Source organism: Lepidochelys olivacea, assembly GCF_965140295.1.
Source record: "Lepidochelys olivacea isolate rLepOli2 genome assembly, chromosome: 6".
NCBI classification, from domain to species: domain Eukaryota; kingdom Metazoa; phylum Chordata; order Testudines; family Cheloniidae; genus Lepidochelys; species Lepidochelys olivacea.
Window position 1 is genome coordinate 55,631,361 of NC_140416.1, and position 142,831 is coordinate 55,774,191.

The 142,831-nt window shown below is 49.2% G+C and overlaps 2 protein-coding genes across 5 annotated transcripts in view; both read left to right on the forward strand.

The window, feature by feature from the left end:
- Positions 1–496: 496 nt before the first annotated feature.
- CREB3L1 (cAMP responsive element binding protein 3 like 1) lies at positions 497–68,278 on the forward strand. Of its 2 annotated transcripts, none has more exons than XM_084630108.1 (12): positions 497–1,013; positions 41,272–41,500; positions 46,078–46,238; positions 48,111–48,189; positions 51,285–51,442; positions 52,865–53,014; positions 53,753–53,811; positions 57,356–57,424; positions 60,498–60,597; positions 64,561–64,681; positions 65,164–65,428; positions 66,241–68,278. In XM_084630108.1, exons 1-12 carry the CDS (start codon positions 906–908, stop codon positions 66,275–66,277), a joined length of 1,536 nt encoding a protein of 511 aa, XP_084486234.1. In that variant the 5' UTR covers positions 497–905; the 3' UTR covers positions 66,278–68,278. The 2 variants fall into 2 exon arrangements, with proteins under 2 accessions (XP_084486234.1, XP_084486235.1); XM_084630109.1 differs by having other exon boundaries at positions 64,561–64,675.
- A 31,666-nt stretch (positions 68,279–99,944) lies between these two features.
- DGKZ (diacylglycerol kinase zeta) overlaps positions 99,945–142,831 on the forward strand; it is an 84,105-nt gene continuing 41,218 nt past the window's right edge. The window contains exons 1-2 of one of the 3 annotated variants that reach the window (XM_084630607.1): positions 99,945–100,294; positions 115,864–115,962. In XM_084630607.1, coding sequence (XP_084486733.1) covers positions 100,137–100,294; positions 115,864–115,962 — 257 coding nt within the window. In that variant the 5' untranslated portion in view covers positions 99,945–100,136. Of the gene's footprint in view, positions 100,295–115,863; positions 115,963–127,654; positions 127,746–142,831 lie in introns of those variants that run through there. The other 2 variants (XM_084630608.1, XM_084630609.1) reach the window with 2 other exon arrangements.

A 142,831-nucleotide genomic window follows, 5' to 3' on the forward strand; every position in this document is an offset into this window, starting at 1 on the left:
TGGTGCTGCGGTAGGAGATAGAAGACTATGGTTCTGATCACATGTGGTCATTAAGAATCCCATGTCAGTTCTTGTCAGAGTCATCAGGATGTCCAGGAGAAATTCTAGAATGTGCAGGGGACACACATTCACATAGGGCAGCTGCAAAATGCTGAGCGGCCAGCCCTGGCCTGTCTGCCACCCCTGCCTGTAATGGTCTTTCACAGCATTCTCCCTCTTACATCTCCCCACACTGTCTCTTCTGTCTGTGGTTGCCCCCGGAGCTGCATGGGGCCCGATGACTGTTCAGATCTGCCGTGAGTTCTGTTCCCTGCCCTTGGCCGTTCTCCATTCTCCTTCGCTCCGAGCTGTCAGTGCAAGAGCAAGGGAGGAGCAATGCATTGCAACAGAGCTTCCTTAAGAGGCTGTTCCGGGGGGGAGTTACGCCTCGCCCCCTCTTTAATATTCATGAGCGGGGGGGTGGGGGCGGGATGTTCAGAGCGGCCAGGCGGCTGAGCCTGGGGATCCTGTGCGGAGTGTGAAAGTGACAGCTCGGCAGAGGGGAGTCCCGGAGGAGTACACCGCCCCTCCTTCCTCCTGCACGCTGCCGCGGGGTTCGGCTCCTGCCCAGCCCCAACCTCTCCTCCCCGTCCTCAGCCGCCGCGGGGCCCCCAGCTGCCCCCGCCGCCCCGGGGAGCCCCGCTGCCCCGCGCCCTATGGATTGCAGCCGGCCCGTGGGAGGAGGAGCCATGCCCAGTGGGTGCCCGGGGCCCTGCCATCGGCTGCGCCGGGCAGCGCTGGAGTAACCCCCGAGCCTTGGATCGGCGGAGGGAGCGAGGGACGCCCCGGATCCGGCCCGCCGCGCTGGCGGGAAGGCGGCTCTGCCCCTCACCTAACCCTGCTCCGGCGGGGCGCTGCCCGGCACCATGGACAGTATCCTGGAGCCCTTCCCCTCCGAGCGCCTCTTCCCCGGGGGCGGCTCCGGCTTCCTGGACCTGGGCGACCTGAACGACGCGGATTTCCTCAGCAATGTGGTAAGGGAGCCGGGAGCGGGCGGGGGCTGCTAACTCCGGGCTGCCTGGGCTCGTCCCGGGGTGTCCCGGGCTCCCCCGCCGCCGCCAAACGGCTCCTACAGCTCGGGGAATTCCTGCCTGGCCGCCGGGCAGGGAAGCGTGAGCCTGGGCAGCGCAGCGCCCGTTTCCCTGACCCTGTCTCCAGCACTGAGCCCCCGCAAGGCCAATGCTGCCCCTGGCCCTGCAAACCTCAGCCGGCCTGAGACCCCTCTCACTGAGAGTCCCCTGCAGCTGTACTCCCCCCTTCCCCCCCCCCCCCCACAGCAGACACTCCTGGGACCTCCCCTAGGGGATCAGCCTCCCCTTTGGCAAGATCCATGCCAGTTTTTTAAACCATGTCTAATGGGGATTCCGCAGCGGGTCCTGGCACTTTGGTCCGTTGCTTAACTAACTCTTCCCACTCTAACGGTACTGGAGACACTAAAGTGAGGGGCAGCAGGCCCTTCTGTGGGAAACTGCTACTTTCATTTGCTAATAGCTTTTTGTAAAATAACATATTGGGGGTGAAACAGCTGTTGCTTGGCTTACATTGTAGTGATTTGGGGGCGGAGAGGGGTGAGAGTGAACTAGAGGAAAATCTATTCAGCTGATTCCCAGTGTGTAAAAACAGTGTATTCGCCTTTAAGAAAATTGTCCAGACTTTGTGCACTCATGTAACTCACATGTACAATTGGTCCAGTTTAAAACTTCAAACTAGGATGTTGTTCCAAATGAGGAATGTGAGTTTTGTGTTTGTGAGAAAATTTAGCTTTGAACTAGTATGAATATTGTTGTCCCTGTGTCAAGCCGTAGTTGACATCTGTGGCCTTTCAGGTCACCTTCCCAGTGGAGGATAAATCAGTGACACAGAATTTGGGTATATTCTAAGTATAACTTTGTTTTATTTACACATACGTCAGTCCTGGAACAGAGGAGGTCACAAAGAGCATGCAGCTAATCCCTTTTTTCAATAATCTCACCCCAACCTCCCTTCTGCCCCCCTTACCCCCCCATTTCAAGGGTGCACCTCTGTCTCTGATTGGAGTCAATCCTTGAGGCAAAGGGTATGTCTACATGGCAGTCAGGGGGTGACGGTAGCACACGTAGACATGTCTGAGCTAGCTTTGATCTAGTTAGCTCAGTCAATAGCAGTGAATCCTAGCAGCAAGGGCTATACAACCCCTCCCAGGACTCTGGTGACATATTCAAGTGGCTAACCTGTACTGCTGCAGCTTCACTGTACATTATTTGAGCTAATTAGATCAAATCTAGCACCTCTATGTTTACATGTGCAGAAGTCACACTTCTAATTGCAGTGTAGACATACCCTTAGGTAGAGAGCAAAATCTTCTACTGCTTGCACTGCTCCTCCTACCGAGAACATTTGTATGGCAAAACTAACACACACAGCAGGTCTTCTCAAGACTGAACATTTGCTCATACGCTAAGGCCTCGTCTACTTACATTTGAAAGTTTGACTGGTGTAACTATTTCAGGTCTGGGTATGATTTTTTTCCCAGAAGTAGTAATACTGGTAAAACCCCTAGTATGGATGTAGTTATACTAGTATAAAAGTCCCTTACAGCAAAATAGCTTATTCTTATATAAGAATAATCTATACCATTGTATGCACTCTCATGTCTCTATAACTGGATCTGCACTAGGGAAGTTGTGTAAATTAGACAAGGCTTAAGAAAAATAACTTGGAAGACTGTACATACCAGCACCACCTAGTGATACCTGCCATGACACTATATTTAAAAATGTGTACTGACCATATGCAGTATGTTACTTTCCTAACTGATTCAATTCCATGTCTGCTCTAACAGTAACTGCAAAACTGGTATGAGGGGTCTCCATATTCATTATTTCTCAGTGACTCTTGATTTATTGTGCTCAGTTGACAAGTAAAAGATTTTTTTTCTTTTGCACCACAAACTCCCCCCGGGGATCTGAGACTCTTTGTTCTTGTGCATGATCAACAATAAAGACGTTGTAATCTTAATTCAGATAACAAATCTGTTGATGATACCGGAGCCAGAATGTTCTTTATCTAATTCACCCTCCGTGTAGTGGCGCTGCAGGTATAACAGCCATAAAAAGGAGTAAAGATGAACTTTAGTAAATCCAGCAAATTTTACTTTGATAATGATGGGAAGGGGAATCTGTTGAGTAAGAAGGTCTTATTTTTACATACTCGCTTTTCAATGTATTGCACTTAACATCAAAGCACTATGGTTGCATGATAATTCTTAAAACCATCAATGATTTCACTTCAGAGAGAGATGAGGTTCAACATGGAGACCCTTCCATGTATTGTTCAGCAAATGTAGTTTTCTCTAAAGAGGTTGGACACTGTTAGGATATTGTGTTCACCAACAACCCCTTCCTGAAACAGTAACCTTCCTTAGTTAATCATCTTCTCACTTAAGCCGTAGTTTATACCCCTTTATTCTAAGGATGTTACAAGCTGAAATAATGGGATCATAGGTCTAGGTGCGTCTTGGAATTAAAAAAATAATGTGATTGAAAAGGGATGCTTGAAAGAGAACAGTGTTATTGGTTGGAGTATGACTGATATCTAGTTTAAAAAGCATAAACAGGGCTGGGTTTAATCAGTGTTTGGATGGGTGAACTCCAAGGGGGAAGGTGTCCATGGAAAATGCTCCTTTTGTTCACCAAGATGAGTATATTACTAATGACAGCAAAAACAGATTATCCTTCGGCTTGCTAGGTCACCTACTGCTTTTGAACACAGAGGAGTTTGTTCAATGTTTTCACTGGAAATGACTGTTTATTAATAAAGCTAATCCTTCATGTGATGTTTGCTCATTGAATTAACCTTTCTGAATTCTGCACTGTCCACACCAGGCTTTCGCATTTTTCATTATTCTTGTCAGAATGCACCTACTCACTCCCTGGTTTTATCAGAGCAATGGCTCAGAGAGCTCTCACTCTCTCTCTCAACCCTCCTCATTATCAAGCTTCTCAGCTCTATGATTCTGGACCTTCAGGCTCCAGCACTCTATTTCTCACTCTGTGCTTGTCAATGAGTCCTGAGGAGTTCAGACTCTGGGTTAGACTTCTCCCCCTTCAGGAAGTATGCACCCAGTAAGCATTTGTTTTTAAAAGTCTGCCTTGTGACAGTTAGAATACAGAGTCTGAGGGGAGCATGGAACAGCCAAGCTAAGACAGTCTGTATTGGCAGAAGCAACTGCCCCAGTATTCCCCGCTCCCCTCCTATTTCCTTTGGTCTCTCTCACTGTGTGGGACTAGACTGCAATCAGAGGTGTGATTGCAGAATATATAGACATACCAGAGCTAGTTTTAATCTAGCTAGCTTGGTTGCCAATAGTAGTGACACTGCAGCAGGATGGACTTCATCGTGGATTAGCTTCTGAATAAGTACCCAGGGACTTGGGTACGCTTGTACAGCCCACACTGCAGCCCATATTGCTGTTGGTACCCAAGCTTGTAAGACTAAAGATAGCATGGGTGTGTTTACACATGCTGCAATCACACACCTCAATTGCAGAGCAGACATACTCTGTATCTGCACCCGCATTCTAAAAATCCAGTCTGTTCACTCCTCAGTTTCCTTGTCTCCAGGACCTGCTCTAGGCACCAGCAAAGCAAGCACGTGCTTGGGGGGGCACAATTCCAGGGGCGGCATTCTGGCCATCCTTTTGTTTTTGTTTTTGTTTGGGCAGTTGTGCTCTTGGAGCTTGGGGTGGCAAATATTTTGCTTGGGGCAGCAAAAAACCTAGAGCTGGCCCTGCTTGTCTCCAGCCACACTGTATTCATGTTTCAGCTTCCTTGGTTGCCACTCATTAAAACTTGTGTTTGATAATTGAGGCTTCCATTGTCTATGCATATGCAGACAGACTTTGATAGTGCATCCACTCCAGCCTCCTGCTGGCTGTGCAGGGCTCTGCAGAGTCCTGCCTCAGTTTCCCTTTCACTCAGGCTCCTCAATAACTCCCCAAATCTTGTGTCCAAGAAAAACACCCCTTCTTGTGGGTCTTGTTATTAAAATACAACAAAGTCTCTTCTACCCGAGTCTCACACAGAGCACAGCCCCTCTCCCCTGGAGTATGTCTGTCTTCAAGTTTCCAAGCTGGGCACAGCATCTTTCCCAGGTTCTGTTTAGCCTCTCCCCTCAGCCCAGCCTGCTCTCCCTGCTCTTCTGAACATCCACTCTCAGGCCTTATTACCTGGAACCTACCCCTTCTCTTTATGACTGCAGGAAATCTCAGGCCTTTCAACCTGGAGTTATTCCACATGCTCATAGTGTCCAAGAGGCCTCCAGGCCCAAAACCCTTCCCCCAGTCAAGGGTTTCCTGCAGGAGCCTCCTACTTTCTGCTGTGGCCTTTACCATAGCTTCCTTTAGCATCACCCTTACCTCCCTGAGCTGAGAGAGGTCAGTGGATAACCTTCCTTCCCCTGTTGCTATCTTCCTCTTTATAAGATCCAGGCACCATCCTTTAAACCCACCTGGGTAGCTGGTAATCAGTTATAGGTTCACTGTACCCACTGTTCCCTCTTAAAGGGGCCAGTTAGCCTGTGGTAATGCATTACAATATGAATTCTTACTGTGTGACAGCCTGCACTATTTGATAAATAATATGATATAATGGAATGGGAAAAGTTACATGTATTTCTGGACTGTTTCTTGAGGGACACTGTGTAAACTGGTTCTATTTTTTACTATTTTTATGTTCATACTGCTATTTTCTATATCTTTAGTGTGGTGTCTTTTGTGTTTCTGCATATTTGTCTTGTAATCAGATAATGCGGGCCACCAAAAATGAACTAATTAGTAAATTGTATGTAGAAAACAGAGCTATACTAAGGATAGTGCCAAGAGAAACTGGAAAGGATCTTTCCTAACAAATGTAAATATAGTCTGTTCCTTGGGGGTGAAATTTACCCCTGTGCAAGGCCAGTGCAAGGCCTATGTACCAAAGCTATTTTGAGGTTTTAACTAGTGCATAGGCCTTGTTCTGCCTTTGGCACAGGGGTGAGTTTCATCTTGTATGAGCCCCATTCTTTCCTCCCTCATCCCCCACAGCTGGACCTAAAGGCTTAGCCAGGAAATCTCATCAGTTTCTGTTTCTCTTGTTGGATTCCAGAGCTGATTGGAAGGGATACCAGCCAGGGGAGTGCGCAGGAATTTAAATTTCACTGGGTTTTGGAGGCGCATGTTCTGTGCCTCGGCCCTGAGGCTGGAGGAGTTCTGTGCCTTGGGGTGCCCCTGCTTGCCCCACTTTCTGCACGCCCCTGATACCAGATGTTATGAGAGGTACACAGCTGTCTCTGGGGCTGTTACCAGTCATGCACACTTTTTAAAGTGTCATAGCTTCCTATTCCACAAGCTAGTAAATTTAGTTAATTTGTATCATTCTTAGAGTTACATATCTTTAGCTTCTTAGTCTGTTTTGGTGTGGTGAGAGCATTGGGCAGGTCAATAAAAATATATGATCTTTATCCTGCTTAGAATTGGGCTTGTCAAGAATAGTTCTGTGAGCCCACTGGAAATGTAGTAGATATGGATAGATCTTGGCTGAAGAAATGCATTTTAATAAAACCGTTCCCAGATTTTCCTTGTTTTCCTGATTTTCCTTTGGCTCAGTCACTTAGCTCCTCTTCTTGGACATTCCCTTGCAGCTGATCTTGAATCCAGAGACGTCTGAGAAGCATCAGTGGAATAGGGCAGTTAACCCGGCACCGGCAGCCCGCAATGGAACACAATAGTACAGTTCCTTATATGATCAGAAATAAAAAGGAAGAAAGTAAAAACACTTTCTCCACTGTTGTTATTTTCTAAGATATTTGTATGGCCCCAGTTACTGTAGTCTCTGAGTACCTCACAATCTTTAATGTATTTATCCTCACAATACCTCTGTGAGGTAGGGAAATGCTATTGTTCCCATTTTACAGATGGGTGAGTGGCACAGAGAAGCTAACTGACTTGCCCATGGTCATATAGGAAGCCTATGGCCTTATAGGGAATTGCACCCAGGTCTTGCAAGTTCTGGGCTTGTTACCCACACTCCCTAGGGTGCCCCACCTTTACCCTTCTGTGGGTTCAAGGGGTAACCAAGTTAATTTAGGCATCCCCGCCCTTTTCCAGTTCATAGGGCTCCAGGCGAAAGGCATCCACCAATACCCATTGCCTAGGGCTCAGAGCCACCCATACTCAGTTCCTAGGGCTCCGAGCATATTCTTCTGAGGGTTTGCAGGGCCTTTTACCAGTGAAAGTGCCTTACACAGTAATATTCTTAACCTCTATTTATTAACAGTTACCAAAACAGAATGCACACACTAAGCATACAGTGCTCACCACTGCCAATAAGGCAGACAAACTTTTCCTGGTGGCCAGTCAGCATCAGGTTGTCTGGAGCTCCTCCAGTTTCTGCCTGATATGGTTGGCAGGTATTGAGTCTGGCAGCACTGATCTTGGGTTGCGTCCTGGAGTTAGGTTCCAAAGAACTTCCTTTTGGACCCCAATTTATATAGTGAAACTTGAATCCTGCTTACCCAACCATTTTAAACTAACGTACTACAAAATAATTCTTTGACCAATCCTAACATATTGCAAAAGAATTCTTTAACCAATCATACTCCACCACCTTAATTGATTTAAATCTTGTGAAATTAGTTATGTAACAGACAAGAACCAGACAGAAATCATATAGATAAACAATAGAGAAGTAGGAACCATGAAGGCAAAACAATAAAGACGTATAGATTTCACAGTCACAACTGTTAATAAGTGATTCCTTGCCAGACAGAATGCTGTCAAAGAGTTTTCTTAAGATGTTTAAAGATCTGTTGCTTTATCTGGTGATGGTGAGTACTGTTAGGACAGGAGCTCCTTCTTAACAGCCCAATAGTTCATTGTTTTAATGTAGTTTAGATGGAATGCAAGGATGTGAATTTCTGCTTTGTAGCTCATGGCTGCCGCTGTCCTAATGTGGCTGCAGAAAAAGGCCTCGGATTTCACAGGCTAGCAGTCTAAACACCAGACTATCCTTCTCCTCTGTGGCATAAAGTGCCTCCTGAGCCTACAACAATGTCACTGTGTAGCTTTAAACTGAAAATCAGCGTTTATTTTTTGGCAGTGAAGAGTTATGACCTTTCTTTGGAAGGTCTTGTCATCTGTTGAGTGGTGGAGGGTTGCGTATACCTAACACATTTTGAAGGAAACTAAGAACTCTCTGTCAGGAACACTTGAGAAACATTATCCTGGAAACAGCATCCTCTCCTACTAGACAACTTCTGGCACGTGGGTTGGGATCAGCTGGCCAATCTCATCCCTGCCACCATCCTCATGTCCTGAGGAGATCCCTGTAATCATGGTGGCATGCCACCATTAATGGTTATGGTAGTGCCTGACTGCCACTGTTCAGAGGCAGACACCAAGAGAGGGCCTTGGGCCATGTCTGCAGAGAGCTGGACATCAGAAAAAGGAATAAGAGAGAGAGACAGAAATGGGCATCTGAGTGGGGAGAAACAGGAAGGGATTTTGTGAAAATGTTTGCAAAGTAAATATATTAAGCAACGAGCAGAGGATGGAAGCTTCCTGCTACATGTGTGCTGAGGTCACTGGTTACACAGGCTGATCCAGAAGAGCACGTCATCAGCAGAAATTGTGAATCAGAAACTGCAAGATAGTAGCTCTGCAGCTGTTGGGGAAGGTGTCTGAATTACTGTACCTAGAAATGCACTTTGGACAGATCTGTCAGAAAATTGCTGTCTCCTGAGACTTACCCAGCAGTCAGTGCTGCTGGCGGTTTTGGTGGAGGCAGGAGGACCTTGCTGCAATAGATCAGATGAGAGAATCAGAATATGGAAAACCTCACAGATTGTAAATCAACTCATTTTACCCCACCCCCAAGGGCCCTGCTAGGAACATGGCTTGATTCACTTAGATTCAATGGATGACTCATCTTCTGGGAAACATATGTGAGGGATTCTTGCCCCCTTCCTTTCTCCAGTAGATGAAAGCCTGGTTGCTAAATAGCAAGATAAGCTGCTGGTGCTGGTCTGTCTTCACTACACATACCACATGCCTGAAGGAAGGAAGGAAATAACATGCTTCAAATGCCTATTTTCCTTTTTGATTCTCAGCTTCAATGGTCATGGTGCTTGGGGTTTTCCCCCTCAGGCTCTGGCCTTGGTGCTGAATACACCTGAAGGCTGGTCTTTGATGCAGCCTCAAATTGCTGTTTTGTTTTTGGTCGGGGGAGAGGGGATCCTGGGGGAATATTATTGGGTGGGTAAGAAAATACCCAACCAGCATTTTTACAGAGAGTTGATAAGTCAGGATACTTTATTATACTTGGGGGAATTTCAGAGTTTAACGGTGCTCCTGGGTAGGAGACACTTTCAGGTTCTCAGGTGTGCTAGGACACCTTAATTATTATTATTTTATTTATTTGTATTACCATAGTACCTAGAAGCCCTGGGCATGGACCAGGCCCCCATTGTTCTAGGTGCTGTACAAACACAGAGCAAAAATACAGTCCCTGTTCCAGAGAATTTACAATCTAACTATAAGTCAAAAAACAACATGGATACAGACAGACCAATAGGGGAGTACTAGTAAACAGTACAGCCCAATATTGTCTCATGGAGGTCTCTGCACACCAACAGCTATTGTCAAATTTTATGTGGGCATCACAGCAAAGGAGAGTTTTGAGGAGAGATTTGAAGGTGGATAATACGGTAGAGTCTGTGATGTTTGCAGGGATTGCCGCTGAAGCATGTGGGCAGCATGGATGAAAGTGCTTGTTTGAAAAGTTAACAAGTGAGCAGTGGAGGCTGGCATTATGGGCCTATCAGAGGTGTGCATCAACACTTGATAGTGAATGAGAGAAGCTAGGTAGGGTGGGGATTGACTGTGAAGTGCCTTGACAGTGAATACAAGCAACTTATGTTTGAAGCGATGGAGAAGGGAGAGGTAGTGGAGAGAATCAGAGAGATAGATGACATACTCATGAATAGTGAGTGGGTTCTAAATACCCATAGGGTATTGTGGTGTTATACACAGACACCAGGTTGGTTACGATACCTATTTACCCATGGCATATCTCGGTGGTGGTACTCTGAAAGACTGGAACAGGATCCATTTGTAGTAGCAGATTGGTTTCAGAGAGTGGAAAAAGGAATAATGAATAGATTTCTCTCCAAAACAGCTCTTCAAGTGGAGTCCTGGGGAGAGTGACTTTATAATAATAGTCCAACTTTGGCTGTAAAGCTTGCCCTATGAATCATGTGTTGTCTCGGAGAAGGTTATAACTCTGGGCTCCACATGATCGCTTCATGTTTCCAAACCATCTCTTTGTATGTAGGGAATCCTTATAATACCAGTGGAGATGAGGGAATTTAATTTCATCTATGAAGTTTGTCCCAGGGTAACAGCATGACAGGTTTTCCCTCACAGCGAGGTGATGAGGATTGTGTTTTGGTATAAAGGTGATTGTAATTCTTCTCAAGATTTATTTATTTTGGTGCAACTTAGAAAATAGATTATCCCGATTATTAAAATCTGTGCATTCTGCCCACACTACTTGGATTGCAACAACTCAGGCCCACTAGCTGACTCTACTTCTGGAAAGTCCACTTCAGGAACCAAGATGGAACTAAAAAAATCCTAATTATACCCTTTGCTGTCATGATGATGTTGAAGAACAGATAGCTGATGGGAGGAAAGGTCATTTCCAACTGTGATCTCAGTTATAATAAGCTAAGAAGAGTCATATCTAGTCATTCCTTGGATAACAGACTTTCTAGGAAAACCCAGGCACTGCAAGAAGTGGTGATGGGGACTCACTAGTAGCCATTCTTCCTTGAGAGATAGCACTGGATTAGTTCCCAAGCACTGCAGTGGAGGTACCATCTTTTCAATCAGGGGTAAAATGGAGGTTCTGAATTACCTATTGCCATTAAAGATCCCATGGCACTTTTTGTAGGAGTCAGGGTTGTTAGTCCTGGTCTCCAGGCCAAATTCAGCCTTGGGTAATTATATTGTACCAACCTAAACTCCCACTGCAATTTCAATTAAATACAATATTTTTTTTGCTCACTGACCTAAATTTTTGGATAATGTTTGTACATGTTATTTACTATTACTATTAATAAAATAATAATAATATAATATGTAGTTTTTCTGTGTGCAGTTAAACAGCAGCTGCTTCCTACCCCAGAGGTAGCTGCATTGGTGGTGAAGTGACTCCTATATGTATATATATATATATATATATATATATATAGTGATAGACCCAGGCCAGTTGGGTACAGCAGAGTAGCCTTATTGGGATCCAGGAAGGTATAGCAGAGTAGCCGAAGGCAGATATACTGGCCACTGGATTAACAGTTTTCTGTTCCCTGACTGACCAGAGCAGGGGCTGCTCCAGGCTAATGAGAGCACCTGACTCCAATTAACCTGCAAAGAGTCAGGTGAGGCCATTAAGCTAATGTGACCACCTGACTCTAATTAAGGCCCCTCTGATAATATAAAAGGGCTCACTCCAGTCAGGCAGAGAGGAGCCAGGGGAGAGGAAGTGTGGCTGAAGGGCTGGTTAATGAAGACACTCTCAAGTCATTAGTAAGGGAGCTGTAAAGTAAGGGTGAAGCAGGGAGAAGCAGGCGAGCTGTGGGGAAGTGGCCCAGGGAAATGTAGCAACTCTGGCAATAAAAGGTTGGCTGCCAACAGCTGCTACCATTAGGGTCCCTGGGCTGGAACCCGGAGTAGAAGGTGGGCCTGGGTTCCCCCAACCCACCACTACAGAAACACCTCCTGGGAGGGGAAAACAGGCCCCTGTCAGGACAGGAGGCTAAACTGTTTTGGTATGAGGCCGTAGAAGCAACAGAGACTGTGGGAATTCTCTCACCAACCTCCATTGCTGGCTTATGATGAAAAGGGCGCAGTAGACTGTATCCCTGGCCCTAGAGAGAGAAGGGTTATGTGGAGGATTGCAGTGAGCCTCTGAAGCTAGCATAAACTGCCTGGAAGCGCGGGACCCATGTGGACAAGGTCAAGAGTGGGATACGTGATTGTTCACAGCTTGGCGGAACAAAGAGGTTTAAAAAAAAGTGCGCTAGGGTTTTTGTTGTTGGGTTTTTGTTTGCACCACAATGGAGGAGGTGGTGAAAGTGCTGGTGCAAGCCACAGCGACCCAGCAGAAGGCAACCTGGGTTCAGGCGATGGCGCAATGGGAGTGCATGAGGCTACAGTAGGAAACCAACCAATTATTAATGAGCCAGGTGACCCAAGATCGAGCCCTCCTGGTGAGGTAATGGACCAGCTGAAGATCCTCACCACCCAGGCCCGGGGGTCCGATGGGACCCGAACTCTGAGGGCCACCGGTTGTCTGCCAAAGATGACAGCAGAGGATGATGTAGAGGCATATCTCGTCTCATTTGAAAGGTCTGCTCAGTGTGAGGCATGGCACCAGGAGCAGTGGGCCAGCATTCTCACCCCTTTTTTGTGCGGAGAGGCCCAGAAGGCCTACTTTGATCTGCCCACCGAGGACGCTGCTGACTATTCCCGGCTGAGGGCAGAGATCCTAGCACGATCAGAGGTGACACCAGCAGTACGGGCCCAGAGGTTCCAGGAGTGGAAATACAGGGAGAATAAACCTCTGAGGTCCCAACTATTCGACATCCTACACCTCACTCGGAAGTGGCTACGTCCCAAGGCATGCAGCCCAGTGGAGATTTTGGAGACTTTGGTAATGGACCATTACATGCGGGGACTGCTGCCAGATCTCTGCAAATGGGTATTCCAGAATGATCTGTCCACCTATGATGAAATGATCACATTGGTGGAAAGACGGATGACAGCCAGGGAATTAACTCAATTCCCCAAGGAAGGCCCCTCACGAAGCAAACACTCGACCCTGACCCTGGAGTGTTGGGCAGCCAAATCCCCAGGGAGTCCTATGTGGAAGAAGAGGGGGGACCAAAAACCAGCAGGGAGCCCAGAAGGAAGGAAAAGGCCTGAGTCGGGGGGACCCTGGGACTAACCCCCCTAACCCACGTGATAGGGGAGTGACTAGAAGTTATTATAAGTGTTACGGGTGCGGGGAGTTGGGGCACATAGAGTTCCAGTTCCCCAAAGTTTTAGAGCCCATGCAGTGTAACCTGGGGGTCAGGGAAGACCCATGCAGCCTACTCAGTATTGTAGGGGTTGCAGTCACCCCACATAAATATACAAGGCAGGTAAAGCTGAATGGGATAGAAACCATGGCACTCGTAGACTCGGGGAGTGCTATAACTCTAATTTTGGGTAAATTAGTGAAGCTTAGCCAGTTAATGCAAGCTAAGCATACAGGGATAACCTGTGTCCATGGGACTGTTAGTTATTACCCCATCATACCAGTGAAAATTGAAATTCAGGGAAATGTCACCAGGCTGAAAGCAGGGGTAGTCCCAAACCTCCCATACCCTGTGCTCATAGGTAGAGATTTCCCCGGGTTTGGAAACTTGCTCCCACCGGAGCAATTGGAGGGAGAGGAACTCTGTGAACTTCAGGAGGCTTCCATGGCAGAATGTCACCTCCCATTTTTCGCAGAAATGTCCCAGGAGCTATTCCCTGTTCCGGGGAAAGGCAGGAAGACCAAGAGAGAAAGAAGAGCGGCCAAGGCCTTGGATACCTGAATCCTGATACAAGGACAGAGGGCTGCCTGTGTAGGCAGACGTACATGGGCAACCGAAGGGGAGGGCCCCAAAACGGAGGAGGGATCAGAGACCGCTTCCAAGCCCAACCTCACAGAGCCAGCTGAGAGTGCAGAGACAGATCCCTCAGAGTTTGGGCTGATAAGCCCCGGGAGAGAGACTTTTGGATGGGACCAGGTGGAAGACCCAAGGTACGAGAATGCCAGGAAGAAGGTGGCTGAGATAGATGGGGTACCTATAGAGGGAAAGGCCTGGGGGCCAGGGCCTTATTTTTTGATCAAGAGGAATCTCCTATACCGTGTCGTGCAAATGCAGGAGCAAGAGGTACACCAGCTCCTAGTACCCCAGAAACACCAGAAGGCAATATTAAGCCTTACTCACAGTCACCTTTTTGGAGGGCACCTGGGAGTGGAGAAAACCCAGGTGCGAATCTTACGCAGGTTCTTCTGGCCGGGGGTACATAAAGACATCCTGCGGTACTGTGCCTCTTGCCCCGAATGCCAGCTGCACAGCCCTCGTCCACATCTAAGAGCTCCTCTGATATCCCTGCCGATCATCAACGTTCCGTTCGAGCAGATCGCCATGGATCTTGTGGGGCCGCTAGAGAAAATGTCCCAAGGCCACCAGTATGTTCTTGTCATCCTAGACTATGCAACCAGGTACCCAGAAGCTGTCCCCTTACGAAACACAGCTTCCAAGAGCATTGCCAAAGAATTAGTGGCAATCTTTGCCCGGGTAGGGCTACCAAAAGAAATACTCACAGACCAGGGAACACTATTCATGTCCAAGTTGATGAAGGACCTGTGTTCCCTGCTCCATGTCCAGACCCTGCAGACCTCGGTTTACCATCCACAAACCAATGGTCTGGTGGAAAGATTTAACCAGACCCTCAAGGCCATGATAAGAAAGCTGGTAAGCAAGGATGGGAAAGATTAGGACAACCTACTACCGTACATCATGTTCGCCATCTGTGAGGTCCCCCAAGCTTCCACCGGATTCTCCCCCTTTGAGCTGTTGTATGGACACAACCCCCAAGGCATCCTGGACATAGACAAGGAAATTTGGGAGGAGGAACCCAGTGAGGGGAAGAATGTAATAGATCATGTGCTATGGATGAGGGACCGGATAGCCCGGGTCACTCCCACAGTGAGGGAGCACCTAGAGAAGGCCCAAGAGGCCCAGGGAACATGCTACAACCATCAAGCCAAGGTTCGTCAGTTTCAATCCAGTGACCAAGTAATGGTAGTGGTGCCCGTGGCAGACAGTAAGCTGTTGGCCCAGTGGCAAGGGCCCTACGAAATAGTTGAACCCATAGGGGAAGTAAATTACAAGGTGTGACAACCGGGATGTCGAAAACTAGAGCAGATATACCACGTCAACCTTCTGAAACCCTGGCATGTGCAAGAGGCATGCACAGTGGTTCGAGAAGAGCTGTACCCAGGGAACAAAATCCTGAACAGGTGAGGGTGTCTCCTGATGTAACGACAGCCCAGAAGAAAGAGGTAACTGAGATGATCGCCCAATATCAAGACGTATTCTTGACAAAGCTGGGTTGCACAACCGGGACATATCACCACATCATCACGAACCCTGGGGCCAGAGTAACTATGAGGCCCTACTGGATGCCAGCAGTCAAAAGGGAGGAAATAAAAGCGGAAGTCAGGAAAATGCTGGAGATGGGGATCATCGAAGAATCCCACAGTCAGTGGTCCAGCCCAATAGTGTTGGTGCCCAAACCTGATGGCACCATGAGGTTCTGCAATGACTTCCGGTGACTAAACGAGATACCCCAGTTTGATGCCTACCCTATACCCTGCATACATGAACTAGTGGACCGTCTGGGGAATGCCCGGTACTTTACAACCCTAGACTTGACAAAGGGGTACTGGCAGATTCCCCTAGCCGAAGATGCAAAGGAAAAGACGGCGTTTCCTACACCAGAGGGTCTCTTCCAATATACGGTCCTCCCTTTTGGACTACATGGGGCCCCAGCTACCATTCAGCACCTCATGGACAAGTTATTATGCTGCCATGCCAGTTATACTGTGGCCTACTTGGGTGACGTGGTGATTCATACCCCAGACTGGGAGACCCACTTGGAAAAAGTGGGGGCGGTCCTTGATACCGTCAGGCGAGCTGGCCTTACGGCGAACCCTGTTATGTGCGCCGTAGTGTTCACGGAGGCCAAATATCTTGGCTACCTGGTAGGAAAAGGTCTGGTAAAACCCCAACTGAATAAGTTAGAGGTCATCCAAAATTGGCCATGGCTGAGTCATAAGAAGCAGATCCAAGCATTCCTAGGAGTGGTGGGGTATTACCGGCATTTCATCCCCCGTTTTGCCACAAGGGTAAGTCCCCTAATGGACTTAGTGAAGGCCCGTGGTCCTGATCCAGTCAGAGAGTCCGATGCAGCAGAGAGGGCATTCGTGGACCTACGGACTGTCCTCTGCAGTAACCCCATATTGATAGCCCCAGATTTCACCAAGGAATTCATCCTACAGACAGATGCATCCAAGGTGGGGTTAGGGGCCGTCCTGTCACAGATGGTCAGGAAGGAAGAACACCCAATTCTCTACTTCAGTAGGAATCTCCTTCCGAGGGAACAAAAATACGCAGTGGTAGAGAGAGAGAGTGCCTTGTTGTAAAATGGGCCATGGAAACGTTGCGTTATTACCTGCTGGGGCACAGATTTATCCTTGTGACTGACCATGCCCCTCTTCAATGGATGCAACGGAACAAGGAGAAGAACACAAGGGTAACCAGGTAGTTCTTATCCCTCCAACCTTTCCAGTTCTGAATACAGCACAGAGTAGGGAGTCGCCATGGCAACACCGATGGCTTATCACGGATACACTGTCTGGCGTCCCAAGCTGCCCAACCCCTTGGTGTTGAGCAGGGGAGAGGGACATGTGATAGACAGCAGAGTAGCAGAAGGCAGATATACTGGCCACTAGATTAAGTTTTCTGTTCCCTGACTGACCAGAGCAGGGGCTGCTCCAGGCTAATGAGAGCACCTGACTCCAATTAACCTGCAAAGAGTCAGGTGAGGCCATTAAGTTAATGTGACCACCTGACTCTAATTAAGGCCCCTCTGATAATATAAAAGGGCTCACTCCAGTCAGGCAGAGAGGAGCCAGGGGAGAGGAAGTGTGGCTGAAGGGCTGGTTAATGAAGACACTCTCAAGTCATTGGTAAGGGAAGGGAGAAGCAGGAGAGCTGTGGGGAAGTGGCCCAGGGAAATGTAGCAACTCTGGCAATAAAAGGTTGGCTGCCAACAGCTGCTACCATTAGGGTCCCTGGGCTGGAACCCAGAGTAGAAGGTGGTCCTGGGTTCCCCCAACCCACCACTACAGAAACACCTCCTGGGAGGGGAAAACAGGCCCCTGTCAGGACAAGAGCTAAACTGTTTTGGTATGAGGCTGTAGGAGCAACAGAGACTGTGGGAATTCTCTCACCAACCTCCTTGCTGGCTTACGATGAAAAGAGAGCAGTAGACTGTATCCCTGGCCCTAGAGAGAGAAGGGCTATGTGGAAGGTTGCAGTGAGCCGCTGAAGCTAGCATAAACCACCTGGAAGCACGGGACCCATGTGGACAAGGTTAGAGCTCTGCCACAATATATATTGTTTATATGCACTTTGATATTCCTTGGGTGAATGGTATAGAAACTATATATGATTTGTTTTAAGCTTGTGTGATGGAAGAGAGCTAGTGACTCTCAGGATCTCCTTTTTTGTTCCTTCCTGTATGGGAAGCTCAGATAAGGACTGGTAAAAATAGGACTGAATGATTAGGTGCTTTCTTGGCTTAGTTTGTCTGCCATTGCACGGTTTGTATTTGTTCTCAGAGCAGGAAAAGCTAGAGCAGGGAGTGGGAACCTTAGTGCAATGCCAGAATAGGAGGTGACTGCAGGTAATGCACTGAAAGGCAGGCTGTGTGTTTCAATCCAGTTGCTTTCCATGTACCCACCATGCAATGTTTATGTCTATTTAGTTATCTCTGGCTGCTCTAGAAAACAAGTTTCTGTTTCTCTCCTGCTGCAAAGAGGAAGAGTTTGAAATACCCTTTCTGCCATTCATGATGCTCATGAACCCACCTGACTATCCTTTTTTCTTTATGGTCTCCCATATTTCCTTACCCTCTCTCCTTTTTTCTCCTTCCTCCTTTTTTCACCCTTTCTGTTGCTAAATCTCTCATTATCTGTCTGCCTTCATAATCCTCTGGACTTTTTCTGGCCTGGTCAGTGTCAAAGTGAAAAGGTGATTGAAGTAGGTCTTCTCTGCAGACCAGACAAGGTCACATGGAGGGTTTGAATGCTTTTGCTGTATCAAGTATCAAGGGGTAGTCGTGTTAACCTGAATCCACAAAAACAAGGAGTCTGGTGGAACCTTAAAGACTAACAGATTTATTTGGGCATAAGCTTTTGTGGGTAAAACGCCACCTCTTCAGATGTGCTATGATAGACACTGTCCAATAACAGTGTAGAACAGTCCTGTTCTAATTTCTCTCTCTCTGGGCTGTGATGAACCCTAAGTCTTCTAAGGTTGTATGAGTCACACTATCTCAAACACTTATGACACTTGTATTAGCTGAGCCTGACTTAAACTTGGTCTTTTTCCTAGAATAAATAGAAAGTAACCCCTTTAGTTAGATGACCAAGCTCCTGTTCAACTGCCGTGTTATCATTCACTTGGTGGCAGAGGCAGCACTATACATGCATTTCGTATCCGTTATGAGGTATATTACATAGGAGGGAGGTGGCTAGTACAGTCTTCTTTGGTGCTGACAGAGAAGTTATCAGGGTTCCTTCTGCAGTCTGAGTTTCCTTACTCTGATGCCCACTGGAATTCTAGCAGGGTGAGCTTCCTCCCTGCAGTGCTGACTAGCAGGATACATTTACTCACTTGGTACCCACTGGAATTCATTTCTAGCAGGATAAGCTTCCTCACTGCAATGTCACTGGAATTCTAGCAGGGTGAGCTTCCTACCTATGTCAACATGTCCCTACCAGCCAATTTGCAGAGAGTCCATGAGCCTCCTCTTGGCTTTCCACTCTTAGTAATACTTCCTCTCCTGGTAGAGCTTTCTCTGAAAGAAAGGTTGTATGGAGAGTTTGAGTGCACATACTATGACACATAAGAGAGGCTGTTTTGAGGCATGAGCAGAGCTGAATAAAGACGAGGTCAATGTTTGTGGGTGCATTTCATTGTTAGTTAAGTTTTGCATGTTAGAATGGCTTAATGTAGAATCTAGGTGGTAAATTAATGACAGCCAAAGGAGAGAGGGAGGGAGGACGGCAAGTGCTTTCGGCTGAGCTAGCTGCCCCAGAGAAAGAACTGAAAGACAGGCAGTTTAGTTGAAGGGAAATGAGCTATGACATTTTTAAAGAAGGTTGATGGAACACTTTTTTCAAAGCCCTTTTCAGTCTCTTTATCTCAAAGTTCTTGGCATAGTAATGAGAGAATCTCTGAACTCTGTCTGTTGTTCCCATGCAAATATGGGGACATGGGAGCTGGGGAGGTGCTGTGAAGCCACAATATTTACTTGCCAATTGAGCTGCACTGGTAAAGGTGAATAGGCCATTAGCCCAAGGAGTTAGGAGACCTGTTTTCTATTCCCAGCTCTGTTAGTTACTTGGTGTGTGATCTTGGGTAGGTTAATTGAGGAGGCTGATAATACTTATTCATATTTGTGCAGTGATTTGCAATCTATGGGTGAAATGGGCTACATAAATGTTGGGCATTATAGACACTGGTTGGTTTCTGCCAGGTGCATAAGACCTCAAATATTCTGCAGGCTACATTTCATGTTCCTGTCCAAGTAATACCTTGGTATTACTACTTGATTCTTGCAAACAGCACCAAGTTAGTGTCATCTGCATGTTTAATTCACAGGCTGTTACCACCAGCACCCTTTTGGGCTAACTCTACTCCCTGCACTATCCCAGGGACACCTCTCCCTGCCTCCATTTATCCCTGGCTTACATACCTATAGCCAATGTCAGACTACCTAATGGTGCTACCATGCAACTCAACTTGAGTTAAATTTACAGGTCAGACTTTAGGAGGTCCATCATTGTATCATATACTTTACTTCTACAGCACTCTGCATGAAGGACCTGATCCAAAGCCCATTGTAGTCAGTGAAGTTTTTGTATTGGCTTCAGTGAATCAGGCACTGGATGAATACAGCTGAACTGAAGGAGTCCTAAGGTCCTTATTTCATACTTTTGAACTCTATAGGTCTGATTCTGCTCTCAGTCCAGATTTACTCAGATAGCTTCAGGATTTACACAAATGTAACAATGCTGTATTGCTACTCTTGCTTTCTATATTCCAGACTGAAAATAAAGATTTGTTCCTTATGAACCCAACAGATGAACTGAAGTGGGATTCACAAGAGGACCTGGACACTGCAACACTGATCAACATGGCACCTAACTTCTAGGCACCTAGAAAACCACAGGAACAACACTGATTCACAGAGCCAAGTTAGGCACCTAGACTCAGTATACAATGAATGTGGGGATAGAGGCACCTTAGAACGAGACGCAGAAAAGCCAGCATCCTAATTGGGGGGCTGCCTAAGCTACCCAGTGGGAGATGTCAACAACATACTGCGTCCTAAGCTCTGCCCTTCTCACAGAGCTAAGCCCCTATCTCTGTTTAGTGATCCACAAATGGGAGCCAGTCAGGAAGCTTAGGCACCTAAGGCGTTTATTGCAGGAATGAGTTAGGCACCTGCCTTGCTCCCTACAAAACAGCCAGAGGAGACCTAACTTCTAGCTCAGTGGTTAGAACACTCACCTGGGATGTGGGAGATGCAAGTTCAATTTCCCCCTCTGCCAGAGGGTGAGAGAATTTGAACAGCAGCCTCCCACTTCTTAGGCGAGTGCTATAACCAGGGAGCTATTGACTAGACTGATGTGGGGTTCCCCAAGTCTCCCCTGTGAAAGTTGTTCCAGGGTGGGTAAATAATGAAAGAGGTAGGAGCTGGAGAACTGGGTCCTGGAGTCTCCCATCTGCCAGGTGGGTGCCTTAACACTGGACTAGAGTCATTTTCATCTTTCTCTGGCCCAGCGACTGTTCTGCTGTGGATAAAGACTTAAATAGTCATTGAGTCTCCTGCGAGGTGGGAGACCCCTGTTCAAATCTGTCGTCTCCTCTAGCCGGGACTGAACCTGGATTTCCCACATCCAAGGCAGGTGTTCTTACCACTGGGCTAAAAGTAATGCTGTGGGAGGGGCACCTCTTCCAACCAGACTTTTGAGTGGGACCTAATTCAGTAGGTGGCCTCTGAGCACACCTACTGAATCTGGCCCTGCACATGATATAGGTGGAGAAATGCCTGTCTTCCCCCAGTTTGTGAATTGCCCTGGGGCTTAGGCAAGAGAGAGGCATCCAAACACCTAGAGGGAGGCAGCAGTGTGCCTGCTCAGAGGTAGAGACATAGGTATTGAGGGAACTTGTACTCTGAAAATGTTAGGTACTGAGTGAGTTTAGGAGCCTACAGGATTTGGTAGGAGTCTTGTGGATTGCAGTGGAGCCCAAACTGGGACTCGGGTGCCTAAGTACCTTTGTGAATCTGGGCTTGGGTCCCATCCCTACTCCATCCCCAAGAGAACAAACAGACCCGGAGTCGGTGTCAAAACTTAAACCCTTCCTGGGCTTTGCAACTCAATAACACAACATAAACCTCTACCCAAGCTTGCTCCTTAGGTATGGTTGTCCCTAGGATTGCACCCTGGGCAAAGTTCCTTCTGTCCCCAAAAGACACTCCCACCTCCATTATATCCAGGAAGGATTTAACATGCTGCATCTGTCCTAGTAAGCCAGCAGAACTTCAGCCGCTTTATGCAGGAAACTAACACCTGCTAACTGGGGGGGACAATAGAAGACCATTGTTGCTCTTACAGTCCCCAAAGCTGCTTATTGCACATGGATGCATTGTCTTGTAGATGTTTGGAGATTTTTTGCCTTAAACAGTAAGTGTTCCTTTGTGTTTAAAGTTAGATTTTCTGGATGGTGTTAGCACGGATTGCTCCTTCGTCCATTTTGAAAGAATAGTATCATATTTGTTTTTCCCAGTCCTTTGGCACCTGTCCTGATCTCTGTGAATGATGGAAAATAATTGTCACAGGTTCAATATATTTATCAGTATTTATTAGCAAATTCCCTTATGATATCCCCCAGGCCTGTAAACATTTTAGTTTTTCCAAGTAGTCCCTTTACCTGCTTTTTATAAACCTGGTAGAATTTTTGCCCCCTTTCACTTATCCTGAGTGCCAGAAGGTGGTCTGAAGAACTTATGGGGTGTATCGGATTGCACCATTGATGCCCTTGTGCACAAAAAAGGGTCTGATTTAACAGTATTTTAACTGTTAATTTTAATATGACCCAGAGTAGTGCCCAAAGGCCCCAAACTGAGATTGAGGCTCCACAGTGCTAGGTACATAACACATAGTAAGAGACAGTCCCTTCTCCAGAGAACTTATGGCCTAAATAGACAGAGTGGGAGGGGAAGAGGTACTGAGAGGTGAAGGGACTTGCACAAGATCACGCAGCTGGCCAGTGACAGAGCTGCAGATAGAGCCCAAGTCTCCTGTAAGCTGTCAGCTGTATTAGGCTGCCTTTCAATGCATAATGTGATGATTATAGTTAAATATATGATCAATATTTTTATGCAATATCTCTTGAGGATACATTATTTTTCTGAGAGAAGAGGAAGGAGAAAAGGTGCAAGAGGAGGAGAATATGGGAAGAAAGAGGGGAAAATAGAACATAGAAGAAGGAGAGAAGAGGAGGAGACAGAGGTAGCTATTTATTCAGCACATTCTTCAGCCATCTGGACCTGTTGGCCTGGCCCCAGTTGGACAGGCTCTCCGGTTTATCCACAGCATGATGTAATCTCCACTGTCCAGCTTTGATTTTTTTCGCTGCTCTGGATAGCCTCTTAGCTGGCGCATGTCTGGGGTGGGCACTTTGATTTCCTGTTTCTATTTGTGGAGTTCTTCTGGCTGGTCCTCAGTAGTTGCTGGTGTGTTTTTGCATTTCTGCAAATTGAGAAACTGCACACCATTTTGCTGACAGCTTTGTCCCCTTGGGAGCCAGATCCTTGCACAAAGTGTGTGCTGGCTTGAACAACATCTTGGTGTGGAAGTAGGATGATCCCTCTGGATAATGTTTAGAACATTCTTGCTCAACCCTGGAGCAGGTCTCCCTTAAGCACCAACAAAGATAGTGACTGTTGAGAATCTTGCATTCCATTCAAGTTCTGCAGCTTGTGGACTTCCCCTGTTGGTATGAGGCACAATTTACTTGATCCAACAGTCCTCCCCCAGTGGAAATGAAGGAAGAGGCTATGTGTGATCTCAGTCACCAATTCTAGTATGCTGGGGCCCAATAATCATAAAGTCATCACTGCTCTGGAAATCAGCCAGACTTGCAAGGGATGGTGGAAAAGGGAGAAGCCTGGATTAATGCACTGTTTGATACTGCCCACTGTGCTAAGTGTTTATCCTACCCTGTCCAGGAGAAGCTATCTGTGGTGAACTGCTAGCATCAGGGCCATCAGCCCTCAAGCCCCCTCATTTGGTACCACTCTCTGTATACACTATCACAGAGTAATGTGGTGGTTTGATTTTCATTCATTTGCAGCAGTGTGGTCCAGTGGATAGGTCCTAGGTCTGGGTTTTCATCCTGACTTTGCCACTGACTATGTGTAACCTGGGGCAAATCATTTCTCTTCTCTGTGCTGCAGTTTCCTACTCTGCAAAATAGAGAAAATGATGCCCTCCCACACCCACCTCTTCAAAGTGCTTTGGGATCTTTAAGTGACAAGGCCCATCTGGATGCACAGTGTTTGTTTCTGTTTTGAGTAAATTCAAGGAGAGGCAAATTGTATAGAGTTTATCCCTGTATCCTGTTTCAGATCTGAAGAAATGGAGCAACACCCAGAGGCATGGGCATAGATGAGCTTGTGGATGCTTTGGGCTTGAAGAAAAGATTTCCCTCACGGAGTAATATAGCTGCAACCAGTGCCCAGCCCTGCCATGCTTATACTACAGTCCTGCTCAAGGACATGTTGACCTCAGCTCTGATTCAAGAGATGTAGACAGCATTGGGGTGAACCAGTAAGCAACAGTTTGATGACAGCACATGATGACTTCTTACCCATGACTCCTTCTCCTGGCCATGTCCTTTATTCTTGCTTTCTCCAGGGATTCAGGGCTGGGGTTGTTGAGTACATGACCTGTTCAGCCTCTGAGTGACACTTTGTCTAGTTAGGATGCCACATTGACTGACTGTGTCTAGAGGGAGCAGTGCCTTGCTCTCATTGCTGGATAATGTGCTGAAGGGTGGTCCTGTGCATGAGGGTAAGGCATGTTCTGCCTGGAGGCAGGAACTGATCCTTGCTGAGCGAGAGAGGAGCTGAGGAAAGATGACCGCCTCTGAAAATCAAGCACCTCTTCTGGGAGTGGGCCAAGGATTTTGAGTCACTGCTTTAGCTGATGGCAACAGAGACCATTTCATGCCTGGGCTCTTTTATGTCTGGGACAGAGAGAGAGAAAACCACCCCTTGCCATTCGGAGGGCCATCAGAAACAGAAATAATAATAATTAATGGAGAGATTCACAAACTCACTGCCTGCTCCATAAATAAAACCTGAGGAAAACTCAAACTCTGCAAAAAAAAAAAAAAACTAGAGAGAATTGAGGAAAGAGTTGGTGAGAATGAAAGCCAAAGCCTGCATGTCAGCTGCAGTGTGGGGAGCTCCTTCCAGCTGGCCCCAGTTCAAAGGAACAGTTTTTATTGTCCAAGAGCATTTCCAAAACTCCATTCAAACCCTACAGAAAATTAACCCAAGATGCAGGGTGAGATTTATCACCCAATTAATGAGGGTAGGACACCAGAATTAGACAGAGGCATGGAGGGAGAGGAAGATGTGTGTACCCTCTTTGAGAGGCAGAGGAGGAAAAATAAGGAACAAAGCAGGGGACAATCAGTCCCCAGAGATTTAATTTAAGAGTGATCACATCAGAAGAATTCTTACAGAATAGTGAATGGGTGCCATGAACCTCCAGTTGAGATCCTGGAGTCACAAACTAATATACTGGAGCACAAACTTGACAAGTTGTGGAATTTAATAAATGAAAAGAGTTTCATACTTAGGAAAAGCCATCTGCTCTTTGGGGGCCAGAAGGGGAATATTTTGTTGGTCGTGCCTTTTTCCTGCAGATTAGTTATGGATTTGTCTGTCTCCTTTGGCACAAAACAATCCCAGACACACTGGGCCTGTCACTGCTTCCAGTTCTGTATGGCTATATAACTATTTAACTATGTACTATCTGAAAGAATGTTGGAAAGCCAAACCACTGGGGACTTTGCTTTAATTTTCCAGGGCTCAAATAATCGTTACCTCTGCATTTTCCACATCACTGTTGACCATTTCACACCAAACTTTCTTGTTTTCCCAGAGGAGTTGCTTGGTTCCATCTGTGATCTATTTATCTTAAAATCCAAATACCAATAATATATTTATTTTTAAACCAATGGTAAAATTTACCTAAATGGCTAGATCCTACTGTCATTGAAATAAATGTCAAAACTCCCATTGACTTTAATGGAAGGAATATTGTATCCATAGTTAGCAAAGTAATCCACTAGGAGCTGCAGTTTCCACGATATGCATCTGAGGAAGTGAGCTGTAGCTCACGAAAGCTCATGCTCTAATAAATTGGTTAGTCTCTAAGGTGCCACAAGTCCTCCTTTTCTTTTTGCGAATACAGACTAACACGGCTGTTACTCTGAAACCACTAGGAGCAGTATCCCCCAGGCTGTTGCACTGGTTAAGAGGGGACTTGATTATGATCTACAGGTACCTACCTGAGGAGAAGATCTCTGATAGAAGAGGTCTCTTTAATACCACAGACAAAGGCATAATGAGATTCACTGGCTGAAAACTGAGGATAGCCAACTTCGGACTGGAAGTACTGCACAATTTTTAAGTGAGGGTGATTCACCATTGGAACCGTTTACCCAGGGACTTGGTGAATTTTCCATAACTGGAAGTCGTTTAAAATAAAGGTTAGATAGTTTTCCAAACTATATGCAGTAGCTCGACTACAAGTAATGGGCTGAATGAAATTCTATGGTGTGTGTTATGCAGGAGGTCAGACTAGATCAGTGGTCCCCAAACTTTTTACCTCACGCCCCCCTTTACCTCTGTACATGCCCCGCCCCCCCAAGCCAAATTTGGGAGCTGGGGCTAGGAGCAGGGACACGGTCAGGGCCAGGCTGGCACTGAAGCCAAGGGCTGGGGTCGCAGCGGGAGGCAGGTTGGGGGCCAGGAGTGGAGCACGAACTGGGGCTGGAGGCTGGGGGTGGGGGTGGGGCTGCAGCAGAGACAGGGTTTGGGCCTGGAAGTGGAGCCATGGCCAGGCCAGCTGCCAGGGTCACTAGGGTTGCCAACCCTCCTGGGTTGGCCGGAGGTCTACCAGAATCAGCATCAATCTCCTGGTGACTATTGAAAGCAATCTGGGAGATTTTAATTAGGCCACTAAAAGTCCAGTCAGCAGGGCTAAAGTGGGCTCCCTGCCCAGCTCCGCGTGGCTCCCAGGAAGTGGCGTCATGTCCCTCCGGCTCCTAGGCACATGGGTGGCCATGGGGTCTCCACACACTTCCCTGGCCCTGAGCGCTGACTCCGCAGCTCCCATTGGCCGGGAACCATGGCAAACAGGGGCAGCACGCAGAGCCATCTGGCCGCCCCTGAGCCTAGGAGCTGGAGGGACATGTTGGTTGCTTCCAGGAGCCACCCAAGGTAAGCGCTGCCCGGCCGGAGCCTGCACCCCTCACCCTATCCCAGCCCTGAGACCCCTCTCATACCCAAACTCCCTCCCAGAGTCTGCACCCTCTCCTGCACCCCTGCCACAGCCCTGAGCCCCCTCCTGCACTCTGAACCCCTCGGCCCCAGCCTGGAGCCTCCTCCTGCACCCCAAATCCCCAAGCCCCATCCCAAAGCTTGCACCCCCAACAGGAATCCTCACCTCCTCCCACAACCCAACCCCCTGCCCCAGCCTGGAGCCTCCTCCCAACCCCTCAGCCCCACCTCCTGCCCCAGCCCATGCGAGCGAGTGAGGGTGGGTGAGAGTGAGCGATGGAAGAAGGGGGAATGGAGTGAGCAGGGGGCGGGGCCTCAGCAGGGGCTTGGCAGGGGCAGGGCCTTGGGGAAGGGGCAGGGCAAGGGTGTTTGGGTTCATGCAATTAGAAAGTTGGCAACCCTAGGGGCTGCAGCTGGGTGTTGAGCCATGGCAAGGCTGGGAGCCAGGGGCGGTTCCGCGGCTGGGCCAGGAACCCTGGGGCTGAGGCCGGGGGGCAGGGCTGGGAGTCGAGCTGCAGGCAGGAGCTGGGGCCAGAGCAGAGCTGGGGGCAGAGCAAGGCTGGGTGGGTGCGCTCTCCCCGCCCCCCCCATGGAGGCTGGCCCAGGCCCTGCCACATCCCTCCCCCCCCGATATTCCTCCATGTCCCCCTAGGTTTGGGGACCAGTGGACTAGATTATTATAATAGTCCTTTCTGGCCTTAGTTTCATAGATTTGTATCCTATTGTAATTTGCAAACATACCTTGGATAACACACCCTGAAATCTGCAGGTTTCTGCAGACTCTGCAATTGGAATACATGTGCCTGACTTGAAACTTTCAGGGGTGGCTCTCCGGGGATTTGCCATTGTCAAAGGAAAATATTTGTGATATTTATTCCCAGGAAAGTGAATGGGTCTCTGCTTTCAGGTGAATGAACTCCTTTTGTTTCTTTTTGCTAGTTAGGGATCTAAGGAGACCTTGCTGGGAAGGAATTTAGGACACAGCTGCTGTGCCCTGTCAGGGAGAAGTCCACCTTCTTGGGGATGATAATAGCAAGAGATATAATGCCTGGGGTGAGGGGAGAAAGTGGTGGGAAGGCGTTGACCCATGCTGCCTTGGCACCTCAACCTTGAACTTTTATTAGGCAGCCAATGCAACAGGACTCTCTCCAGCTGAGTAGAGGGACCAGTGCCCCTGATCTGAGGGGAACAATGCCTTTTTCATGGAACTATGGATTTCACCCATCCTCCTGCTCTCACCAGTTTGCACCACAGCATTGCTTGTGGTTGAGAATGGAATTAGCCTTGGGGTTTCCCCCCGCTTGCCCCAGCAGTGAACAGCAACCTGACCTAGAGGGACCATCACCTTGCTGAGGCTAAGAAGGAAAGTCACTTTGTCCTGCTTTTTCCAGACTCTCACTTCTCCAGCTCTGATGCTGAGGTGAAAATGATACCCTGAAAGTACGAGTTAAAGTTAAATTTCCTATCTGTTTTTCAGGGCACAGACTTTCCATTGGGTTACTGGCAGCAGGTCAGAAGTCTCCATTCCAAGCCGAGTCACTTTGAAAACCGCCTGTGCCCAGAAGTATGAACATTGCAGAGCTAGAGACACAGTCACCTCCCCCTCCAGCCTCAGAGTTCCCCCCCTTGCCGTGATGCCTGTGCATATCACAGCTTTAAAGCCATAAACAATTTAGCAGCTGGTGAGACCCTGTTCAATCTGTTAGCTACATAAATTTGCTGGGGGCAGCTCCCTCTCAGTCTGCCTGCCCATTGAAGAGTTTTCCAGCAGCATGGCTTGACTTCTCTCACGATTTTGGGTGAAAGCCTCTCGCCTGCGAATCACAAGTTCTCTCCTTTCTGGTCCAGACTTTCTTGGTCTGGGGTTGCCCTTCATGAAGGATCAGGGTTCAAAGCCATCAGTAGCATGTGGTGTTAACGCCTGAGCTTTCTGAACTGAATAGTGTACTGCTATTTGCCACCTCAAAAGCCTGCTTCCTCCATTGCTGTTCTGGGACCTACCCTGTGGAAGGATAGGGATTGTTTCTGATTTCACTCGTTGGCTATTGAGAGAAATGGTTTGAATGAGATAAATGAATCTAATGATACAGGAAAAACAAATTTTCCTCCCCAAACAGTCTCCCTCTATCTCCTAGGCCTGTGTTCATACTGTATTGTGTCCCTCCTTCCCCACACTGTGTGGAACAGGCTCATAGGAACATGGGAATTGCTGTACCAGATAAGATCATTGGTCCACCTACTCCAGAAGCCTAGCTCCAATATCAGCCAGTACCTAATGCTTCAGAGGAAGATGTAAAAAGTGACAATTATGGAATAAGCTGTTCTTAAGGGAAGTTTCTTCCTAACCCCATCAGCTAGTGGTTGGTTTATGCACAGAAGAGGGAAGCTGTATATCTTTATCTTATTTTTAATACTACCTAATTGTGGATGTTCTCATTATCCATACAAATGTCTAATCCTCTGAACCTTATTAAGATCTTGGCCCCATTGATATATTGCGGCAGTGAGTTCCACATGCTATTTTTCACTGAGTAAAAGAAATAATTCCTTTTATTTGTTTAAAATGTGTTGTCTTTCCGTTTCCTTCAAAGTCTCCACCTACCTGAATTATAATAAGTGAATAGGAGCTCCTGATTTACCTTTATTAGAACATACGTTATTTTGTACACCTCTAACATATCATCTCTTGTGTCTTCCCTAAGCAGTCCCAATTTTTTCAATCTCTCCTCATATGAAACTCTCTCCAGGCCTCTAATCACTTATGTCTACACTGTCATTTACTGTCTCTGGACTCTTCTTATTCTGCCCTATCCTTTTGGCAACAGGGTGGTAAGAACTCAACACAATATTTCAGATGACACCCTACAATTGATTCAGAACCTGGCAATTATTATTCTCCGTATTCTTGCCCATCCTTTACCTCAGGTATCCTAACATTTTGATTGTTGCTATTCATCAGGCAGAAGTTTTCCTTAAGTTCTCTGGGCAGACCTGCAGGGTTTGTCTGTAGGTTTGCAGTTTGTGGGCTGGCTGCTTTTGCAGGCTGCATAGTGACATTTTATGCAGATGTGCATCACAACTGAACTCTGATTGCTTTTTGGCTGCTGTGTCTTTGAGAGCCCTTGGGAGGGAGCTTTTGGGGATATTTTTTTTCAGGGAAAGTGTCTTGGAGGAAATGAAGATATAGTAGAGTTGGATTTGAAAGACAGGCACTTCCTATGAGCTGATGAATTGTTAATAAGGATAATCCCAATTCTTACATTCCTCTAGTTTTTCATTGCAAACCATCCCAAAGCACTTGATTAACTACACAGCCTCACCATCACAGAGCCACCTTGGGGTGGGATGCATGAGCCAACCAACACACTTTGTACAAGAGAGAGGGGAAGAGAAATTTTGGCAAAAGACATCAAGCTAAACCCCATATCTAACCAAAAGAGCTCTGGACTCTCCCATGGCCACAAACAGAACCGTGCTTTTTAAGATCTCATCACACACAGTGGCATAGAATTCACATTATCTGCCCCTAAAGACTGATGGCTCAGTTGACCCCCTTCTGCATTTACACTTGGGATTCTAGTGAGTCTGTTACAAACCTTTTGTTGAGACTGTTAAGCTACCCCTAGGGCATCTGCATTAACCCTAGTGAGGGGGCTGATGAGTGGTGTTGAGTATTACAAATGTGTTTTCTCTCAAAGCTGTTGCTGGCATTAAGTCTCTGCCAGGGCCCGGACTAGTAAGGGGATAGAGAATAATGAAGTATCTGTGGGGGTTTCTGTAGTCTCATTATGGGGTGCTGCACAGAGAAACACAAGTCATTCTGCAAAAGCTCTGCTCACAAGAGCTGATTGAGATAGGAATATACTATTGGCATTAATAGCCAAAAATAAAGAATGCTAGAATTTTTAATTAGCAGATGTCTTGAGTTCTCAAAGCTCAAGTCTTCACAGCTAAACCCTATAAAGGCAAGACTCCTGTATAACCAAAGTGGGGTTACACTCCTAACTTTAGGGGAGGGAACACTCCCATTTGTCCAAATGCTTCTCTTTGGAATAACAGGGTTGTGCTCCCTCAAGTGTGTGGGTCAAGTTCTGCTCTGACTTTATACCCCATTAGGCTACTATGAGTTGTAATCCAGGGCAGAATTCTGGCTGTTGTTGTGTATGTACTATATATGGAGCGAAGGTAGCAGGAAAGAGCAGGGATTCCTTCTTCTGTCCTTCAGGATGCTGATGACTGGAATGGAGACTTCCCTGTCTCTGTTCAGGACTCTGCAGACTCAGCTAGTTCCTTGCAGCCAGCAAACTAGACTTTCCAGCTATATTCACTGTACAAAGAGCATATGGGCCTCGTCTGCATTAGAGAAATTTGGCATAGGTTCGGTGCAAGTGTTCCCCATGGTGCACAGGTGATCATACTACTGTGATACTAATCCTTCAGGTTGGGGGGGCTCTGCCCCACACCCACAGCATCACACACCTACCAGGATGCTTTTAGCCTCTTGGATACTCGCAGTTTCTGGGGTTCTGCTCCTTGCAGCAAAATCAACATGGCCAGTTGTCAAACACATTTACTCAAAGCAAGCTAAGCCCAAATGTGAGGGAGATGTTGGTGGACCTAGATCTCCCTAAAAAAAGAAAGGGAGTACTTGTGGCACCTTAGAGACCAACCAATTTATTTGAGCATAAGCTTTCGTGAGTTACTCACGAAAGCTTATGCTCAAATAAATTGGTTAGTCTCTAAGGTGCCACAAGTACTCCTTTTCTTTTTGCGAATACAGACTAACACGGCTGCTACTCTGAAACCTAGATTTCTCTGGGACTGTAATAGCAGGCACTTTTAGTGCCTCTGTTGGGGATACTGGGAGATCCAATCAGAGTGTGATTTATACATTTTCCTTATTCCTTTTGCTTTTGGGACAAAAACATAAAGTTAAAAAACAAACCCAACCACTCCGAAGTACCTGGTTGTCTCTCAAAATTCCTCCCCAATGAAGGACGTGAAAAGTTTAAGGTTAGCATTGCATGACTGATTCTGGACACATGGTTTTGATGTGGTATGTAGTGTGTGTGTGTACAATATTGTGCATTCCATCAGCTGATTTTTCCACTGCGGGTTGTGAGGGAGGCGGTGAATAGTAAACTTCTGTGTCTGCTGCAGATGGAGATGCAAACTGTGGAATGAGTGAGTACCAAAGTGCTAAGTCGACAGAGCTCCCAGACTGGAATTGTCACTTTTAGACACTCATTAAAAACAGCCAGAGAGAACTAGGCAAAAAGTCAGAAACATGAAGGGATGAGGTACTGAGACCAACACAAATCACACTGAGAATCAGAGTCTGATTCCTAGTTAGGTCTGATACATGGGGACTGGGTGCATCAGTAACCTGGAAGAATCTCATGTGAAGCATAATTTGAGATGGTTTGGGGATTCTGGTACCGGGTCTGTGAGCTCCAGTGTTTGAGCAGCAAGCTGGGTCAGAACACAGAAAGCTTTGACACCAGAACTAAAAGGTGGTACTGGAATCCAGATAACAAACTGGTATTTCATGGGTGGCCTGGGGCTGAGAGCAGGGGCTGCAGACAGGCAAGCACTGGGACCTTGTACAGATTGTATGTGTGTGACAAGTTCAAAACACTTGCAGGTGTGCTCTGGACTTGAATCCTTAAAAAACAAAACCACAAGAAAAAAAACACCATAAAGCAAGAGTGTGTGGCAGCACTGAAGTCTGGTATAGGTCCAGCAGGGAAAGAATCTGAACTTGATTTCTATGCCTTCCGTCCACCCCAATCTCATGCCTGGATTAACTATTTCATGTTTGTACAGGACAAATGAGGAAAGGCTTGTACTGTATGATTATTATTTGTATGAATGTCCTCTGAATGCAGCCCCAGGGAAAGAGAACTAGAATTGAGTTCTGTGACCATCTGAGTGTAGCTTTGGAAGAAGGCTGCACTGATGTGGGTTTGTGTGAAGTGACATTTCTAACATTCTCTTGCATTGGGTCAAATTAGTCAGTGGGAGTTGGGAATTGAGTAACCCAGGGAGTGTTCTCTATGGAGTGGGGCAGTCACCCTCCTGTCTTCCGTATTTCCTTTATGATAGCAACACATGCTCCCAGATGCCCTGGGCTTCAGACTGCCACACATGATCCAGGTTGATTTGTAATTGGTTTTAGGGAAGCAGTTGGAGACCAGGGATTGTTCTGTTTAGATCAACCATGTCTAGATCTCAGTGTCTGCCAGGAAACTCAGAGCTAGCCATGCCGGTTTGAAGAGTTGGGCTGCTGCGTTAGTTTTAGCAGTTTGCAGCTGGTTAGTGGATCTGTTGTATGAATCGGTGTGGCTCCATTCCCACTCCACCCCTACACAAACACAATGACTCAAAGGCACAGACTCATGGGCCTTGGGGAGGCCAAGGGCTCTTTGTATGAAAATGAGGCAATAGCTTGTCTGACCATGAAAATACTGTGCACCAACTACATCTCCCCAACAGGCTCTGAATTCAGGCTGCGGGCAGCAGCAGTTCTCTGTAGCAATACCCCCATGCTGTGCGTGGGGACCTGCTGGGCTCGCCTGTTTTATCACACTATGATTCACAGCACAGACGGCTGGAACATGGAACTCTGAAGCAAAAGGGAGGAGAATTTCCTGCCCTTGGACACTGGCCCCACTTGCTTGCTGAAGGCTGGATTTCTTCATTTCCCCCCTTAATCCCACCCTGTGAAGGGTTGTGCCCCATTCTGGTCCTAGGTGGCTTGGGGGAAGTGGCACCCTATTTATAAGAGGTGGTGATGACTCAGTGAGGTGCTCAACTGCTACACTGGTGAACGTGATACAGAAACCCCGAGAGGTGCTTGTGCCCCATTCTGCTTTCCCCAGCTCACGCTCACCCCGGGCAGACCCGCACAGGCCTATGCACTACCCGAGCCCCGGCGTGAGAGCCGGGGGGGGTGGCACAAGCCTTGCGCGGGCGGGCGGGGTGCCCGCCGGGGGTCCCTCGCACCCCCTGACTCCAGGAGCCGGCGTGACAAAGGCAAAGAGCGCTGGGGGGCCGGCTGGCTGCGGTGACAGCGGCCCTGGGACCAACGGCAACGCAGAGCGCCGCTCGCTCCCCGCCCCAAGCAGGCCCCGCAGGGCGGCAGCAGCAGGAGCGCGTCGCCCAGCACAACCTCCGTCCTAACCCTGCACTCCTCTGGATCGGCACAGCTCATCCCCGCCGCACAGCTGCTCGGCGGGCAGGCGCTTCCCCATTGGCCCTCGGTCCCTCGCAGCTGTCCAATGGGCTGTCGGCTTCCTCACTGTGTTCTGTAGAGGGCCTTTCGGGACGTAGGTTAACCCTTTGCCCGCCCCGGGGCTGGGGTGGGTTCCAGCAGGGCTCCTGCAGCTCGCTAGCCCTCCCTACCGCCCGTTTCCCCTTGCGTCCTGTTCTTGCCCTCCTTTCCTCGCCCCCTCCTCAGCTTTCCTTCGCCCCCTAGCACCAGCCTGCCGCCCCTCTCTTATAGGCACAAAGCCACAGAGCTGCGAGGTGGGAATGACCTGGGTGCTAGCCCCAACGCACGATTGGTCGCCACAGTCTCTCCTTCTGTGTCTGGTCCAGTGTTAAACGTCTCAGGTGCAGGGTATCCCGCCGTCCCTCTCGGTCTGAGTGGGAGGCTGAAGTGGCCCAACGCCCCCAGGCAAAAGAAAGGTAGCCTGCCCATGTTCCAAGGGAGGCACTGGCCTAGAACTTGAGTTTGATCCCCTGGGCCATCACAGATTTCCTGTGTGATCTTTGGCTAGTCACTTAGGCTATGTCTACCCAGAACCTTGGTAGCAGGTTGTGTGGAGGGATGAGGCTCCCACCCCTTTGCTCCCCCTCTTCCCCCAGTGGACCCACCCCCTGGCCAGGCGGAAAGCTGGAGCTGGGCAGTGGTAAGAGCTGCCCGGGAAGCGTGAGTGCGAGCATATGTGGGCAGCCCTAGATCCTCCACCAGCCCTAGATCCTCCCCAGCCTGTGTCCCTACCCTCAGGGTATGCTGCCCAGGGCAAATGGAGGGCCTCATAGGGAGGGGGGCTAAGGGAAGAGGCTGGTGACGCTGGCAGCAGCTGTGCTTCGTGGTGGGGGAGCTGATTGACGTGTCTGACCGAGGCTTGCAGTTTGGGCGGGCAATGCAGCCCCATGCCCCCCAAACTATGCCCATGTTAAAAAGGGGGAGGGCCATGCTCCCCCCCCCCCGCCACGGTTCCAGTGCCCTGCAGTGAGGCACTGCCTAAGTGAGTAAAGACTCACCAGAACCTTAGGATATGTACGGCTCTCTACATGCCCAAGCAGTGCCTTCCCCCATCTACATTGCTGTTTTTAGCAAGGTAGCATCCCAATGCCTCCCTGCTGCTGAAGCCTTTCCCCACTGCAGGGAGCTGCTAGAGCCTTTCGCCGCCCCAGGGAAAGCATGCAGTAGGGGCTAAGGCTCTGGCAGAAGGAAGGCAGTGAGGAAAGGCTCTGGTAGCTCCCTGCTGCCAGAGCCTTTCCCCATTGCCTGCCCCCTGCCAGAGCCTTTCACGGCTACACACCAAAATGGATGCAGCCTGCTTTTCACTGTAGTGTCAAGCTATACGTACTCTCAAGACCGCTGCCAGTGCAGAGAAGGCTGTAGCCTCCCTGTGCCTCAGTTCCCTTCCCCATCTATAAAATGCAGAATATAGCGCTACCTTACCTCTCTGAGGGCTGTTGTGAGGTATATTACATTGTTGGGATCACATACGTACCTAAGATGGGCATATGTTTAAGAAAAAAATTGCTATTGAGAATATTTGGAAAATAAATAGAGTCAGTTATTAGCTGGAAACTGATCTCTTCTAGTTTTATGTGGCCAAAGTGCAGCAGAATCACTAATATCCAAAAGAGATCCTGGGAAAGAGTAGTATGACATTTCTAACAACTGCCACTTCCTCTCTATAATATCTGGGATAGCGGGTTATCCTGCCCCAGCAGGAGAGCCAGGGCTCAGTGAAGCATAATGGAAGATGAAATTCAGCTGGGAGGAGCAGGTTGGGCCTGTATAAAGGGATGAAGCTGCCAGCAGATAGGATTATAGGGAAAGTAGTCTCTCCCTGAGAGAAGGATTGCTTGTTTGAGGCCACAGTAAACACTTTCCTCTGATTATCTGGAGTCTGCGTCATGTGGCACTTATCTCTAGAAACTGTAAATCCAGGCCCTTGGCACAGATATTTTATGGAAGGAGCTTTTGCAATGAAATGTGCATTGTATTCATTGTCACTTTATGAAATGTCAGGGACAGGGGCCACAGCCAAGGAATAATAACACAAGCACCATCTAAGTTTCAAAATACTTTACAGGTTGGAAAGAAGTAAATACCACACCTCTACTGTGAGGGATTGGACCCCCTGCATTGTTTGTGATAGTGTGAAACTCCCCTCCTCCCATGCCTATCTGTTAATTTTAATGACAAACTTTGGTACTTGCTTTAGAGCTGAACTGTCAGCCTGTGAGCCTTCTGACTGCGCGGTGCGTCAGGGATTTGGATGTTTTCTGAAGTCTTGCCGCTAAAAATGATCACAGAAAAACTTGTCATGTTTGGCAATCTCTGGGAAAGATTGAAGGCTGGAATAGCAGGTGGTGCTGCAGGTCAGAATTGTGGGCCTGGGGTCGCAGTGGGGCCAGCAAATCCCAATCAATTGGATTGAAGTGCTTCAGCTGGGCTGCATAGATATCCAGGACTGGAATAGCATGGAGAATTGTGGGTTAGCACTGAGGTGTATTGGCAGATCTGTGGGAAAGGACTGGAATAGTAGGGAGCTGCAGGTTAGGATGGAGGTGCGTGTGGGGGAGGGGCTAATTGGAATAGCTGGGTCTGCAGATCAGGACTGAAGTGCATTGGAATAGCTGTTTCGAGGTCCAGACTATGATAGCAGGAGGGATTGAAGGTCAGGATGGAGATGCATTGACTGCGTTGTGAGAGGAAGGCTTGCATAGCATCTGTCCACACTCTGCCTGGCTCTTGTTAGCAGTGTGAGACCTTCACTTGCATAAGCATTAAAATTCACCGCATTTTTAAGAGAGTGAAAGGACTGGCTGGAGCATGTGGGCTCTTCTTTCTTGGAATGAATAGGAAATCTTTGCTGTGAAGTGCAGAGGCTTCATTCCTCAGTGAAAGCAGAGAAAGGAAATGCAGATGTCACAGCTGGAATGGGAGATTTATCTTGGCAAGCAGAGAGGAAAAATATTTTTAAAATAAAAGAGAAAACATAGAAGAATCCCCTCCGTATTTGCTAGCCTGCCACCATGTGCAGTATCTCCAACCTGCAAAGGTCTTAAATTCCCGGATTTGGGCTACAGCTCAGCTGGACTGGCTCTTTGCTGGCTCCTCTTTGGGGTGAAACCACTGAGTTTCAGAGCAGCAGTGACAAGGCTGTGAGAACTGAACTGAATCTGAAGGGAGATTGTTCCAAAGCAGCTCAATGAAAGATGGGGAGGGGAGAGCCCACAATAGGGGAGCTGGCAGAGGAGAGAGATGAGGGTCCAAGCTCGGGTGACTGTTGAGGTGGGGGAGATGGAGAGCTCACCTTTGGATGTCGTAGGCTAGCTCCGAAGGTAACTCTTGTATACCAGGAAGGGGCTCTTTAAATGAGAGGCACAAACATATGGAGCTTGACATTCAAGCAACGCTGAGTGTGAGGTCTGGGTGAAAACATGTGGTGGAAACATGTTTGGACTATTCAATGCATGTCAGTCACCAGGCTTGGGAGGGTGCAGGAGCCAGTGTCTCAAAGACTCACACTCTCTCCTGGCTGATGAGTTGTCTTAACTTGAGCAGATTTTCCTGTGGTGTCAGAGATGCTTTTGGGATATCTGTGTTTGGAGATAGGCTGCTCCGTAGCTCCAGCACGTACATGCATATCCCATCTCCATGGAACAGTGTTGAGGGGGAGGGGCTGCCAGAGACCGTGGTTTGGATCAGGAAATCCAGCACATCATCACCATGGCGCTGCTGTCCCTTGGCTGCCCCCTTCCTGACCGCTCGTTGGCAATACCGCTTTGGAAATATATCTTGTGATATTTCTTGGCTGCAGAGCATGGTCAAAGGGAGTTAGAAAGAAGGAGAGCATGAAAGGGAGGGGGAGATAGCAGGAGGGAATGATGTGAACAGAGACTGAGCTGTTAGCTTTGGATCCTATCTGGAAGAAGTTTTTTCCAAGTCAATTTCACGCCCCTCCCTTTGGACTGGGATGATGAAGATCACATTTCCTAGCTGGCTGGTCCCCTCCTTAAGCTGGGACCACTTATATGAAGGTGATTTCAAAAAATCATGAGGGAGATTCTAGCTATGTGAAGCTCACTGCAGAATCCTTCATCATATCACAGCTGAATCCCACCAGAGACTTGGCAGGTCTCACCTAGCAGGGAGAAGATGCTCCCAGAAGGAGATTCTAGACCAGGAAGATGCTGTGGGACTCTGAGCCTGTTCTATGCATCTCCTTATTATCCTCATCTTCATTCATATCCAAACCTTTGTGAATTCCTTCCTTAGGTCTCACTCTTAATTGTGTGTTTCTGGCCTTTGCTCCATTGATCTCCTTACTGCCAGAGCATTAAGTACCAAGTCTAGTCTAGGGAGTTCTACAATGTGGTCCACAGAGATCCTGCTCTTTAATATTGAGGTGTGGCCTGCAGAGACTACAGACCCCAATATGCAATGCTCCTTTCTGACCCAAGTGGTCACATTGTATACCGGCTTCTGTAGTTTCCCTAGGGCTTCTCCAAATTAAAGATGAGGGCAGTTGTAAATCTGCTGCCTTCTACGCAAATTTGATGCAGCTCTCCAGCTCTTGGCCAGCTGCCAGTGGAGGGGGGATAGAGTTTGGGCATCCTGTGTTAGTTGGATATGTATTTATTAGATGTGTTTCAGAGGCATGCATCACCATAGGCTCTAGACTGCCCACTCTCTCCCACCTCCAGTTCTCGCTGTACGAGTTAGCTAAGATCCCTGGAGGAAAAGTGGTACCTTGAAGCAGCCCTCTTGCATTTCTGTAATGACAGCTTTGACATCTGTAGCCACATTTTCAAAAGTGGCCACTCATCCTGAGTCCCTTTAATTTTTGGGTGCCCAAAAGAAAAAGTGCCCCAAATCATTGGCTGTTTTGAAAAATGGTGGTGTTTGAGCTGAACAGCTGTGAAATTAAGAAAAATATCTACCGTTCCCTCATTTATAACCTGTAAATAACCTTCCTCCAGCGGTGAGATGACCCTTTTGTTTTAAATCAAACAATGTCATGCCATCACACTTTCTCTGTTTATCCTCTGCTTGGGAGACCACAGTGTGATCAGGAATCCTTGTTCTAACTGGGGTTGGGAGGCAGATATGAGAATTTTATGTGAAATTACAGCATGATTCAGTGCAACTTCTCCCTGATTCTCTCCCTACCCTCATCCCTTTTGTTAACACAAAGTTATGGAGGAGATTTGAAACTCACAGGAAAGTCATTGATAATTCCCACAGCAGCTGTTCCTCCAGCCCTGAGCACAAAGGTAGGTTTGACTGTGGATTTGTTCTTTCATATATTTGCTTGCTGTGGAGGGAACCTGGTATGACGGAACGCTGGATTCTTTCACTTTACTTACATTCCCACCCTTTATAATTACACTATCATCCTTTCTTACACTGAGTTTGCTTGTTTTCTTAAAAAAGAAAAGACACAGGGCAGGTGCTGCAGCATCTGTATAAATGTATGCTCCTTAAAGCCAATGTTCCAAGTAGTGCAGCCCCCAGACGCACAGGGAGAGGCAGAGATGCTACTTTCCCAATGCTAATTAGATAACTCGGGTAAACCAGGTGTCTTCCACTGACTCAGTGGCTTTCTCTCACAAAGGGTTATGTCCAGGGCAACTTTGAATTGTTTTCTGTTATTCATCCAGGCACAAAAATGCTTCTAGATACTGTACCTTGAAAATGGCCAAGTGGGTTTTACTAAACTACCAAACTAAATTTGCCTCTCCCAGAGAACAATGCCCAAATGTCCTGTGAGTGGTTGAAAACCAGGGCTTAGAATGAAAGTACCTCCTTCTCAGTCCTCTCCATACTGTCTGTAATCCCAAGGGAGGTTTGGATGGCTGCATGTCAGCCTGCACCTGGGGTGACTGGGAGGACAGAAGTGAGGGTGAAGGAAACAAAGGCACAGAAAAGCTAGTGTCAGGAGGAAAGCAGGAGTCTCAGACTCCAGAGCTGGAAGGGAAAATTGGTTCCTTAGTGCTCCTTGGTTGTCTGATTTTTCAAATCAAAGGCAGGGGCATGGGAGGGTGCGACCAACTGCAAACTGCTTCCCCCCGCCCCCCTATGCTCTCTCCATCTGCTCCCTGGCAAGGCAGGGGGGCTGCCCAGCTGCAGCCCGCTCCTCTCCCCAACCCTCTCACTGCCAGGGCTCTGTTTGCAGAATGATACTGTGCTAAAGTAAAACAAACACACCTTCCTGTTGGAACAGGAACTAGTGGAGTGTGGTATCCGGGATCCCCTGGCCAACTCCTCCCTCAGCTTTGCTTTTAGAGAATGAAAAGCATATACACACCTGTACCCCCTCAGGCTCCTCCTGGTACATGGCCTCCTTCCACTGGTACTCAGAGGGCTGTAATGTATGCCTCTCTCTCTCTCACATATGCCATTGTTCTCAATATTTTGCTTGCAGTGCCCCGCACCCCAGATTCTCCCCTCTTCAGCCACTCCTGGTCTGCCTATCCTTCTCAGACTTTGGGTCAGCTCTAGCCAGATCTTTTAAGACCACATATGTAATCTGTGTTTCTCTTTCTTCCCTCTGAGCCAAAAGTGTCACTCTGCCAATAAATGGGATCCTTTTTCAGCTGGCTATGGGTAACCATCATTTTTCTCATTGCCCCACCAATGTTTTGTTGTATCAAATGGATAAGTTAGTGATCTGACTTCTCAGTAGGAGTGCATGTCTCAGGGGAAACAGGTTCTGCATGGGATCAGATTTATTTGCTGTTAGTGGAATGATTGTTTGTTTGCTGTTAACAGGTGGCCATCTGTGGTGTTTAAATTTCATCAGGAAGTAGAATTTCACAGGCTTTAACTGGCCTTAGGACATTCTTATAGGGTCCACAGAGGGGCTGTGAAATCCTAAAGGAAATTAAATACAACATGGGGCCTTCCTGTTATTTTGATCACATTAATGTTTTCTCACTGATAGAAATTAGTGGTTGGGTTTTGTTATCCTTGGTACCAGGGTGCCTACTGCTGCTTGGAGAACACATGGGAACATTTATGTCACTACGCACAGGCTCAGAAGAACACAACATTTTTATGTACTTATATTTTTTTACCACACACGTTTTCCTAGAGCTCGTTCTTCTACTAAATAGCATATGGTATAAACCCTATATAGACGGATAGATGGGTACATAAGGGAGGCAGAGAGTTAGCTAGTTGGGTATGTACAGGATAGATAGATAAAAAGGCAGATATATCATTGAGCATTTGAACTGTACCTTATTAATAGAAAGCTGATTTTATCTAGCTATCAGCACTGATCAGAGTAAAGGGTGGAGATTGTTATTTTTCATCCAAATGATGTGGTTGCTGAAGTTTTGATCACAGTTCAGTGGAAGGCTCCCTAGCCCCTAACTTTTGAGTTGACAATAATCTTCTCTTTCACTTGGTTCCTTCTCAGCATTTCTCCGAGAATCTGGATCATTTCTCTGAGAACATGGAGGATTTCTCCAATGAACTCTTCAGCAGTTTCTTTGATGATCCAATGTTGGCTGAAAAGAACCCTTTACTGGACATGGACTTGGACCCTCCTACTCCGGGCATCCAGGCAGAGCACAGCTACTCGCTCAGTGGAGATTCTGCTCCACAGAGCCCCCTCATGCCTATCAAGACTGAAGATAATGCCAATGGTGAGCACAAGAAACCCATATGCAAATTGCTGTGTTTCCAAAAGATGTACTGCATGTCCTAGAAGAGCTGGTGTCTTTGAGCAGAGGTGGGGTCTGCTTGACCCAAGTCGGGCTCCTCTGCACTGGGGCACTCCTAACTGCTTTGACTTAGTACAGTTGGTCAACAGATAATTTGTCATTTTATGAATGTGGACCACATTTTTTTCTTAAATTTGCTGTGCTCACAATAGAATTATTCATTTCTATTGCTGAACGTTATTCATGCTGATGATTATGGTTTGGGTCTCTGCACGCTGTGTGCTCCTGGCAGACTGCAGGCAGCAGTTCCATAGGGTTGGGAGTGGGTGCATTGCTAGGTTGGGAGTGGATGCATTGGACTCAAGTATCTTCCTGGAGCTCACCAGTGAGGTTTGGCCTGGATATAGGGAGCAAGAGTCTCCGCCTGCAGCCAGCGTTGGCTCATGTGGAAAACTAAGTGGCTTACTTGTGAGTGGATCTCTTAGAGGAAGACAGAGAGGAACAGTTATTTCAAACCCTATTTTTAAAACAATTCATTTCAGGGTAATTCGTGATGGCTGGATATTTTTAGAGCAATCCCAACAGAGTGTCCTGTAATTTGCAGGACTGTGTGGGTGTCCTGGCAGCTGATCGACACCAGGCTGCCTGAAAAAGCTGTGTCACTGACTCAGTATATACAGGAGAAGAAAGCCCTTCCTTTAGCAAGAGCAAGGTCTGGGATAGAGGTTTCCCCATCATAGCCAGGAACTATCCCTGCTCTGTGATAACAAACACCAAGAAAGGAGAGAAACTGCCGTCTGCTGCCTCTTCTTTGCAAATTACACAGTCAACACCTTTAGGGTCATTACCCATAACTCAGAAAGTGCATCAGAGGATCACCAAGCAAGAGGCCTAACATCAGGCCTGACAGCTTTTCCTTAACCTTCAAACACTCAGAGGGGTTTCCTGTCCCTGACTTTAACATTAACCCGTCCCTTCAGGGGGCTCAGCAGAAGCAAGTATTCTTGGGCAATTAGCAAAAACCACGCAGGTAAGAACACACACCTTGACACACATGGTCTTGACACACACACATTGAAAATAAATAAAATGAGAATAAAGATTATAATGATAGGGTGAGAAGCAAACAGGATGGAGATGCAGGGAGCTATGAAACACAAAACAAAGATGTGCAGTTGTACTAAGCTAACTCAGGAGCTTGTATCTGTTACACTTGTTACCTCTTCCCCTCCATCCTCTTTCCATATATTGTCATGTCTCTGCTTAGACTGCAAGCTCTTTGGGGCTTTCCTATGTCTGTAGAGAGCCTAGCACATATTTGGGACACTGAGGGTGACAATTGCTCTTGTGCAGACTATTCATCAGTTAAACCCCACTTAAATCAATAGGACTGAAGTGGTGTGCCAGCCTTACATTACTAGTCAGAGGGTGAAATTCACCTCTGTGCAGTGAATGAGTACAAAATATCATTGTAGCACACATATGTCAACACACATAGTCACATGCAGAGGATAAAAAACTGCATTTCCAGGGTTATATCTGGCTCATATTTGAATTGATACACATTTTAATCCATCTGTGAATTGGGGTCAACTGCCCTATGCTGAAATTGTGTGGGTTAAACCTCCATTTTAATGTGTATTTATATTTGAACCCAAATCCAGATGTATCTCTGCATTGTACCTATTAGTGCTTTCCTTAAAACGCAATGCCACAAATAGTTTTCCTTTAACATCTGTGTGGGTTAAGTATACCCTTTCAGCCTGCTGCATTCTCAAGGGAACCTAGGCTGTCTCTAGTTTTGGAGCCGGCTGTTGCTTTTTACACATTGGTTTCTCCATGCTTCCCTGCTGTCCTCAAAAACTTCAGAATCCTGCCCATCCCAGGCTAGACACTCACTAATTCAGTTAGGTTGCGAGGTTCAGGTTGCTCATCAGTCTCATGACCTTGTTTTTCAGTCGAATCCACTTGCCTAATAGGTTATGGGTACAAATATGGAACCTCTGGTTCCAGGTACCAGATTGCAGTTCTGCAGACCAGGGCGTGCAGGCATAATTTCATGCCCAGGAGCCGGCTACAGTTCTCTAGAGCAGAAGGTGTAGGTCTGATTACATGCAACTGGGTGAGCTATTGATCTGTGAAGTCCAATTCCATGCCAACAAGCAGGCTGTGGTTCTATAGCACAGAGAGGAAAGAGAAATGAAGACACAATTTAAATATAATCCCCTTCTCCCCTCATTTCTCTTCACTCCCTTCCCTGTTTCCAGAGGAGCAATGAATTTCTCATATCTGTGTGTGATGGGTCCATATTTTTTACTGCACACCCATTCCGAATATCTGACCACAAACAATGTATCTAGAAAAGCATGCTGAGTCAGAATCTCCTGGCACCACTCACACAGCAGGATCCAGACACATCTTCAGTGTTTCTAGATCATCTGTACCTTTGGGATCCACCAAGGATGTAGATTGTAGATGCATCCATGGAAAATGCCTTCTCATCTGGCCCTTAACAACACCCTGTTGGCTGGTTCATCTCTGTAACCCAATAGCTCTTGTAATAAATCTTGCAGGCTGGGACAGACAGAGGGGCTTGGGATGGGGACAGGAGAAGGAAAGGCAGCATGTGCTTGTTTGGGTGTTCACTGCTTGGCCTGTTTGGACTGACAGAGCTGGGGGCTGCTCTCTCACCTAGTTTATTCTAGACAGAAAGAGCCCCTTGCTTGCCCTCTTCTGCTTTGATTAGTAACAAGTCCAGCAGCCACAGCTCTCTCAGGCAGAGGGGGCGCCGTTCCTCTCACAGAAAGGGACATGTAAAGCTTTCCAGTCCTGCTTTTACCATTGTAGCAGAACAGCTGGATGGAGGGGAAAGTTCATCCAAGGTTTCTGGGTGCAGTTACCTGTGGCCTTGTAACCCCTTCTCTCCCGCACTCTCCAAAATACAGGGCCCATCCACACGAGAGCTGCAACGGTGGGTTCTGTAACTGGTTATGGCTTGGCCTCCTTAACAGGTAATACAGTTCAGCTTGTGTCCACATAGCAGCTTTGCTGCCATCACTATTATGTTATGCGTTCACACCTACTAGGGTGCCTAATCATGTTTGCATTGGTGCATTCTGGGAAAGTCTAGGTAGCTATCCCATAGTGCCCCAGCAGGGAATAGGCACGGTAGATATACATACAGAGCAGCACCAGCAGGGCATGTGGAAGTATACTCGGGGGCATCCTACTGCACAGAGAGCTGGAAGGAAGGAGGACAAGCCCAACCAGTTACACAGGCACAGTTAGGGAGTCCTGTCCGCACAGCAAAATAAGTGTGCCAGACTAGTTACAGGAAGACAGCCAGCATAGGCCACTGCCAAGGGTGACACACTGTTTACAGCTCTAATTACTGCCAGAGTTTTAACTACATTCTGTGTGGGCACAAACAGGGGCTAAATTCTGTGCTGCCTCCTAGAAAGCATAGCCCAGGAGCAGTTTGGGCAAAGGTGACTTTAAGCCACCTTTGTGCCATCTGGATTCTGAGTGCACTCGGGGCTGATGTTGCCCCAACATAAGTGGCTGCTCTGGCTTATGGCAGCCTTCTTATGGCTGCCTACAGGCTACTCTACAGCGCAAGATGGCCACTCACTCCGTGACCCTGGCGTGTGCCCTACACTGGGAGCTGCACAGAGGAGTAGTTTATATCTGCATACACAGGCCCTGTGCAGTTCCTACACCAGAGGAACTCTCTTCTGGGCTTTTGTGACCCCTTTGCAGTCCCTAGCTTCTGCCAGAGCAATGTCTAGGGACCAGGGTAGTGGCAGAGAATCTGGACTCCTGATCAGAGCTAACCAGGCCATGGTTAGAACTAGCCAGCACGTAAACTGGTGATATACTGTGTTAAAGGCTGTAGTGTGGCAGGGCCAATGAGTTTCCAGTACTGAGATAAAAGAGGAAGGGAAGTGCATTAGGTAGGAGGATGTATGACTTGAACCAGGTACAGACTAGCTTCTTGGCAGGCTGAGGTGTCTAAGGAGCAGGAAGGATGGGACCAAAACTCCAGAGTAGAGGCCAAGCGACTTCACCTTCTCTGAATTGACCATTATCTCTTTTTGTCTGAGATCCAGCTCCTGTGATCTTCTGTCCCCATAAATATTCATACCCCAAGCTCGCACACAGAGGGGGGCACTCAGGCCCATTACGTGTTTCTCAGAGGGCTTTCCCTCTCCCTCTACACTAATGCTCCTCATGGTGGAGACTGCAGCCTGCTTCTGCCTGGGGGTGGGGAGCAGCATACATGCATTTCTCCACACCTGGAGAATGAATGTCAGCACCAGTAGTGTCCATGAGGAGAGGGATTAACTGACCCCTTAAATATTGAGGGTATACACATACTTGTGCAGCAGCAGTGCCTATCACAGATCTTAATGCAGAAGAGAGACACCTATATCCCCCACACACATTGGAAAGGGACCCTTTGCCGATAAAAGCTTCTGATGTCTCTTGCCTTGTCCTGTTACTGCTGGTGTCCCAAAGAAGCTTGGTGGAGTTTGATTCTCATGCTGTGCTTGTTTCAGACCTGGAGAGCGGAGTGTGGTCCCTTGGGCACAAGCTGTGCTCCATTATGGTGAAGCAGGAACAGAACCTGGCTCCAGAACTTCCTGAATCCCAGCTTGCAGCCAGTTTAGTGCCAGCGCTGAACCTCAACCCACTGCAGAGACTGCCGGCACCTGAAGAGGTGAGCCCGTTTTACCCAGAATATGTGCCTGACTATGTATCTGGTAATTGGCACTTCCCAACAACAAACTCTGACACTGTCTTGGCTCTGCAGGCCCCTTGCCTGCAGTTATAGGGTCCTCCTGGACAGAAGGCTGAAGGTGAAACAAAGCTGATGCCCAACCATTTCCTTATTGCTAGTAATTTCTCACTTGAAATGACAATTAGAATGGTTTTAGGCTCAGTGTTAAACTCACTCCCCGTTTTAATTAAAAGAGCAAAAGGACCCAGGGGAACTTATTCCTCCTGTGTAGACACTGAAAGATTTACCCCTCTATAACACAGGAGACTTGAAATTATTAACAGTGTGGGTTAGATTCAAAACAATGTCCTTGAGGCACTTGGTGTGCAATTTACCAACTCCAGAGCCATCTAGTTGCTCACTAGCATTTCAACTTGATGGAAGGCCCTTTCCTTCCAGTCTGCTGATATTTCTTTAGCCCTTGGGGAGCCCATTTTGCTGGTGAGTGTTCAAAAGCACTTCCCCAATGAGATAATTTTAGGGAAGGCAGAATTAACTAATGGGCTGAATATGAGCCTCATACTCCTGAGTCCCTCTCCCAGTCCTGCCACTGACTTGTCATGTGGCCTTGGGCACATCATAAAACCTCTCACTTTCCCAAGCTGAACAACAGGGATAACAACCCTTCTCTGAGGTTCCAGTTGTTGTTTGTGAGGACAGGTGGATGCCACACACTAAGTGTTCACAATTGTTATGAATATTTCCAAGAACTGAGGGACCAAAGCTCTTGCCCACTCCCAAGTCCTTAAGATGTCTGTTTCTCCGAAGAACACCCTTGGATACTTGCTGCCTTTGGTGACATGGGGGTGACTGAGGGCTCCGTTTCGCCCTGGTTCCAGTGGGGGCTCTTCTGAGAGGGGAGGTTTGTCCAATCTTGCATGGTGCTGAACTGTCTTGTATCTTGTGGCCCATCAGATACAGTAGATCCTTTCCTGGGTTCTCTTCCTTTTTTCACTCATGTTGGGCATCTTCCCTTTCAGACAATTCTAGTAAACAAATCAACTATTCAAGCTAAAAATGCACATAGACTTCCTCCATTATTTACGCAGCTTGAACTTGCCGTGCCCTCGAATGCAGATCTGTTTTGTGTGCCTGGCAGTTGTAGCAAGGTCCACACTCAGCTGTGTTTACCGTCTGGGGGAGTTTGCAATGTATCTGTTTAGTGTAAAAATCTCTCTTGCCTGTGGTGGAATGGGGGAAGGGAGGCTGGGAGCAGGGGGGCAGTTCAGTCCAGCTGGGAACAACGTGCTGTTCATGTTAACTCTTAATCTATTTGATCAGAAACAGCTGTTCAGTGGCCCTGGTGAAAGTCCTAAGAGCACTAGAGGGGTTTTACTCCATTTCTCAAAGCCTGTATAAATTCTCTCAGCTCTGATTAAGGCAGATCTAAGAGAGGCATCCCTCTTGAATTGGGAGGTCAGTTTAAAGAGTGCTTTCTGGGCCTTGAGCTGGGCTAATGGCCAAGGAGGTAGTAGTCTTCATTCAGAGATGTTGCCTTAGCATCTGCAGTGGCAGCATGGCTGTGTGTGGCTTCCCCTCCCTAAGCAAATACACTTGTTTGTATTTGGTGTTTCAGGCAACGATAGAGATTTTTGACGTGATTGTGTGCTGTGGGTTGTCAGTGTACCTGCTGCTAGTGCAGCGAGCAGGCTGGCAGGGCGGGCTTCAGGGCACTGCGTGGAATGTGGCAAAGTAGAGAGTTGGTGAAGCAGTAGCTGCAATCAACACACTCTGCGAGGGCTGTTTGTGAAAGGTGGGGAGGGAAGTGAAAAAGACACTCAGAGACAGCTGTGTACTCTTGCTCTTTCACAGACTCCTGTAGAAATGACTCCAGCACCTGTGATCAAAGCTGAGCCCAAAGAAGTGAACCAGTTTCTAAATGTACCAGCAGGTAAGAAAATAGAATCAGCTGGCTGGTACTTAGCCCAGTCGTGCATCCCCTCAATATTACACAGATCTGGCTGCAAAGCCTCGTCACTCCAAGCCATGCATATAGACACACAAAACAACTCTCATACACCAAGTCTTACACATAGAATAACAACAGGGCAGGCTGAGATGGGTTACCATGGATCCCCTATCTTCAGGCTGAATTACCCGTGTTCAGATACAAATGGAATTACAGCATGTACGAATGGCCACATACAGAATTGTTTGTAACTCCTATGCACAAGAAACTACCTTACAGCTGAAAATATATATGAGAGACCTGAGCATTGAAAGCCTCACAGGGACCTTGGAGCTATCCAAAAACAACCATTCAAAAGCCAGGAAATTCGAAATTCAGTTTAATGCGAAAGGAATCCAAACATCTGAAGTCCGAAAATGCACGATTAAGGCTCCATTAAGAACTCTGACTGCCCCAGAGACACCCAGCCTAATCATGCTCCCACATACAATAGGGCCCACAGGAGTGGGGTCAGCCCTCTAACCCACAGCTGAGGCACTTCTCAAGCACCTGGTGACCTGTTGTGATACCGAGCAACCAGAGCCACTTGGGTGCATTAAGTACCGTGGCAAGTGTGTGAGCCCCTGAAATGCTTTAATAATAATAATGCCTAACTCCCAAATAGCACTTTTCATCAAAGTGCACTACAAAGGAGGTCAATATCTTTATTCCCATTTTACAGATGAGGAAACTGAGGCACAGAGTGGTGCTCTTCCCCTGGAGACCTTATTGTGTTTGAGAGTGTGTGCTGGGAGGTGGTTTGGAGCAGTATAGCTGAGCCAGGGCACAACAGACTTTGCATGCTATTTTGGTTCTTATACCAGCCCATCATGGTGGTATCTGGATACACTGTAAAGATCCTCAGCATTTTGGCAAACTCCAAAGATGGCAGAGCCAGTTCTCTGGAAGCTGGCTCAATTCAGGCATTGCTAATTTGGCACTGCGTGCCTTTTGAGACATGCTTTCTAGCATCTCTGATTTTGTCCTGGGCACTAGACCTCACCAAGGTCCATTAGAGAACTCATTTTGTAACCTAGATTGTAGGGATACGTTAGAAGGATTTTAAATTATGATGTCACCTATTTATGTCCTACATCTGCCTGAAATACCTGACTCAGATCTAGTAAAAACATTGTCCCTTGGCTGTCGGAGAGCAGTGACATCAGGAAGAGAGCCTGGCAGCCACAGCACAGCATTGTTGGGGCAGGAATGTGTGTATTTGTGTGTATTTAGCAATTCTAGCACTCATCCTAGGCCCTGGGCACTTCACCATACTTCCCAACATTTCAAGTGGCTAAAGCGGGACACAGCTGGTCACCACCAATCCTTGTGGAGCCATCTCCGCTGCAGGTGCTGAGTCCATGCTACGCTCACCCTCCACCTTCCAGCCTGCGCCACAACCCGGTGCAGTATCACTCCTGTCTTTGAGCAACCCCGCAGCCACTGAACATGCCTGCGTGGGGGGCTGATCATGCCCAGAAGCAGCTGCCTCTCTGCCTCTTCCCAACCCCCTGCCAATGGTATGCACCGTGTATAACAAGCTGCGGGTGGGTGGGTGGGTGCCACCGAACGTGGGAAATGTTCTGTTTCAACCAAGACAGGGGTTTTGAGGATCAAATTGGATGGCCATGTGAAATCCAGGCCTGTTGGGCGGTCTGCTTCACACTAATTAAAACTAACAATGCTGCTTACAAATATCACACCCCTATAGCACATCCAACGGGTTGCTTTTATGAATATCAGTAAAACTGGCCTCCTTGCTAACAATGACCCTCGTCATATCCCATCTCCTCGGCCTGCCTCATCCCCAAACGTCTGTGAAGAATGGTGGGCCTTGTAGCATGGCCAGGTTATCAAACATAGGCTGAGGCAGACGGAACAGGAAGCTTATCCAAGGACTAGAACCCTGTGCAGGGTACCACAGCCAACAATTCCCTCTCCTTTAAGCCAAGCGCATGGCAGCATAAGCACCTCTGCTGACTGTAGTAGGTAGTTCCAATTCAAGTATCTCTTTGGAAAGCAAGTTCTGGTCCCATCTCCCCCGGCAGGGACCTCGTTCCAGTCCCCATTTATACCCCCTCCACTGGGGACCCAGCTCTTCCTCAGCCCAGGGATTTCCCTTCTCTCTCACCCACACAGTACGTGAGCCAGTGCTACTGGGAGTCAAGTTCTCGGGGGACTCCCTTGCACTCTGTTGTATCGGAACAGACTCCCTGTGCCCCAGGTTGGAATGCTATTTGGCCTGGCTGTCCCTCCAGCTGTACAGAGGGGCGACGGGGTCAAATTTCAGTGGCGTTGCAACAGTACTGATTTAGTATGGGACCACTGCTGAAAAATGGTCAGGCCACGCCTGCCCCATCCCCTCAGTTTTGCAGCCTATGGAACTCTGAGCAAGTGCAAAAGCGGGAAGCGTTCACCCCCAACTCCTCCTAATTGGCACCACTGACTGTCGCTGCAGCTGTATCACATGGGGTGAAAGGCACTGCTGAAGTGTCCAACTTCCAAACTTTCCGGGGCTGAATTTTCAAGTGTCCATGATTCTGAATGTCTCAAACTAGACACACAAATTGAAGCACCCAAAATCAGAGCTCCTGAGTGCTCTCAGGCCCCTCACAGAGCACATCATAGCAATGGAATCTCGAGGCGACAAAGGCCTGGATAAGGATGGCTAGCTTGCATCCTTCTTCTTGAGCATAGTTCAAAGAAAGTGATTTGGCCACGGGCAGTACCTGGGCACCAAACACAGCCCTGGCTCCAATGAACGCCTCAAAGGCAAAGATGGAGAATTTGCTCTCTGTGTGTGGGTCATGGCACAATCTTGGATGGTTCTTCCATTTATTCCAGCATTGTCTGTGTCTTTCCTGGGTTGAGCCTCAGCTAACTTGCCCTCCTCCAGCCCCCAGCGTGCTATGGGCAGTGCTTTCTCCTTCCACCCCAATCTCATGGAAGCACTTTGCCCTGGTGCTGTCCATTGCCCCGCACCTATCCCAGTAGGTTGATGATGTAGTGATAAACGTGCTCTCCTTACTTCCCATTAGATGACCTGGTGCAGATGCCTCCAACGCCCCCCAGCAGCCATGGCAGTGACAGTGATGGATCCCAGAGTCCACGGTCCCTGCCTCCCTCCAGCCCAGCCCGGCCAGCTGCTCGCTCTTCCAGTGCAATCTCCACCTCGCCTCTCCTCACAGCACCGCATGTAAGGAACTAGAAAGGAGACATCAGAATGCCAGCAGGATACAAGCTCCGCCACAGCCTAGAGTGCAGGGTTCTTTGTGCTCACAGGAGCTGGGAGACTTTACTTGGCTGTTAGTTGTTAGTCTCACTGTTGGTAATTTCTGCTCAGGCCCAGGACTGGATAGCCAGAGGGGCACTGCAAATCAGGAGTGAGGTCGATTGGCAGAGCTGGATGGGACCCCAGTCCTGAAGTGGTGGTGTGGAGGGGGAGTGTTGCAGGCAGGGGTGAAAATAAGTTGGGACACTTACAAGTCGAGGGCCAGGGAGGGGCCTCGGGCAGAAGGGGTGGGGCTGGGGGGTCAGCATCCCCCAGCCAGCCCTTCCAGGCTGCCTGGCTCTCACCACCCGGTGCTCCTGTGTGGATTTAAAGGGCCTGGGGCTCCGGACGCTGCTGCTGCAGCAGCGAAGTCCGGAGCCCCTGGCCCTTTTAAATCACTGGCCCCGGGGCAGCTGCTCCCTTTGCCCTCCCCACCCCGCTGGCGGTTGTGGGGCAGGCAAAAGAGGCAGGGACGTTAAAGCACTGCAGGGTCCTTTGCTGTGGCAGCACTTTAATGTCCCTGCCCCTTTTGCCTCCCCTGTAGGCGGCCCTGCCAATACAGACCCTACCAGCAGGGCCGCCGACGGGGGGAAGGGGCAACAGTGTTAAAGGATGGTCCTTTGCCATGGCAGCGGTTTGAGGATCTTTAAAGCCCTGCCGCAGCAAAGGACCATCCTTAAATGCGGCAGCGCTTTAACGTTGCTGCCCCTTCCCTCCCCCCACCTTCTCCCTTCCCCCCCCCCCCCCCAGTCGGCGGCCCTGCCATAGGACCCTACCAGCAGGGTTGCCTACAGGGGAGGCAAAAGGGGCAGCATTTTAATGTGGGCTGGGTATGGGCCGGTGCGGTTCTTAGCGGTACACCGTACTGGCCCGTACCGGCTCCCTTTCACTCCTGGTTGCAGGTCAGGATTGAGAGATATATCAGAGAGAGAGTGATGAAAAGAGGCGTGCATAGCACCAGCCTGTGACTGCTGTGCTCCAGCCAGTATTCGGTTAGCCCTTCACTTTCAGGACCACCAGATTCACTAAAGAACACTTAAGGGAGTTCCTGGCACAGGAATAACTGAGAAGTCACGTAGAAGGGACATGTGGTAACTGCTTTTCATGAGCTCTACAACAAATGCCCATAGCCAACAACAGCTTGGGGAGCAGATGTATTAGTGAGAAGAGTGTGAAGCAGCTGGCTGGCTGTGTCACTGGGGACAGGTTCTCGTGGCTGCAGTGAAGGCCATTGCCATGGGTTTATTTACAATGAGGGTCCCCTGTTGTGGTGGCTGCGGTGAGGACCCGTGGGGTGGGATTTGTTGCTGATGCTCTGTCTGCCACTGATAGGCTTGTGTATTTCAGAAATTACAAGGGACATCAGGCCCCCTGCTCTTGACCGAGGAGGAGAAACGCACCCTGATTGCAGAGGGCTACCCCATCCCTACCAAGCTGCCCCTCACCAAAGCAGAGGAGAAAGCACTGAAGAGGGTCAGGAGGAAAATCAAGAATAAGGTCTCTCATTTCATTACATCTTAAGCAAATAGTTTAAATGATTCAGAAACATCAAGTTGCGCAGATGTCATAGCCAGCCAGTGTAACCACACCATCCTATTGCTATTGTTACCTCGCCTCTCCCTGTCCTTCCTACAATCACCTATTGCAGCTTGTCCAAAGTATATTGTAAGCCCTTTGGGACAGGGACCATGTTCTCCTCTATTGTCTGTTCAGCACCCAGCACTAAGGAGTCCAAATCCTGAATGAAGCCACTGGGCACTACCATAACATATATATTCAATCATATAGTTGGGTACAGGCTGTGAGATTCCCTGAGCCACTCAGATTAGCAGGAGCCCATGGGAGAGCTGGAGAGATCCTGCAGCATGTATTAGTCACCATTGGTGATTCAAAGATGGTTGAGGGCAAGATTCTTTCCAGCCAACCCCATCACGTAGCCACATGAGTCAGTAGGTTTCCGAGTGACCCCAGAGATGCCTGCAGGGGAGATGGGGTTCAGGCACATTGCAAAAGAGCTTTGTAACCTTCACATTGGGCAATTCTAAATGTCCCATTCTTGGCTTCCTAAGTGTTTTGTGGCCAGATGTGAAAGGCAAGTGTGATAGCCCATTCTGCCTTTGGACAGAAGAAAGCGTGTGCAAAGGAAGCAGGCATGTAACGAATCTGGGGGGAGGGCAGAGAAGTGCCTTGAGGCTTATAGTGCTGACTCATGTTTGGTACTTCCTCACCTCCCAGATCTCTGCTCAGGAGAGTCGCAGGAAGAAGAAGGAATATGTGGAGTGTCTAGAGAAAAAGTAAGTGTCTTCTCCTCCCTTCTAAGCATCCAAACAAGGGTATTACTGGAGATGAGGGCCACTGGCCTGCACGCTGTCACTACTCATCTTGTTTGTGCAGTGCTTGGGGCTCTAAAGCCCATCTGGCTGTCCACTCCACATGCCACTTCTGGGGGCTGGAATTCAGCTTAAGCATTTCCTCCACAGAAATAGCTGCATCAGCCCCAAAGCTCTCCTCCCAATCCCAGTACTGTAGAGGGATGGTCCAAAACACTACTGCTAGCAAAAGCAATGGCACTGCAATGCTTGGGCTGGCTGCCCTTGATAGTATCTTGTTCCCAGGGCTGTTAAGTTAAAAAATATTCTTAAAGGATCTGAGATTTCAGCTGGCTCCTTTAATTAATTTCTGTGGCTCAGAGCACAGCCAGCAAGCCCTTTGGGACAGCACAGTAGTGGTGACAAGCTGTTTGTCAGCGGTGAGTCCTCAGCATGCAGGCCTTTGGCGTTTTAGTTCTAAATGTGATTCTCTGTACAGGTGTCAGGTTATTTCATGAAATTTGTCTGGGGTTCTTGACACACAGATTTGGTTTGTGCACAGCCCCCCCCCCCGCACCTCTCCTCCGCCTGCCCCCAGACAGCCTATCAGACCCTCACAGCACTAGATTATTCCTTAAAAAGCCCACTCTTTCTGCTTGCCTTATTCTGTTTGCCCCCAATATTCCAGGCTTTATGACCTGTTGTTTGGGTAGCGTGTTTGGTGAGATTAATGTTTCCATCGTAGAAGCTGCTCTGGTCTGTCTGATCACTAATCGGGGCTTTGGGGTGCCCTTTAAAATGGTGGGGGGAGGCACAGATTTTCCCCACCACCAAATGGCCCTCTTCTTTTCCTCTGAGGTGCAACCCCCACCAGCACCTGACAGCCCTAGTCGATGAGCTCCTATGCCCACCACCTCAAAATCTGAGTCAATGGTCACAGTGCCACTGAGGTTTGGCCCAGGCAAAAAGTGGTCAGGCCATGGCTCAGGCCCCCCTCTGGATTTGCAGCCTATGCTAACTACAATGTGGATCAAACCAAGTAAATGACTTGTCAAGTACATACCCAAATACAGATTCTTCTGACATCCTATATTCAAATTTTGGTAGTGGTAGTGTGACTACCACTATATTACATGTGCATCTGCTCGGATCAGAAATCCCACATTTGCATGAATATATGGAGTAATTGTATATCTCACTGCTTTTTGCATACGCTGTTATCTACTTTGCATATGGTGGATGCCATGGGAGCATGGAGATTTTGGAACATTAAATACAATTCCCTCATCCCTATATGTTAAGATGATGACTCAAGTGGCTGATAGCCAGGAAGATGCTAAGGCCAAGTTTGTTCCCCAAAGTCCCCTGCTTGAACTTTGGTTTTCTCCTTATGATGTGAGCTAGGGCAACAGGATCTACTTCCGTTCATAGTTCCCAGTTTTTCTGTCTGAGTTGCGGTTACAAATTTAATGTAATGGGACGCTATCAGGTTAGAAATAATCTATGCCATGGCCCTGCAATCAGATCCATGCAAGAGGCTCCCCGCACTTGTGTGGAGCCCCAAATGGGCCTCTCAGACACAGAAGCCAGTCTGCAAGGATCCAATTTCATGACCAGTATTTTAAAATAGTGTCCTGTGTCATTAATAACACCTGAGATCATTACCATGGACAGATTCTTTAAAAGGCCTAATTAACTTTTCACTTTCCTCTCTAAGTGGAGAGAACTGCACAGTGAAAACAGATGAGTCAGTTTCAACTTCTGGCTCTTATGCCCTTATGTAATACATTAGCTGTGTGTGAGTGTGTCTCCCTCTGGTGGTTAGCCCATATTAAGGATAAAAGTCTACCTCTTACAGCTGATGGGATTGCTCCTCTAGTTTGAGTGGCAGGGTTGTGCACTTTCAGTCCTGAAGGTCCTAGGTTCATTCCCCACTCCTGGCCATAGTGTCTGTACATGGCTGTTTATGACTCTAGCGCTGTGCTGCCATATTTGGGCTACAGTGTAGGTTTACATTTTTAAGAAAAAAATGTTAATTGGAATTTCAAGAGTAACCAAAACATTTTTATTGACCTTAGTTAGCGCAAAACCTACATTTTGGGCCTAAAAGGTTCAACCTGGCAGTGTCCCTTTAAGCACAACTTTAATATTGAATGGGTAGTTCAGAAGCTGTACACGGTCATTTCACATGGTTGTATGTATTGGAAAGTCTTCTGTTTTATTATTGTCACTTCCATGGCCACTATTCTTCCCCAAGCCCTGCAGAAATTTCCCTTCAGCTGTTCCCTGTACTTTGCTGGATGCTTTCACCATAGTAGTTACAGAGAAGAACTTGGAGAAAAGAGAGAGTGTGTAGGTTCTCCACTGCCCTCCAATGGCTAGAGCTGGTCATGTGTTTGAGCCGGGGATTGTCTTTCCCTAATAGGGTGCAGCTAATGCAAATTCTCCTTTTAGTTCAGGGGGAAGAGAGGCCAGAATTGTTCTAGTGGAAGGTCTTCTGTTCATGTTTTCCGTGGCCCATGGATGTAATTTGCTGATGATGGAGACATATATGTGGCCTTGCATTTGTTACAAATTTTCCGACATGTAACGTGGCTCTAGTGCAGAGGTGGGCAAACTACGGCCCACGGGCCACATCCGGCCTGCAGGACCCTCCTGCCCGGCCCCTGAGCTCCTGGCCTGGGAGGGTCATCCCCGGCCCCTCCCCCGCAGTTCCCCCTCCCCCGCAGCCTTAGCGCACTGCCGGCGCAACACTTTGGGCGGCCAGGCAGCGCAGTTGCAGAGCTGCGGCCTGACCCGGTGCTCCAGGCAGCACGGTAAGGGGGCAGGGGGGTTGAATACAGGGCAGGGGAGTTTGGGGGCTATGGTCAGGGGTCAGGGTGTGGATAGGGGTCAGGGCAGTCAGAGGGCAGGGAACAGGGGGATTGGATCGGGCAGGGGTCCCAGGGATGCAGTCAGGAATGGGGGGGGGGGTTGAATGGGATGGCAGGGGGCAGTCCGGGGACAGGGATCAGGGGGTGGTGGATGGGGCAGGAGTCCCAGGGGAGCGGTCAAGGGGCGAGAAGCAGGGGGGATCAAATAGGAGGCGGGGGCCAGGCTACCCTTGGCTGTTTGGGGAGACACAGCGTCCCCTAACCGGCCCTCCATACAATTTTGGAAACCCAGTGTGGCCCTCAGGCCAAAAAGTTTGTCTGCCCCTGCTCTAGTGACTCTCCCAGACCCAGAGACAGTCTCTTCCTAGGTGTGAGTCTTGTAGCCACTTGGCACCATGCGAGTAAAACACTGCAAAGGAATTAATGTGCATTGAAGGGATTCAGTCTTTGCTCTGATCCCTTGATTTTTAGCATCAGCTGAGAACATGTAGCTAGACAGCGCATGATCATTTGACTCCGGGAGTTGGGAGTACATCTGCCAGAGGCTGAAGGCACAGGGCTGTTCAAGGGCTGGACTCTGACAGAGGATGGGGTCCAGTGTTTGTCTCTTTTTTGCAGCGTTTGTAACTAACGGGATTTGGGTTTTATTCCTGCAGAGTTGAGACTTTCACATCTGAAAACAATGAACTGTGGAAAAAAGTGGAGACCTTAGAAAATGCTAACAGGTGAGAGAAGCCAACCCTGATCTCTTCTGGGGTGGGCTGCCAAGAAGGGAGGCCAGCGGAGTGCTTGGAAGGAAAGGAAAGGCAACCCTCCCCCAATTCCTGGCAGAATCTGGGCTGCTCAGCAGGGCCTGGTTCCCCTCCAATGGCAGCAGCAATTCAGCTGGGTTTGGTTAGTGAGTGTGGAATGTTTGCGTTGGGTCAGCCAGGCAGGGGCTGTCAGCAGAGAAAGGGAAGAAGCAAGGGAGCTTTCTGCCATCCCTTCCTTCCTCTCCTCTCCCCACAGCCCAGAATCCTTCTCCGGATTCTGACTGTCACTCAAACCCCTCCACTCTTCTCCTTGTCTCAATGGAAGCTCCCATGCAGGAGGCCTCCGAAGGTATGACACCCATCTCTCAACCCCCTTGCTCTGCTCTCTGAAGCACAGAGGGCTATTAAGTATCAAGGCCTGGGAGAAGACACGGGCATAAGATACCAGTTTGGGATTTCCCTAGAAAGAGCTATGTTTACAAGGTGACTGGACAGACTCTAGGAACTTTCTCCTCATCTGACATGGGCATAGGTCCCATCTAACCCAAAGCAGCTCTCTCCAAACCTGACACCAGTGCAGACCCTGTTATCCCCTGCAGCCTGAGGGAGCCCTCTTGGTGTCTGGCACCCATGCAGATCCCATTATATGCCCCACCTCTCCCCAGCAAAGCCTGTGGGAGCTTCCTCCTTGTCTGACACTGACACAACTGCTTGCCCAAGGGAGTAAGTCTCTCCTCTCAGCCCTAAAGCAGGCCCTTGGCTTCCTGGGCTGAAAATCTGGAGAGTGCATGGGGTCTCGGTGCTCAGAGCTGGCAGCCTCTCCATCCCAGGAATTTGTTTCCTTTGAATCTATAACATGGAAGGCACATACACATGCCCTAGAAATAGGAAGCAGCACTTGGAATTGGAGTTAGCTCTGCCTCCTTTCACTGTGCATGTGTGGCAGAGCAAGAGCAGAGTCAGCAGGAAGGGACTGCCAGAAGTTTGGGGTGAGGAGGGAGGCTCTCCTTAACGTATTCCTATGCACATGTTCCCTTTGTTCTGATTTCACAACCTCCTAGACATGCACTTAGATGCACTCCTCACAGCCACACAGGCTCTGGCAGCTGCACATGGGGATTCCTTTCATCCATGAGCCTTCGGTCCACGGGACAGGAACTGGCTGGTGACCCTATTAACCAAACCCATCTTCCCTCTTGACCCCACCACCATGACTGGAGCTCGCCAGGGGCTATTGTCTTCCCTGACCTTGCTCTGAGGCTCTTTGTCAGACTCTTTTTCTCTGATCCCCTGACGCTGAGGCTCTGTTCCCAGCTTCCAGGTAAGACAATGCTCTTTAGAGACCCCGGAGATGTCAGGCAAATGCCTTCCCAGCAATCAGTGGTTAACTTTTTTCAGAGTAACAGCCGTGTTAGTCTGTATTCGCAAAAAGAAAAGGAGTACTTGTGGCACCTTAGAGACTAACCAATTTATTTGAGCATGAGCTTTCATGAGCTACAGCTCCAATGAAGTGAGCAGTAGCTCACGAAAGCTTATGCTCAAATAAATTGGTTAGTCTCTAAGGTGCCACAAGTACTCCTTTTCTTTTTGGTTAACTTTTGTAACCTCATAGATGGTTGGGGCCTTCCACCTGCTGGAAAGATTGTGAACTGCAGCCCATCTCTCCCTTCCCAGCACAACCCCTGAATTTCCTCCATCTGTGCTTTTGAGAAGCAGCCAGGAGCAGAAGCAGTATTGTCAATCCCAAGCATTCAAAAGTCATGAGTCAGTATCCCATATTCATGTGATTGGCTTAAAAATCACGAGTTATTACAAAATAAGAAACACTGAGTTCATTTTATTGGCCTTGTGAGCCTGCAGAGGCACGTTTTCCACTTTCCTCCATGGCCATGCGGGCTGGAAACTAACTTTTAAAACATACAAAATCTAAGCTTCTCCTGGAATCACCTGACTCCAGGAGCTGGGGCTTTAAGAAAAACACCAACTAACACAAGACTTGCAATAAGATTGCAAGAGTTGGCAATGCTGCAGAGGAGAAATTACTAGGCAATTTGTAACAAGGAAATCTGGGCCCCCTGGCTACAAAGCCCAAGGCTCACTAATGCTCCTTGCAGGCCTGCCTCCACCCCCACCCCCACCCCGGGGCAAATTCCTTTGCCGTGTCAGCTAACCAGTCGTGCCCTTTAGTGGGCAGTACGTAATGTGTCCATAACTGGAGGGCCGTTACATGTGAGGTAATTTAAACAAGACAGTGAGCCTGTTATGTGTCAGCCAGGGCAACCAGAGGAGGAATTATTCACTCAGCTCTATATTTGGCTTTGCCCACAACCCCCTGCAGCGTCTGCCAAGAGAGATGAAGTTGAAACAGATCACATTTTATTTTTGCTTCCCTCTCAGCCTTATGCTCCAGGGGGTGTGGTTAGTGCTATGGGATGTGCCCCCCTAGGCAGGCCGTTAATCCAGTTTGGGCCAGACAGCCCTCATTTTCTAGGGTTTGTCCCCTGTCCGGTACTGAGACAAAACCAGATGTGAGTTTGTCTGGCATCACAGATGAGGGACGCCATTTTGAACAGTGTGCTGCCCTGCCCCTGCCAGCGTGAGCTCACCCACTCTGTGTCTGTGAGGTCACACCACCGGGGTGGGGTCATGCCATTCCCAGAAGTACTGGAATCTCCTGTATTGTGGGGTTGTGGCAGTGGCCATACTATGCACCCCACCCCGGGTATTGGATGTATCTGGGCAGCCTGAGCTGGAGTCCAGGTCTGACTAAATCTGATTATGGGAGATCAGGGCAGAGGGGGTTTATTTGGCACCAGGAGAAGAGGTGTCCTTCGCCCAACTCCTTTCAGTTCCATTGCCTCCATCACTATCCCCTTCATTTCTCGGCTTCACAGGCCTATCTAGTGGGAGGACATGGACAAGTGAGGGAGCTCTCCTCATTCAGAGGAAAGCTGGGGTGGACATTGGAGAGTCCAGCTTCAGGCTCATATCCCTCCGTGATCTTTCCCTCTTCATTGCACTGTCTTGTGGTTGTGTTCTCTCCTAGGACTCTGCTCCAGCAATTACAGAAGCTCCAGGCCCTAGTGGCTGGGAAGGTCTCCAGACCATATAAAATGGCTTCCACACAGACTGGAACCTGCCTAATGGTATGTGCCTCAGGCCCTCCATTCTTTATTTGCCGTGATTCCTTTTGCACCTTTATCCATCACCCCATTCCCAGACAAGCCAGGGATTGTTCCCCGTAGCATGCTTCCTGCCTTGAATAACTAGTGGATACTATTCAGAGTAGCAGCCATGTTAGTCTGTATTCGCAAAAAGAAAAGGAGTACTTGAGGCACCTTAGAGACTAACAAATTTATTTGAGCATAAGCTTTCGTGAGCTACAGCTCACTTCATCGGATGCATCTCTAAGGTGCCACTAGTACTCCTTTTCTTTTAGTGGATACTATGCCAGTGTCCAGCAAAAAGAGTGGATTTATTTAGACAAATTATTTCCTCAGAGCCTGGAAGAGCCTCTTCCCTGTTTCACTGCTTTACAGTCCCAAGCTTTGAGGCCAAATATAGGAATTGCCAGACTGGATTAGACCTGGGTCTAGTCCACTATCCCACTTCTGACAGTGGCCAGTGCTAGATGTTTCAGAAGAAGGTATAAGAAACCATGCTGTAGGCAGTTCTGATGAAATAACCTGTCCTCGGGGAAGTTTATGCACTGAAGCAGGAGGGTTTATACCTGTACTGTATTTTTTGTATCCCCTGTAATGTCAATGTGGATATTCTCATGAACCATAAATGCCTGATCCTTTTTAAGAATCCTACTAAGCTCTTAGCCTCGGATAGCTTCTGGCAGGAGTCCCACAAGTTAATTCTGCACTGTTTAAAAAGCATTCCTTTTTCCCTGTTCTAACTCTGTTGCCTTTCAGTTTCATTGAATTCACCCTAGTTCTTTTATTATGAGAAAGGATAAACAGAAGTGTCTGATCTACCTTCTCTGCACCATTCATTATTTAACTCTCTTTTGCCCCTTATTTGTATCCTCTCTAAACTAAGCAATCCCATTCTTTTCAATCTCTCCATGCCTTCACTCATTCTCATTGCCCATCTCTGAACCCCCCTACAGCTGCAATTTCAGTTTTTGAGAGTGGGTGACCAGAACTGAGCATAGTGTCCCTGGTGAGAGTATCTCATTATAATAGCATTCTAATATTTTCTATCTCATTCGTCATACAAACAGCCTTTTCTTTGCTTTTTGTCAACCACGGCACATCAAGCAAAAGCTGTAATTGAGCTCTGACAATGGTGCCCAGATCTTTTCTCCTGTATGGTTCTAGTTAATGCTTAATGCAGCAAGATGTATGAATAGTTCAAATTATTCCTTCCAATGTGCATTATCTTGTATTTCTCAACAGTGAATTTGATCCAGTATTGTGCTGCCTATTCATTTAACTTCGTTAATCCCTCTGAAATACCTCAAAGTCTGCTCTAGCCTGGACTAACCACATCATTTTGTGCTACCTCCCTGTCTGGTCTTTTCACAAGTAGTTGGTAGATCCATTCAACACCACGAGTCCTAGAATGGTCACAAAGGCCACCTCACTATTAACCTTTGGCCATGGGGAAAATTGACTTATCTGTACTTTCTGGTTTTTTGCCTCTTGGCTAGTTCCTGGTCCATGACAGATCTTTACCTCTCATCTTGCAACATCTAGAGTCGTTTCCTTAATAGCTTCTTGCGCAGGACTTTGTCAAAAGTTCTTCTGAAAATCCAAATCAATGAAATCGGTTCTCCTTTATCCACCCCTTTGCTGACAGGGCCATCAGATTCTAGTCAATTGGGAGGCTACATTTTTCTTACAGAAGTTGTGCTGATTTCTTCCTAGTACATCAGGTGTTTCCAAATTTACTTTTAATCCTGATTCAGGACGCTTGAAAGTGAAGTGAGCCTGTAATTCCTAGCATCTCCCCTTTTTACAGTTAGATAAAACATTTGCTACTCGCCAGGGCTCCCATGTAGGAGAAGATTTGAATGAGAGATTGCATACTTTTGTTAGCAGCTCAGTCACTTCATTTTAAAATTCCTTCAGAACCGTTGGATGTAAACTATGTATCTGGTCCTAGTACCTCATTGCTCCTTCATGTATCTGTTTCTTCCTAGACCTCCTCAATCTCTGACAACTCTTCATCTTTATTGCCTGGAAAGGGTAGGTCTGGGACCTGTATCTCCCAGCTGTGCTAAAGACTAATACAAAGAAATATATTAGCTTCTCAGCAATGTCTGATTTTCCTTAATTGCTGCCTTCACTCCATGGCAGTCCAGCAGATGTGCTAGTTCTCTCACAGGCTTCTGGTATATGTCAAGAACTTATTATTTGTTTTTCTATCTTTGGCTATTTGCTCTTGTATTCCCTCTTAGCCCTCCCAATTTCCATCTTCCATTTCGCCTCCCCTCGTTTATGCTCCTCTCTGCTGGCTTCATTAGGGTTGAATTTCCATTTTCTGAAGGATATCTTTTTTGGCGCAAATAATCTCTTAAACCTTTGGATTTACCCATTCTGGGTTGTTTTTCCCCCCCTCCCTCATTTTCCTGAGTTGGTGAGGGGCCTGAGTGCCGTTTTGTGCATAAGCAGCCTCCATTCAGAGAGATTTCAGAGTAGCAGCTGTGTTAGTCTGTATCCTTGAAAAGGAGGACTTGTGGCACCTTAGAGACTAACCAATTTATTTGAGCATAAGCTTTCGTGAGCTACAGCTCACTTCATGAGTAGCCTTCATGTTGAGTTTAACTAATCTCATTTCCTCACTTTTGACTATAGGAGCTTTTGTTGGACCAGCGTCTCCTTTTTTTGAAATCCCCCTTTCTAAAGTATAGTGTCACCGTGCTAGAATTTCGTACCCTTCATAATACTGGGATTGCTTAGTCACTCAGCTATTGTTTCTTGATGAACCAACTTCTGTGTGTTACTTAGGAGTGAATTAAAAATCTCTCCTCCTTTGTGCTCTAGAACTAGCTGTTCCAAAAAGCACTCTCTTAAGGTGTCAAGAAATTGCTTCTCTAGCCTTTGTCCTGATGTGACACTTGACCAATTTATACCTGGGTAGTAGCAATCACTCATTATTATTGTTTTTTACTAGATCATGTTACCTCCTTGATCTTTCCAGCACTGTGCAATCAATATCTTTGGCCTGAGCTGGAGCCTGGTAGTATAACACTACTAGTCCATTTGTATTCTCGTCACATGGGATTTGTATCCATACGGATTCTCACTCTGAATTGTTATCACCCTCGATTCTATAGAACCTCAAGTACACTGTTCCCCCCACCCACCCACCTCTTGTGAGCTAACCTGTCCTCCCTGTATAGTAATAGATCAGTATTACAATAGCCTATTGATTTTCATCATTCTACTATGTTTCAATAATTCTAGTTACATCAAGATCTTCTTCCACTGCCAGGCATGCTCATTCACCTGTTTGTGCTTTTCATCTTCTCACATTTTGTGTAAACACCAATAGTTTTTATTTTTGACCATTTGCCTGTTTTTATGTAACTCCTTAATCTGAATTCTGATAAATCCACAGGATGTCTGCTCTCAGGCTGTCACTGGTCCAGTTCATCAATCATTTCGGTCCTATCCTTTACTGGATACAGAGACATCTTTATTTAACTGTCATCCCTAGGAAATGTATTTGACCTGAGTGTTCCTGAGCACCTGTTGGCTTTCCCCTAGCTCCTGCTTTAAACAATGCCCCCAAACTGTATTCATTGTCTGTGCCAATAGTCTGGCTCCCCTCTTAAGTGTAGGCTCCTCTTTCCCAAACTGTTGCCCAGTGAATCTAACCTCCTTCTCTTTATACCATCTCCCACTCATGCAATGAGACTCTGAAGTTGTCTCTATAGCTGGCCCTGCACATGGAGCTGGCAGTATTTCAGAGAAAGTGACAGTAGAGGACAGCAGACTTAATCCTTTCTCCTGATAATCTAAGATGAGCAAAATGAGTGACCCAACTGTCAATCTGACCACATGGTCTCCCACTGCTGGGGGTTTGTGTGCTGGGATCACAGCATTGTCTTGTGGCTGGCAACGCTGATGGGTTTTTTAATGTCTCACCCCCAGGTACTGGTGCTGTGCTTTGTTCTGGTCCTGGGATCCATGATGCCATGTCTCCCAGAATTCTCCTCCACATCACAGACAGTGAAAGCAGTTCCGGCACCAGACATTTATACAACCAGTAAGAGTGAGTCCAACATGATACATTCCTCTAATCCCCTGGAAGTGCTCCCAAACCCTCTCTTCTTGATAGATATAAGGCAGGGAGAGCTGTCTCAAAGCAGTGCCCTGTCTATGCCTGCCTCGGCCTTGCTAGGGAGAGCTGTCTCAACGCAACACCCTGTCTGTGCCTGCCTGGGCCTTGCCAGGGAGAGTTGTCTCACAGCAGTGCCCTTCTCCATTTGCCATTGTACCAAAACATGACAGATGCTAAAAGACAGGATGGGAGAAGAAAATCATGGACTCGTCTCCATTCCCCACAGAGAGGGCTGAATGTACTCCAGGGATGCTGTGTATGTACGTAGGTGTTGGGCTCAGGCAGCTGAGGTGGGACAGGCTGTGTTGGCGTGTGTGGCTTGCAATGTGCTGGGGTGACTGTGTGTTGGACGGCTTGTGCCCCTGGGTTCTGCTCCTGTTCTCAGCATTTAATGGTGCTCTCTCCATTTACAGTTCAGTCCCGGAGCCTCCTGTTCTATGACGAGGGCGCTGGCTCCTTAGAGGAGGGCTACAGCTCCTTCCTCCCTGTGGAGCATCCTGTGGGCCAGGAGACTAACAAAGGGCAGTCTGAGGAGAGGAGACCTCAGGAGCACATACAGGGCCACCTGGCCAGGGCCCATGAGACAGCCAAGTACCTGAGCAAATCCCAGCTGCGGGGCCCGGACCAGAACCAAACTGACCCAACTCTGACCCACCTCAAAGACCAGTTCCAGAAGAGGTAAGCAGGCTGGAAACTCCTCTCCCTGCCCCACCTACTCCAGGGACTTTGTCTCCAAACTCCAAAACAGCAGAGTCTGAGAGAGGGAGAGCATCAGAGTAGCCCTGTCTTCCCAGTAGGGGAGCTGTTTGACACAAGGCTCGGAGCTGGCAGGATAGACGAGCTCCTTTCCTGTTTCTGTCTCCTGGGAGTGCACTAATCCAGGCACTGTGGCTGCAGGGGGCTGCTCCCTGCAGGGAGCACAGAACCATGCGAGGCTCCATGGATCAGAAGAGTGGGGACCACAAGTGGGTCTAGACTGTGGAGTTGCTCTGGCATAGTAACCAGTAGACATAAGGGGGCTGGATGGCTAAAGGGTTCCAACATTTGCAGGATGGTCAGTGCCAAGGAGCAATGGGCTGGGAGACTCCATCCTGATCAGTACAAACCAGTACCCACAGCAAAAGACTCCCCCTCCTATTTGGCCCTCTGTTCCCATTGTAGACAGTCTGAGCAGTGAGGCCATCACAGAAGGGGGCACAGAGATGGGACTGAAGTTTCCTCTCACTCCTCACCCTGCTGGGCAGAAGGGTGGATCAGCTAGATGCAGATCAGTGAGTGGGTGGGGAATAAAGGGAGAGGATAAAAGGGATCCCAGAGGAGTTCTCTGCTCCCAAAACTGAAATTAACTCTCCTGGGATTGTGGAAAGAAGTGGGACCAGTGGGTGGGAAAGAAAAGGCTGCCCTCCTTTGGTTAGGGTTGGAACAGTGCCCATGGCTGGGACTAGTTGGTAAACGCAGCAAATCTGATTGCTGTCTTTTCTTTCCCGCAGGGAGGCACGCTCCAGTGACGCAGCTGAATCTTTGTAGCAGTTGCCAGACCTCAAGGCCTCGTCCCTCTGGATGCAGACTCCCCTCCCCGCTGAGTGATTGAGGGGACTTGGTGGGAGAGGACACTGCATTCAGACACTCCCATGCTGGTCTTGAGTTCAGCCTGTCACTTCCGCACAGCCCATGTTAGTGCTGATCGCTGGATGGGATTCACAGTGACTGCCAGAACCAGGGATTGTGTCTGGCCAAGCCCTTCTCTCCTCCCCGTGTGAGCATTGTTCACCCTGTTGCTGGGTTGGAGGAGGAGATCTGTATTTGACCCCAGAGGTATCCGACTCATTCCCCAAAGCCTCCAGATTCAGGGGGCAGTGCCCAATTCTGTACCCCTTGCTCATGTCAGATGCACCTGAAGGAAAGAGAACTGAGTTTATTGCCTATCTGAAAGGCTATGGGCATGGTAACTTTGGGGTTAGTCTCCTAGAGAATTTGGGAGTGAGATAATTTCCTCCCCTCACTCCATGGTTAATATGCTTCTGCCTCAGCTGAGAGAAGACCTACCTTGATCTAGTTGTCTCTTGATGGATTGCCCACGTAACTTCCGTTCTGATCATCTGCAGAGATTGGCGCACCGATTTCATGGGGAAGACTCTGATAAATAGACTTAAAATTCAGTCCGCAGCTCCTGGGAAACCAGAGCTCCCTAAGACAGAGTGCAGTCCTCCCTGCCCACTCCCCACAGACCCTTTCTTATGGAATGAAGTTCTCTGTTGTGTGATAGTGGGTCCCAATATCCACAATAAATGGAATAAATGAGGGTCACCAAAGAGAGCTGTGGGTCTCTGCTCTCTAGATGCTGGCACCAAAGTTACCAAGCTCTTCACCCCTTTAACTCCAGACTTGCTGAATCTGATGTTGAAACTGTCTCATCTCTAGCTCTGTGTCAGAGGCCTCATTCAAACCCAGCGAGGTTCCCCCCCAGAAAAATCTCCCTGTAGCTCTCAGATGCTAGTTTTGGTCCCTTCTCCCTACCCATAAAAGCCCTGCTGGAAGAGTTGCATCTTTCCTTGCTCCTCTTCCCCCAGCTACCCCTTGTTAAAATAATTGTTCCAGGCCCAGTGCCTGGAGCTGTCCCTGAGACCAGACCTGGTCTGGGTTGCCCTACTTTTGTAAATCGGAGTTACCATGTCCATGCCAGTTCTCACTCTCCTCCAGACACTTCTTTGGCTCATTTTTCTCAACCTCCCCCAAAATAATAATAATAAAAAGAAGTCCCCTCTCAACACCTTGCTGCTGCCCTTCTCTCTTCCCCCGCCCTGAGACTGCAAATAGGAGGTGACTCCCAGAGGAGGAGGGATGGGAAGGCTCTCACTGACTTGTGCGCTTCAAGGCAAGGAGCAGGATGGCGCAAGAGGGCTACCCTCACTTCCCTCTCTTCTCCGTTTTGTTTTGTTTGTCTCTTGGAGCCAGTTGGGACAGACCAGGACACAGCAAACCCCAGCCATGATTCCACGTGCACTCTGCCATGGGCATGGGAAGAGGAAGATCCTTCAGAACAACTCTGCTCCAGTCAAGGTCCACCCAGGACCCACTCACCAGATACCACCATACCTCCCTTCCTTGTGCCCCACTCCAAAGTACAGAACCACTGTCAGGTCTGAGTATACCCTCTTCCCCCACATCTCCTTACCCAACAATTCCACTATGCACCACCCACACGGGCCTCCCATTCACACCGTTGTACAGAGACCAAGAGCAGAAATTGTTTGTACATAATGAACCTTATTTTGTATTATTGCCGATCCCTTAAGATATTGTATTTTGGAGACACTCTGATCTTATTTTCAGTATTGTATTTTATTAAGAGTTAGTGCGGGCTTGGCCTCTATGAATTTCCTCCCTTGTGGGGACTCTTTTTTTTTCCCATATAGCCCAGCAGCTGCCTTTTCCTTTGTTTTGTTTTTTTAAAATCACTTTTTTCCTCCTGTCACTTGCTCTGCTTTCGCTTTAGAGAAGCAAAATTAAAAAAAAGATGCAGCATCAGCACTTTGTTTGGGCCTTTTTTTCAGTTGTTATCTTGCTAACTTGTACGTGCAGCATTGTCCCTAACGTCTAGTGCTCCCACTCGCCCTACATGCACTGAATTCCCTAAGCAGTGGGACCCAGCCATCAGAGGTGGCATCTGAGCGTGAACTCAGGGGTTGTACCATATGATTGGAGAATTGCTAACATAGTTCCTATTTTTAAGAAAGGGGAAAAAAGTGATCCGGGTAATTATAGGCCTGTTAGTTTGACATCTGTAGTATGCAAGGTCCTGGAAAAAATTTTGAAGGAGAAGGTAGTTAAGGACATTGAAGTAAATGGGACAAAATACAACATGGTTTTACAAAAGGTAGATCGTGCCAAACCAACCTGATCTCCTTCTTTGAGAAAGTAACAGATTTTTTAGACAAAGGAAACGCAGTGGATCTAACTTACCTAGATTTTAGTAAGGCGTTTGATACTGTGCCACATGGGGAATTATTAGTTAAATTGGATAAGATGGGGATCAATAGGAAAATTGAAAGGTGAATAAGGAATTGGTTAAAGGGGAGACTACAACAGGTCCTACTGACAGGTGAACTGTCAGGCTGGAAGGAGGTTACCAGTGGAGTTCCTCAAGGATCGGTTTTGGGACCAATCTTGTTTAATCTTTTTATTCCTGACCTCAGCACAAAAAGTGGGAGTGTGCTAATAAAGTTTGCAGATGATACAAAGCTGGGAGGTATTGCCAATTTAGAGAAGGACAGGGATATCCTACAGGAGGATCTGGATGACCTTGTAAACTGGAGTAATAGTAATAGGATGAAATTTAATAGTGAGAAGTGTAAGGTCATGCATTTAGGGAATAATAACAAGAATTTTAGTTATAAGCTGGGGACGCATCAATTAGAAGTAGTGGAGGAGGAAAAGGACCTTGAAGTATTGGTTGATCATAGGATGACTATGAGTTGCCAATGTAATATGGCCGTGAAAAAAGCTAATGCAGTCTTGGGATGCATCAGGAGAGGTATTTCCAGTAGAGATAAGGAGGTTTTAGTACCGTTATACAAGGCACTGGTGAGACCTCACCTGGAATACTGTGTGCAGTTCTGGTCTCCCATGTTTAAGAAGGATGAATTCAAACTGGAACAGGTACAGAGAAGGGCTACAAGGATGATCCGAGGAATGGAAAACTTGTCTTATGAAAGGAGACTCAAGGAGCTTGGCTCGTTTAGCCTAACTAAAAGAAGGTTGAGGGGAGATATGATTGCTCACTATAAATATATCAGAGGGATAAATACTGGAGAGGGAGAGGAATTATTTAAGCTCTGTACCAATGTGGACACAAGAACAAATGGATATAAACTGGCCGCCAGGAAATTTAGACTAGAAATTAGACGAAGGTTTCTAACTATCAGAGGAGTGAAGTTTTGGAATAGCCTTCCAAGGGAAACAGTGGGGGCAAAAGATCTATCTGGCTTTAAGATTAAACTCAATAAGTTTATGGAGGAGATGGTATGATGGGATAACATGGTTTTGGTAATTAAATATTGATGGTAAATAGGCCCAATGGCCTGTGATGGGATATTAGATGGGGTGGGATCTGAGTTACCCAGGAAAGAATTTTCTGTAGTATCTGGCTGATGAATCTTGCCCATATGCTCAGGGTTTAGCTGATCGCCATATTTGGGGTCGGGAAGCAATTTTCCTCCAGGGCAGATTGGAAGAGGCCCTGGAGGTTTTTCGCCTTCCTCTGTAGCATGGGGCACACATTCAGGGCAAGTGACTCAAGAATGGTGCTCTTAAAAGGAAACTTTCTGAACTTCTGAAGGCTCCAGCCCTTTAAAACTGATGTATGCTGAGAAGACCAGACCTCCTTGCTGACAGCAGCCAATTTCCCTTCATCTTCTTGAAACTCTTGCTATCAAAGTCCACAGGCTAAATTGTAGAGCTGTGAAAAATATTCATTTTAGGATCCTTTGATCATTGCTATAACTCCCAGACAATCACAGCTCTCACTTTAACTGCAATGACTGACTGGATCAGAACAAGAAGAAAATTAACTAGCAAGAGAGTTAGCACAGGGAGAAGGTCCTAGGTCTACAAAGCTGGAACTTGGGCACCTAAACTCAGTGTGTAAGTTTTCAGAATCAAAGTTCCCTCGGTGCCTATGTTTTGGGACATGTACGTACACCTGCCTCCCTCTAGGCGCTTAGATGCATCACTCCTGCCTAAGCCCCAGCGTGAACCATGAACCAGGGACAGACAGGTGTTCGGCAACATATATCCTTGTGGGGGCCCAATCCGGTAGGTGTGCTCAGAGGCTGCCTACCAGAGCAGGTCCAATTCAAAATCTGAGCGGAGGTGGAGCCACTGCTGTCCACCTTGTAACTTTTAGCCCTGTGGTTGGAGCGCACACCTGGGATATGGGAGCCCCCTGTTCAATTCTCCCTGCTCTGCCAGAGGGGGAGAAAGGATTTGAACAGGGCGGTGTTGTAACCACTGAGCTATGGGATAGTCTGATGTGCGGCTTCCTCAGGCTCTTCTGTTGAAACTGTTCTATGGTAAATAATTAAAGCATTATCAGAGCAGGGGGCCTGGGCCCCGTGTCTCCTGCCTCCCAGGTGGGTACCCTAAGACTGCACTGCAGATTCACTCTCATGCTCTCTCTGAGTAGGGAGACTATTCATTTTGACCAGGACAGTTCCTTTTTTAAGCCCTGTCCCAGTTGTCCTCACTTTTTTTTTTTTTGGCAAAAGTGGGATTTGTCCCGTTTGCTCTTGTCAAACTGATCAAGTTGGCAAGAGCGAATGGGACAAATGTTCACTTTTGTCAAAAAAGTGGGTGCCGTGCAAGGAACATTTAGGGGGGAGTGGAGATGCCAGCCCCTTGCCTTGGGAAGGCTAGGCTGGGGGGGGGGGGAGGAAGGGTTCCAGTGCGTGGGGGGCTGCGTAGTGGCACAAACTGCTCCCTGGCAGAATTTCCTATGTAGGTTGTACTGAGCATGCTCGCATGGACTGAGTAAGCTCAGCGCGCTGCCCATCCTTACGTGGAAGCAACTGCTACTGGTGGGAAACGTGCAAGTTGCAGTTTGTGCCACTACTATATCGGCAGGGTTCGAGTGATCAGTGACAGCCTGGCGGGGGGGCACCTTGGATGAGCTGCTGGGGCCAGCCCTGGGGTGAGGGGGCCTTGGGCCAGCCCGGTTCGGTGTCGCATTTTCCCTTTGGGAAATGTGGTCACCTGATCTCTGACACTGGCTCCTGCATCACTGCAAACAAATACTTCAGTAGTAACTGGGCCAGAGAGGGAGGATGACTCCTTAGTCCAGTGGTCAAGGCCCCCACCTGGGAGCACAAAGACCCAGGGGCCAGTCCCCCTGCTCCCGTCACTCTTTCATTATTTTGCCACAGTGGAACAGGAGCGATTGAGGGAGGCCCCTCACCCCACGTCTGGTGACCCCAGAACTCAGTGGTTAGAGCACTCTCCTGAGAGGTGGGAGACCCCTGTCTCCATCCTTTCTCCCACTCAAGAAGTGCGTGTGGGTGTAGTGGGGGGACTGAACCTGGGTCTCTTACATCCCAGGTGTGGGTGGTAGGCACTGGGTTACAAGCCGGTCATCACGTCTCCCTCCAGCTGTTTTGTGGGATGTGAGGCAGGCACCTAACTCACTCCTGCCAGACACACCTTAGGTGCCTCAGCCGTAGGCTGGCTCCCCTTTGTGGATCACTAAACCAAGATAGGCATCTCCTTGCAGCCCAGCCCCAGGCACCTACCTCTGGAAGGGGCATACCCCTCTAACCAGCATCTCCCATTGGCTAGCTGAGGTGGCTCCCAGCCTAGCATGCTGGCTTTTGTGGATCCCATCACAAGGCACCCAGCTCTCCCCAGTTCTTGCGTAGGGAACCTAGGCGCCTAGCCCAGGCATTGTGGATCACAGTGTTGTTCCTGTGATTTCCTATGGCCCGTGATGCTCAGCGTTGCAATGCCGAAGTCCCTTCATGGATCGCAGTGAGTCCCTTGTTTACAAGCCACCTCCAGTCTCACTTTATTGCTCAGACCTACCAGCTCCAGCTGACCAGGAACTCTGCCACCACCAGGAACGTTCCAGACATGAAAAGTGCAGTAACCAGATAGCACTTACAATTCTTAAAAGTCCCATACAAGCTCTCCTGTGTTTCTTAGTGTTAATCAATAGTGAAGGTCACCTTGCAGGCCCCCATTCCCTGGAGTTGAGCCCCAAAGACCCATCTCAAGCCTAACTCTTCAGGCACCTGTTAAAAGCCCATGTTATTCTTCCAACCAACTGGCCAAGACAAAGTTTGCAGGTAAGCAGCGCTGGAGTTCCTCCCCTCAGCATGACATCCCCCTGCTTCGCTGTCTGGCTGAGTCTCGCCGTAGGGTTCAGTGATAATAGGAAGTGACTCCAAATGCAAAGACCCAAGGACTTGGCTCCCTTAGCTAACCTGTTCTGTCCCAAACGCGTAGCCAAGTGGCAGGAAATGCCCAGATGGGCTCTGTACTGCAACGATGAGCTGTCCCCGCCCATTCCCTCTTGTCCCTGCCCCACAGAGATACAGCAGCTGCCAACCTGCAGAGACCCACCCTTGAATTAGAAAATGCCCTTACTCAATTGGGAGAAGAGAGAGGTGAGATGAGCTCCCCTGGATTCCATTCCAGCCCCACCTCAGAGTCCATCCATTGCCTCAGCAGCAGCTGCTCGCTACCCCAGAGACCACGCAGTTGGGGTGCCACACCACACATCAGAGTTGGTCCCAACTGAAGACCAAGATAGGGTTGCTCCCCTCAGTAGCAGAATCAGCTACTGTATGCAGCAGATTCCCTGAAAACTCCAGCCCCACACCCTGACTTGTCCTACTTCAGCTGAGGAGATGGGCAGGAGAGAGCTGTGGCTGGCACAGACCCTGCAGAGGCCCCTGGACTCCCCCATCTCTTCTTACTCAGTCTTTGCCCTGGGTATTATATCACTTGCCCCTTCTCCATCCTCCCATCTTTTCCCTTCTGGTGCACAGGGGCTAGCCGTGGGCTCCAAATGCAGGCAAAGCTCCCAGTGGCTTGCCTGAAAAAGAACCACAAAATGCAGAGACAGTGAGGCCTTCCTGCACAAAAACAGGATGACAGTAGCAATGGACAGGAAAGAAAGAGAGAGAGAGAGATGTTTATCATCCTGCTCTTCTCTCCCGTGCCAGGATATTTATTAGCTGCAGCTCCTGGAACAATATCCTGCAGCTGGTACTCCAAGTTCTGGGAGCTGGTGCGCTAGGTAACTCAGGAGACCTTGCAAACACAGGCCTCCCCCAAGCCCACTGCTTGTAGCCACAGTCTCAATACAGTCATCACCAGTAAGAGAAATATGTCACAGGCAGCCACCCCCAGCTAATGCTGACTCAGTTCTCCCAGGGAGAATGGAAATCACCCCCCGCCCCCCACAACTCCAGAATCATTGCAGATGACTCGTCTAATTAGCCCAGGGTGTCAAGCACAGGTGTTAGAGGAAATGTCACAGCACAAACATCACTAATGAACTAGCTCCAGGAGTTAGTATATAGCTAAACTGGAAATGCCTACAGCACCTCCTGCTGCAAGAGGTTAGGGCTGCAGCAGCTGTGAGCAGTCACACAACCAGTTCTTGCTTCTTAAACATCTGCTGAGATAGGCTGGGCTTGGAGTAACTGAGGCCAGCCCCCTCCCCCTCCACCAGTGTTCCTGCCCTGTTTCTTAAAGTGCCTCCTCTGGGAAAGGCCAGGAAAAGGAGCAATAAACGCCCTCAGCTCTAGGACTCCTGCTCCTTTTCCTGTGGCCAGTGTTGAGAGTTGCACCCCAGAAGCCATTTGCAAAGACACACATGAGGAAGTTATATTGGGCTTATAAAACTCAGACACAGTGCTGCATGTTACTTACTTCGTCTCTTAACTACCATACCTCGGTCCATCCCTCTCTCCTTACAAGCACTCCTGTAGCAAGCAGGGGCATTGGTGCTAACGTAACAGTCGGGGGCGGGGGGGACGAAAGGCATGGCTGGGGCTCACTTGGGCAGTCTGATGGGACTAGCCCCAGCTTGTTTTGGAAATGTCAGGAAAATTCCAGAAGCTGAGCACAGCGCTGAATCTGAGCCAGACCCTTCAAGGACAGGGATCTGGAGCCTCTCAAATTCACTTTGGGCCGGCATGATATGAGCTCTAGCTGCCTCTCTCACAGCTGTTGCAGGAACGAATGGCTCATGACCTTACAGACTACAACCATACCATTCCTCCCAAAGGAAAAACAGGTCACCCCACAATGGGCAACTTTGAAAGCTGGGGCAAAGGGTGGTAGCTCTGCCACCCCCTGCCCTGGGTGAAAATGCTGCTCTAACAGCCTGTAGCAGGGAATGTGCTACCATATGGTGAGTCTTTCTGGCTGGTGATGGAGCCGGGAGCTATCATCATGGTGAAGTTTACGAGGAACAAAATGTGGTGTATTGGGAACTGGTTCAAAATGACAAGCTATCATTTCCTGGCTAGGGAGCACTGAGGAAAACCATGTGATCTGAGTCAGTCAGCAGCCAGCCAGTCTGGAAAGAGTCAAGTACAATGGTGGTAGGATGAGTTGCTGCTTGCTGCCTTATGGAGCAGCCTGTTTTCTCACTCTCTGTTTTGGGGTTCGTATATGTTATTCTGAATTCAAAGAGAGAAAGTAGTGTTACAATGCAACCGTCCAGCAAAAGTATTTATGTTTTTATCTAACTTCTCTGTTGTATGCCATGGAACACAACACAATCCACGCCCGATAAATTCAATCACTGCCTTTGATAAAATCCCAAGTGGAGGGGATAAAGGGAAGGTGTAATTGAGCTGGTGTCAGTGAGAGTTAGTTTCTTAGCAACATATTAACTCTACTTGGCTTGTGCATGACTCTCTCCTATATATTGAAAACCAACTGAAGGAGCATAAGCCTGGGTGCTCAGTGATCACTTAGAGCTTAAGATGCTTTCAAGACATCTGCTTTATTCTGTGTCTGGTTCCAGCTGACTGTGCATAACAAGACTCTCTGGGAAGCTCAGCAATTAAAGCAGGGGTGGGCAAACTTTTTGGCCTGAGGGCCACATCGGGTTTCCAAAATTGTATGGAGGGCCAGTTAGGGGACGCTGTGTCTCCCCAACAAGCCAAGGGTGGCCCGGCCCCCGCCTCCTATCCAACCCCCCTGCTTCTCGCCCCCTGGCGGTTCCCCTGGTACTCCTGCCCCATCCAACCTCTCCTGTCCCCTGTCCCACGACTGCCCCCCGGGACTCCTGCCGCATCCACCACTCTCTGATCCCTGTCCCCTGACCACCCCTGGACCTCCTACCCCTGACTGCCCCCATCCACCACCCCCCTCTCATTCCTGACTACCCCCACAGGACCACTGCCTCATCCAACCCCCCTGTTCCCCGCCCTCTTGCAGCTCAGAAAATAAGTGCCTGTGAAAGAGGCAGATTTTCCTGAAAAGGGGGGAGGTATATCTCAGGGTGGCTGACACTCTAACTAAAGTAAGTCCAGCTCCCCGTGCAACAGAGGCTTCCCCTCCCAGTTGGATCAGTTAAGGTGAGGCTAAAAAGAGTTGGAGGGAGGGGCGAGAGACTGGGTGAGAGGGCCGGGAAGCTGGAGAAAGTGAAACCTTAAAATGTAAGGGGTGAGCTGAGAAACTGGTTTGTTTGGATGGACAATAAAGCTGCCTGAATGAGAACGGGGGTGTGGCAGTGAGGCGAAGTGCAGCTTGTTACAGCCTGCAGGCCAGGCATTGTCTCAGTTTGTGTGGGTTCCGTGTGCTGCTTTTGAGCTCTCCAGGCCCCACTGCCTCACGCCTCTTTTCTTGTAGCATTTGGGATCAGTTATCATGTCTCCACAGTCCAAGCACTGCCCAGCCTTCATAAGCTTCATTCTGGACGGGGTGACTTCCCTTGCTTGGCAAATTCTGATTTTTGTCCAGGGTGAATTCTGGGGCTTCCAGTAGTCTCTCGCTGTTTTATATCTTTCCCAGATTCCAATCCCTATCTGGTCCCTTATCAGGGACTCTGCACCCCAAACTTGCAAGACTGGCTCTGCAGCCTTGGAGCAGTCACAAACTCCCCAGTGGTTCCACTTTGCTCTGCTTGAAAACCTCTCTCTTGCGTTTCATTTTGGCATGGAGTGCGCAGTACTGCTCAAATCTCTGTAATGCGCTTTCATAGTTCACTGACTATGCTTCACATGCTTCAGAACCAGCTATTAGGAATATAAGGCAACCTTCTGACTAGCTCCCTTTTTGCTGGCACCCATTGCTTGCAGATACAGAGTGGGGAGGGGCAGGGTGTAAACCTTCTCCTGTTGTTTTCTGTGTATCCAGAGAGTTAATTCTGGAGCAGTTCAGAGTCCCCATTCTTCCACTCAGGGTATTTCTTAGGTCCTTGCTACTCCTGCTCCCATGTGGGGTTCAGTGATCACTAAGTGCTTATGATGCTTGCAGAGAGCTGCTTTTCTCTGGGTCCGGTTCTAGCTGGCTGACTGTGCATAGCAACAGGCGCTTCCCAGCGCCCCATCTCTGGACTCTCTTCTCGGGGAAGTTCCGCCCTTAAAGGCACAGTCTCAAATATCACATAAGCAAAGGGTAATGCATGAAGTTGAGTAAACCCCGAGTCAAGTAATACTGGACTCTTCCTGACTGATCTGAAAGATGATGGGTGAACAGCATAGATTATATCAACCTGGGAGGAGCCATGAACTCCAGTGAAGACAGAAAAGCACCTGAGAAGCAAATGAGAGATGCAGGCCGCAAACAGCAAGGTGAGACTCAGCCTGGGGAAATGCAGCTGGAGAAAAATGACCTGAGGTGTGGGGCAGAAAACGGGATAGTAGTTTGCAACGATATGGCCACAAAACACCGGTGAAATTCTTGAGCTGGGTACTCAAAGGCCTCAGTCCCAGAGCAGGAAGGGGTTAGTCATCCTCTGGCAAAACCTCACCTGGGATACCATGTTGAGCCCTGGGGACCTCTGTACCAGAAAAATGTCCCTTTCTTCCATTGTGCTGCAATACTGTAGGGAGCAATAAACCATAAAACAATCACACATCAATGCAAGCAGGAAACACACTGCACAACACACAGTCGGCTCTCAGCCCGGCTGGCAAACAAAGAATGCACTGACTTTGTCAGGGACAGAGAATGTCTGCAACTTTTGGGTGTTAATTCCACCCAGAGAATGTAGCTTGGGAAAAGCTGATGATCAACTGGAGGGAATCCAGAGAAGAGGAACAAAATGTATTTGGGGGCTGGTGGAGCTGACTCATTCACAGAGAGAGAAGAGCTGCGTGTTGGGAGCTTGGCTATGTGACAAGTCACGACTACGTGGGTGGGGTGGGTGGAGCTGGGCTTGATCACTGTGCAGAGCATCTGTAAGGTGTAAATCCCAAGCAAGGGAAGAACAAGGGGGAAATGTCACAAGTGATACTTAAGGCTGGACAAAGTTCTGGCAACTAGACTGGAGGGTCCTGTTCTGGTCCCTGAGGATGGGGATGGGCTTTTCTAGCTTGTGTTTGCATGATCCTCCATTCTGCATTTGGACCAGGAGTGGGCGTGGGAGCACCTCATGTCACTCTCCAGCAAGCACTCTCAGACACATGCTGATGAGCTCTGTTCACCCCCTTTGGCTGGAAGGCCAGTGAAGCCAATGGGGTTGAGGGAGGAAGAAGGCAAGGGTGGGAGCTCCTGGGATTGGAAAGAGCCTTCGCAGGTGGGAGACAAACTCAGGCTGATTCCCGTGCTGTTGCAGCAGGGCTGCCCTGGGTACCAACTGAGAGGTGATGATGGGGAGTGAGAATGGCACTCACTGGGGTGAGTGGCATCAATGAGGGGAGTAGGACCAGGGCAGCAAGGAGCGACTGCAACCAGCAGGAGAAGGAGAGATGGCCAGGGAGGCACTTTCTGCTCTGGGGTCTGGACACAAGGGAGACACACGGCAAGTCCCCAGATGACCAGGGATGAGAAATTACTTTTCATCAAAAAGGGACAAGCAGGAGCTGAGGCTGGGGCTGGGGCTGGGGCTGAGAGAAGGAGAGTCACTGAGATAGCATGGACCTACCTACCACTGGGCATTCACCTCCACACACACACAGGGTGAAGCCCTGCCCTGGGCATGCTGCACACCACAGCCCCACCCCACGTCAGAGCCTAGAGCAGTGCAACTCTTCGTAACTCTTTGGCAGCCGTGTGCAGCTTTTCAGACCAATCAAATCTCACTGCGTGTGAATTTGCATGTCTTGGTAACTTGACTGGGCAGCTAGCTCAATGAGGAGAGACTGAGCCAGAATGGTATGTCAGTCAGAGGGGGAGCCCTGGCTGAGAGCAGTGAGGGCTGTGCAGTCTTCCCAGGTCTCTGCTCCTCTCTGGGCTCCACAGGGGTATGTGCCAGTTTCGGAGTGTCTCTAGGTGACACTGCGCTCCGGTGAAGCATCAGCACAGCCCCTTTCCCCCTCCCTCTGTGCGTTGTCTGTCTTCTGGCTGCTGCAGGAGCTGTGCACAGGCACCTTGCTCCTTTTTGCTTCTGAGTTTGGCTGCTGTTGGAGGAGACACGGAGGTCCCTGGTGACTCAGCCCTGACCCCTTCTCCCAGCAGCGGAAGAGCTGGGCTGCCCCTCTCCTGGTGGGAGCTGTGCTCTTCACGGCTGTGTTGCCTCCCTGGATCCCTGTTTCTAATCAGGACTGTTTCTTGTTCACCCTCCTCGCCTTCATCCTCCTGCCTTTGCTGGGCCAAGCAGATCTCAGCCAAGGAGCTCAGCTGTGCCTGGGTTTCCCCCATCCAGACTGTTCCGCTTTGCTTTTTGCTGACCACTCTCCAAGGGGCAGAGGAGACGGAGTGAGGCTGAACTGCAGATTCTGAGCTGCGTTAACCATCCAGCCAGGAAGCTGATAAATAAGATTGGCAAAAAGTTGGACTGTTTTTTTTTTCTTCCCAGGAAACTCAAGCCACCCCAGGAACCTCACTGGGGCCCTAGAGAGGGAAGTGGGGTGCAGCATCACCGTGGGGCTGGACTGAGCGTACCAGGCAGCGTGCACAGAAGGAGCAGGACTCTTCTGGGAAGGTGTCCAGTTGGATATTCATATCACCGCTGGGAATGGCTGAAGCACCCCGTAGCTGGAGAGGATGCGTGTCAGCCAGAGAGGATGGGGGGACCAAGGGAAACCCCCAAGGGGCGGCAAGAGAAGGGAGTGTAGGACTGATGCCTCCAGGCCTCCAACTGTACCAGGACTTGGACCCTCAATTGGACGAGATGAGAGGAGTCAGAGAGGCAGACAGCCCAGCTGCAAGGGCACAGATGGAGGAGCAGTTCCTGAACCTGGCCTTCAGAAAGCAGCTGTCCTACAGGTAGGAGCTTCCCCCTCTCTGCACCACTTTGGGGCTAATGCAAACCTAGTGATGGAAGCTTCCCCGGCCAGTCCTGGGAACCTTCACGGCTCCCCTGCTCCCTTCACAGCAGCAGGGAGCTGCAAAACAGTGTCAGCCCTTCACTGCAGGTAACTTGGGACCTTCTACGCAACAGAAGCTTCTTTTCCCATCCCTGATTCCTGAGGTCATCTCCTGGGGTAACAGAGAGATGTGCTTGTGCCCCAATGTGTGTGACTCTGGGGGCACCTGCTGACCCCCCCTCATTGACCCATGTCTGTGTGGGGTTATTTTACACAAGAGGCTGTGGGAGCTGAGCCCTGGTGTACCTGTCCCATTGAGGGACCTTGTTCCAAATTGCTGTGAGTGGGGAGAGTCACCACTGCCAAGAGAGAGGGTGGTGGTGAGGGGTGTCTCTTGGTTCAATAGCTGGTAACCTGTATTCTCACTGACCTGGGCCTTTCGGCTCTTTCCTCCATCATGCTTGTCACTTTAAATTTCCCCCACAGTCTGGTACGAGGGCCAGGCTGCTACTTGCCCCAGACTTTCTGGCCCCTGTGCCTCTGTCTGACCTCAGCAATCCTGGGAAGTACAGATCAAATAGGGGCCCCCCACAACCTCTGCCCAGGGAAAACAGTCCCTCCCTCGGACTGTTTCCCCACTACTATCCCTACAGCCCCTCTCCCGCTTCTCCTCTAACTGCCCCCTCCTGCTTCCCTTCTTCTCTATCCATGGGGCTATGGCTTTTCCAGGCCCTTCCATAGCAGGATAGGCCCCACACATCTGCACAGCTGCCTCCTGAGGACGCTGGAATGGCCTTGGCAGTTACTTTGCCCTCCGTGGTGCCATTTTCCTCCCTCTCCTCATTGTTGGGCTCTCCTGGTCTGAGCTGAGAAATTGTTCTTCCTCTCCCACTTGTCTCCCACAAGGTCAGTGGGCCTCAGCTGCAACCAGCCTGGGAGCTCAAAACCCCTGAGCAGTGATAGGGCGCTGAGGGAGCTGATGCTGGTTCTCTAGGTCTGGCCTGGGAAACCTTCTGAGGCACGTTGTTGCAAAGGGACCCAATGTGGAATGATGTGCTCCCTGCATGGCTCTTCTTCCATTGAGTTTGCTCTGCTCCCCATTCCCCCACCCTCTACACCCAAGAAAAGTTATCCGGGGGGAGGGATGGCATTCTTGCTACTCTTCATGGCCCCTAATGAGGCTGCCGACTTCTGTGAGCTGTTGCCACACACATCCCCTGTCTGGATACCTAGTTGAGTTTTTATTCCTGAGTAGCCCCAGCCTCCTGTCTAGGGCTCTACTCATGTCTTGGGGCCTCCAGTAGCTCAGACTCCATTCTCCCTCCTCCAGGAGGTGAAGGAAGGGCTGGGGCCTGATTGTCCTCTCTTACCATTTGAACCCTGGTGTAACGCCATTGATCTCTATGCAATCGCGCCTCAGTCTTACTGGTGTAAATGAGAAGAGACACACGATCTAGCACTGCTTGCCCTGAGTAGGATGGGGCACATACAATACGGACTTTGGGATGCTTAGACGCTGTGGGATTGGGTGAAAAGGGGAAAGGCTTGCTTTCCTGTGAGCTGGCTTGGATAACCGATCCCACTGAATCCTGCATTCTCCCCTGGGCTCTGTGTGATAGATTATTCATCAGGGGGCCTGATGAGTCACAGAGTCTGCCCTGCTGCGCTCAGAGTCTAAATATCTTAGGCAAAGGAGACATGCAGAGTAGAGGGCTGGTCCTGTGATTAGGATGCTCACTTAGGCCTGAGGCGACCTGGGTTCAGTTCTCTGCTTTGCCACAGGCTTCCTATATGACCTTGGGCAAGTCACTTGATTTCTTTGTGCCTCAGTTCCCTGTGGAGATATTAGCACTTCCCTACCTCAGAGGGATGTGATGAGGCTAAATGCGATAAAGATTGTAAGGCACTCAAATACTGCCCTAACGGGAAGGTCATGCAGATACCTTAGAAAGACAGATAATCTGGCAACCTTCTGCTAGGAGCTGACCAAACTCAGCTGGTTGCTAGTCCCTGAGTGGGGAAAAGGGGTGTCCCAATCCTGCATGGACAGACCCCTCCCCACGATGTTACTGGGTCTGGATCTCTGGGTCCCCCACATACTCACAAAAATGTCTTATTGGGAGGTGCAGCAGGCTGCATGGTTTGGACCATGGGGATAATTTGCCTTAGTTTGGTGCTTTGTCAGCTGCTTTAAAATGTTTCTGCCCTGCCATCAGCGAGAGTGAGGGCTTATCATGCACAGTGGAGGGCACAGAGCAGGATTTTCCTTTCTTAGCTGTTTTCCTCCAGATGTGCATGAACGGATTAGCTGGCTGCAATTATCCCAACCTCCCCAGGGGAGGAATGTAACATATTGCAACCTAATTTAATCAGCCTGGACATGTTCCAGCTCTAATATTTCTGGGGGTCACTTTCATCCCTCTATGCCAGACCTGATCTCCTTCCACTTACAGCTCTACTGATACTCCTCAATCCTGACCTGCAGAGCCCCTGCTGCTCTTCCAGTCCCGGGTCCCATACAGCTCTGCAGATGCCCCTTGTTCTGACGCCCAGCACCAGGGCTCTTTGGAAGAAACTCTGCCCGTGGTACTGAATTTTACGGTGTTTCCGTGAAGGTGATGGGTTGACAGGGCATTCAGAACTAGAGAGATCTCACTTGTACCCTGATCAGGCTTTGGACCCAGCTGCCGGGACATTATCGCCTCTCCTGTGCGGTGGTTAGGAGGAGCTGCTTATACCATCCTTGATTGCTGGCATCTGAGCAAAAACAGGATGGTGGTGCTGTGGCGGGAAAGTATCTCAAAGCAGGATGGTGCCCAAGGGGTCCTGTGAAGCCATCAGGCCTGGCTGGTCCCTAGGGACAGCGTGGAACAGGTGCGGGTATTTATTCCATTATGATATACTGGATTAAGAGGTCAACGCTGGGTGAGGTGGGGACATGATGGAGCCTGTGGCTGCTGGCAGGCTAGAGAGCTGCAGGCAGCATGTAGCCCTTGCTCTCTTCTCCCCTATGCTCAGCCCTAGACAAGGGCAGCCCTGCGTGTTGCACTTGAGCACCCCCTTTGGCCATTGCTCAGTCATGGTGTAAGACTTGGTAGGTGCTTACCCAAGGCCTTAGATATGGGAGGGTGCAGAGGGCTTTTGGGGTAGCTGCTGAGTGTGGACACTGCTGTGCAGCACGGTCTCCTCCGTGCGTCCAGGACTGGATTAACCTTTTGTGGGCCCAGCACCAAACTTATTTATGGGCCCCCCATGGGGGCAATGGAGCATGGCACAGGGGGGGGTTGGTCCCCAGAGTAAGGGGCCAGCCAGGGGCAATATGGCATGGCAGGGGCGGCCCCGCTCTGCCCAGACAAGTGCGAGGGTACTATTTACAAACCAGTAGTTGCCAGAAGCACGATGGCCCGCCCGGCCCTGTGCTGCCAGCATGCCCCTTCCCCACGGGAGTGGGTCCATTCCGTGCCACACAGCCCCCCCTGCCCAACACAGGAACCCTCCCTTCTTCTCCCCCCGATTCCCTATGGCCAAAGCCCCCCCGGACCCGCTATGCCCAGTGCCTCCACCAGACCCTGCCACAAATGCACAGCACCCTGCACAGAACCCCCACTCCCTACTGCCCCAACACACAGAGATCTTCCCCGCCCCCTCACAGCACAGCACCCACCCCAGGCACTCCAGAGATGCGCTCCCCTACGCCCTGCCTCCCGGCCCCACTCACCAGCCCTGCTGGGAGGCGACTGTGTCTGCCAGGCTGAGCCACCAGGGCTGGTCCCAGGGCGGGAATTGCTCCGTCCATCACCCAGCCAAGCCCCCCACACTAACTGGCCGGGACTGGCCAGGCTTCTGCATCAGTCCCAGGCGGCTCAGCATCAGGGAGGTAGGTGGGACCCCACAGGTGGTAGGAAGCAGAGACTGCCCGGAGCCAGAGGTGCACTGGGCTCTGACCAGGAGGCAGAGAGAATCATAGAATCATAGAATATCAGGGGTGGAAGGGACCTCAGGAGATCATCTAGTCCAACCCAGCTGGAGGGTGAGGCCAGGGGGGCGGAGAGGAGCCCTTGGCCAGCAGGGGGGCAGGCCGAGAGAAGCAAGTGGTGGACGGGGAGGGGGAAGTCAGTGGGCTGGTGGGGTCTCAGGGCACAGTGCAAGTGGAGCAGGCCGGGGCCCCTTCTGAGCACGGGCCCGCTCCAGGGCGCCATTGTAAACCCAGCATTGCATGCATCACACCGCTCAAAGCAGATCTCCTGCTATGTGGGGGCGCACTGGCCAGCGGAAAAAACGGGGTTTCTGAGCCCCTACCTGCTGGCATCACTAGCTTGCCCAGCGCCTGCTGTGGCCCCGTTAGCCAGCACGAGGGAGAGGTGACATCAGTCATTATGTAAAGGGTTTGAAATGAGAAGAAATGATATTTTAAGCCTCCGGATATTCAGTGCCTTCCAGAAATAGCTGTGTGGTTAAGGAGTGGTGGAACGGGGGCTCAGTGCACAGATTATAGTTAGTGCTCCCCGCAGCAGGTTTGTCCCAGCCCTGCTAATGATGCTAAATTATGCCACAACCTCACTGGCTCAGGGACAACTGCCCCCCCCGGGAAAATGCCTCCAAAGCACCAGCCATTCTTGCTGCCTCTGCCACCACGGTAGGAGGCTGAGCAGGTGCCTGATGTTAATGCCTGACTCTCTGACAGTCACTCATGCTGTGACTCTGGGCAACACTTCGGCCAAAATGGACAAAGTAAGGGACATAATGTTAGGCTCAAATCCCCTTTTATTTAGGCAGTTCTGCTGAAGTGGGCTGGTTTTCCAAGGTGCGAGGCACCTGCTGCTCCCAGGCCTGGCAGCAGCAATCCGGAGTTCTTGGCTGCGGTGAGAATCAAGCCATTTACCAGATTGAGTGCCTCATTTTAGACCTGTACGGCTGACTGTATTGGGCCACACTCTGTCCTGCACTCACATCTAGACAAGCCCCCAAAGGGGAACCCTCCCTGGCTCACTGGCCCAGGTAGCCCTGCAGAGGAAGTGACACATTCGGATTCACCTGTTACACTGGCTGAGTCAATAATCATCCCCTTGGTGCCAGGGAATCAGAGACTCCCCCAGAAGACACATGGCAAGTGACAAAGCCCCTGGCTGCCTGAAGAGGAACATCCTCTGCTTTCCCCAGCAGAAACCTGGGGGCTGTGTGGCTGGGCTTGGGCCTGTTCCTGCTGCAGCCTCAGGGATCTCAGCAGTTTGGGTTACTCTTGTCTTTGGCACCTCCCCAGAGGTTCCCTGCAGATGCTTGGGATGCAGCTCACAGCATCAGCCTCCCTTCACCATCCCAGCCTCCCAGCTCCTGGGCTGTGCAGGCAGATGGGCATGGGCAGAGACTGGGGGTGCAGGCATGGGAGGGCATTGCCCCCCCCCACTGGGTACTTCACAGAGTTGATGCATAGAAGTGGGGGCTCCCAGATTTTGTCAGTTTCCCCACATGGGCTGCATAAGGGGAGGGCAGGAGAGCAGCTCCTGACCCTCGTGGCGGAACTCTAGCATGGGGCCATTTCAGTTTTACTAGCCTTTAAAATAAGAGACGTGTCCCTGAAACACAGACCTCTAAACATAGGGGCCACATGCTAATCACATCGTAACAAGTGAACATAAGATTTGAGCTGCTTCCCCAGTGTCTCAGTGTACAGCATTGACTGTGTCAAGCCCAGGAGAGTGACCAAGGGAAGGTTAAATGTGAGTGGAAGGTGCTTAGGCAGATGGGCAAAGGGGGCAGGCTTTGGCAACGGATTTGTTTGATGTGTGCATTGCATGTGCTGAAGAAAATCATAATTACTGGACAGGGTCTGTTTTGTGCTGAGAAAACAGTTTACACTTGTTTTATTGAACAGTAACAAAGCCCTCCCATCCCAGGAGAACAGGGTGTATTTCTTTCTAAAAAGGTGACATAGGGAAAGAGAAAAAGCTAATCTACCTGTTTTTCTGAAAGACACATATTTTGACACGTTATATAAGGATTTCATTTCCGTTTAGTAACATCAACAACATAGTTACATGAAAGTGCTAGGTTCTGTTTATTCAATAATTTGTTTTTATGCTATGTTGATTTTTAGGTGGTAGCTGGTAAACACAGCAAATAAGTTAAAACAAAAAATGACGGGTGATTAAATGATGAATGAAAATTGCATTTGTGATTTCAAGTACACTGTAACTTAAGTACCACTAACAATCAGTAAATCCGCAGTGAGACCTATGCCTATTATTAATAGTATTAGGACCCTTTCCTCCCCCAAATATAGAAGTCAAACTATGCCTATGCAGCTGGGCCTGTTTGCACTGCATCCCAGAAAGCAAACCGCAGGGGCCCAGAGGTTAGCCAGTGTGACAGCCTCCATGGCTCGGGCTTGTTGTTGCTCATGTGCTCAGGACAGGGAACGTGCTGTGGCTCTTGCAAGGCCAGCAGAGCAGCAGGGAGTGAATCCGTTTCCCTTTTCCTTCTCAACCAGCAGGGCTCCACCGGGGCTCTGGGAGACTCCCCCAAAGGCAGCAGCCAGCTCCAGCACCGACCACCTCAGCTGGCCCAACTGCACACTCAGCAATCCCTAGCTCTTGGACCTCATTTGCTCTAGCAAGGCTGGGGCTAATAGGTCTCATTCCTGCCCTGCCAGACCCTCTCCTCTGGGGCTGCTTGGGCCAGTCAGCCCCTCTGTTCTATCCTGACGCTCTTTGCTGGCAGCCCCACGCTGCCCCTCTTGAGGCAGAGCAGGACCTGCCGCAGCAGCCTCATGCTTATTTCCTGCAGTGGTCCAACGATGAGTTCTCATCTCCCGCCCTGGTCTCCAGTGTGGCATTAGCCCCACAGGGAGACTGGTAGTGCTGCAGCGTGTCTTCTCCTATGCCTGCTTTGCAGAGAATGAGGCCCCAAGGTGAATCATGGGCCGCTAATGAGGGCTGGAGCTACAGCATCATGGCTTCTCAGCAGGGCCACAGGGATGGCAGGTAGGATGCACCTGATGCTTCTCACAGGCTGTGCCAGGGAGCTAAATATAACCCAGAGCAGTGGGAGGGGGCTGCTTTGCAATGTAAATAGCGCGGGGTGGGGGTGGGGGGGAGAGAGCTCTATGGCAGCCTGCTTCACATGCAAAGGGCGGAGTGGAGCCAGGGAGAGCCAGCAAGACCTGCAGAGACGAGGGAATCTGGAAAGCCAGGGGAGCTGGTTGCATCTGCACCTCTGCTCTCATTCAGCTGTGGCTGGCTCCTGTGCAGCCCAGGGGTTCCAGTTCATTCATTAGCTGCTCTGCTTGCTACGTTGCAGAGAAAAACTATTGAAACTCAGTGGTAAATCCAAGGCATCCAAACCCCACAGCAGGCAGCTGATACCAGGATGCTGAGCACAGGAGAGAAACTCTGCCCTGCTCCACTTCTGAGATGCAGTCCATTTGTAAACCCCTCCTGCTGAGCCACTGCCTAATGGCCCCTTTGCAGTTGCTGTGGGATAGACAGATTAAAGGAGCTGCATAGGGCCCTCAGGAGGGTACTCCCAATGGACAAGGCCCTCTGCAGGAGCTGCAGAGATGGTTATGAGCCATGGCAAAAGCCCTTGGGAACAGGATTGGGCTGGGGACAGGAGGAAGTGTGGCCGGGGTGTTCTTGCACCCTGGATTCTCCCCAGAAGCTGCAAGGCACCCAGGCACCTGGGCAGGAGTTAGGGCTCCTGGCAGCCCAAGTGCCTCCACTTTACTCTGTGCCAGGCTGTGTGCCAGCAGTCAGACAAACTACTAGCAGATGCTGTGTACTTGCAGGTGACATCATCTACCTATGGAGGGGACATTTCCCCTTGATCTGAAGTAAGGCCTGGGCTGAAATCAGAATAGGAGCTGCATCTGCGTGGTCAACACACTCATTCCTGTAGCCTCAGCTAGCACATGTTACTGCTCCCTGTATGGGTAACGGGCAGGTAAAGTAAAGGCTTATCCAGACCATTATCTGTTATAAGTGCATGGGATGTGCAGGGTTGGGTTTTGTTAATTCATAAAGTTAAACTCAGCAGAACTTGGCCCTTTGTAAACTATCCCATGTTTACACTGAGCCCAATGAACTCCCTTCCCCATCAATTACAAGGTGGTCTAAATCTCTCTCCTTGACTCTGCTGGCTGCATTAGGAACATAATATAATAGCTATCTGGGTAAGGCGGTGCACACCACTGTCCTCTTGTGGATGGAAATATGACTGCTCAGTTGTGTGTCATAGGTAAACAGGTAATGGAGATTCTTCTTTAGCCCATGTGACTTATGGAGCAGGAGCCCCTGAGCTCTGCCCCTGCTGCTCTTTGAGAGTCTCTGAGTGGTCTTGCTGTGCAGCTTGTCGACTGTCGTGAAGTCCTGGGTAGCTCAACACCGAGCAGAATGCTGGAGCTGCTGTCATTGAATGTGGGTGTGAGGAAATGAGGTGCAAGAGCACATCAAGTGCACCAGCTCCCAGCAGGGGGGCCGTGTGCGGAAGGGGAGAACAGCTTCTTCCAGCTCAGCCTCTCCTCTGAATCCTGTCTGCTAGCCTTTTAATCACATTAATCGGCTGCACAGAACCACGTAATCAAATTCCCAATTATTCCCACTAAGCTGTGCCTGCAGCTCTTTGACAGAGCCATCCATCTCTGCTTCCCTCTGTGCATCTGGGAGAAAGGGAGTGCTGCTGGAAGAGGGTGACGCTCACCGGCACTGCTGTGGCAAAGCTCACGCTTCTGGAGTCCCAGCTGGGTACCGCTGTGGGGAAGCTCCCGCTGCCAGAGTCTCAGCTACGCTCTGACAGGAAGTCCTGGGTAAACTGTTTGCTCCCTGTAGTTCAGATCTCTGAAGAGTTTGGGGAGGTGTCCCTGACTCTCTGTGTTTCCCTGGTTCCACATGGGTAGATGGATTCACTTGCTAATGTGTTCTCCTTCCACCTGCCCTGCTCTAGCTGAATCCTGTCCGTGGGACTGAGGAAGTGGAAAAAATCCAGCCTGTGCTATGTGTCAGGGACTCACTTGGCACATTTACTGCCACTCCTGCTCTGGAGCTCAGTCAGCTTTTTGACCAAGAGTTTGTTCCCCTCTCGGGAGCTGCATAGGGCTAGGCAGGTGCTTCCTGGGCTCAGCAGTCTGAGAGCTCCCAGGCAGGGGCCTCATTTCAGAAAAATGTTGTGGCAAAGTTGTGTCAGAATACAGAACATACGTGATATTCTAGCCTGAAAAGGTGGGAGCAGTGGAAGAGCGTATAGACCTATGAAAAGTCTGGGGGAGGGCAATTCCCATTGGAAACGAGGCCCCTGCTCCCAAATGCATGGGGTAGGAACTGACAGCCCCATTTCCTCCATGTAGGTGCAGGCTGTTTCACACTGAGTGTAGCGCAGGCCCTGGTTTGGGAACGGTTGGCATGCCTGAGTTAAGTTGCTCTAAGAGGCAGGTGTGAAGCAAAGAGCTCACTAGGGCTGGCATATGTTGATTCCCTGTCCTCAGCCCTTCCTGCTGCTGGTCACAGTGCAGCCCAGCTTTGGGAATGCAGCAGGTTCAGCCTGATGGGAGGAGGTGTGGTGTGAGTGTGGGTCAGCCTTTCCAGGGAGTCTCCTCTTTCCAGCAGCACCATCCGCTCTGCACCTAGGGAGTTAGGGGGCTGCTTGATTTTCTTGAGCGATCCCCCTTCCCAGCAGGCTGTACCCTGCCCCGGGCTTGGTGGTTGCTGTAGCCCTAGGGGCTCAGCTCCCAGCCGGGGCTGCAGCACTGAGGAGAGGCAAGCAGGGGGGTCTGGGTGTGGGAGGTTCGGGGGGGTCCAGGTGCCGGGGGTGTGTGGCTTAGTGTGGTGGGGATCCAGATGCGACTGATTGGGGCTCAGTGGGGTGGTGATCTGGGTGCATAGGTGCTGGAACTAGAGGAGCTGGGGGTGCTTCTGCACCCCCTGGCTTGAAGTGGTTTCCATCATATACAGGGTTTACAGTTGGTTCAATGGCTCTCAGCACCCCCACTATACAAATTGTCCCAATCCTCCTGGAGGCAGCGGGCTGCAACGAAGCCTGGCTGCGTGGAGGGCAGGTATGTGCCATTCCTACCACCCTGCTCTAGCCCGGTCCTCCTCTCTTCCCTCCAGGACACATTCCCTGTGCACGCTCAATACGTGTGCAGTGCAGCGGAGAACCTTGTGCCATCTGCTGGCAGGCTTCTGGAAGCACAAGTACCATGCTGGCTGGCTGGGGAGCACTGGGGCAAAGAGATCCCGTCTCAGGGCTGCTACAAACTGCCCTGGGTCTGCTGCCTGCCTGCCAGGCTAGGGTGGACACGGCCAGCTGCATGGTAGGGGAGAGTCCGTTAGCAATTTCAGGTCCTCCCGCACGGGTGTTAGTGACACAGGGATGCAGCCTGTCTGTGCTTCCCTGAGTTTTCTGATGGCAGTGTCTGTGAGGGAGTGACAGGGGCAATGATCATCCCAAATCCAGGGCAGAGCAGGTTGGCATACAATCCCTGGTTCTTTTACCCTTGTAACCCTCATTCAGCAAGTCTGGGCTGTGTTAAATCTCTGGACCTGCCTGGTGTGATCTAGGTTTTCTGAAGCCTGAGCAGACTGACCAGGCTGCCTCCGCTCCTGTACTGTTCACCAAAGACTGGCCCAGAGACTCCTTTCTGTCATTTATACTATGCCCGGTGTATGCTGGGGCAGGACTTTGGAAGTTCAGAGAGTCTTTCTTGAGGGGATACACATGCAATGTGAATGAGATCCAGTGAGGGACCTTGCTGGAGCATGTTTGTGTTTCCATTAACCTGCCACAGTAGGAACAGGTCGCAAAAGTGCCCAGCATTTCCCTGGAGTTATGCAGCCTAAGTAAGTAGGAGCTGCTGGAGGCTATAAAATGTACAGGGAAAGCAGGCTTGTGTTAGCCCTACTATCTAGTTTGTAATGAAAGAGGGGGAATGGGAGGGGGAGGTTACAGAAATGTGAAAGTCTCAAAGAATAGAGGGTTCCTTTGTGTGGCAAGGTCTTGATCAGTGGAACTGGAGTCAGAGGGCCAATGTTCCTTGGATAATGTCTGTAATGGCCAGGGGAATTATCATTCCAAATTCTGGGTCAGAGGCTGACATGCAGTGCTTGGCTCTTCCACCTTTATTCCTGAGGGCATCCTGAGCCAAAAAATTAAAAATTCTGCGCACAGTATTTTAAAATTCTGCACATTTTATTTGCCAAATAAACGTGGAGGCTCCAGCATGTCATTGAGGAGCACAGGCCACTGGCTGCACAGAGCTGGGAGATCACTGTGCAGCTCCCCCGCCACCCTGGACACAGACTCAGTGGGGAGGCTGCACCCAACCCTGACACAGCACAAGGACTGGGCCTGCCCCAGAAACACGCCCCCTCCTCTGTGCTAGGTACACCAGGTGTGGGCAGGAGGACTCATCAAGTCAGGATCCTTAGTGTGGGGGGATCCTGCTGTGGATTGAGAGGGTTCTGTGTGGGGTAATCTGGGTGTGGGCAGCTCAATGGGAGATCCAGGTGCGGGGTGGATCTGGATGCACAGGGGCTTATTGGGGGGTTCTGGGTGCAACGGTAATGGGACTGTGCAGGGGGGTCCAGGTGAAGGTGGTTGGGGCTCAGCGGGGGGGGTCTGGATGTGTGTGAGGGGATAGAGCTTGGCAGGGGGGTCTGGGTGTGGGAGGTTCGGGGGGGTCCAGGTGCCGGGGGTGTGTGGCTTAGTGTGGTGGGGATCCAGATGCGACTGATTGGGGCTCAGGGGGGTGGTGATCTGGGTGCGGGTCGCTTGTCAGGGTTGTCCAGGTGCTGGAGGAGTGGGGCTCATCGTGGAGGTTCTGAGTGTGGCGGGGTGGGGGTGAGGATCGGCAGGAGGGTCTGGGTATGAGGGGTTCTGGCTGCACAGGGGTTAGGTGGGTGCGGGAGCAGCTCCCTGTACAGGGATCCCTCTCCCTGAAGCTGAGGGGCAATGGGTGCAGGAATCAGGGTGGTGGTGGGGAGTTTACAGAGCTTCCTGCAGCTGGGGGAGAAATCTGGGGGTGGGGGAAGAGGAAGTCCCGTCCTCCCCAGCTCAACCAGGACTAGCAGCTGAGCCGAGCAGGTTAGGGAGCTGAGTCTTCCCCCATCCTGCTGCCTGCACCACAGTGATTTACCTCTCTGCTGGGTGCCCTGGATACCCGAAACATATCCCTGGGGAGGGTCGCGTGAGCACTCTTGTGGCTTCCCCTTGCTTCCCTGTCAGAAAGTCGTTTTTCTGCGGGGAAGCAAAGAAATCTGTGGGGGACATAAATTCTGCATGTGCGCAGTGGCACAGAATTCCCCCAGGAGTACACCTTGTAACTGTATTCAGCAGGTATGGGCTGTGTTGAGCCTCTGGGCATGTCTGGTGAGATCTAAAGGTTTCCTAAAGCCTGAGCAGATTCAGACTAAGCTGAGTATCCATGTGCTTGTAAAAGTGCTCATTCTTGTCTAGCTCCCACCACATTACACCAGGCAGTCTCGCTTTTCCCTGCTGACGCAGGTGCTGGCTGTGAGTTTAGGTATGTTCAGTCATCATAATAGACATGTTCAGACATATCAGTCTCATAACAGAATGTGCTTTTGCCATTTCCACGAGGTCTGTAGCTTGTTTTTCCCGGCTTTCTTCTCAACTGCCTATGCTACTGTAACGATGTTGGCTTTGGTGGGACCCAACTGAGAGTACCAATTCAGGACAAATTGCTTAAAGCAGGGCAGTTACAGCCCAAGGCTGGGGTTCCTTTGCACACCAAGGCAAACCAAGCCAGCCAAACAGAGAAGACTTCAGTTTTACCCCACTGGCTAACCACAAGTCACACAAGCAATTTCCTTAGACATTCCAGTTTCCTAGTATCACCACCAGTGCCACTCATTATGGGGATGAATGGTTATGAAAACCAATACCCCAGTAAAAGAAAAAAGGTTCTCCCGATCCCAAAGGACCAAGCCCCCGACGCAGTTCAATATGCAAATTAGATCTTACCCACAAATCATGCTGTTGCCAATCCTTTAGAATCTAAAATCTAAAGGTTTATTCATAAAAGGAAAAAGATATAGATGAGAGCTAGAACTGGTTAAATGGAATCAATTACATAGAATAATGGCAAAGTTCTTGGTTCAGGCTTGCAGCAGCGATGGAATAAACTGCAGGTTCAAATCAAGTCTCTGGAGTACATCCACAGCTGGGATGGGTCTTTCAGTCCTTTGTTCAGAGCTTCAGTTTGTAGCAAAGACCCTCCAGAGGCAAGAAGCAGGATTGAAGACAAGATGGAGATGAGGCATCAGCCTTTTATAGTCTCTTGCCATGTGGTCTTTGCTTTCTTTGTCCTAAGGACACCCTATCCAGCACATGGCATAGAAAAACCTTAGAGTTCTGTCCACAGGCAGGTCCCTGCATACCTTGCTGAGTCACAAGGTGTGTCTGCTGTCTCTCAGTGGGTCAATTGTATGGCTGATGGTCCTTAATGGGCCATCAAGCAGGGTAGGCAGAGCTGACACCAACTTGTCTGGGGTATCACCCAGAAGCATAGCATAAGTTTGAAATACAGACAGTATAGAGCCAATATTCATAACTTCAACTACAAAAACAATACACATATACAGATAGCATAATTATAACCAGCAAATCATAACCGTCCCACGACAACCTTTGTACAATATTTGCTGTAAATATATAACAGTGGTTGCAACAGTGATCTATACGGTTATAGATTCTGTCAATAACATCACACTGCCACTGCCAGAGACTGGCTCAGTGTTATTCAGTGCTGTTTTGGAGTGAGAATGGGGTAGCTGCAATAAGACGGATTGAGTAGCTGTGCTTGTGACAGCTATGAGTTTTTCTGTGTACTGTCCCTTTAAATACCTCAGGTCTCTCTCTGCCTGTCTTGAGCAGCTGCCATTTTATATGACTGTATGATGGGGGGGAGAGAGACACCCTATGCTCTGCCTTGGAGACTTTACTCTTGTGCTTTCTTGTTTTGTTGGTCCCTTAATTTGTGGTGAAATTTACTGGATCTGAAAGGTGCTGGGATCCCACTGGTGGGTGCGATATAAGAACCTGGATAGATGAAACGTTCCCAAGCATGCAGAATACAACTGTCCCTACAGCATGTATTGTGGGCTACCTACTGTGTCTCAGTCAATCCTGAGTCCAGGCAGGCGGTGGCCTGGGGTGCCATTCAGTGCATTTGCTACTGAGGCTGCCTCTTTTGGGGTGTCTGGCTGATCTGAGGTGCTTTGCCCTTTCTCCATCCCAGAGTCCTGTGTACCAGGGCTTGTTTCCTCTTGCCTGGGATGGAGTAGAGGCTTCTCTGGACAGGCTTCTGGGCATCCCAGCTCTGCAAAGGAACTTAGCTTATGGTGTGGGCTGTCCGGTGCTGGAGCATTGTTTAGCGAGGTGAAGCAACAGCTTTAGCTGCGCTTTCAGGAAGTGCAGAAAGAGGAACCAGGTGAAGAGAATGAACAAAGCCACTAGTCCCCTACGATTCTGATGGCAGAGAGCTGGCAAGAACCTGCCCGTGGAATGACTCCAAAACTCAACCACAGGGGGAAGCAGGAGAGTGAAGCCAGGCTGCTGTGAGGAGCACCTGCCTGCACTGCAGCAGATGTGGCGGCACCAGTCATGGGACGTCCCCCAAAGCCTACCAGAGGCCACAGATACAAGGTACAAGGCCTGGGTCTCTGCTCATTTTCTCTTGCTTGCTGGGCTGATGCCCTCTGCTTCTAATGCTGACAGCAGCCACTTATATCTTACCTTGAGGGGGAAGGTTTCTTTGGGGCTTGCCGTGTTCCCAGATCCTTGCCTGTAATCCCCTTCCCTTATCCCAGTGCCTGTGGTCGGGTATTGAGATTTCCTGGCTCTAACATTCAATGGGTGTCGACCTATGTAGTCAGTTTGTTCCTGCATCTGATTCCATTAGCACATGGAGCATGTCATGTGTCCTGCTGGGAAAGGGGTGGGGGAGAGGGTCATAAGACTGTCTGCCCTCCCCCCAAACCCCCGAGTCTGCTGGAAATGGGTTGTGGATGAGGCTCCTTAACTCCTGCCTAGAAAAGGTTGTGGGGACACCCAGACTAAGCATTTCCCAGGGGTGCCTGGCCCACAGTGACAAACCCACCCCTCACCCTCATCTCTAGCAGGGGATCTTCCCCTTCCAGCCTTTACACACTGAGCCCTCAGCCTGACTTTGCCTAATTCAGGGAGAGACACTGAGCTCATAGGGCCCTACCTCACTTCCAAAGTTACTTTCTTTCTGTGCAAAAAGGATTGGCAGCTCCCATTGCCAGGAAACAGGTTTCCTTGGTGAAATCAACATCTCCAGTATTAAACCTAACTCTAAAACCTCGGTTTCAGAGTAGCAGGCGTGTTAGTCTGTATTCGCAAAAATAAAAGGAGGATTTGTGGCGCCTTAGAGACTAACAACCTCGGTGTGTCCTCAGGGATGTTGATCTACGGAGCAGGCCAGCATGTTTAAAGCTTTCGATTAGGGCTGTTGATTAATCGCAGTTAACTCACACAATTAACTTAAAAAAATTAACGGTGATTAATTGCACAGTTAAACAATCGAATACCAATTGAAATGTATTAAATATTTTGGATGTTTTTCTACCTTTTCAAATATATTGATTTCTATTACAACATAAAATACAAAGTGTACACTGCTCACGTTATATTATTATTTTTATTACAAATATTGCACTGTAAAATGATAAATAAAATAAAACTTGTTTGTCTTAGTGATTGGGTGAACAAGAAGTAGGACTGAGTTGACTTGTAACCTCTAAAGTTTTACATTGTTTTGCTTTTGAGTGCAGTTATGTAACAAAAAACATCTACATTTGTGAGTTACACTTTCACAATAAAGAGATTGCACTGGAGTACTTGTCTGAGGTGAATTGAAAAATACTATTTCTTTTGTTTTGTTACAGTGGAAATATTTGTGATAAAAAATAAATATAAAGAGAGGACTGCACACTTTTTATTCTGTGTTGTAACTGAAATCAATATATTTGAAAATGTAGAAAACATCCAAAAATATTTAAATAAATGGTATTCTTTATTGTTTAACAGTGCGATTAATCACGATTAATTTTTTAATTGCTTGACAGCCCTATTTGCTATTTCAAAGTTCATGAGGAAAACATTTGAGCACCTGGGAGAAAACAGAAAGACCTTCGACGTATGGAATAAGCTTGACGCTGACTTGGAAATGGATAGAGGGGATTAAACCCAAGTCCACTGTACAACCCCATCCTGGGGAGATGCTGTCTCCAGCTCTGCAGCAACCCTGGGGTCTGCGTCTGACCTTTTAGTAGCGTTGCTACTGCTTGTTCTGACAGTTGAGAGTTATAGGCTTGAATTGTGGGTGTATGAGTGAGGCAGCAAAAGGAAGGGGCTTGGAGCCTGAAAGGTTGTGGGGGTAGGAGATGCTGAGGGAGGGCAGTCTGGGGGAATGATAGTTTCTGAGGCAGTTATGTGAGCTCAGCCTATGTCTCTCCCTGGGGTAAGCATTAGCTGGGCTGGTCTCTCATTCCCAACCACCAAGGAGATGGGGAGGGATTTTGACTCTGAATAAAATGCAGTGACCTGAAATCAGTAATAATGGAGAATGTAGTAAGGGGAGTTTCCAGCAAGCTCTTGGGCTGCCCTGAGATCCTGTTCCCACAAGCTTAGGTGCAGAATGGGAGGAAGCCTGTTTGGCTACTAGCCCATCCTGTGTCTGTGGTGTTGCTGCCCATTCTTCCACAGAAAACAGGAGCATGTGGCTAGGGCTGGCCAAGCAGCAGGTAACAATCCTGCATGCACAAGGCTGGAGTAGGTGATGTAACAGGTCTTTCTAGCCATACAGAATAAGAGACACTGCAATTCAGAACTTGTGCACAGGATATTGCTGGAGCTTGGTGCAAAGGGGGCAAATAGTGCTGGAGAGCAGAGCATGGTGAGTGATGTAATTTTACAGCTCTCTGCTTCTTGCAAAGATCTTGCCATTTAGCACGTATGATATGGCCACAACATGCTGCTAGGCTAGAGAATACTGGGGGTGGGGGAATAATGCTCACTGTTTGTCACAGGAACATATTGCTGCCTGTGTGGTGGTTTGGACAAGGAAATAAGCAACCCGCCTGGCTTCTGCCTTTCCTAGAATCATCCGTCTGCTGAGGAACTTGAGAACTAATGTGTCCAGGTCTCTGTGTGGCACGTGGGGGATAAAGAGAGAAGTGGACAGGGAGCATGGGGTCGCTTTTAAGGACAGTCCCTGCCATGTCTCTGGGGCTTTCCTGAATTGCTGTGTGCCAAGGGAGCTGATTTTAGGGCCTAAACAGCTGTTGGGGACACACCCAGGGAAAATTCAGATGGTTCCTTTGGGGAGATGCACAGTCAAGAATCTGGCCTCACTTGCCCTTTGCTTTGATTTTATTATCATCGTTATGTGTATCCAGAGGCCCTAATCAGCATTGGGCATCATTGAGCTGGACACTACATTAACACAATGCTGCCCAGAAGGGCTCACAGTCCAATTTTAAACAGGATGCTACTGTGAGTGTAACAAAAGAGGGAAGGGGAAGCTCTCTTGTTTTTGAGTTTGGGCAGCAGCTTCCTGCTGAGAGAGGGAGTGTGAGCGACACTACTTTACTTCCTGAGCTGACAGGCTGCACTGGGAGGGGGCTCAGCACATAGAGGTCCCTGCACTCTAAGGTGCTGAACACACAGTTGAGGGGCTGGATCTCTTGAGTTTTAATTCTGGCCCTGACAATGGTGCCCTACATGATCTTGGCAGGTCTCTTCCCCTCTCTGCCTCTGTTTTCCCATCTGTAACATGGGGGACAAGGTCCTGGCCCTCTTGGCAGAGGGATTGTGAGGCTTCAGGAGTTAGTAGTGTCTGCAGAGAATTTTAACAATGGAAGGTTGTCACAGGGTTCCCGCCACTCACTGCTAGGGCACCTCTTTGTGGCTCGCCACTGGTTTGACACTTTGTCTTGTGGTTTCTCTGCCCTTTGTCCCGGTCTTTCATTCTGGGGCCTCTCTCATACGCCACACACTTCAGCGCTGTCTCTTCATCGCTTGGCCGTCTGGCCAAGTCACGATAGTTTTTCCCCCTTTTGGAATATCAGTCTCTGTAAACAAACTGCCTCAGGCAATCTTCAAAGTCCAGTATCTTGTCCGTGCCACTCCCGCAGTGACTGGTAGGGAACCCAGGCCCACCTTCTACACTGGGTTCCAGCCTAGGGACCCTACAATCAGCAGCTAAGATCCAGATAACTTCAGCCTTGCTGTTGTTTCCCCTAGACTTCTTCCTACTCCTTTCTCTCAATCCTGAGAGTGACCGCTGACTCTCTTCCCCCTGGAGCAGCCCCTTTCTGCTCTCCTCTTCCTGCCTTGCTGGGCTTCAGATTCAATGAGGGCTGTATATCCAGCGTATAAGTCACCTGATGCAGCCCATCCTGGCAGGTAGATCCTTCTGAGCCATTTTAACTCCTTCAGGGGTGGTGTGGGATGAACACGCCATCACAGAAGTACTGGATAAGTGGTCAGCACTAGTTCGTCTCCTCCTCCTCCCTTTGGTGTGTAAACACCTTGCTATGGCCCATAGGCCAATAACAGTAGTAGCCACAGGAATCAGGCATGGGGTGGCCCTTGGGACAGGTCCTGAAACATCCTTGCCCCTCCAAGTATGCTGTGAGCTGGAATGGGTTCATTTCAAAGCTACCTGCTCCTATTGATACCAGCTCCCATTCCAGTAAGGCTTCACCACTCAAGCATCTACCAGTGTGGCTATCTGTGTCTTGCTGTGTGAGTTGCTTGCAGGCTACTGATCCAAAGGTGAGCAGCAGTAGCAGCTTCGCAGGGGGGAACCAAGTCTATGGAATGAAGGCTGTCCCTGGATAACACTTTCTTGCTGCCTGGTAAGTTGGGAGGTCTTGCTAAAGCATTTCTGAGACATGGACAGCCAGCTGAAGCCAAGGTGGCATTTACACAGAATGGATGATGTTGGAGCTCAGCCTCTGACTTGCTTGGGGCGATGGTGACCTGAAATCTAGGATATAAACAGGGCACTACAGCAAGGAAGTTCACTCAGCTAGAGTCACAGATGGCATTGACTGGCAGTGCTGTGTGGAAGCTTGTGCTACTGGAGTCCTAGTTAACTCTTCCTTAACCAGAATGACACCATCCTCATTCTAATGTGGATCAGTGGCACTGAGTTTTGTCCCTGTGAGGCAACGTTTTGGCTAAGAGGTGTTAACTGTTGTCATATGAGGTTGATTTGGTGTCAGATAAAGTAAGGCTTCTTTAAAGCACTAAGACAAATAAGGTGTTGAGACAATTGCATGAAAGTGAAAGGGTTGGCAGGATGTGGCTTTGCTGCAGATGAACCAATCCAAACATGACTAAGGCACTGTCGGGAGAGTCTTTGTGTTGGCACCAACAAGGCACTGCTCTGAGGAAGCTCACATCAGTAGAACCTTAATTCAAGCTAAACAGGGTCAGTTCCGGTCAGTATTTAGATGGCAGACCTCCAAGGAACATCCCCAGGGCGTTAGTGCTTCGGCAGATGGCACTCTATGCACAGTCGGCACCAAAGTAGTCCCCCTGCACTGTGCAGGAGCCATATTTTGGATGAGCCCGACCGGCGGGGTCTTGTCCACCTGTGGTCATGAAGGATCCCACAGCGCTCTCTCCCCAGGGTCTCAGTCAAATCCAGGTGGCCTCTTTCATTCCCCCCCGGCAGTTTCCGCTGGCTAGAGTCATTTCCCTCCCTTCCTGCCCTACGCTGTTGGTGTGCGCTGGTCCCCCCAGAGTAGGGGGCCCAGTGCCCCGGGGAACTGTCCAGCGTGGAAGCGGGAGGGAGGGGGGCGGCGACGGGCGATGCGGTGGCGTGGGGCTCCGAGCTCCTTCCAGCAGCTCGCTGGCCCTGAGGGGCCCGACCGGGAAGCGGCGGCTCCAGAGCGGGGCTGTCCCCTCCCCGGGGGCTCTGCACCGGCTGCCCCCGCGCCGCATCGCCCCGCTTCGCAGCCCGGCCCCGCCTGGAGGCCGGCGCGCGCCCCGCCGGCTGGCTGCAGTGCGGGGCTCGGGCGGCAGGTGGGGCTGCCGGCTCGGCGTTGCGGCGCGGAGGCAGCGGCGCGGGCAGCTATCGGGGTCCTCGGGCGCTACCTTGCGCCGCTCCACGCTGCCTCTTCCTGCATCGCTCCGGCTGCCCGCGGGGACGCGCCCGCGGCTGGGGCCGGCTGCCCGCGGGGACGCGCCCGCGGCTGGGGCATGAGCCGGGCTGCCTGCGGGGCGCGCGCCGTGCTCTCCCAGCCCCTGGGCCAGGCGCGGGGCCGGGCTGCCTCCGGCGCGCTGCTCCTGCCGCCGCCGCCGCCGCCCCGCATGGGCGGGGGGCTCCCGCTGGCCGCCGGCACCCACGGGTATGACAGGGGCTCCCGGCGGCGGGTGAGCGCAGAGCCCCTGGGCCGGGTCCGCCACGGGTCATGGAGCCGCGGGAGCAGGAGGGCTGCGCGGGGGCCCGCGCCTCCAGCTCCCCGTCCTCCAGCAGCTCGGAGGTCTCGCTGGAGCCGGAGAAGGGCCCCGCGCCGGGGCGCAGGCACAGCAGCAAGAGGTTCACGGGGCTCAGGATCTTCGGGCGCAGGTGAGCGGCGCGGGGCCCGCGCGCCCTTGGGGAATGGGGGCGTGGGGCAGGTAGCCAGGGGCTGCAGCGCTCGCGGCCGGCCTGTCCCCGGGGCCGCTTGCCTGCAGCTGCGTCTTAACGTGGGCGCTGGCTCGGGATCCTGAGGGCGCCCTAGCCGGACTTGCCCGAGCACAGGTGCCTGCGGTGCTCCTGCCCAGAGCTCGCTCCTTCTAGGCTCTGGTCTTCGCGTCTAACTACACTTAAGTTTTGTGGGTACTAACGAGTGCAGCAATGCCTGCAAAAGCCTCAGCCACATTATACCAGCAGAAAGGTACTTTTTGCCAGTATCGCTTATTTCATTTCGGGGGGCTGGCTTGAGCTGTACTGGCAAAAGAACTCTTGCTGGTGTAAGCTGCATCTCTGCTGGAAGGGTTTGTTAATATACCTAGGGCTTTCTAGTGTAGACAAGGCCCAAGTCTTTACAGTCATATTCCTGATGCTGCAACTTGCAGGGTGGGGGAGTTATTATGTAGAGTTTGGAGAGAACAAACTACAGTTTAGCGTTTCCAAAGAACTTCACAAGTCAGGCCCAACACCTCTTTCCCCTTCCCTCATGCTTGCCATTGGACTTCTTTATTTTGCTGCTTACTATATGGTTAAACTTCGGAACTCAATGCTGCAATATATTATGGAGTCAGGAAAAGAAAAAGCCCAGTAGTGTAACAGCAGTGACATTGGCTTTTGTACGAATGCAAGGGGTATTGATCCTCATACTTCAGGGCATCGGTTGATCACTAGGTGGGGTCAGCAAGAAATCCAAGCGTACAGTGTCATAAAACTAGCTTTTGGCTGTTGGAAATAAAAGAGGAGGCTAGATAGACCATTGGTCTGTTTTTTGCTGCGGTGGGAGGTGATCTGAGGCAAGAAACTCCCTATTATTCGTACACGGTCCATTTCCCCCAGACACGCCTTTCCTTTGCTCCTGGGACCCTCAGATAGTACCGCTCACCCTCTAGTGAGTGAACTTGAGCCATGTTGTTGCTGGTTCACACTTCCTGCCGTTTGCTGATTCCTGTAGAATTTAGGCTGTATGCTTCTTTGGAGCAGGGACCATGTCTTTGTACTGTTTGTGTATGTACAGTGCCAAGCACAATGGGGACCTGATCCTGACTGGAACTTCTGGGTGCTAATGTAATAGAAATACTAAATAATCAGATTGGGAATTCTCCCTGCAAAACCAGTGGAAGAGGTTCCATGTGTGGGCTTATGTGGAGAGTCTAGCAGCTCATAGATATAAAGCCCCTGTCCCATCCTCTCCTTAAATTGCACTGGATCAGCCTGCCCTGGAGGTCTGAGAGGAAGCAGGACTGTTCATAGTTAGTAAGGCCAGAAGGGACCATTGTGGCCATCTAGCCTGACCTCCTGTGTAACACAGGCCATAGAACTTCCCCTAAATAATTCCTGGAGCAGAGCTTTTAGAAAAACATCCAGTCTTGGTTTAAGCATTGTCAGTGGTGAAGAATTCACAAAAACCGTTGGTAAATTGTTCCAATGGTTAATTACCTTCACTGTTTTAAAAAAAAACAAAAACAACCCCCCTCCCCCCCACAAATTTTCATTATTTCTAGTCTCTTATCCAATTAGAGATAAGAGCACAGCTGGAGTGAAGACAGTGCTTGGCTATCAAAGAGGTGTGTTGGGAGTTGCAACCCAGGAGTTGGTATTAGGGACAATATGCATCTCAGATGAACAGAGAGGCACATATCAGCTGGATTGAAGTATGGGGACTGGTGACCAGAAGGAGCTGTTTCTTCAGGTTCCCTGTTGCTCCAGTGTTTGTGTCTTTACTTAGTGCTTGTGGGGCAGGGGTATCTCCAGACCAGGAAGGGTTGGGTCTCTTAGGGTATGTCTGCACCGTGCGGGGAGGGAAATCCACAGCAGCGAGTCTCAGAGCCTGGGTCAGCTGACTTAGCCTTGTGCTACAAGGCTCAAAATGGCAGTATAGATACCCGTAGTACAGTATAGATCAGAGGTTCTCAAACTGTGGTTCACGAGCTCCATTCGGGTGGTCCGCAGATAGTTCCCTCTAAGGTGCATGTCTGGCCAGCCACACGTGAGAGAATGAAGGGCCACCCACCTTATTAGTGGAGCCATGCAGGCGTGGCACCGACTAGGTACCTGGACCCTGGAGAAGACGCACATGTAAGGTGAGGTGGTGGCCTTGTGAGGCATGGGGGGGTAGGTGGGAGGGGGCAGTGGGGTGAGAAGAGGGGGTGGGGGAAATATGGGACATGGAGGGCTGCGGCGGCCAGAGAAAGAGGCGACTTTCCCCAGCTCTAGGGCTGTGGTTGCCACGGAGAGACCCCCCCTCCTTCCCAGCCCCAGCTCGAGGGCTGCCGCGTTGTGGGAGAGAGGGAGAGAACCCCTCCTTCCCAGACCCAGCTCGAGGGCTGCCGCGGTGGGGGAGAGAGGGCACATCCATTTAGTTAGAAAGGTAAGACTACTGATATTAAAATATGAGTTGTGTGCTTTTATTTGTAGAACAAAAAGCCATTAATTATTATTCAGGTTTATTCACCTAGCGCTTTTATCCAAAGCACTTCACAATAGTTAGCTAATGGTACAAACAATATTTGGAAAGATTAAGTGGTCCGCCGAGACCCGCAGCAATTTTCAAGTGGTCCGTGGAAAAAAAAATGTTTGAGAACCACTGGTATAGATACTGTACTGCTATTTTGAGCCCTTTAGTGTGAACCTGAGTCAGTTGACCCGGGCTCTGAGATTCGCTGCGGTGAGTTGTTAGGTTTGGTCTTGTTTTGTTTTGCAATATAGCTGTAGCCATAGGAGCAGGCACCATGTCTTCCTCTGTATCTTGTACTCCTTTCTCCTTCATCTCACTGGGCCACATTCCATCCTTCGGCTGTGGAGCTGCTCTTCAGAAATCCACTACTTCAATCCAGCTGATATGTGCCTCTCTGCTTCCTCTTTGTGCAAGTAGCGTCAGTACCACTTGCTTTGCTGGGGAGTGTGGGAAGGGGCTGTGTAGGTCTGTGCACCTGGCAAGCAGGGTCAGGCTGCTGTCCTTGGACCCACGGATTCTGTGTTTCATAGATGTACCCTCACTGGGCTGACTGGGATGCTCTGTGTGGGTGGCTGATGGTCATAATTTCAGTCCTAGAGATGTAATTAGAGGCTCCTGCCCACAAGAGAACGGCCTAGTGTCTGATTAGGCAGTGAACAATATGCAGTGGCAAAGGACTGGACCAGATGTGGTGACAGCTGGTTGAGTCAGTGTGTAATCATGCTGGTCAGTGTGGAGGCTGCACTGTGCTCTGTATGGTGGGTGTTACTAAGCGGTTGCCAGTCTGTTCACACATTGCAAGATAATTCAAGGTAATATGTGGTGAATCAATGTGAATCAAATGCACCTTGTTCCTGGCCTCTGCTATTTCAGTCCTGGGCAGCCCATATACAGCTCTGACAATGCCCCTTGATCCTGACATACCACCTGCCCACACCCCACTGTTTCAGTCCTGAGACATCTCCACAACTGAAACTGCTGACTGTGTGAGGGGAGTATGTGAGGGTTATTTTTCCTGGTAATGTCAGAAGTGTTGAGGCAGGTGCAGAACCTTACAGGTTAAGAGCCTGGTTACGCTGTGAAGTGGCCTGGGGTGAGCTGGACACAAGGGTGATGGGGTCGGTGATGTGTTTGGAATCTCTCTGAGCACTGTTTCCTTTGACTCACTGAATGTAAATTGAGTAAAGGAAAACTGGGAATCATCCTCCCACACAGCCCTCTTTGCTGCAGATATGGGACTCTGGCATCTCTGGTTCTGCACTCTGAGCTGACTGAGTAACATCTCCTTTCCTCTCTGGCTGTGACAGAACAATCCTGCAGCCCCTGGGAGATGAGTGCCATCTGCCCCCTGCAGAGCATTAAGCCTGCAAGCCTACCAGGCGCTTCAGGCAATGATTGTGATGTCCCCTGGGCTGTGAGGCTCCGGGGTGCTTGCTTGCTTTTACCCCATTTTCCTTGTCTACAGGCCCCATGTGCTGCTTCCTCCCCCATCACTCACCTGAATTTGTCAGACTTCCAGTGTTTGCCCCATTCCTCCCCAGCCTTAATGCTGTGGGGCACTAGCTCATTGTTCAGTGTTCTGGAGACTGTTTGATTCCCATCCTCCTGGCAGTGCCTCATGCTGAGGTTCCATGCCCATGTGAGTGAGGGGCAAAGAGATGTACACCCATTCTGTGATGCACACGCTCCAGTCAGCTACGTAAAAGAATAAATGGACACAAATCAGATGTCAAGAATTATAACATTCATAAACCAGTCGGAGCACACTCCAATCTCTCTGGTCACTCAATCACAGACATGAAGGTCGCTATCTTAAAACAAAAAAACTTCAAATCCAGACTCCAGTGAGAAACTGCTGAATTGGAATTCATTTGCAAATTGGATACTATTAATTTAGGCTTAAATAGAGACTGGGAGTGGCTAAGTCATTATGCAAGGTAGCCTATTTCCTCTTGTTTTTTCCTACCCCCCCCCCCCAGATGTTCAGGTTTAACTTGGATTTAAAAGCAAGCAAGTTTGGATGAGCTATTACCAGCAGGAGAGTGAGTTTGTGTGTGTATGGGGGTGGGGGTGTGTGTGAGAGAACCTGGATTTGTGCAGGAAATGGCCCAACTTGATTATCATGCACATTGTGTAAAGAGTTGTCACTTTGGATGGGCTATCACCAGCAGGAGAGTGAATTTGTGTGGGGGGGTGGAGGGTGAGAAAACCTGGATTTGTGCTGGAAATGGCCCAACCTGATGATCACTTTAGATTAGCTATTACCAGCAGGACAGTGGGGTGGGAGGAGGTATTGTTTCATATTCTCTGTGTGTATATAAAGTCTGCTGCAGTTTCCACGGTATGCATCCGATGAAGTGAGCTGTAGCTCACGAAAGCTCATGCTCAAATAAATTGGTTAGTCTCTAAGGTGCCACAAGTACTCCTTTTCTTTTTGCGAATACAGACTAACACGGCTGTTACTCTGAAACCTCTTTACTCTCTTTCTCTCATGCCAGCCCTTATATTGATATGAGCAGGCCTGACGTGTTGCCAAGGTGACTCCATCACAGGGCTGGCTTCCTTCTGCTCCGGTTTCAGATTTGGCAGCAGAGGCTGGCACAGTGCATGATGCCATCTCTGTCCTTCTCCCAAGATTAGATAGTCTCTCCTCTCCTTCTTAAGGACACGTACCCCCTTGTGGGGGTATATATACTGCAGTTTTAAGTGCAACATTATCTGTAGGGAGAGAACTGTGAGGTGTGTGTCTGTGTGGACCCCTAGGTGATGAGGAGGGTGGGAGTGTTACACAGGACAGTATAGAAAGAGGTAGGGTATGTGTGTGTGGGAAGGGACGTCCTGCATACTCATCACATTGTACTGTCCAGCATTGCTGGAATATCTAGTCCAGCAATCTGGTGGCTGTATCCTTTCTTGTACCTCTTCTTTCAGCAGAAGTACCGTGCTAGGTTGTTCCCCTCTGGATGGGGATACATCACTTAAGAACCTCAGTCATGGGCACTGCAGAAAAATATAGGGTAGCTAGAATTCTTTATGGGCCTTGGAGAAAGGGAAAGTCCTTGTACAGTGATCCTTGGAGTGGGGTGTGGGTACCGTGTAGGACATCAGCTGTGAGCTGCTTCAGTTGCTATGCAAGCGGCTCCCATCTGAATTTCAGAGTGGCAAATGGGTTTGAGTCCCACTTGATTGGGAGTGAGGTGGGGCTGGCATTTGGTGTATTTGGGGCAGTGTTTTGGGGAGGATAGTACTGGACAGTCTTTATCCCTGGTATGCGCTTCCTTCTAACCGTGATTGACTGAGAAGCGTACACCTCCCTTAGGCTGGAATGTGGCCAGCACATGGGGGTTAAATCCACAGGGACCTTTTGTGACCACAAGTGATCAGAAATTTGGGTTTATGTCCTGTCTGAAAGATGTCCCCTCCAGAATCACAATGACCCCTAACATTTGGGTCAATCCTCACTTAGATAGGAGGGCGCCCCCAGCTGAGTCATCCACACCATGCTCTGAAGCACCTGACTGCTCCTTGAAAGTCTCCCATCCTAGCACTGCCCAGACCTGACATTGCTTACTATAGCTTGAGCTGGTGATCTTTGTAGCCTCAGGTGACATGGCAACAGCCTTCTTGCATTTAATCAGGTAAGCAGTGAGTACATGGATCTACAGGCAATACTGTATAGGAGAGATTGAGCCATTGCCAGCCCCTCTGCCCTTTGCCTGGCATGTGCCTTCACCAGCCATGTATGCCCCAGATACCCGCCCACCCAAATAGCTGACACCTGATGTATCACCACTACCTCACTGCAATGGAATCCTGCGGGTGGATTGCAGCGTAGCCCAAGCTGCTTACAGCCACGCTCTGCTCTAATAAAAATAGTGTCACTGGAGGGGCAACAAATCCAAACGGTGAGGGCATTCCCCCTGCTTCCCACTCTTTTCTCTGGGATCCAGAGCGGGCATCAGTGGCACGTGATGCCTGTGAACTTGGTGCCACCTCTAATAAAGTGCTCCCTGGAGAGCTGAGATTGGGCCTGGTAGGCGGAAGAGGCAGTGGCACTAGCTTTCTCTGAAAGCCACAACTGCAGCAAGTTCGGTTCATGCATTCTGAGACCAGGCTGATTTCTGTATCTTGTAATTGTCTTAAAGGGAGGGTGGAGTAATTGGCTCTGGAATTGATACAGACAAGCGCACGGTGCATGCATCTGGGCCCCAGATGGGCAGTTCTTTTAATTGGGCTGATGAAGAGAGTGGAGCTGATCAGGTGATAAGGAATTTAATCCCCACCACCTTTCTGGCTACCCCACTCCTCACGTTGTAAGTGAGCCATCAGAATGAAGTCCCTCCCATGGGGTGGGGGTAGGGCGGGTTTGCATGTGATGGGGATTAAACCTTTCCTAACCTTCCTTTCCGTATAGGTGAGCAGTTGAAATAGGGCCGCATCCATGGGGTGTAATGGGCTCTTCATGAGAGGAGGTAAATAGGGTGATCAAACCAAACACTGAGAGTTATAAACCATGGGGATGTTCATGATCAGCAGTGATGGCAGTACAGGCCCCAGTCCAGGGTTGTAGATGGAGCTGCCAGCTAGCTTGTCGTATGAGTCTGGCTGACCTCCTTCCCTTGTCTCTGTGCTATCACACTGTGACCCTGGGAACGGGGTGAGAGGAGCAGTTATGCTAGGGAAGGTCTGTGGGGTGGGGCAGTATACAGGCAAACATGAAACCAAAGCAAGCTCCCGCCTACACCTCTCTGAGATGTTACTCAGTTTGGGAACTTGGTGTCTTTGTTTCATGTATGTGTGGAGGTGTGTGAGAGGAGTCTCTGTAGCCTGTACTCTGCTGGGCTGTCTCCTCCTCCCCCAGTTCCCATTGCACTAGCTGTATTGTTCACTGTCCTCTTTAATTGACTACCTTTCTGTATGTGAACTCTTCTAAATCTGCTACTTAATTTTCAGTCTGTTGCTCTTGTCACAAACCAGGGGGCCTTGCCACAGAATATGGGCCCAGTTTGCTGCGGTGTAGTACATGGGGCCGTGTATATATCTCCATATATCATGCATATATCACTTCAGACACAGCTGTACCTGGATGTGGCTCTTGAGCAGAGGGTGGGAAAAGATACCCCCCCTGCCCACCCCCCCCCCACACGCACACTAGCTGGGGTCCAGGAAGCCACCCATGGTGAAACCTTCAACCTCCAGTTCTTCCCGTTCCTTTCACTTCACAGGTAATGAGCATAGGCGGGAAGAAGGGCTTTGCTGTTTGCTTGCCTGTGCAGGAGCCAGTGCCTGGGCTCCTGAGCTAAGCTGTATCTGCAGGAGTTTTGGGCAGCTGCTTCTTCAAATCAGCGGCACTGCTATGGGTACCCGCATGTCCCCACAGTATGCCAACGTTTTTATAGCTGACTTAGAATAACGCTTCCTCAGCTCTCGTCCCCTAATGTCCCTACTCTACTTGCACTACATTGATGACATCTTCATCATCTGGACCCATGGAAAAGAAGCCCTTGAGGAATTCCACCATGATTTCAACAATTTCCATCCCATCATCAACCTCAGCCTGGACCAGTCCACAAAAGAGATCCACTTCCTGGACACTATGGCGCTAATAAGCGATGGTCACATAAACTCCACCCTATACTGGAAACCTACTGACCGCTATTCCTACCTACATGTCTCCAGCTTTCACCCAGATCACACCACATGATCCATTGTCTACAGCCAAGCTCTACGATACAACCACATTTGCACCAACCCCTCAGACAGAGACAAACACCTACAAGGTCTCTCTCAAGCATTCTTACAACTACAATACCCACCTGCTGAAGTGAAGAAACAGATTGACAGAGCCAGGAGAGTAGCCAGAAGTCACCTACTACAAGACAGGCCTAACAAAGAAAATAACAGAACGCCACTAGCTGTCACCTTCAGCCCCCAACTAAAACCTCTCCAACGCATCATCAAGGATCTACAACCTATCCTGAAGGACGACCTATCGCTCTCACAGAACTTGGGAGACAGGCCAGTCCTTGCTTACAGACAGCCCCCCAACCTGAAGCTAATACTCACCAGCAACCACACACCACAGAACAGAACCACTAACCCAGGAACCTGTCCTTGCAACAAAGCCCATTGCCAACTGTGTCCACATATCTATTCAGGGGACATCATCACAGGGCCTGATCACATCAGCCACACTATCAGAGGCTCGTTCACCTGCACATCTACCAATGTGATATAGGCCATCATGTGCCAGCAATGTCCCTCTGCCATGTACATCGGCCAAACTGGACAGTCTCTACGTAAAAGAATAAATGGACACAAATTGGACGTCAAGAATTAGAACATTCAAAAACCAGTCAGAGAACACTTCAATCTCTCTGGTCACTCAATTACAGACCTAAAAGTGGCAATTCTTCAACAAAAAGACTTCAGAAACAGACTCCAAGGAGAGACTGCTGAATTGGAATTAATTTGCAAACTGGATACAATTAACTTAGTCTTGAATAGAGACTGGGAGTGGATGGGTCATTACACAAAGTAAAACTATTTCCCCATGTTTATTCCCTCCCCCCTTCCTCAGACGTTCTTGTCAACTGCAAAAGGTTCCTCCTCCCCCACCCCCGCTCTCCTGCCTGTACTAGCTCATCTTAAGTGATCACTCTCGTTACAGTCTGTATGGTAACACCCATTGTTTCATGTTCTCTATGTATATAAATCTCCCCACTTTATTTTCCACAGTATGCATCCGATGAAGTAAGCTGTAGCTCACGAAAGCTTATGCTCAAATAAATTGGTTAGTCTCTAAGGTGCCACGAGTCCTCCTTTTCTTTTTGCGGATACGGACTAACAGGGCTGCTGCTCTGAATCCTCTCCTGCTGACACTTCTGTTTTTGTGGGGGAGGTGACAAGCTACAGCTCCTGCTTGTGCTGCCCTGCAGAGGTCAGAGCAGTGGGCTGCCTGTGTCTCCATGCTCACTGCTGTGGAGAAGGTGGCAGGTCTCCTAATCTGATTAGGGGCCAGAATGTGCCTTCCAGGAAACTCTGTAATCCAGTCAAGGGGGCGAGATCCAGGGGAGGGCAACTAACCCTTTGTCCTGCGGGAGTGGGCCCTTCATTAGAGTGCAAAGGGGAACATTTCTGCCTGGGCCTGTTTCTCATTCCAGGGGCATTGGAAACTTGTTGGATATTGGTGTTGTGGGCATGGGGTGCGGCTAGAGGCACTTAGATTCATGGAGTCCAAGGCCAGAAGGGACCATTGTGATCAACTGGTCTGACCTCCTGTGTAACACAGGCCATAGAACTTCACTTGTGTTGGTACGGGCCATGTCAGGAGGGTTGTTGGGCATTGGAAATGTGGGTATGGGCCCTATTGGGGCAGAAATGCTGGGCATCAGGGCAGGGATAGGCCCTGGCAGCAGGGACAGGGGTCCCTCCCTGGCAAGGAGGGCAGGAGCTCGGGCAGAGAGAGGGGGAAGAAGTGCTACGAACAGGAATTGATGGAGTGATTAAGGGTCCCTGGATGGTGGGGGTGGAGAGGCGCTGCCCCAGTACAAGCAGTCATTAAAACTCAGGTCATCTTGTGTGTGGTATCTAGAGCAACGAAGGACTAGTACCTTCAACCATGCCCAGACTCTGTCAGTCCTCTCCTGTCTTTGTATGAGGATGCCATTCCCAGTGGAGTGCACTCCTATTTTCAGAAGGAACCCTTGGAGCATCTTTCCTGAGTCCTCTGGGTCCAGCTGTCCGGCTCCAAGAGCCAGCAGGTATCTCCCACTGCTGATCCCAACCTTCATCTCTTTCCAGCCTTCTCTGGCCTTGGCTCTCTGGCTTAGGAAGAACAGCTGGTTAGCCTCTCCCTGGCTTTTTCCCCCTCAGCCCTTTTCAGCCTCCCAGCACTGGCTTTGGGTCTATAAGATCAGCCAGTTAGTCCCTCTGCTTTAATTCCTGATAATTCCTTCCTCTTTGCAGGAAGCACCTGCAAATCTTTCCCTAGAGACCTCCTCCAGTCTCCTCCCCACTGCTCTGATTCACGGGGGTGTCACTTCTGACCTTTTTTAGCCCCCAGGTGCTGCCCCACCCTCTTAATTGGCCAAACTGGGAGCAACCATTTTGGCACAGGAGGGCTGGACATGCTTCCTTTACAGGGGCCAGCGACTCTGTGGTAGGACTGTAACTCTACAGCAAGATGAGTCTATGGTCTACTGAAAGTGTGGGGACAGCGTAAGTGTGGGGACAGCGTAAATTATACTGAGTTCAACATCAAAGCAAGCAACATGGATAGCTGCAGCAATTTCACACTTTCCAGCATGGATCGGAAGTAGCTGTAGAATGCTGAGACTTTCTGTGGAGTTTGGATCTGGCTAAGGAGAAAGTTGGGTGTGTGTGAAGTCTGCTTCCTGTGCTGTCCCCAGTCTGGGGAGAAATAGAGGCCTCTGTCTCCTGGGCTCTGAGTCAGGCATCTTTCTCTAGGCCAAAATTCAGCTAATAAAAAATTAAATTCTGCCTGGTCATGCTGTGTAGGTGGCCACTGCCTCACTCAGGGGAGCTGAAAGCCAGTGTCCAGTGGGAGAAGGGAATGGGAAGCAGAGGCATTTTTTTCCCTCTCCTCCCTGTATTGGGTATATTCAGCGAGACGCTGATATGAAATGCCTGCATTCAGTTTATATGTCATTGGCTTGACAAGCTATACAAACACAACCAGTGTGTAACGGAGGTGGAGCTGTCAGGTCTGTGTCATAATCCGCCTAGGGCAGGGCTTCACCCTATGTTGGGGGTTACTGCCCAGTGGTAGGTAGCTCGGTGCCATCTATACAACTCTCCCTCGTCCATGCCCAGCTCCTCCTCGTTGCTTTTTGATTAAGTCTTTTGTCCCTGATCATCTGGGGACTTTCTGGCTCCTTCATGTGCAGACCCTGGCCAGTCTCTCCCTGTTATGCTTTTTGCAGTTGCTCCTTGCTAGGTTTGGAATGTGCTTTGTGACTCAGTTTCCACCTCTGGTTTATGATCAGAAGTTCTGCATCTGATGAGAGTGTGCAATAAGTTTGCACCTCTCCCCACAATGAGGGATCTGCTGGGATGACAGATCCTTGCAGGCAACTTTAGTTATTTGTCCATCCCTATGATTTGGATGTTGGTCTGGTACACTGAGCATCATTCACCTTTGTGGAAGGTTGTGTGCTCTCCTGTTTGGGAGGTGAGACCTGACGATGGTGCTGTAGTACTGGAGCACGGTTTTGTTTGAATATAGTCAGACACCACGGATTAATCCCCACCAGCTGCTCGTGCAGGCACGTGCGCATGCCTGTGCCTGCTGCACTATGCTTACAAAGGCTACTGAACCGATCTTCCGAGTGCCCTGCAGAACGTTCCCTACTGTCAGTAACCCTCACTGCTGAGGTGTTAAACTACTCTGCTTAAACTATGCATGGAGCAGCAGCTAATGGCAGACTTGAGTCACAATGCGAAGGTGGTCGCAACCCCACGTTTGGGTGTGTTCCAATAAATGCTGCCCTGGTGCCATTCTCTTGGGGCACAGAAATCTGGTCCGGGTTAGTTTTTCCTCGCACTCCAGCCAAGGCTTCACCCCAGGTCCATTCCAAGGGAGCACAGGATGCAAGGTTCATCTCTTCCCAGGACGGCTACTTGGGGGCAGTCCTGGGCTTGGAAACCAAGTCTGTGCTGGAAGTCACATGAGTCCATAGGCTTCTGTCCCAGGAAGCTAACAAAGCACCTCACTGCACAGGGGGTTTCCCCTACTATGGTGCAGCTTGTCTCTACGGGAAGTGCTGGTGCCACAAACAGCCTGTTGTTCACCCGCTGCTTGAACTCTAGTGTGACAGATGGCCCAGGTGCAGCTCCACTGCATGTATCCAGTAGAGTAGATGCTCCAGCTCTTGGAGTCTCCCTTTCCCTTCCCCCTAGGTCATATATCTCTCTTCCCCCTCCCTCTCCTGAAGTCTGGGTCTGGAGCCTGGAGCTGAATTCTCCTCTCCCCCTAGGGGAGGTTGTCTGGCTCCATTGGTGGGGTGAGGAATTTCAAGCCTCAACAGACATCAGCCCTGAAGCGCTCAAGGAGCGGGGGTCCATGCAGATGCTGATTGGGACCCAACTTCCCCATGTAGCCCTCAGGGGAAGGGGAATGTGCTGGGCCACGTGCTGGCTGCTCTGTGTGAAAGTTCTCTCAATCGGATTATTTGTATCTTATCGTATAGTCAGTGCCTTCAGTTGCCCTGATTCTGCTGTAAGCCTCTTACTGCAAAACCCGGGGTCACCATTAAACAGCACATCACACCCAGGAGCATTGCTGCAGGCACTTGGCAGCCAGCTGACTGTGTTAAAATATGGGAGGTTCTCCATGGATTTTGCCCCTCTCAAGGGCTAGCAGATGGCAGGATTAAGGGGCTGCTCCACTAGTATGGGGTCCCTCAGTGACTTTCTCTGAGTGTTGAAGTGGGATCTGTCTTACTGGGGCTTGCAGGGGGGTTAACACAGTAGGAGCTGGCTAAGAGGGATGCTAATCAGGGAGGAGATGAGATCCAGCATCCTGCCTTTCCTCTGTGGAGCAGTAGATCCACCCAGTGTAGGGGACAGCAGGGCCTAGGCCAGGGGCTTGGACACACTTGTTGAGCTGGTTTCTTGCTGTTGCGCACTTGTGCTGGATGCTGGCGGACATAGGCCTGCAGGTGTCATTGCTCTTCCAGACCCAGCTAATTCCACTTTAAATCCATCTGCCTTTCTACCTATCTAGGTATAGTACTTCTTGTAACTGGAGTAATCCCTCTTCCCCAGCAAACACACCCACCTTGCCTTGCTGTCCCATGTTTTCCAGGTGCATGTGACAAGGGCTCCTTTCTTGCGATCTTCCCCATGAGCGTCCCTCTCTCCCTTCAATAGGGGGCATGGTTATCAGGGGCACACTGCCATCAGATAGGTGATCATGTGGTTATCAGATCAGTGGGAGAGGCACACAGAGGCTCCCTGGCTCTAGGAGCTGGTGGTGTCCTATGGTGAGGGCTGGTGGGCTGCCCAAGAGAGAGAGAGGCTGGGATGTATCACTGGGCTGGCCTGTGTGGTACATGGGGAGGAGCAGCAGGGCAATTCAAGTTTCACATTTTAAGGTTGGCAGCATTGCGGTCCTGTGGCCCTCTCAGGCTTTGCTGGGGCTGCCTTATACACCTTATTTCAAGGATATGTCATTCAGCTGGAGCTTGTAATCGGTACTGTTGGCCCAGGTAGGGGCTTTTTATAGACAGTGTTGTTCATCGGCGACTTGGGTGCTGTGTGTGCATCTCATCACTGCCCTGCACGCCCCCTCTGGGAAGTAAAGGGTGACAGCGGGATGTCACACCTCCTGTCTGAGGCTTCCAGCAAGGACCCAATTGTACATGTCTGACATCAGGCCGTCACCTGCCTGAAAACTTTGACTGTAATTTGAATACTGTGGAGAGCAGGCAGCAGGCTAAATGGGCCCTTTTCCATCTGCAGTTTCTGTGGTGACTAACTCACTTCACACACAGGCCACTCATTTGGTTTGGATTTGAACTGCTGACCGAAAGCCCAGTAAGCCATTCCCACTGCCCCTTGGCTTGGTCGGAAGTGCGACTGCTTTTCCGTAAGGCTGGTGTCCGTGGTTGAGCCATGGTGGAATTCAGGGTGCAAATATCTTGGCTTCTGTTTTCCCAGCTGCCCTGACTAAACAAGGCTTCGTGCTGGTTCACGCAAAGTTTGTCAGGTGCCTCTGTCATTTATTTGAAATTCAAATAAATAGCTGTGACTGGCAGCCAAGGTGCTGGATTGAGGGCTGCCAAGGGACAGGAGCCACTGTGGTGCCGTGGGCAGGAGGGTGGGGGAGGTGAGCACAGTTCCTGCTGTTAGATCAATCACCTGACTCTCCTCCCTCAGCCTTGCTAAAAAGTATCTGGGTCACACACAGGCAGCTGTTTAAAGCACATTGACACAGGCCTGTGCACTCTTGCTGCTTGTAGTGCAGTGCTGCCACCTGGTGGTGAAAGTCATTTGCTGCATCTATTCTGTTGTCTGAGTTGAGCCTACAGATCCTGTAAAAAGAAAAGGAGTACTTGTGGCACCTTAGAGACACGTACTCCTTTTCTTTTTGCGACTACAGACTAACACAGCTGCTACTCTATCATACAGATCCTGTGAATCAGTGGAAGAGGATATAAAAGAGATACGGTCTAATTCTTCCCCCCCTCCCTCCCCCAGCCCCCCGCAGTTCCTGAGATCCCCACAGTGTTTCTAGGGGTGCAGGAATTAGAGATGTGACCTGAAGGGCATCCAGTCCTCCTGGCCAGAGGCTGAGGGATCCCATGCAGAGGGTCAGTAGTGCAAATTTTCAGACTTTGCCCCATGTGTTTTGGGCTTGGTGGCTGATTGGCTATGGGCACAAAGCGGCTCTGCTGCCCACTTATCAGGATAGTCCCAGCTGATGGCAGTAGTGGCCTGAGTGCTGTGTTTGGTCTTTGCTGGCTGTAAAATGGAAACGGAGGTCTTTCCCGTCCCACCATGGTGTGGCCTTTTTATTGTATTTAAAGTGAATTTAGTAATGTGGTGTTACACTCAAGGTACCAATTGGGGATTGGTCCTGCTTTGAGCAGGGGGTTGGGCTAGATGACCTCCTGAGGCCCCTTCCAACCCTGATATTCTATGATTCTATACAGGTATGGGCTCCAGTGACATGCTGCTGGAGTGACTCATAGATTCCAAGGTCAGAAGGGACCATTGTGGTCATCTAATCTGACCTGTGTAACATAAGCCACAGAACTTCGTTTCCCCCCCCCCCCCCAAAAAAAAAAAAAAGAATAACTTCCCAGGAATGGTGGTGCATACACTGGGGGAAGTGCAACCAAGGTGGGGGCTTCAGAGTGCTGGGTGTTGAGGATGGGGGTGACAGGGCAAGGTTGCTTCGTGGTGGGAGGGGAGGCTGTGCGTGTCATGGTACTGGCAGGTGGGGGTATGTGGAGCTTGCTGACCACTCTCTTTGTGTCCCTAGACTCCACCTGCCCCACAAAGGCGTCCTCCCTTCCCTCCAGGGCAGCCAGCCCAGCCGTTGGGGATCCAGGAGGATAAAGCACAGGCCAGCAGTGTATAAGTATGTGGCATTTTTATTAGCTTCCCCAAGCTGTGTAGTTTCAGCAGCTGCAGCAACATCACTGTTCAAGAGCTCTCCTCCCTCCCACTCGCATCTCACCTTATGTTACCCTCTTGTGTCTGCATGAAACCAGGCTGCTGAGGGCCAGGCTGCCTGCCCATCTTGTGTGTCACTAACCTTGTCCCAGAGGGCAGCGCTCTGAGCTGGACTTTAATCTGCTAACGTGGCAGCCTTGCCCTGGTTATTCTGCTACCGAGAAGCTTGTGACCTTCCGATGTCACCGTCCATGAGCATTTCTGCTGGCTGCAGAGGTGGGGGACAGTGGAGCAGCTGGTGGCTCCCCAACAGTCCTGGATTTATGACACTGTAGTGCCAAGAACCTTGACAACTGGAGCTCTATAAAGACCTAAGACTGGTAGATGATCTAAATCAGTCGTTCTCAACCCCGGGTACTCAGAGATCTTCCAGGGGATAGGTATATCAACTCATCTAGATATTTGCCTAATTTTACAGCAGGCTACATAAAAAGCACTAGCAAAGTCAGTACAAACTAAAATGTCATACACACAATGACTTGTTTATACTGCTCTATATACTATACACTGAAATGTAAGTGCAATATTTATATTCCAGTTGATTTTTTTTAATAATTATATGGTAAAAATGAGACAGTAAGCAATATTTCAGTAGTAGTGGGCTGTGACACTTTTGTATTTTTGTGTCTGATTTTGAAAGCAAGTCATTTTTAAGTGAGGTGAAAGTTGGAGGTATGCAAGACCAGTCAAACTCCTGAAAGGGGTACAGTAGTCTGGAAAGGTTGAGAGCTACTGATCTAAACAAGGCTGTCCAAGGGGTTGAGGGAAGGCATTCGAGTCGGACCAGGGCATGAAGCCAAGCTTCAGGAGAGTCTGAGCATGCCAGGTATGGTGGGGTATGGATGGGAACCCCTTTGGTCAGGTCATGTCTGGTGATAGACAAGTTGTGCCCCAGGAGTGAGACCTCAGACCATCTCACTTCATTGAAGTGGGGCAGGACCTAGAGAGGTGAGTCCTGAGGGCAGATTCCATTGGGTGAGCTGAGGTGGTGTTCCCAGGTCTTGGTCCCAAATTCTCTTTAATTGTTCTTTGTAGTATGGTAGCACTCAGAGGCTCCCATTGTGCCCACTGAGCTGCATGCTACAGAGACACACGGGAGCATGTGGTGCCTGCTCTGAAGATCTTTGTTTCCTTGTTTCCGTTTAATGAGCTTGTGCCATCCCCTCTGTGTTATACCAATAAAATAAAAACCAGCAGGCTCTTATTAAAGGGGAAAAGGCAAAATGCCACATTTATTATGAATACAGAAAGAATCATAGTAAGCAGTTAGTTATCGCTATAACATTCCATTCAATCTCATATTTATTCACACATTCATTCATGCACGCACACGCGCACACACACACACAGGTTCTGCAAGGTTGTTATCATAGTTACCAGCCTTAGAGTTGCTCGTGCCAAGCCACTGGCCAGGTGGCCTGGACATGAGGAGGGAGCAGGGCCTTGTCAGATACTCATCTGATGCTCCTGGAAGTTGATTTGCAGAATCAGACCCCAAAGTTCTCACTTTCTAGAGTCCATTTTTATAGGAATTTCTTCCTATACCATTCTATGGGAATTGCTTCATCATGCTGCTGCTGAATCAATCAGCAGATGGCACATTCCTGATGGCTCCGTGCTGCTAGATGTTATCTTGTTGTTTGGTTCTCCCATCCTTGAGGCTGTTGGGTGGATTCCAGTCTGCCCTCCGGGGGGTCCTCTGGTTATTTCCACTTGACGCCTTCTTCAGCCAATGGACATTGGATTCTTACCCCCTGATCTACACTAGGACTTTAGGTCAAATTTAGCAGCGTTAAATCGATGTAAACCTGCACCCGTCCACACAATGAAGCCCTTTGATTCGACTTAAAGGGCTCTTAAAATCGATTTCCTTACTCCACCCCTGACAAGTGGATTAGTGCTTAAATCGGCCTTGCCGGGTCGAATTTGGGGTACTGTGGACACAATTCGACAGTATTGGCCTCTGGGAGCTATCTCAGAGTGTTCCATTGTGACCGCTCTGGACAGCACTCTCAACTCCGATGCACTGGCCAGGTAGACAGGAAAAGAACCGCGAACTTTTGAATCTCATTTCCGGAGACTGCGGGAACTGTGGGATAGCTATCCACAGTGCAACACTCCGGAAGTCGACGCTTGCCTCGGTACTGTGGAAGCACTCCGCCGAGTTAATGCACTTAGAGCATTTTCTGTGGGGACACACACACTCAAATATATAAAAACGATTTCTAAAAAACCGACTTCTATAAATTCGACCTAATTTTGTAGTGTAGACATACCCTTAGGCTGGCACCTCCCTGATCATTCAGTTATTATCCACACCAAGCATCCATCCTCTATCTCTATTTTAATCACAATTGTTAACAAAGCGAGATGAATACAGCAAAAGGGTGGGGAGTCTCTGGGTGCTGTTTCTGTTGTTACAGAGTATTGTTTTGAGTCTCTCTGTGTGAGAGTAGTTGTTGTTACAAAGAATTGCTTTGAGAACAGACTCTGTCTTAGAATGTAATAACACAATTAGCAGCTTGCAAGTTTCACACAGAGAGGGAGAGAAACAGTACCAAAAACCAAGAGACCTCTTAATTAGTAATACCCTGGAATTTAAACTAGGGGGAATCAAACTCATTTGTGATTTTAATACAGAACTTCTTTAATATGATCCAACATCTGCACAATGACCCCCGTGTTTCCATGTTTCCCTCAGTGCCTTGCGTGGTGGGTGGCAGGTTCGTGGTGAGCAGTGCCTTCCAGGCCAAGTCCCTTTGTGATCCCCAGTCCAGTGTCCCTCCTTTGTTAGATACCAAAGGCTTAACCAGGTAGAGATGTAAGCAGTTCGCTGCTCAGTCTGGGGCTTCTTGGAAGTCTTTTGGGTGGAGGCAGTGTGGCTGAGACGTTGCATCTTTGTGTAGCACCATGGGAGACAAAGGGAGCGAGCCCCAAATCTGTGTGAGGCAGAATGAAGAGGTTTGGCAGGAAGTGAAGTGCTTCAGGTTTCAGAGTAGCAGCCGTGTTAGTCTGTATCCGCAAAAAGAAAAGGAGTACTTGTGGCACCTTAGAGACTAACGCATTTATTTGAGCATAAGCTTTCGTGAGCTACAGCTCACTTCTTCGGATGCATACAGTGGAAAATGCAGTGGGGAGATTTTATATACACAGAGAACATGAAACAATGGGTGTTACCATACAGACTATAACGAGAATGATCAGGGAAGGTGAGCTATTACCAGCAGAGGGGGGAGAGAGAAAGAAAACACCTTTTGTAGTGATAATCAAGGTGGGCCATTTCCAGCAGTTGACAAGAACGTGTGAGGAACAGTAGGGGGAGAAAAATAAACAAGGGGGAAAAGTTTTACTTTGTGTAATGACACATCCACTCCCAGTCTTTATTCAAGCCTAATGTAACGATGTCCAGTTTGCAAATTAATTCCAATTCAGCAGTCTCTTGTTGGAGTCTGTTTTTGAAGTTTTTCTGTTAAAGAATTGCCACTTTTAGGTCTGTAATCGAGTGACCAGAGAGATTGAAGTGTTCTCTGACTGGTTTTTGAATGTTCTAATTCTTGACGTCCGATTTGTGTCCATTTATTCTTTTACATAGAGACTGTCCAGTTTGGCCAATGTATGCGGCAGAGGGGCATTGCTGGCACATGATGGCATATATCATATTGGTAGATGTGCAGGTGAACGAGCCTCTGATAGTGTGGCTGATGTGATTAGGCCCTAGGATGATGTCCCCTAAATAGATATGTGGACACAGTTGGCAGCGGGCTTTGTTGCAAGGATAGGTTCCTGGGTTAGTGTTTTTTGGTGTGTGGTTGCTGGTGAGTATTAGCTTCAGGTTGGGGGGCTGTCTGTAAGCAAGGACTGGCCTGTCTCCCAAGATCTGTGAGAGCGATGGGTCGTCCTTCAGGATAGGTTGTAGATCCTTGATGATGCGTTGGAGAGGTTTTAGTTGGGGGCTGAAGGTGACAGCTAGTGGCGTTCCGTTATTTTCTTTGTTAGGCCTGTCCTGTACTAGGTGTCTTCTGGGTACTCTCCTGGCTCTGTCAATCTGTTTCTTCTCTTCAGCAGGTGGGTATTGTAGTTGTAAGAACACTTGATAGAGACCTTGTAGGTGTTTGTCGAGAGGTTTGTGCAAATGTGGTTGTATTGTAGAGCTTGGCTGTAGACAATGGATCGTGCGGTGTGGTCTTGTCTGGATGAAAGCTGGAGGCATGTAGGTAAGTATAGCGGTCAGTAGGTTTCCGGTATAGGGTGGTGTTTGTGACCATCGCTTATTAGCACTGTAGTGTCCAGGAAGTGGATCTCTTTTGTGGACTGGTCCAGGCTGAGGTTGATGATGGGATGGAAATTGTTGAAATCATGGTGGAATTCGTCAAGGGCTTCTTTTCCATGGGTCCAGATGATGAAGATGTCATCAGTGTAGCGCAAGTAGAGTTAGGGGCATTAGGGGACGAGAGCCGAGGAAGCATTGTTCTAAGTCAGCTATAAAAACGTTGGCATACTGTGGGGCCATGCGGGTACCCATAGCAGTGCCGCTGATTTGAAGGTATACATTGTCTCCAAATGTGAAATAATTACGGGTGAGGACAAAGTCACAAAGTTCAGCCACAAGGTTTGCCGTGACATTGTCAGAGATACTGTTCCTGATGGCTTGTAGTCCATCTTTGTGTGGAATGTTGGTGTAGAGGGCTTCTACATCCATAGTGGCGAGGATGGTGTTTTCAGGAGGATCACCGATGGATTGTAGTTTCCTCAGGAGGTCCGTGGTGTCTCGAAGATAGCTAGGAGTGCTGGTAGCATAGGGCCTGAGGTGGGAGTCTACATAGCCAGACAATCCTGCTGTCAGGGTGCCAATGCCTGAGATGATGGGCCATCCAGGATTCCCAGGTTTATGGATCTTGCGTAGCAGATAGAATACCCCTGCTCGGGGTTCTAGGGTTGTGTCTGTGCGGATTTGTTCTTGTGCTTTTTAAGGGAGTTTCTTTAGCAGATGGTGTAGTTTCTTTTGGTAACCCTCAGTGGGATCAGAGGGTAATGGCTTGTAGAATGAAGATCTCTATCAAGTGTTCTTACAACTACAGTACCCACCTGCTGAAGTGAAGAAACAGATTTACAGAGCCAGAAGTTACCTACTACAGGACAGGCCCAACAAAGAAAATAACAGAACGCCACTAGCTGTCACCTTCAGCCGCCAACTAAAACCTCTCCAATGCATCATCAAGGATCTTCAACCTATCCTGAAGGACAACCCATCACTTTCACTGATCTTGGGAGACAGGCCAGTCCTTGCTTACAGACAGCCCCCCAACCTGAAGCTAATACTCACCAGCAACCACACACTTGTCAACTGCAAAAGGTTCTCCCTCCCCGGCTCTCCTGCTGGTACTAGCTCATCTTAAGTGATCACTCTCGTTACAGTCTGTATGGTAACACCCATTGTTTCATGTTCTCTGTGTATATAAAATCTCCCCATTGCATTTTCCACTGAACGCAACTGATGAAGTGAGCTGTAGCTCACGAAAGCTTTTGCTCAAATAAATTTGTTAATCTCTGAGGTGCCACAAGTCCTCCTTTGCTTCAGGTTAAACGCCAGGGGGCGTGGGCGTTATTCTGTGCTGTACACTTAGAGGAGTTTGAGATGGAGGAAAGCTCTCCAGGGCTCAGTGCAGAGTTACTGCAACCGCAGTTTTCTGGTGCTTTGTCCAGCTATGCTATACCATCCCCATTGATGGGACTGCCACCAGGAGATAATTCCCCAGCCTCGTCCATCTTGCTGCTGGGGCATTTTTCCAGAGCTCAGCTTGTTGTCCTGTTAGCAGGCTTGGCAAATTTTATTTTGATTTTGTTTAATCATTTGATGGATGACACTGATGTTTATTTTTAAGCCTTTTCCCCCAATTTTTATTTATTTAAATTTTTGCAGTTGTAGGAAATTATGAAGGGTCAGACAATGGGTGGGGGGTGTCAGCCAGCAATTATGTAATGATGGTAGATGCTGAGATTCAGAAAGTTAAAGCTGTATTACCATTCAAACACAAACTGTCCATAGTGTGTGTCCAGATTTTCACCTTAAATCAAACTCTAAGTTCTTACGCAGCATTTTTCTTACTTTGCCTCTCTGCATTTTGATTATTATCAATGGAAATGTTTGTTTGTATACAGTGACATAAACATTTACCAACAAAAATCTTAAGCCTTCCAAACCAACCCATTGTCACTTCATCGCATGCTCCAAGTTCTGCCCCAAGTTTCTTCTAACTAAGTCATCTCCCTCCTTTGAAATTTACCCCACCTAACATTTGGAGACTGTTCTGACACACATACGCCTTAGCCCAGTCAGAGAGGCAGATTATTTAGCTTTTAAAAATCACTCCTCTGAGAGGAAGCTCAGCAGAATCTGCACACATGGGTTATTTAGTTCTGGTATGGAGTGGAATGAGTGAGATCAATAGCATTTATCCATTAACTCTGGCCTCGGTTCCCCTGTCACTCAGGCCTGCCCCCTCAGGGGCAAATATATAGCCAAAGGAAGCCATTAGCCAGCTAACTGGCTTCTGTGCTGACAGCAGTTCTTGGGTCCCATTAGTGTGTATGTTAACCCTTTAGTGCCCATTCCTGAAACATCCACACAGCCGTTGTGAGACACTGACCTGGTGTTTGGATTGCTCTCCTATACTGGGGCTCCCAGAGTGCTTTCTCCAGCAGTGCTGGAAGCAAGTGAGCAAAGGCAGCAGTCTGGGGTTGAGGGTACTAGCAGTCATCTTATTGTGGGGCGAAGGCAGTGTCAACAAGCAATATGCAGAAACCTGGCCAGTTCCCAAGTGTCTTTTTGCATGATGCAGCATGGCAGGGGATGGGGCCAGACAAGGAAGCCCTGGACTGCTAGCTCGTATCAGAGTGCCCAGCTATATAAAGGACAGAAGAGAATATTATGGCATTCTACAAGTGAATGTTTCCAGAATTCCAGGCCAGGAGGTGTTTTGGTCTCCTTGTCTCCAAAAGGACAGCACAGAAAAAGAAACAGGCCAGACAGACCATCCATGAAAAAGATTAGTGGCCTGGAGAGACTTTCACATGAAGAGAGACTGAGAATGATAAGTTTAGAGAGAGGGAAAATAAGAGGGGACATGAGAGAGGTACACAGAAAAATGAATGGTCTGGAGAAGGGAAATTGCTCTTACTTACACTTTCTCATAATACAAAATCCAGTGGACATTTTGTGAAAGGCAATAAATTTTAAACTGCTAAAAGGAATTCCTATTTACATAATGCATGATTAACCTGTGGAACTCACTGCCACAAAGTTATAAGTGACACCAAAGGTTAAAAATAGGATTAGACGCTTATGTGAATAGTAAGATCCACAGTTATATTAGCTAGGATGGACATGGGCCAGAGCGTGCCATGCTTGGGCTTGTGTTTAAAGCACTTGCCTGGGCCCCGGAAGTCTGGTTTTCATTTCCTGGCTCTGCCATGGACTTCCTGTATGACTCTGGGCAAATCACTTTGGGCCTGATTTTTCAGAAGTGCCATTGATTTCTAGCCCTCCAAGTCCTTTCTCTCCTCTTCATTACAGACTCTGCTACATGACTGGGCACCTGCAGGAACTGCTGCTTGCTCTGTGGTTACAGGTGCATTTCCCAGAATGGAGCCCAAGCTCAGTTGCTTGGAAAACTCGACTCAGGGCTGTGTGGTGGTGGCTCAGGGGGAACAGCCCTTTGGAGGATCATTGCTGAGAGCTGTGGTTTCTGCTTGAATGCATCAGACTGAAACTGGTGACAGCAGTAGAAGGCGACAGAGGCCTTTAGTTTCCCCGTCCAAACTGCACATGGGGGTTAGTCTCTCACGTATGTGGGCTTCAGAAAGAGATTTGTATTGTTGATTCAGTGCAAGAGTTCTCTCTCTCCTTTTGAACCGCACTGGAGGGGACACCAGCCTATTTGGGAAGAGAGGAGAGTTCAGCCTCTATAGCCCACTCAATTCCCAGGCTCTGTGCTGTGATTGTCATCCACGCACTGGGAACTGGATGAGACCCTCAGTTTATTCCACACTGGCCTCTAAACAGTCTTCTGACAGACAGGACTTTGGAGGACTAGATGGGTCCATGGAGGGGCCTTTGGCCGCTTTGCCTTTTCCTAGCACCTTGGAAATGGAGCATTGCTTGTTAACTCAGGATTATGAAGGGCTTTCTAGGAGGTGACCAGAATCCACATGGAGCTGAGCACCTGCTCTTGTGGGGGTGGTATTTTCACTTGCATGTCCACCTCCTGCAGGGCCAAAACAGGAAGTCTGCTTGTGACATAGTTGAGAAACAGGAATTGATGGAGCCTCTGTTCTCTCCTAGGGCTGTCCGAACCGCTGGGCTCGGAGATGCAAAGTGTGTCAGTAGGACACAAGTGCCTCTGGGTGATCTCTGCAGGGTGAATGTTACTGCCTACGATGGGGACCTAGAAAGATCTGTGCTGCCGCTCCCAACCACCCTGATCTGGCATCTCACTGACACTTGAAAGTAATGGAGGCCAATTGCATATCAATTTTTATGTCTTAAAAAAAAATAAATTGGAAAAATAATCCCCCGGTCCCACTATGTGAATCTGGATGATGATGATGGGCTCAGGAACCACTTTCTAGGCAGCCCAGTTACAATCTCTGCCCTCCACCTTTCAGCATCACACCCATGCTTGTTACAGCTAGCACCCCAACCACTCTGGGAGCATGGGGGGACACCTGGATGCCCAAGAAATCCCCACTCCCTCCAAGTCCTGAGATCAGGCACCCCTTGGCAGGCCCTTTAGGCTCCTTTGGAACATCATGCAGAGCTAATGGCTGTTGTTCATAGCTAGAAGGGACAAGTACTTGGGAAATGGCCCAGAGCCTGGAATGGAGTGGGGGCTGTGAGCTGGCAGGAAAAGGGGTACTTAGGGGCTGGAGAGGCACAGTGTCTGCTCTCTGCTAGGCCCTTCCCTGCAGGAGCTCTCTGCAGATGCCTTTTGGTATCAGAAGGGGAGATATAAGTGATTGTGTTTATGCAGGTAGTAGGAGGAGGACAGATTCCTCCCCTGTGTGCGAACTGGGCTTTACTGAAGAGGGAGCTGAGCATGGGCTTCAGCAAGTTAATGTTTACTGCTGCCTCCCCTTGAGCGTCTGCAGGACTCTGGTTTCCTTCCCAGCCAGCAAAACAAAAACAGGGCCGAAACCAACTGCATTTGCTGCAAAAACAGCAGCTCTGTACTGCAAGGTTCAAGAATTGCTAATGTCTCGTCCTACTGGCATCTCCTACTGCTGCTTTGCTAAGACTGTGTGTTCCCTCTGCAGCGACAAAGATCTTGTCAGGATATATAGCTGCATGTAATGGTAGCTGCTGCTCAGCCTTTGGGCCCTGGCTCTCCTCTGGTTAATGGTTTCCTGTGCGCTGCTTTCTAGATACCCATCAGCAGCAACCCTGTGTTTGACTGTGCTGCTCTGGCAGAAAGAACCTTGACATTTGGTTATTATGAATTTACTATAGTCTCTTGCCAGCCCCCAAAGTGTGCTGGGTGCTGTTCAAACAAATGCAAAGAGCGCTCCCAGTCTAATTTTAGAGGTGACGTGGTGAGGTGAGGGGAACAAACCGTCAAAGGAGACAAGGGGAGAAAAGACGAGGTCCAGCAGTAAGGTCATGCAGTGACTCAGTACAACTGTGTGCATTTCTAGAGGCTCTAATTACCAGTGGTTTTGTCTTAAATAACAATAACCATTGACTCATTTCTTATGAGTATCGTGGGAAGAGTGAGTCTTCAGTGCCGCTCTGCTCTGCAAAATGACTGCAGCAATGGCCCCTTCAGATCCCGCGGATCTGTTCCTCGTGTGTCAGTCACAGCCCTGCCATCTGGGCAGATAAGAATTGGGAGGGGGCCCTGTCGGAAGAGGGCAGCCTGAAAAAACTTGGGAGGGGATGTGTTCAAAATGTCAGCAGCAGATAACACCCTCCAGCCCCTGCATTCTCTACAGTCTCATCCCCAGACTACTTTCTGGGTGTCATGGGTGGACATATTCAACACTTGGGCAAAGCACAATAACACTTCTACAGGTCACAAGAGAGAATCCTGAGGGACTGACAGGCCCAAGTGAACTCTGCTGTAGGGCTGTAATCCTCTAGGTCAATGGTTCCTATCTGGACCTGATCAAGGGGACTGGCAGGCTAAGGGGTCCTGGTGAATAGGATACATGCAGCCTTTCACCTCTAGGTCACTGGTTCCAGTCTAGCATATGTCAGTAGTGACCAAAGGCTCTTCCCATCTGATACTTGTTCTTTAGCTGCTGTGTGAAATGATTTGATGGTCCTCAATACAGTTTCTGGTGGGCTGGTATCCACAGCACATGTACCACCCCTAGCTTGGATGCTAGTCTCCCTCCTTGTTGGTAGACCCAGCAGAGAGGCCAAGAACTGAATGAGCTATGGAGACCTCTTGCCCCAAAGGGGGGGGTCTCAGGTGGGGAAGAGGGATTTTGTACTTGACCTGTGGAAAAACAGAGACCTCAGTCTCCAGGGCTGTCAATTCGGCACCTTTCAGGAGTACTAAATTTACTTTTTTTTCTTTTTTCTTTTTTTTTAATTGCTAAGTGAGCAGGAAACCCCCACCACCCCAGCCACCTCTCTGTCTTACTGCCTGGGCTCAAGAAGAAACTTGTTACATGTACAAATGCAGTTGCAGAAGTGGGTTGTTTGTGAAAGGAACGTACAGGGTGTGTGCCCCTCACTGTGTCACTGCAAGGAGGCCAGGCAGGGACTGTCCAACAGGGAGTTAGTTCCCTGCTCTCGGCCAGCCTCCAGCCCAGGGTGGTGCCTGGAGCAGGCAGGGGGTTGGATTGGGGTTACTCCATAAAATCACATCTGAATGCAACAGCAATGTCATTGCACACAGAGAAGGCAATACGTCACTGTGTGCCCGGGTTGCATCCCTCCCGAAGAATGGAGTGTCCCTGTAAGTGGGAGCCACTGTCACTAAATCTATTTATCTAGAGAAGCTGTTAACAAAGGGAAGGAAATGAGTTGGAAGGGTGACGTTTGCTGGAGTGACTGGCTCCGGGCATGTCCTTGCCCTGGCTGAATGGCAGGGACACATGGGAGGGAGAGCCGAGGGGTGACTGGGGAAATGAGGACAGTTATTTGAGTTGGTATTGGGCTGCCTGCAACCTTTTGCTGTGTCCGTGAGTGTTTGGGGGAGAGGTTTGGAATACACGGCAGCCTGCCATTGTGTCGTGAATAGACACTAATGACAGTGGTCATGAATGGGGTGGGGGTACCTTGAACATAGGATGAAGTTCTGTCCCAGGCAGATTGTCCCCATCTCGGACACAGAGCAGCTGAGAGCTCGTTCTCTTACACTTGAGTTTGTCAGACCAATAAAGTCTCATTGCACTCAGGTGTGTGCGCTGGGGTGTCTGAGAGTTGAGAGGCAGCGAGAGTCTCTTCCCCCCGCACTCCTCCCCCTGGGAGAGCCTGCCTTCAGGGCTGCTCGAAGAGGAAGTACAGTCAGTTATTTTAACAAGCGCTGTCACTGTTTTCAGTGTGGGGAGGAGGCGGAGGGATAAACAGAGCCCTCGCTCTCCAAACTAGGACTTAATCTGTGCAGGGCTGGCTCTGCTCCTCCTCTGCCACTACCGCGGGCTCTTCACCTACAGGAACTCGGCTCCGCTGCATCGGATCAGGTCACAAGGGCTTTTCCCACCTTTTCCCCTTTCTCCTTTCCCTTAGTTTTGTGTCTTCCGTTTATGTGGTGTTGGGGGAGGAAGTGAGGGCTTTGGAGAAGGGGGTGAATCTCTGGCTCAGTGAGTATAGTCTGAGCGGGTACTTCACCCCACCATACTTGTTAAAAGGCAGGGAGGACAGGCCCTGGGCAGGAGGAGATAACCAGATCCCAGGGTGAACTCTGAGCCCTTCAGCCTACTCCTTGCTGAACTGTTTCACTGGGGAATGGAACAGAGCTGCCCTGTTGTGCTGCCAGTTTCCTGCATGTTGACACAAAGGGTCTTGGAGCAGAGGCCCCCAGTGCATGCAACTTTAGTCACAGTGCCACCCTGCTGCACACAAGTGTGAATTGACCTTGGAGAGGAAGGGAGGGGTCTCCTGGGGGATACGAGTCTCTAGCTGCACGACCTGCCTGTTGGTTTGTTGTTGCCTGTGTGCCATCAATGCACCCAGCACGCTAACGGGGCTCAGGAAATAACAAAGTCATTCTGTGCAGCCAGGGACTCTTGTTTGCAGGAAAAGCCCCTGGCGCAGATCTGCCCTGAAGAGCTGATAATCTCACCGGGAATTCATCCTCTACTAGTTTGTGAGGATGGGACAATGACTCCTGGGCTCTCAGAAGCTCCCTTCTCTCTGGCATTAGTGAGCAGTTCCCTTGTACTGGGGTTCTGCTGGGAGCTGTCCCCACGCCATGTCACAGGGAGGCCCATGGCTTTTGTGTGGGTCTCTGTGTTTTCAGCTGCCCATGAGCCTGTAGCTGAGTGACTAGGACTCTGCTGCCTTCCCTGCATGCTTTCAGCTAGTCTTCCAGCTTCCCCATTGGGAAGCACTTACCCTTGTTTACACACGACCTTGTCCAGCTGTAACGTTATGGGCAAAGCTATACTCTTCTGAGTCCTTTAGCCTGGTGTCATTGTATCCATGCTAGGCAGCTGTCATAGCGTACAAACAGCCCTTCAGATGGACCCCTGCCAGGAATTTCTCCACCTTGCTCCTGTGTGGCTGGGGGAAAACACTGGAACCCAGGCAGGGAGCTGCAAATCAGACAGCTGGGCTGTTGGACAAACTTTTTGTAAACAGTGTGTCCCTTGGTTTGAGTCTGCTGAAACCCCAGTGTGTGAGCCCCAGAACTGTATATACTGTAAGATAGGATGGCCCTGAGGGATGATACTGGAGTCTGCTGCAGAGCATCAGCTCAGGACCAGTTTAGCTTCCTTATGCTGTGTATCTCGGGCCTCGCAGTGCACCCAAGGTGCCGGGGGAGCCAGTCTAACTCCCACCATGCTTTACTTTGCTCTTATGCATGGAATTCTGCAGAGGGCACTTGGATAGATAAGAAACACTAATGTCCTTCCTTCCCTGAGTCTCGAGTAACCCCTAAGACAGTGGTTTTCAACCTTTTTTTCATTTGCGGACCCCTAAAAAATTTCAGATACAAGTGCAGACCTCTTTGGAAATCTTAGACATAGTCTGTGGACCCCCAGGATTCATGGACCACAGGTTGAAAACCACTGCCCTAAGATGATTAAAACAGAAACCAAATGGTCTTCTCTTCTCCCCCCCCCCCAATCCCTACCCCTCCACACTCCTGGTGCCTGCTCAGTTTTTGTACTTCATTCTGCTTGGACAATGGAACTGGATCAGTCATTTTTGCTTTATGGATCTCCCACGCTAGCTCAAGGCTGCAGTGTTGGTGTTGCAAACACAATAGGGGATTGCTTAAATCCATACAAAACACTTTTATCTTTGGCCTTTGTTTAAAAAAAAAAATCTAATATTGCACAGGAATATTTTCTTTGGTCTTAAGATTGGCAAACCCTTAATTTTACAAAACTTAAATGTAGGGCCTTAGTCAGTTTGATGGGATCCCTTTAAGCAGGCTGAGAGCTGACTTTGGGCTGTAGGTAGAGCGGTGAAAAGAGTGTCGCTGATGAGGAGAGGAGTGCACTGAGAGGCTGAGGCAGCCTGTGCTGTCTGTGCTCTGTCTCCTGGGGTTGGTGTATAGCTGTGGGAATTGTGAAATGCTCTGCTCTTTGGTGCCAGCCTGAGGCTTGCATTGCTTGTGGGCCACCTAGGAAGAGGGGAGCTAGGATGTTCTTATTTGGTAACTCTTTATAGGAGCATGTGCTGAAGTTGGTCAGGATGGCTGGGTATGTTTTGGGAGTGCAATGGGGAAGACTACCTGTGAAGTCTCAGAGGCACTACCATGCAGAATGGCAGGGGGCAAGAAGTGGTCAGTAAAATTCCCAGTTTGTTTCTGACTCTCCCTCTCCCACTGTCCTACAGACAGAACCATGAAAGAGTTCAGTTCCTGTGCAGGGTAGTGGGGAGAGTTGTCACCCTTTGCTTCGTCCAGACATTTTGCTTGTAATGGTGGATGGCGAGAAATCACACGTTCAGGAGTAACCCATCCCCATTGCACTTGCTCCCTCTAAAGAACCGCAAAGCCCCTGTATTCTCCTCCTTAAAACTAACTTCTGCTTTGATGTCTACAAAACACTCGGTGATGGCTAGGCAGTCAGTGTGCTATGACGGCTGTTTATTACTCCAACTGTCGCCATCTTGCTGTCACCTGCAGCTCCCTGCCTCAGTTTAGTGTCTCCACTTTTTTTTTTTTTTTTGGCTTATACTCACCAGAAAAATGTGTGACTTTGTTCACTGGTTTAAAAAAAAAATTGTGTGTTTTTTAGATGGAGTTAGGCCTCTCAGTGTAAAATCGCAATGCAGACAAGTCACAGGTGGTTTTATTTTGATGTAGATAGCGGAGGTAAACCCAATACCACCCTACACACACCTGAAGTTTACTTCATTCGCTGTATCCAGGTGAAAGCTACTCATGCCTTGCTTCCACTGGGATTTGATATCAAAAAAGCTGTCTTGATGTAAAAATGCACCTCTTTACCAGTAAAGACATGGCCAGAGTGCTTTGGGGGAGTGTAGGGTTGTGGGGGTTGGTAGCAGGGGTTGGGGGAGTTAGGGAGCAGGTCTTACCAGCACTCCTGTGAGTCGGATCCTTATTGCATGAGAGCAGGAGGGAGCCTGTCAGAGAGCCTGCAGGTCTGGGCAGTGCCGGGGTGGGTGTCTGAAGAGGGCAGGCAATGGTTGTTTGGGGGTGAGTGGTGTTTGCTCAGCTTCTCTCCAGGCCTTGTCTTGACTGGGAAAAGGGTGTTTGTTAGCTGGTCATGTTAACCCTAGGGCGGCTGCCCTTGGTTACAACAGGACCAGCCAACTAATGTGTTTTTCAGCTATTTCAATCAAGGGGTATTTTTAGTAACAGTCATGGACTGGTCACAGGCCATGATTTTTTGTTCTTGCTTGTGACCTGTCCATGACTGTTACTAAAAATACCCATGATTAAATTGTAGCCTTAATTATAACATGAGGCTTGAAGGTGTGAGGGTGCTTGGCAGGCCAAAGCTGAGGGATCTGGGGTTTTATTGAGAGAGGCTCTTTGTGAGAAGACCTTGAGGAGGGATTATTCAATGTGATGACTTCAGGCAGTGAGGCAAGGGGAGACAGGCAGCCTTAATATATTTAAGGAAGAATGGAATGACCAGGAATTTATCAAATGGAAGTGGGCTGAGTCAGTTCCATGTTTGCTGGGAAAGGAGGTAGCCACCTGACTTGCCCTTAGGTGGGTTTGGACGGAAATTTTGTAATGACCATGCCTTTCTCTCCCAATTGCATTTGATGGTGGAAGGGTTATTGGCTGCTTGCTCCTTTTTTCCTGGGAGTCTGCATGCTGCCCTCTGGCACAAAAAATATAAAGGTGCATGATGAACTGGGATAGTAGAGGTGTCAGCAAAGTTGTCTTTTTTTTCTGGTTCTTTACCCCTGTGTAAGCTACTCTGGGCTTCCGAGTCAGAAGTAATTCTGTAGTATAGCCCTTTCACTGAACTGGGCTGCTGTTGACTGGGATGTCCTCTGGCTGTGCCATGAAATTCCTGCCCTATGGAGTAAAGCGTGTGAGTTAGCAGCCTCTGCACTGATGCTGCATGCCACTGCTCTTCCGTCTGTTCCATTCTTGGTGGGAGCTAGGCACTAAAGTGAGAGTGACAAGATTGCCTGTTTCAGGAGCATCTCATTATCTCTGTGCTGTTTCCTTCCTAGGTGGAGCAGGCTGGAGAAAGCAAACTAGAAGGGGAGGGAGATGTAACCAGGTCACTAGGGTGGGTCTGGGGACCTGAAGAAAGAGAGAGAGATGGAAAAGAGTAAGGAAAAGGAGGAGGAGTGGCAGACAGGGATGGGGAGGAAGAGCCAGACAGAAAGGCAGTCCCTGGCTATTGAGTGCAATATAATGACAGTGAATAAGGGGAAATGAACCCACCCCACTGAGCTCACAACCCTGGAGCACGTGCATTTTTTTTCAGATATAGCTTGAGTATCTTGTGCCTAGTGTTACGCATTTAGGGAATGACCAGCGTCTGCAGCTATGGACTGTTGGCTACACATGGTTAGCAAGAGAGGATGGTTCCTGTGTCCAGTGAAATGTTGTCTAGAGCAGTGCTACTTAAAGTGGTGGTCTGCGGACTGGTGCCAGTCCGCGAGCCATTGGCTGCCGGTCTGCGCGCACATTGGAAAAAAGAAAATTCTGGTCTAGAGCAGTGGATCTCAACCAGGGGTATGTGTACCCCTGGGGGTAAGCAGAGGTCTTCCAAGGGGTGCATCAACTCTAGATATTTGCCTAGTTTTACAACTGGCAACAAGCACTAGCGAAGTCAGTGCAAACTAAAATGTCATACAGACAATGACTTGTTTATTCTGCTTTAGATACTATACGCTGAAGGGTAAGTACAATATTTATATTCCAATTGATTTAATTTACAATTATATAGTGAAAATGAGACCGCAATTTTTCAGTACTAGTGGCTGTGAGACTTTTGTATTTTATGTCTGATTTTTGTAAAGCAAGTTTGTTTTTAAGTGAGGTGAAACTTGGGGATATGCAAGACAAATCAGACTCCTGCAAGGGGCACAATAGTCTGGAAAGGTTGAGAGCCACTGGTCTAGAGTAGCTGGGAGGAGCCCCTGATGAAGGTGGCTGACATGTCATGTTAGTGTGTGATGGAGTTGGTCTCTCAGTGGTTACTGCTGGGTGTCTCTGAGGTGCCACCCGCAGAGAGGCCTTCGCTGGGCACTGTGAGCTGCACATGCAGAGATCTCAGGGCCGTGGGGAAGTCATTTGCTGCTTACTGCACTGTGAATAGCCAGTCTGTTCCTAGGCACGTCACCGGCATGCTGGGGGCCCCATCCCTTCATGTGGTTTCAGAGTTCCCTGAGTCAAACTGACTGGAACCGAGGATTGTCTAGAGGATTGTCTTAGATTTCACAAGAAATAGGGAGATCATACTGCTCAGAGAGCCCGGGCCACAGCCAGACTGAGGGATAGCAAAGGGCTTTTGTATATCATGTGTTCATGGCACTCTGTCACTAGCCACTAAGCCTGAAGGTGAGCAGCTGCACCCGTTCCTCACACATACATTGGCACTTGTTGCAGTTCATCAACTGGATGAAGCTTAAAATAGAAAACAAACACAACCAGGAGCCCAACCCCCTCAGCAGCTGCTCCCTGTACAATAATTCAGCATCTCAGTTGTAGAGGTGGGGAGCCCAGAAGGGGCTGAGACCTCTGTGCTGTCAGCTCCAATGTATTCCAGAGCCCTCCGTGTCCTAGCAGCCCTTCCGCTGGGGTCAAATGGCAGATAAGGAGGGGCAGTTGTCTCACTAAGGGCCTGATCCTGCAAAGTGCTGAGGGCTCATATCAAGGTGTTGAACAGTAGGAGCTTCAAGGGGAGCCGTGCACCTCCCAATATCAGGCCTGTCGTCTTGCTCTCATGAGCAGGGGCTGTGTGTGTTGTGTTGTTCATGCACAGTCTGATAGCGAATGGGAGTGATAGCAGGGGCTGGGTGACAGCAGATGGGAGAGCTGGTGTATATGAGGCAAGCTCTCTGCTAAATTTTGGTCCCCGCTGTGAAAACTGTCGAAGAATCCTGTAGCTCAGAGATTTTCATCTGCTGTCATAAAACCATTGTGGAGTGTTGCTCTGTGTGATTAAACTGCTGCTACATCCTTCCCCAGAGGTGTGTGCATTTCGGTGCTGTGTGAGATGTCTGTACCCTAAGTATAAAGTTAATAGAGTGCTTGCGTTCCCTGGGGTGGCAAGAGCAGTGTATAGAAATGTCAGTTGATGCTCAATTATTTTCAGACTCTGCTACCCTAGGGCCCTTATTCTGGCTGAAGTTCCCCCACAGGCAGCTTCTGACTCTGTTTAACTGGATGCTGTGTGTGCGGCAGATTATTTTTACCAGAGATTTTCCCTAGCAATAAACCACAGAAAGCTTGGTGTCTCCCTGAAACCACAGAAAGCACACCCTCCCACCTGTAAGACCACAGGGTCACAAGCACACCAGCTTTCCTGCACCACATCAGACGGTTGTCTCATCTAATCTGGTGTCCAGTCTCTGGTAATGGCCAGTGCCTAGTACTTGAAAGGAAAAGAAATCTTCCCCCAGTGCGCCTGGCCAATTGTGCAGCACTGCGTGTGGGCTGGGGAAGTCATGGAGGAGGGAGCTGCAATGGCCCAGGCCGGGAAGGGAGATGGGTAGGGATCTCAGCAAATGGGAAATGAGGCAGCATCATACATGGGAAAATTAAATCCTGCAGTGCTTAGAGAGTGGAGGAGTAGGAGATTTCTATGGAAACCAAAGCTGAAGGAAAGCTATGGTATGTGAACTGAGCAGGAGTCCTAATGCGCTCCCTGGACGAGCTCCCAGGCCTGTGCCCCTGGTCCCCTCAGCATCCTGATTGCAAGGACACAGCAGATCCCAGAAGGTCTCTGTTATGCAGTGAGGGCTATTAATAGCGCTCATACTTTGTGTTTTCCTGAGCTGAGGAGGCTGGCAGATCTTGACAGAGGAAAAACCCCATCTAGCAAACCAGAAAGGGCCTTTTACACACCCTGCCAGCCTTGGCATCCTGTTACCCTTCTAGCAGACTGCTGATTTACTATTGCTGTAGCTATTCAAAACATTCATGCCATGCTCTTGGCTTTGTGCAGTCAGGGATGGGGAAGTTCTTGTGGCCTCCTGTCTGCCCCTCCCCTCTGTTTGAAACAAATTCTTGCCAAATCACTAACAATGCAGGGAGGAGGCTACAGGAACCCACCCACTGCCCAAGGGCAAGAGCATATTCTGAATGCTGCTGGTCTAAGCCTCTGGAGCGCTGCCCTCCCAGCAGACTTGGTGGTGGGAGATGGTGTGCCAGGACTGGCAGGGTATGTAGGGTAGAATGCCACTTTGGGATCTCATTCGGTTCTGGGCAGCTCAGTACCAGGAACAGATGGAGAAAGTGGAGGAGCTCAAACAAGCAGTGCTAGAGGGACATCTAAAGGGTGAGCAAAGTAGCAGTCTGCAATCAGAGAAAGGTGTAAAGGGATCATTCCGTGTGATGTGCAGGGATGTAACTAGGGATAATTGGGGAGACCAGGAAACTGAGGCTAAATCTCAGGAAGCACTTCTGGAAAGAGAGATGTGCAAAGCCCTGGAAAATGTGCAGGAGGGGCCAATCATGCCTGGGCTCCAGGAGATGGAGTGACTGATTCTCCAGGCACTTTCCATCTCTGTTTATACCCTTTTTGAAGACATCATCGATATATTGTGTTACGCTCTTGTGGACTTGCTCTTGTGGACACTGGCCTCGTCTAAAGACAGCTTGAACAAAGGGCAGTTGTACTTCAGTAACTTCGTTGGTGCACATCAGAGTCACAAGCTTACTGAAAGAGTATGTGACACAGAGGAAAGAGATGGGTTGGTAGCTCTTGGGATCTTCCAGTGTTTTTCCTGGTTTTGAAATAGCTACGACCTTTGCCCTGCATGAGATTTTTGAGATGCAGTTATCCTGGAAACATCAGTTGAGGAGGCGAAGCAGTCAGCTTTTGGGCCTAGGTGAAGTAGGAACTCTACAGATATAATCCAGACCTTTATAAGCTTCATGGCCTAGTCCAGTTCTTTGTTTGGAAAAGGAGCCATCTGGTTTGAATCCACACTAGGAGCCTGCTACCTCTCTGAAAGCTCAATTTTGACTGCATGGCTGAAGACTTATCCAAGTTCTGTGTATGTCCACTAGCTGGGATGCATTTGTGGTGACTGGAAACGCCTTTTTTGCAAAGGGTAGAATAATTTCCAAAAAGTCTTTTGATGGTTTGCCAGGCTAGCCGGCTAGAGTGAGAACAGTCTATCTTAGATTCATAGATATTTAGGTCAGAAGGGACCATTATGATCATCTAGTCTGACCTCCTGCACAATGCAGGCCACAGAATTTCACCCACCACTCCTAAAAAAGACCTCACACCTATATCTGTGCTATTGAAGTCCTCAAATTGTAGTTTGAAGACCTCAAGGAGCAGAGAATCCTCCAGCAAGTGACCCGTGCCCCATGCTACAGAGGAAGGCGAAAAACCTCCAGGGCCTTCCAATCTGCCCTGGAGGAAAATTCCTTCCCGACCCCAAATATGGCGATCAGCTAAACCCTGAGCATATGGGCAAGATTCATCAGCCAGATACTACAGAAAATTCTTTCCCGGGTAACTTGGATCTTACCCCATCTAAAAACCCATCACAGGCCATTGGGCCTATTTACCATGAATATTTAATTACCAAAACCATGTTATCCCATCATACCATCTCCTCCATAAACTTATCGAGTTTAATCTTAAAGCAAGATAGATCTTTTGCCCCCACTACTTCCCTCGGAAGGCTATTCCAAAACTTCACTCCTCTGATGGTTAGAAACCTTCGTCTAATTTCTAATCTAAATTTCCTAGTGGCCAGTTTATATCCATTTGTTCTTGTGTCCACATTGGTATTGAGTTTAAATAATTCCTCTCCCTCTCTGGTATTTATCCCTCTGATATATTTATAGAGAGCAATCATATCTCCCCTCAACCTTCTTTTAGTTAGGCTAAACAAGCCAAGCTCCCTGAGTCTCCTTTCATAAGACAAATTTTCCATTCCTCGGATCATCCTAGTAGGGTATCTTAGTTGACTCCCTGTCTGTCCATCGATCACATCTGGTTTGATCCAGCAGTTGAATGAATTCCTGTTTGTCACCAGCTGATTTGAATTCCTGGTAGAGCTTAATTGCCTCTGACCACCACCTAGGGATATACTGTCGGCAATAGCCTCTAGGGATCAATTTATTAGCAGCTACCCAAATTAATTTGCAGAGAATTTGGTAAGTGTCACTTACTGGTTGGACATGTTAAGTCCAACTCAGCCAGTTTGCTGACAGATGTATCTAGTTCTGTTTGAAAGCTCCACTGAGCTTTCAGAAAATTCCACTGGGCCTTGGTAAGCCATTTGTTGTTGTTAGCCACAGGTCTGTGGTGATCAAAGATGGCTGATGCAGAGACTTTGGAAAAGCTTTAAACACCTTCTGCTTTATGGCCACTGGCAGCATTTGCCTAGAAGATTGATGTTGGGTGAAGAACCTGTGGCCCATCTGCTACTGTGAAAGCTTGCCATTTGCTTTGGTCACAGAGAGGCTGTAGATCAGCAACTGGCTACCTTGCCACTGGACCGACGACAACACTCTCCACCTGTGTTGTTGTTAGGGTATCCCCAATTGTGACTCTGCAGTGGGGTCAGCAACCAAGGTGAATGGTTAGGATTCCTGACATCTTTCCTTATTGTCTTCCTGCTAGTGCCCAGGCATTCTTGTGTGCTCCTCCACTGGCTCTCCTGACCTACAGTGCTGTCCCTGCAGGGTTGGTGCCCAAGGCTGCATGTAGGGGGGCTCTGAATCTGCAGCCGCTTCTCTTTGTGCAAACTAAACCTGGGCAGGAAACTCCCAAGGGTGGGACCGTGGAGGTGTGTTGCCTGGGGGAAAAGGCTCTTTCCAAGGTTACTTTATTCATGGTCTCTTCCAGCTATAGGAGCCAGAGGACCGTGCCTCCATGACTTTGCCAGCCTGTTTATTATGCTGGGGCCCCATCTGCCTCTTGTCAGAGTTATATGGTCCCCATTAGGAAAGCTCATCATGACCCTGATTGCAGTTCATTAGCAGATCAAAGCTACCACATTGTGAGTACAGAGGGATTATAAAGCTGCTTGTGACAAGAGCCAAGGCCCTCAAGTATGCAACATTATTTCTCTTCCCTCGCCCCCCCCCCCCCCGTGAATGCCAAATTGCCTCTGCAAGGCCCTTTTGTGCAACATATCACGAGTGATGTTCACTCTGAAATAATCACAGGCACTGAACATTCCTTCCCATCTTACCATCAAATGATATTTTAAAAAGCTTCCAAATCACAGCAAGAGCATAGAAATCTGAAAGGCTAAGACAAATGGCTGTTGTGGGGTCTCTCGCAGCTCTGTGCATGCCCCTTGATCCCAACATGCAGTCGTCTTCCAGGTCTGGGCTCTGCACACAGCTCTGCCCCTCAAACCTGGGCTGTGGCACCCCCTTGCTTGTCCTCCCCTCCTACAGCACTGCCAAAGCACATTAGTCCTGGCCCTCCAAGATATGTCTACATATTTTGGAGCAAGCCTCCCAGCCCAGGCTGATAGATTTGGGCTAGCAGGGCTCACACTAGTAGTCTAAAACTAGCTGGGCAGCTGGTGCTTTGAAATCGCTGTTTTGGCTGGAGCTTGGGCTCTAAAGCCTAGTGACAGGGTTGGGCTTCAGAGCCTGAGCTCCAGCCCGAGTCGCGACTCCAAAGCACTGACTACACGGCTAGTTTTAGAGCACAAGCCTGACTAGCCGGAGTCTGTCAACCCGGGCTGGGGGGACTCACCCCTGCACACTCAAAAAAATGCTGTGTAGACAAACCCAAGTAGGCCCTAAAAGATCCCATGATGTGGTTTGGAAGATTGCTTTTGTTCTGCCAACCTGCTCTAAAATTCCCTGCAGTTTCCACTGGACACGGGTTTATTTCTTCTTCCCTCTTGGATCTAAGATGTTGTGTAGCATTGCTGTGCAGCTGTTAAATAGCTGCCATGTGTGTCCCAGCCCGACAGTAAGTAACGCGATTCTTGTGTGAACTGGATGTAGCATTTTGGGACTCTTCCAGATAGAAGGAGCCGTAGTAAAGTACCGTACAAAACCATTTAGCTCAGAGTTCAGATTGCTCAAGTGTATTTGCTCTCAAGAATGTAAACCTGAAAAAGGAAAGAAATGGTGTTGAGACAAGTCATTCCCACCCACCACAATAGCAGCATCCAGGCATTTAGTGTACCACCAGCATGACCCTGAGTGTGCCCATGTACCAGTGCGCGAGCAACTCTGTAAGGCTGCTCAGAGCTGTTCTAGATGACTTGGTGGTTAAAGTTCCGTTGGCCAGCTTGCGTTAGCCCTGTCACTGTTGCTCACTGTGGTGGAGCTGCATGATGCTAGTGCAATGGTAGGAGAATATCGGAAAATCTGCCATCTAGACAAAGCCTTTCATGTTCACTTTCGATTTAGCAGGACTGTAGCCCACAAGACACCCATGCTAGAACTTCAAAGACCTCTGCAGTGCACAATCATGCCTCCCACCTTCCAGCACTATGCTACTGTAGTGTAATGATACTTAGTTTAAAATTACAGTTCTGGGATTTTTACGTACCATATGCCAGGCAGAGGGGGAAGGAGGAATTAATCATATGCTCACTACCTTACTTATCAGGACTGTGGTAACTACGGCAGCATTAAACTCATGAGTCACACGATGAAGATCTTGGAGAAAGTTATTGGTAAGAGACAATGAAGAAAAGTAAAGGTCAGTGACAATCAGTTTGGATTTGTGACAGGCAAGTCACCAGTGGATGCTATCTTTGCATTAAGATTGCTGTGGAAAAATATAGAAAAAAGAGGAAAACGTTGCACCTGGTATTCGTGGATCTTAAGAAGGCTTATGACCGTGTTTCGAGAGAGGTTGTCTGGTGGTATGAGAATGAAGCAGATACCTGACGACTATATCAGACTTGTCCAGAAAGAAAAGGAGTACTTGTGGCACCTTAGAGACTAACCAATTTATTAGAGCATAAGCTTTCGTGAGCTACAGCTCACTTCCTCAGATGCATATCGTGGAAACTGCAGCAGGCTTTATATATACACAGAGAATATGAAACAATACCTCCTCCCACCCCACTGTCCTGCTGGTAATAGCTTATCTAAAGTGATCATCAGGTGGGCCATTTCCAGCACAAATCCCATGGCCCACCTGATGATCACTTTAGATAAGCTATTACCAGCAGGACAGTGGGGTGGGAGGAGGTATTGTTTCATATTCTCTGTGTATATATAAAGCCTGCTGCAGTTTCCACGATATGCATCTGAGGAAGTGAGCTGTAGCTCACGAAAGCTTATGCTCTAATAAATTGGTTAGTCTCTAAGGTGCCACAAGTACTCCTTTTCTTTTTGCGAATACAGACTAACACGGCTGTTACTCTGAGACTTGTCCAGGGCATTTATGAGGGTGGTGTAACCACAGTTAAAAGGCCACGTGGAGAAACTGTACAGTTTCTAGTAAGAACAGGAATGTGTCAAGGCTCATTACTGACCCCCTTTTTGTTTGCCTTGGTGCTTGATGCGCTTACAGAAAACATCCAGGTGCATGTTTTTGCAGACAATGTCCTTGTACGTGGAAGAAGATGGAGATGCGTACTTAAAAGAAATGGCATGAAAATCAGCAGAAATAAAACTCTGTGTGTGTCTGTAGATTTGATTAGACGTGAAAGGAAGACAATGAGACTGTAAGTCTCTGGGGCCAGCCACTATCAAAGGCACAGAGGTTCAAGTGCGTAGGTTGGATAGTACAGGGTAATAGTGAACTCAACAATGAATTCATAAGCAGAACAGGAAAGGTATGGACTAACTGGAGAGAAGTGAGCGGAGTGGTTTATGATAGGAGAGTGCCTATCAAATTGAAAAGTAAGCCCTGGTCTACACTGGGGGGTGGAGTGGGCGGGAATCTATCTAAGTTACACAACTTCAGCTAAGTGAATAATGTAGCTGAAGTCGATGTACTTAGATCAACTTACTGTGGTGTCTTCACCGCAGTGAGTCAACTGCTACCGCTCCCCCGTCGACTCCGCCTGCGCCTCTTGTGGCGGTGGAGTACAGGAGTCGACAGGAGAGCTCTCAGGGATCGATTTATCGCATCTAGAGTAGATGCGATAAATGGACCCCTGCTGGATCGATAGCTGCCTGCCGATCCGGCACGTAGTGTAGACATACCCTTAAATCTACAAGACCGTAATTAGGCCTTCACTTTTGTATGGCTCTGAATGCTGGGGACTGAGGAAGAGAAAGGGGCACATATTGAATGTAGTGAAAATTAAATTATTAAGGTGCATTCTTGGAGTTATACGGGTGGACCATGTTTGGAATGAACAAATGAAGGGAAGTGTGAAAGTGGTACCACTTATAGAGATGCTGAGGGAGTTGAGGCTTAGGTATGGGCATGTGAAAAGAAGATTGGAAGAATATATAGGAAACAGGGTGTTAAACTTAGAAGTGGAGGGTAAGAGAAGGGTTAGAAAACCTAAACCTAAGTGGATGCATGTCATACAAAAGGATTTCATTAGCTGTAGCCTTGCCAAGAAACTTCAAGACAGTGGAATGGAGAAGGAGGACTCCAAGAGCCAACCCTGTATAGCTGAGATTAAGGCTAGAAGAAATAGATGGAGGCTGAGGACACATGGCTGGAAACTGTGACGGTTGGAAAGGCAGAACAGAATTGCTAGCTGAAGAATGGGAGTGTGGATCTGGCCAAATAACATCGCCTCCATTTAAAAATGTGCCCATCAGGCAGAGTGTTTTAACCAGTGCTGAAGCCTTCTCCATCTGCTGTTCAAAGCTTTTCTCCTGCAGCTGCAGTATCTTGGCAACCTGACAGTACTGGGCAGAGAGAGCTTGAGAGTCATTTAAAGCTCTCTCCAGCAGAAGAGTGAGGTTTTGAGCAGATAACGATTATTTTCCCAGCACTGCTCCAAGTCTCTTAGCCAGTCTCTATTCTCTTCAAGTCCTAGGCAGGCACCTTCTGCCCTACATTTATTGTTAGTTTCTACTTGTAAACTCTGAGTGCTTAGATCTGATATGTCTAGAATTTTGTAATGTCTGAAATGTCAGCACTTAGAATTTACGAGTAGAAAACTTGATGGGGGTGGCAGGAGAGGGAGGAAATGGAGTAGTGGGCGAAGAGGGGCATCTTCCCAAGATCTCCCTGGGGGGAGCTGTCTTCATGCACCCTTGGGATGTGCACAGACTGCTCTCCTGCAGACTATGGGAAATACTGGAGCAGGGAGCTCCCAGATACCTGCCCTGAAAGCATCCTGTGCCATGCTCAGCATGTTACCTCATCCTCAAGTGAGAATGTAGGCGAATGTCAGTTTGGTTTAAAGGGAATCGCCTCTCAGCAGAGCCAAGTCCAACATTTACACCTGGCTTTAAAATATGTCAGTTCCATTTTTTACCTAAAGTTCTCTGCAGAGAAATGGTTCTAGGAACTGGCTGTAAACTCAGTGCTGACAGGGCATTTGCGTTTAAACAGTGTGATCCTTCAACTCCCTCCAGTGCTGGGAACCAGGAGATCAGTAGCAGCCTGGGCTAGTCACTGAGACATAGAAAGGGAGAACTAGAGCACAAGAGAGGGCGCCTCAGAAGCCAGCTCCCATGGTGATGGAAGCAGGATACAGAGGAAACTAGCAGCAGAGAGTAACCCTGCCCAGCTCAGCACGCTGGGAAAGGCATAGAAACCGTCTCAGTGGGGACAAGTGCATCAGGTGCTTGGTTCCTAACCCAAGGGACGAGTGGTGTTTAGTGGCTGCATCTCTTTAAGGCCGTGCCTACACTGCAGGTGCTGCAGCAGCACAGCTACGGTGCTGTATCTTTGTCGCTGTAGTGCCATAGTGTAGACACTTCCCAGAGCAACTGAAGAGGTCTTTCTGGCACTGTAGGTAATCCACCTCCCTGAGTGGCGGTGGCTAGGGCGACAGAAGTGTTCTTCCATTGACCTTAGAGCATCTGCACTGGGGGTGGCTTGGTATGGTTACAGTGCTCAGGGAC

Bases quoted from the DNA above. Each gene is read 5' to 3' on its own strand.
- CREB3L1 (XM_084630108.1), top strand. From the start codon at position 906: ATGGACAGTATCCTGGAGCCCTTCCCCTCCGAGCGCCTCTTCCCCGGG. The intron at 1,014-41,271 runs GTAAGGGAGCCG...GTTCCTTCTCAG, and splicing joins CGGATTTCCTCAGCAATGTG to CATTTCTCCGAGAATCTGGA. The intron at 51,443-52,864 runs GTAAGGAACTAG...TGTGTATTTCAG, and splicing joins CTCTCCTCACAGCACCGCAT to AAATTACAAGGGACATCAGG.